The sequence below is a fragment of the Parus major genome, chromosome 1 (genome assembly GCF_001522545.3).
Source record: "Parus major isolate Abel chromosome 1, Parus_major1.1, whole genome shotgun sequence".
In the NCBI taxonomy this organism is placed as follows: Eukaryota; Metazoa; Chordata; class Aves; order Passeriformes; family Paridae; genus Parus; species Parus major.
Window position 1 is genome coordinate 109742687 of NC_031768.1, and position 144179 is coordinate 109886865.

A 144179-nucleotide genomic window follows, 5' to 3' on the forward strand; every position below is an offset into this window, starting at 1 on the left:
GCTAACTTTAGGAGACACACTGATCTGGCTAGTTTTAACTGACTTAAGGAGACATCTCCTTGCATGGCATTTGTCTAGCTGGTATGTTCATATTGCCTAGACTGAGGAGGTTTCCTGCAAGGCTTCTTGGGTCCTCTGTATGAAGGCATTTTAAAAAACACTAAACTTCTTCTTAGAAATAAGTCTTCCCCCAGGAATGACAGAAATCTGTCTGCATCCCTCTCCAGTGCCAAGGCTGTTGCATTTTTTGTCATGGAAAATTGAGCAATGTAATTATTAAGTAACACATTCATGCTGAAGTCAAAAGAACTTCAGGCATTGTGAGACAACACTTGTGAGCTTTCTGTTCCTCAGGTTATCTGAGATGGTTTAATGATATGGTAACCTGTGCTGATGAAAGGGACTGATGCTGAGTTGGCTTAGTAAAGTCTCAGGAAACAGAGGATTTCTCTTCCTTGATGGGTAGAGCAAGCAGAGATTTAAGTCAGACAAGGTTATCATATCCTGATGTTCTGGTGACCAGAAGCTTAACTCTGTTTGCTCTGCTGCTGTTCTCTTAATTCTCTGATGCTGCTCCTTGCAGGAGGACAAGAACAGCTTGGACTTTGAGGAACATGAAGGGTGTTCCCCTTTTTAGGGTCACCTGTCTACCCTTTTTAGGATCATCTGTTTTCAAAACAAGTGCTGCATGCCAGCATTGCAGCAACCCAGAGGAGGAGTAGGCACCTCACTTAAAGGCAGTAGCCAGTGATTAAACAGTTGGGGGCGGTCCTTGCTCTTGGATAGTTGACCTGGGAGGGCTTATGTGATGGAAAAGACTTGCAATAAATTATCCTTTATTCATCATGCAAACAAAACTGGGATCAATCTGAAATCTTCCTTATTTTTGATTACCATAAATGAATTTCAAGAGGATTACAAATAAGGTATCAAGCTAAGTAAATTGGTAGCTGTACTCAGTCCATCAGGTTTCCACAGCCCCTTTGACTTCAGCAGTTGTTCTGTGAGTAAGTTGCTCACCATGTTCACAAAACATTAGCATTATGAGCCATTACAGAGGGGCAGGTATGTCCCTGTAACTCATTGCCTGATGTGTCAATTATAACTGGAAACCTGTAGGGTTTTGTTTTCTCTCAAAGCTTTAGTGGTATTTCAGTTTGTGACTAAAGAGCTGTAATTGGGTTTTCAAACTTTTTAAACCTGTGAGAATTGTCTAGGTAACCATCTGTCTTGTAACTGCAGTAAAGGTGTGTATGCAACTTAAAAGCTGCATCACCTTAGAGTGGATTCACTGAGGTCAGGTATGGAGTGTTTGATTTGTGACCAGAACACCTTCACTCTGTACTGGAATCTTATTTTGGAATACTACATGATTAGTGTACCTGCCAAGGACCTCAAATACAAAATATTCTTATTGTATCATTGGTGATGGAAATATTTCCTCGATAAAAGCACCATAAGAGAAGGTGGGTGGGACTTCTGGGCTCTGGCCACACCTCTGCAGTGTAACATTTTTATATGGGAGACTACAAAATCACATTAACAAGGCTCAGCAATTATTCTCTTCTTTGGGTTTCTCTTTCCCTTCTCTTCACTGCCCTAAAGCTAATAAGCCCTTTCATTTACAGGTATTTTTGCACTCTAAAATATAAGTTCAATGCCTTTGGAGATCAGTGTGCTGTGCAATGTTTTCTGTCTCCCTGCAATGCCAACTGTTCTTATGTGGTAAATGTAATTGAAAACATAGACTGGGTACTTTTCTTTTATAAACCTCTGTCCTGGAGGTGTGTGAGATAACAAACACCTGTAAGACAGGTGTATAATCTGTGAGGGAGCTAGATTTGCATTGCATGGCCTGAGTACATGAAGAGCCAGTGTACCAACTGTTAGTGCTTTTGCTTTTACAGACTCATCTGGAAACAGTTATCTTGGATATTTTTTCTTGAATGGACTTTAATGTTTTCTATTGTAATCTTGTGAATATTTTAATACACTTTTTTTTTCCCATTACTGGTTTGCTGGATGAGTCTTACCTGGTTGGGGACTGGGAAGGGAGGGGGACTGGAATACACCACCTCTTTCCCTGGCAGTATTCTTCAGTCACTGTGCCCACTTGGTGACCAACACAGCTGGAGAACTCGCCACTTGAGACCCTGGGTTATTGCTTCAGCCACAAGGACCAAGACATACAAGTGGAAATGTGGCAGAACAGAGAACTGACTTCATGGTGGGACAGCCTTTGAGAAAGGGGAGCTGAAGATACATCAGAATCTGAGATTCATCAGAACCTACCTTGCCTCAGTTATCTTTTCCCCTGCATGTGAATTCCTGAATCTGAGTCTGGTGCTTCAACACCCCCATCTTCTTCCTGGAGTTGTGAAGGAAGCTAAAACACCAGTGGCACATTTGTTTGCTGTCCTTTTGTTCAGGACAGTGGTGGCTCAGGAACACATGAAGACACACTCAGCTGAAGCTGGAACAAATATCCTGATGCTACCAGGGAAGGAATAGCGCCAGGAAATGAAATGCAAATGCTACTGTTGGTTACTGAAATATGGCAGTTCTCCTCCCAGGGGGTTTCCTGACTGCGACAGGAAATATTACTTCAGTCTGAGGCTCTGGCTGTCACCAGTACTGTGTCACTCCCAGCACTTTTCACTGGAGTCAGATAAGGTGAGGCTCTGCAACTCTTTTTAGGCAAAATCCAGCCAGTTTCTTTAAAGAGACAGTGCAAGATGAAAAATTCCGCCTTCATTTTAAAAGGTTGACCTTTATTTAAATGTGTGGAGATACTTCATTATTTGCACTTAGAAAACATTTGCTCTCTAAACATGTAAATTTCCTCTTTTATTTTCTCAGAGGAAAAAAACATTAGAATTAGTGAAGCTGGGTCCCATGGGGATGGGTTTGTGCGTTGCTATGTTTGATCTGTTGGGTTAAGCATCTCTTTACTGCAGTTGCTCTCGTGCTTTTAGCTCCTGATTATACCTATAGGAATAAAAAAGAAAGAGCACAGGTTAAGAATAGAATAGAACACCAGTTACAGTAACAGTTTTTTCCCAGCAATCTGTTCACCAGAGAAGGTTTAAAATTACAATGGACTTGGAGGGTGGAAACTCAGGATAGGATATTTTAATTCTTATAGGAAGTTCCAAAGTAGCTAAATTTGCCATATTCCTGGCCAGTACTGAAGCCAGAAAAATCCCAAAGTTTCCTTAAAGAAATAATTTTTAAAAAAATGCTGCTCTGCTTAAAAATCTTTTAACCCAGCTGGAACTGACATGATTCAACACCGCTCGAGCTAGACTGAAAATATTTACAGCTTCACTCCAACCTAACTGTAAAACTAACAATGTAGCAAAAAGGTTCTGTAATGTTTTATGAATGGTTCAGTTCCTCTTGCCTGTTGCACTGACAGGCTGGCAGCATCTTTAAATTCCTGGTTAATGCTTAGCTGTAGTTGTACCCTTATTAACACATACCTCCATATTCGGAAAAGCTGGGAACCACCAGCACAGCCAACAAAGAAGTTCACAGCAAACAGACTCCAGTTTTTAGGGATAATCACTAGAGAGTACCGTGACCAAATAAGGCCTGTTGAATAAAATGGAAAGTTTAAAGATACTTCAAATTAAATATTCATATATTTCCCTAAGTTTGGAGGCAAATTCATGGGCCAGTTGAAATAAACAAATTTCACAGCTTCATGTTAGACAACTGCTTTGCTTAGCAAAAGTTGAGGACCTTTCTCAGTGAAAGGTGCCAGTGGGACACCTACAAATATGTACTGCATTCTTCTAAAATAGCAACAGAAAGGTCAATCATAGTCTGAAAATCAAACAGAGATCCTCTGTAGTCTACAGCAGCCTAGACCTCGATTTTCCAGCACAGTAGTGGTATTTTGCTGTATATCTAGCTTGCTGCACTACATATGCAATTATGCAGAACTTATGCATAATAAGGACTGTGTCAGATATCAAACTAAAGTCTGGAGAACCCTTTCAGACAGGAAAAACATTGGAAAAAGCTGCCCAGGGAAGTGGTGCAGTACCATCTGTGGAGGTGTTTATAAGATGTTGTAGTTGTGTCACTCAGAGACACATTTTAGTGGGGACTTGGAAGTGCTGGGTTAATGGCTGGACTCTATGATCTTGAAAGTCTTTTCCAACCTAAATGATTCTAGGAGTACAGAATATTGTTTCTGCCAGCGTGAGAATTCTTGGCAGCCACAGCAGTGCAGCAGTCCATGTGCCACTGCTTCCAATTACTTGTAACACTTGGAAATTCTTTCCAATTATGTTAGTGTAATTACCCTACTATTCTTAAACCCTGTAAAGTCTGTTCTAAAAAAGTCACTATATCCTGGACTGATTTCAAAATTACTTGATCTGAAGCAAAGGGGGAGACTTAATGCAATGAATGGTATAATGCTAACTTAAGGGATGGCACTCATGTCTTAACTCAGCAACTTGCATTGAACAGTGCCAAATTAAGACAGGTGTAGACAACTCTTACATAATTACAGAAAGCTTACTAATTTAATAACAAGTTGAGGTCTGTCCTAGAATTACCCTCCAACAGCAACATTGACAGCTAGTATGTTAAAATAAAGGCTTTCTGTTGAAGGGGATTAGTACTGATGGAAGATTGTGAGATGGTGCTGTGCAAAAACACAAAGTGTGGCTTTACCTGTGGCCATTAGTACTGCAGACTGTGCTGTGCTGAGCTTTTCTGCTGGTCTGGCCATGTCAGCCAGTCCAGCACCCACCAAACCCTGCAAAGAGAAATTCAGTGAGCACCAGTCTGGGACTCCTGTAACAGATCAAGAGCTTTACAAGGGGAAGCTGCTTCACAGCTCAGTGCTTAATGCTCCTACTGCATTATGCAGGAGATGGGATGCATTCTGTGAGCAATTAGACTCTCTGAGACACCATCCATTTCCAGTCCCTCGTGGGAGGAAAAAGAAGATGGTTATGGCAGCTACAACTGGGTGGCAATAAAATCCCAGGCATTGGCAGTTTTGTATTAATTCAAGAACAAGGTTAATTTAAACACAGCTGCTTAAGAAAGCAGCTGAAAAAGACCTGCCCTGGTTTTCATGCAACAAGTAGAGGCTTATCTAAATAAGGGCCTTCTTCCCACAGGTCAGGCTAAGATACTGCTGGTAAACATCACCCCATATAGTCTTTGCTCAGCTTCATCTGAGGGGGGTAAAAGTGCTTTTTTAAAATACATTAGTGCTTATTTTAAATATAATTTCGGTAATGGAAAACTTGTAGGCAAATTGAGGAATAGCTTGGCTGATCTACCATTGGAAGCAAACGTTGCTTGGTTTGTTTGTTGTGTTATTGCCCTCTACTGGAAATGCAATTTCATGTTCCTGTTAACACCAGTTCGCAAAAAAAAAACAAACCAAAACCAAAACAAAACCCCTAAGTAAGACAGTCCTAACACTTTTAATTCCCTGATTGCCATGCAGGACTCCTTGGGCATAGAAGAGCTGCCTCAGGCTCAGGAGGGTGTTTCCAGGGAGGTTAACCATGGTTCCTGCAGCTCCAGTCCTGACAACACACAAAAACCAAGCTGTAGCTTAGAGCACAATGTGGCCTATAAAAAGTTTGGGTTAACAATAACAAAGTTACAAAGCAGCTGGCAATGGTAAACTGGCAAGGTTACATCTTTGCTATCCAACAAGATCAAACACTCATGGGTTTAGTGATCTCTTGTTTTATCTGTATCAATACAACACCTCGGAGCAGCACAGTGAATTAGGAGGTGGCATTTGCATCACCTGGGCACAAACACAGCCCAGGGCTGTAGTCAAGTGGGAAGCAGAACCTCACAGGAGGCAGAGCACCACTGACAGCCACACTGGCAGCTGCCTTTGTCTTTTATGTCAAGACTACCTTGTACTCTGACAGGCTTCAGCCTGCCTTCAAGCTTAGGAATTGGCTTCCTTAAGATATTTCTCCATTTCCTCAATCTCAGAAGAAACGCATGCTTTAGGAGTTTTGCATCATGCCAGCTCATTCCTACCTTGAGCAACAGTTGGTGTTTCACAAGAGAAAGCCTTTGTGAAACTAAGAGAAAAGCTCAATTCTTCCACAAAGCCTTTTCTCCACGCTGTATCCCCTTCATGTTGTGCTATCTGTTATTAAGGCTAATTTTGTTCCTCCCCATATATTAAGAATTAGAGCCTCTAATCTTTCTGCAGGCTCAAGTTTCTGCTGGGAAACTCTTGCTTGCTCAGTGTGTTAATGCAGATTGCCCTGGGCTTGACACCCAGACACCAGCTGGCATCTTCTACTTACCCATTTCATAATAGGTGCCCAGAAAAACACTGTTTTGGGACCTGAGGGAGGATGGGAGAAAAGAAGTTAAATTATTTAGTAAGATGTGGCTGTTTTAATACCCACAGCATTTACCCACTGGAAGTTTAAGTGGTTTTATTTTTTTTTAATGAATTGTTTATATTAGAAGTTTCAACTACTGTACAAGCTCTAGTATCTAATACTCATAATTCATCAACTCAGTGCATCAATCTTCAGTTGTGTAATCACTCCACACATTTCTGCAACAGCTGGATAGGATTTTGTATGTCCATATTTTAGCAATTGAAGACACCAGACCGAGCAAAATGCATTTATAATTGAAAGAGTTAGGAAAAGGCTTAGGAATAGGGAAAACACCCCAAAAATCTACCAGTAGGCAAAGGAGGATTATGGGGGAAGAGGATGAACTCTAAAGAAGGGAGAAAAATCCAATGGCATGGGACCTGAGGTAAAACAAATCTTACAAATTTCTCTTACAAATACATTTGATTTTCAGTGGTGGTAAAACAGCAGCTGGCTGGTTAAAATAAAGCCCTGTAAAGCCACACCTACAACTATACCAGAAATGATTAATCTGGGACTTCTGCCCCAAGTCTGAAATGAGAGACCACAATCCAAAGTACCAACCCCCCTGTGAAACAGTCAGGAGACTGTTGTCATTTTATCAAAAAACATGAATGTTTAGGTCACTGCTCAGCACTTTGGTAACATGCAAGATGAAGCCAAATTTTCACTGTAATATATTACATAGGAGTAACCACCAGGACTTTGGTTGCCTGTTTTTTATGGTATTTCTTCACTAACAATTCAGCCTTAAAAAGACCTTGCACTAACTACTTGTACTTCCAGTTTTAACCACCCTCAAGTTTAAAACTATGGCGTGGGAAACAAAAACTGGCTTGGCAGCCTTGCATAAAGCTCTTTTTAACCCACCCTGCTGTGATCCAGTTTCAAACGGCATTTAATAACCACAAGCACATTACCTTTTGTCTAATATTGTTAAATATTAGATAACAGCAGCTTAATGTTCATCCTTTAAAGACACAAACTTCAGCTGCTGTTCTCTAAGGCACTTACTTGGTATGTCAGTATCAGGCTGCAAATACAGCTTGTTATGAATAAATCAGTCTTACAGAGTAACTACTTAGTCACTATTTAGTATTTAATTGCTAACATTCATCTTATTCTAAAACACAGATTTAGATTTGGAGTACAAGAGGATGTGGGGTGAGTATAAATTATTAAACTGACATTCTCTAAACAGCTAGTAGAGTTTTCAAGAAGACTGACATTAATTTTTATTAATAATAGAAAATGCAACTATTTCAAACTGCTGACTGCAGAACTAAGAAACAATTTGAGACAGGGAAGGTACCAAGCCAAGTTTGAAATTAGGTAAGACTGTCAAACACCTCTCCTTGGAGGCATTCCAGCCTGGATGGGTTCTTCCCAGCTCCTGACATCCAGAATTTTTCAAGGTTGAATATGACAGCAGCAAATGAGAGAGCAGGGGTACACACCAGAGGCTAACCAGTGTTAGTGACCAGTTTATAGAATTTATGACTTCTATTAAATATAAGAAGTCTTTGTGCTGGGAACTTGAACAAAAAGTGAACCAGAGAGGCCAAAGGGGAGGGAGCACAAGCTCAGCCCACGCTGTCCCATGGCAGCCTGAGGAGTTGGTATGCCAGGCCCTCCACTGTCCTCCAGCAATGCCAGCCAAAGAAACAGTTTCCAATGGGCATCAATTATTTTGCTGGAAGCTTTCTTTATGCCAGAAAGTGCTTCATGCCTCAAAAGTGATTTATAATTTCATGACAATGACGCTTATACTCCTGAATTAGACTACAGATTTGGATGGCACTGGAGATAAAAGAAAGCCTTTCATTTGTAACCCACTTTTTTTTTTTTTTTCTGCAGTCAGAGTGACATCTATTGCATAACTTTCTCACAGACACCTTCAAGGCTAAAATAGAAGTTGCAGGGATTCAGTTTCTCTACTTGCTTGTGCTGTGGCTTTTATCACTTACACCATCAGTATAGATTATGACAGATATGTGTGTGTGTATATATATATATGTATACATACACAGAATCCCTAAAAATGGATTTATTAATTACAACACTATGGTGATGATCAAAAGCAGCCCACAGGCAGTTTTGTGAAGTGAAAAGCACTGTAAAAGGACCTCCAAAACCTTCTCCAGTTACCACTACTGCTCTGTTGAAGAAGGAACGTGGATGTTCCCAGTGCTTGCTCTGCCTTGTATCCACTAAAGGCATCTGCAAGTTGCCACATTTCACACCGGTGGAATGTGTCTCTCAGTGTTGGACATACTGTCTCTTTATATATAAAAACAATATGTTAATGTTAAATATATTGGAGTGAATTGAGTACTAATCAAACATTTTGGGAACTGCACTTTTCACTCTCTGTGATTTCTCCAGAGCAACGATTTTCCTTCCATTGTAAGAGGACAGAGCAACTGACTGCAAACTAAAGTCCATTTTCACAGTGCATATTCCTGGTAGGTGAAGAGTCAAGGATGCCTGTGACACTGACACAAAACAGTGGGGACAGAGCCTATGGAATGCCAGGATTTTATCGGGCGCTCGTTTTAACAACCGACGCAATTTGTTTACAGGACAAACACCACGCAAATGGCACTGAATGAGATCATTTTACAAGAGGTTTCTCCCTAATAACACAAACCCCCACGTTTGCCCACGGAAAGGTAAACTGTAGGTCAGCTGAGGGGAGCTCATTCTTTACCCACGGGAGTCCTCCAGCGCATTCACCAAGGGCACGAGTTGCCTTGGGTAGAAGCGTGGGATTCAGCAGAAAGGAAATAAAACCAAAGGCTGCCTGACTTCAAAGGGCACATTTCAAGATCGGAAACCCTGGCGGCGCTCTCCCCCGTCCCTGGAAGTGTCCATGGCTGGATGGGGCTCTGAGTAACCTGGTCTGGTGGAAGGTGTCCCCACCCGTGGCAGCGGGTGGAACTGGATGATCTTTAATAATATCCCTTCCAACCCAAACCATTCCACGATTCTATGATTTTTTTCCAGCGCATCCTCTTGAAAGAAGCCGCTGCCGAGGCCTCCAGGCCCCTTTCGACCCAAGACATCCCCTGGGCCAGGTTCTGGCAGCCCACCTGATCCCTGGATACACCCCGCGGTACCGTGACAGCGACACCAGCGCATCCATCCCGGAACCACCCGTGCCGTGCCTGATTATCCTATTCTCCCTTCACAAACACGAAATTCTCCGTTACGCAGCAGGACTCCGCTCCAGAGCCGCTTTCCCGTGCCAGAACCTCCGATCCCGCCCCCCACCATCCTTCGCATCCCCCGCTCCGCTCTCCCCGCCGGCCCAACCGGGCACCAAGGTGACCCCCGCTCATTACCCGCTGGGTGGTTGTAGAAGGGCCGGAACCGCGGTGGCAGCATGAGCTCGATGCGGTCGAGCATGCGGTGGTAAGAGGCGCGGAGCCCCGCGACGGTGGCCGCCATGGCGAGGGACGGGGCGAGCGGGGTCGGAGCGGGGACCGAGGGGCGAGCGGGGACTGCGCGGGGGCCGCGCTCCGTCCGTCCGTCCTTCCTCCGCCCAGGCCCCGCCCACCGGACCTGCCCACCCGGCAGCCCGTGCTCTGATTGGTCATCGCCGCAGGGGGCGGAGCGGAGCGGAGAGCTGCGTGCGGCCCTATTGGCTGCGAGCGCCGGCCCCGCCCCCTGGGGAGAGCTGGCGCGCCCGCCGCCCCCGGGAAGGGCACGGGCGCCCGGCTCAGAGATGGCCGCCGCCGCTTCTTTCTCCCCCTCAGGATGGCCGCCGCGGGGGGACCCTGCGCTGCGATTAATGCGCCCAAAGCCAAGATGGCCGCTTTGCGGCTTCACACCGCTTCACTGGAGAGGGCCTGTTTGTAGCCGGCGGAGACGAGCGCGCTGACGTCACCCTCACGCCCACGACGCGCCCTTCTCTCAGTCGGGGCGGGGCGACGTCACCGGCTCGCGCGAGACTCCCGCTAGTCTCGGGCCCCCGCGCCCCCGCCCTCCCGGTGGGCGTGGCTCCCGCGGCCGGGCTGGGCGTGGTCCCGCGCGCGGTGGGCGTGGCCCGGACCCGCCGCGCCTCCGGCTCGCGGTCGGTGCCTCGGCGCGAGGCGGGCGTGGGGCGCGCGCGCGGGGCCCGCTCGGCGGTTCCCATGGTGATCGCGCGCGCCCGGCCGGTCCCGGCGCATCCCCCCCGCTCCGCGCGCGCCCTTCCCGCCCGCGCGGGGCCATGTCCCTGCTCTGGGACGTGCGGAAGCGGACCCTGGGGCTGGAGGAGCCCGGATTGCTGCGCAGGCACTACCTCGGTAAGGACGGGCGGTGTGGGGAGGGGTGGTGAGGACGGGGTCCGGCCGTCCTTGGCGCCCCACCAAGCGAGGAGGGGACCCGGAGCCCCTTCCAGGCGCCACCGCTCCCTCGCTCGGCCGCGCTGTCCCGCAGCTCCGAAGTTTCCTGTGCCCCGTGTGGGGCGGCGACACCTCCAAATCCAGCCCCCGGCCCTCCGCGCCCTCAGGGGTGGTCCGGGACACCCCAGCCCCATCCCTCCTTGGTCCCGGCGTGGCGCGGGGCCCGCCAGGACCCCCCGGTTCCCCGGTGCGCGGCTCCGCTCGCCCGCCGCCCTTGCTTCCCGAAGGAACTGTTGCACGCGGAGATCCAGCCGGGAAGTTGGGCGGCGGCTCAAAATAGCGCCGGGGCCGGGCAGGGTCCGGATTTACCGGCGCTGAGCTGCCGGAGGCTGGGAACAAAGCACGTAAGCTCCCCCGGGATCATGGCGCGGCCGCTGTCCCGGCGCCCTCGAGGCGCTCCCGGGGCTCCGGGCGAAGCCGAGCCGCTGGAACGCGCTCGGCGCGGGCCGATCCGCCCGCCCTTTGTGTCCCCAAGTGCTCCGCGGGGTCCCCGCAGGCGCCCCAGCCCCGGGCTGCCCTCGCCTCCACACCCAAGCCAGGTATTTTCACTTTCCAAGTTAAAGCCAGCGCCACTTCTAGTTTCCGAGGCCGTGGGGAGGTTTCTGTGGCGTGAAGGAACTATCGACATTCTTTGTCATGGCGCAGGTTCTGTAATAAAACGCTACCAAAAATTAATTTTTTTAAAACCGGTGTTTATTCACGTGTTTTTGGATGTGTGGCGGCCCGTTGTAGTGGCCCTGTGGATTTCGGGGGGTTGTCCAGGGTAGATGGCCAGGTGGAACGCGTTCTTTTGTGCTCGTGTGGCAAAACAATTCCTGCCTTGGAGTGGAAACCTCGAGTACTCGAGATGGAGCTTGATTTACAGCGTTGTAAAACGAGTGTCGTTCTGTGCCTCCCCGGCTTTCCCAGCTGGTAATGTCGGTGCTAATGGTCTGTCGTTTGGGTTTTTCCTGGTGGAATTTAAGGTGGGATATCGCATTACAGAGCCTAATTTAGGAGTTTTCTGTCTGTAGTCCCCGAGCACTCAGTAATCCACAAAAGGTTAATCGAGGAAATCAAGGTTATTGCTGGTAGGTTTCTACCGATCACGGAGAGGGGGGTGTGTGTGTGTGCAGCACACAAGTCCCTTGGAAAGAAATTTTGAGTCCTGAAATAAAAAGAAAAGGTTGAGAACTAACGATCTAGCTGCTTTTGATTTTGGTTATGTCTCAAGCTGTGCTTGGCCAAGCGTTAGCTGAGGATTGTTCTAACTTTTAGTTACCCTTCTGTCTGGTTTTTTTTTCTTTTCTTTTTGTCTGCTCCAGTTGAAGCAGAAAAGCTCAATGTTAAAATTAGGATTGTAGCATGCAGATTCTGAAGAAGCACACATTTTTTTTGAAGAAGACCTTTTTCGTTTTTTTCTTCTGCTACTTTTACGTGATTGTGTCTCTGGCAGTTGAAGTACTAAGATTTGAACAGTAGAAATCATCTTCCCAAACGTACCAAGATGTCTTTTCTGGATGCTGCTCCAATAAAATGCACATAACTTTAGTTAAAAACAAAACTCTGCTACTTTGGTTAAGGTCTCATATTTACTGTTTTTTCTTTCACCTAAACAAGTTCAGTTGCTTTCAGAGCCTTGAAAAAATAGGACCTGGGAGAGCCTTCCCACTGAATTGATGCTGAGATCTGCATTGGTGATGGCAAGAAATGCTCAGTCCCTACTCACTCCTACTTTTCACTGGGAGATTGGTACGGGGTGTGATTTTCTTGTGGAACCATCACACTTTTACCCCAAATGACATTTATGGCCTTAATAAACCCACTAGTTTGACTGCTAGTCAGATGTGGTGGTTCAAGTGCAGATTTCCCAGACAAGAGGCCTGTTGTGCCTTTTTTGTGTGCAGGACAGTGTAGGTGTGGGTCTTTTCTCTTTCAGACTTCAGCAGTTCTATGTAGGAGCTTTGTTCTCTGGCCCACTGGTCCAAGACTGCAGCGGTCAGGTGGGTGTCACTGCTGATCTGATCTGCATGGGAAATAAGGCTTATATATAATAAGGCTTCTTCCTATTTATAATTAATAAATAAGGCTTCTTCCTATTTATAATTTCTTTATTTTTAGTAGTATTTCAGTGGTCTGGCAGATAGAACAAATGGAGGACACAAATTTAATTTTAACTTAAGAATAGTGTTGGGAGACTCAAGGCATTATCCATGTGCTTTATTTTTGGCAAATTATTTTTTTGCAAATTTGTCTAAACACTTATGGATACCGGTACAAAATGAAGTAATTTATATATCTCTTCATTGCTTGCTGCACTTTTTCAGCCACGAAATCAAAGGAAAAGCATTGTAGCAAGTCCATGACTAAGAATGCAGTTGGGAGGAAGGTGTGTCTGTTTGGATGGTACTTGCATAATGAACTCTTCACTGGGATGGTTGTGTTGTGCTACAGTGTAAAATATCAGAAATATGGACTCTGACCATGTTTTCAAGGAAGACATCTGAGAACTAATTGTTGTTTCCTATTTACTCAGTGTTTTAGTTTCATGTGAACTGGCAATCAAGTGGCACTCTATAAATAGCCTCTCTCCGCTTCTGAAAACAGCTGCTCCAGGAAGGATCTCTGTAATGTACCTTTCCATGCAGATAGCTCACCCCTGGAATTTGTGGCCTTGCAAAAACTCTGTCTGATTTTGCAAGATCCCCAAATAATTGCTCTGAAGCCCAGTCAGGTCTGGACAGGGTTCCAGAGAAACAGCTCATGGAGATGGGGCAATCCGTGCATCCCTGGGATGTGTCTTTCAGATGTTATCCTTTGGTGAAAGCTCCTGTTGTGATGAGAGAGAGAAGATGTGGGTCCCAGCAATGTATCTGTTAGCTACGTTTCCTTCAGCATTTGTAGGCTAATTACTCTCAATTTCAGGCAGTGCTTGTGTTTGAGGTCTCCAGAGGAAGCCAGGCCTGGGGGAGGCTGTCTGCTCTCTTTCCTTTGATTCCGTTTAGGCATCCTCTTAGCCTGGTGCTGGTGGGAGGAGCCCTGCTGCCAGATCACGGATGGAAACTAAGTTTCAGACTTCTTTCAGTAGCACATCGCTGTGCTTTTACCCTGAAAAATATTGTCTCAAACTGTAGTATCCGAGTTAAATTCTGCCTCGAAGCTGGCGAGTGTAATTACTCAGGATGCTTTCACAAGACTCTCCAAATCTTACAATTTTGTGTCATTGTGGCAATGTTTCAAGGACTAGTGAACAAACCTGTTCTGGCAGCAGGTAAAGTGTTCTGGCCTCTGTGTGGATTTAATATGACATGTAACGATTTGGCCAGAGAAATGGCAGTGTGGGTTTCTTGCAAGAAAGAGGGATCCATAATTCCTCTGAAGTATTTAATGTGATGGGTTTATTTGCTTTTCTCTGAAGGGTCCTGTCTCCTAAACAGAGAATGGCTCTGTTTAGACCCAAGGAAGAAGAAAGACTTTTGCTTTTATTTTTATTTGTTTGATTTGGAGTTTTTGTTTGGTTGGTTTATTTTTGCTGTCTGACATAGCAGGTTATCCAGAGAAAGTCTCTCAGTGTAAAAGGAGAGGAACTGATGCTGTATTTTAACTCGGAGTGGTTGTTGGAAGCTGTGGTGCTTGATACAATGGAAGCAAATATCAAAATAGTCAGCTCTCCCCAGTCTCTGATATCTTCATACAGATACATACTAAACCTAAAAGAAAAAGAAGGAATGAAGATTTCAGAATAGTATCTTAGAGATAGCATTGTGGTGCTTTCATGTGAGCTTTTACTCCCACTTCTTTACAGATTGTTTCGTATCTTACTAAGTTTTTATCATCCTGCTTTTTAAGATTTGGGAAAAGTTTGAAGTCTGTAAAAAATTCACTGTAAGGAAACCAGTAGTTAGGTTCATTGTGATCAAATTTTGTAAAGCTTACAGCAGTTCTTACTAAAAAGAGATCTGTGAATAATTTTGTGTAGGGAGAACTTACTAAACTGCCTAGGTTTCAATAGTTCTCCCTCTTTACAGGGGTGAACCACAGTAATCCTAGAGCTAATTAGAGTTTTGAAGTTAGTTGTTTGCCCTGCTCATAAGTAGGGTTGAAAATCAGGCAAGAATAACTATTATAACTGATGAGTTTTGATATTGACTGCCCTCCATTCATATCAGTTCATAAAACTAGTAGTGGCTGGTTGAATGAAGATAGAATTTGGTGTTGCTGCTGAACATTTGGTATTTCCTAAAATACATTGCCCAGAGTGTGAGAGTGAAATTAAAATACTTCCTTAAAATGCTGTAAACTTTCATTCTCTTTTCCTTTTCTTGGACAAACAAACCAACTAAGCCCTGCAGAATGAAAATTTGAATGCTGGGGAGAACAACCAAAAAGAAAGGCATTATTTTCCCCAGTTTTTACTCCAGCTATATTTTAACATGTGGTATCTTGGTCTTTGAAAATAATGTGGAGTAAGAAGGGTCAGACAGCTTTAACATGATCAGCTTTGTAGCTGGTGCTTTTGCAAACTTGGAGTTGGGCAGAGTATTTAATCAGCCTTTCTTCTTAAATCCTTTGCATAATACTTTTGATGTTTAGGGTTTTTTTTAGGTACACTGTTATATTTCATGTCCTAAACCTCTGGAATTAATTTTCTTTTCCACCATGAGTTAAAAACACTCATCTGTCACAGCTAAACTCCAGATCTGGTAGAGGTGTTTTATGTTATTTTTTCTTCAAGTCTAGCAGATGAACTGTTGCTTGAAAAAGAAGCATTATAAATGTACCTGATAGTCTGTTTATGAGAGCACAGTTCTGTAGTGATATATTCGATCACACTGTCACTGTCGGACACGAAATGATTCACATGGACACAGCTCGAAGTGAGGTGAAAAAAGAAAAGAAGTTTATGTGTTCTTTCAATATTTATAGGTTTTTGACAGTGACCAGAGATGGGATAGTCAGGTTACCACCTTCCCAACCACACTGACCATGAGAGATGTCCGTCAAAAAGCATATCTTTAATGGAATGTATAACACCTCTATTTATAGTAACTTTCTTGGGAAAGCAGCTAAAAATTATGAAAACAATAAAAACAATAACAATTATGAAAAGCCTGATTCTCAGGGTGACATCACACATCAAATACTTTGTGAAACTCAACTAACTGAAGTGTTTAGAAAGATGTAAGTGAACTCCCCAGATATTTTCATTAGAAATGTTTTCTGAATAATACAGATAGGCAGAATTGAAGTTCACAGTGTAATGAATGAGTTGGAGGAAAATACATCTGTGGAACAGTTTTTATGTGTTCAGTCTAATATTGGAAGGGGGTAGGAAGCATTAGGAAGGCAGGAAATTTGATGTAGTCATTGGATCTTCACTGGTTGTGTAGAATAGCTTAAGATACATAAGAGCATTGCATAAAAGGGATGTAACATTTTAACTGAAAAAACCACGAGAGAGGAAAGTGGTTTGGTATTGCCTTAAACTGGAAATCTTTGGAGTCTTTTCCTCTTGTTAATAAAAGCAAGGCTTAGTGACTACAGTCCTTAAAAAAATTACAGATGGGCTATTGAAAGAACAATGTAGCATTGAGACCTGTTGCTTACAAATTGAATTTGGAGGAATTTAATAAAGAGACTATGTCCAAAATGAATTCTCTGATATTATCTCATTTAAATTGGTACCAAGGAGCAGAAAGGCACTATATGTATGTCTAAAACAGCTTGTAGGAAAAGATATTAGGGGTGATCCTAGCATACAGGATTAATGATTTTTTTTTTCCTACTTCGAAGTAAATAATCTCAGATAATAATGACACTCATTTTAAAGCTTTTAATGTTGGTAAAGGATAATAAAAACACAGTGTAACAGAATCATCTGGACAAAGCAACAAATAGAAAAATTCTGGCTGGTTATAATTTGGTGCATATCAGAAAACCAGAGAGAGATGTGAGCTGGGAGGCAGGATTAAGGTTAGATGAGTATTTCTGTGGCCTGAGTGCTGAATGTTTCCTTTTAATTTCAGTCTAATCAGCCTTCTGTTATCTTTGGGCTTATTTCACCCATAGGCTAACTGAGCTATGGGAGTGGAGGGCAGGAGTCACTTGGACATGCAAGTGGTACAGCCATGTAGCATTAATCTAGGTAAATTTGATAGCTTCTTTTGCTGTTATCTTGGAAATCTTTGCTTGTGGTTAATATCACTGACATTTTTTTCAGTTACATCTTCCTCTGTGTTTTGTAGTTTGTTATGGTTTGTTACTGCTCCTTTCTCCTCAGTGTTATCCCATTTTGCTTCCATTCAGTGATAATGTGTTGATGATTAATTTTAGTGTATTTTCTTTAAAAAAAAAAATCACATGCAGGGTCTGGAGTTACTTGGTGCCTTCTGTCCTGAAATAAGAGAATGATTTCCAATGTTTGTTTTTAGAATGGTGGGGATTGATAGTAGCACAGCTTCTGGTTTTTTATGTACAAGCACCAGTTTGTGTAAAACTGTAGATCCTTGTGGATCATGTTATTATGTTCTTTGGTGGGATTACCTTGCAGAAACTTGTTTTATGCATTTTTGTTTGTTTTGCTTTGTTTTTGTTTTTAATACTACTGCCTAAGTCAGAACTTATCAATTGAATTTTCTTACTGAGGTTTGATATTTTAGTTTTCTAAACCACCAATTTTTTGGCTGCTGTTTTATTTTGACATACGAATTGAAATGGAAGGTGGATTTCTGGCATTATGTTTGGCCAGCAAGAAATTAGAAAAAAATGGTGTAACTGTTTCAGACTATTGGTTTTTTGTCCTTCAGAAATTGAGGAGGCCTTTAAAGTTATCTGCAGATTTGTCATAGTTTCTTGAAATGGGTGGAACTATACAGATGTACTTTTTGATTTTAAGGGATTAACCTTGTGTATAATATCTGTGATTAACAGAACATTAATCATGTGTGTTAATGGCTGCCAGGAAGTAGGAGTGTGTGTAAGTGGGTTGTAGTCCCAAGGCTTTGCATGTATTATAATATTTGAATTATACTCAGTCTTAGGATGCAAATGTATTTGCTTTCTATCGTTTGGAGCCTCAGTGTTCTCCAGCAGACAGCTGGAGACTGCAGACATTTGTGTGCACTTCTAATATATTTTCATTTTTATTGCAATATTTCATTGCATTTACATTGTGTGCTTTTGAAGACTATCTTTGTGCAGGAAATGTGTTTGCTTTGTAAATAACTGCCTGTGCCTTGATACTGAGTGTTTCAGACAGCTTCGTAGTTAAGTTGTACCTTGATCTTCTAATAATGAGCTTTGGATACATGAAAGCTGTCTCTTGCTGCAAAAACAAGCCGTGTACAGCATGTACTGGATTTGTATTTCAGGATGAGGCAGTGATGTGAGAGATCCTTTAGATCTCTTTCCTTTATTTATTTATTTTAATTTTTCCCCCCATAGCTTTCTTCCAGTTGGATTGCTTCCATTAACTGCATTAGGGCAGACCATTAAACCTGTCTGTGTTCAGTCACTTCCAAGATGTTGCACTGCAGCTCTGTGAGTTCTTATGACTTTGCATGTGATTCCTGATCTTCTATCCTTGAGTGTCCCCAGAATAGTCCAGTGGGATATAACTGATCATGTATCAAGAACCTGTTGACACTTGAGACCAGTCCTGTCCTGGCAGTAAGGAAAAGGATCAGTTTGGACACAAACTATGGCAGCCTTCAAACAAAGCCGGATTTTTCACTGTTTGAGTGCAAGTCTCGGCTTTTTTTGTGTCTTTGGGGCTTAGGGAGCTGCTGATTCAGATGTGTCCCAAATGCTTTAGAGTGTGTTGAATAATTAAATATTGAATGTGAATATCATGAGATGGGATCTGAGTCACATCAGTGAATTTTAATATCCTCTTATTCTCCTCATCTTGTTCTTCAAGAATTTGCAAGCTTACTTCTGGGAGGATTGAAAGTGTCATTAATGCTGACTGCTCTCTAACAGATATCATGGGGAAGATGAGAATCTGTCCCTTCTCTGTGAACTTCTTGTGTTCTGAACCATCAGTATTTGTTCAACCCTTTTTGAACTCCTGAAACTTCACCAAAATAAAAAACTGTTAAAATTAAAGTGTTAGACCAAACCCACCTCTTTATTTAGGCTGCATATGTTACAGTTATTGTAGTGTGTTTCTAGGAAATGAGGAAAAAATCTGGTTCCTTTTAAATTTGGTTTTATTTTAAAAACACTGTTATGTCCTGAGAACTGTCTTCAGTAAAAAAAAATGTCTTTGGAGTTAAACAGGTTTTTTTAGTTACCTAGGATGAATACATATAGTTTAATGCAAGAGGCAATGTAATTTTTAAAAGTAAGATATTTTTTCCCCCCCATTTGTTTTAAATACTCAGTGATAATTTATCCTGTGTCAGTACACTGTTAACAGTCATCTACTATCAAGACTCAGCTTTCTACTTGAGCTCAACTTTTGACGTAATCTATCATTAATCCTGGCCAGTTTCCTGGTGTTTACATTTGTAATCTTATGGGGTTATGACCCTTATCTGTTATGGTATCTATACATCTATTTCCTGAGTTCCCCCAAACAAACCCAGCAGAGTACAATTTCTGTACTACCCAGGATTAAATGATATGTTAAATTAGGCAGGTATGCAGAATGTTAAATGCCTTAATTCAGTTCCACACTGTCCAAGTTCTTGATTTCACTTGTGGGAAGGGCAGGCGCTGGGTGTTTTTTTGCTAGAAGACATGTCTATAGATATGCTGGTAAGCTTCTGTATAATCAGTTCTTAATCTGTTTAAAAATGAGTATTGAGTTAGCTTAAACAACTTTAAATAGTAGGCTTTGATTTTGCCCGGAGCTTTTGTCTGGAATTCCTGGGATTAGTCCTGCTGGCAGAGTGGGAGAAGCAGCAGCCTCTGGCAGTCACTGGAAGGTGATGGCAGGACTGGCAGCAGTGGGAGCACACACCTCCTCAGCAGAAAAGAGGACATTCCTGCTAGGAATGCTCTCTTAAAAGCAGATTCCACTTTTTCTTTCCTTCTCCTAGTGATTCTGCATGCTCCAGGGTTCATTTTGCCTGAGTGCTTGGAGGTGAGACAGCCTGGTACTGCTACAAGCAATTTTAACTTCTGCACTGGGGTGGAGCAACAGCACATTTCAGCTTCTTAGATACCATCTTTTCTTGCTGGAAAGTGGAGCTCCTAATTAACTTTGGGTGTCACAGTGATCAGTAATAGCTGAGAACATAAAGCAGAGTGCCTGATGCCTGTTTCCCCAGGTGCTGTGAAGGATTGGCTGGGTTATTATGTTGATGTTGTTTTTATACAAAAATATTCAACAGTGCTGCCCTCATAGCATTTTCACATGAAGACTTCTCAAAGTCAAAGGGAAGCATTTCCAAAGACACATTGAATCCTACAGTAATGCTGTTTACTCAAACTTGCAACCATCTCCATAATATTTATTTTTGCCTTCAGTTAATAGAGGCCTCCTTTGACTTTTCTTTGGAGAACAAAGCAGGGCACAAATGTATTTTTTTTAATCTCATAACTATTGTTTTTATGTTGGTATATGTTTTAGAATTTCGAGTTGTTTCTTTGGGAGACCTATTTTAGTGCTGGTGGAGAAAACAGCAAAAGCTTTTGCATGTAGTTAATCCTACATCCAGTTAATCACTTAAGCTATTTCAGATAGTTTCCTGTTCAGAGGAGTAAGGTGGTATGTGTTATCTTTTACATAGATAGAGCTTCTCTTAGTTTTGTTATGTGAATTTTATCCTCTGCTCTATAGAAATTAGAAATATTTGTAGCATAATACAAAAATTTATAGTGCCTTTTGTCTCAGTGAGTAGTTTGTATTTGATCATCAGACTACTGTCTTGGTTTAGGGCAAATTTAGGGAGATTTCTGATGGGGTCTTTCTAGAAAGCAAATTTAAATGGTCCTTCTCCTACCTAGTTTGGGAGGAAAAAAAATCTCTTTTGAGAAAAGTGGGAAAAAATAGTTTATTTAATAAACAAAGTACTGACAAATACAGAAAAATTAATAATATTAATCAATGTGAATTTCATTGTTCTGAAGAGATGGTAAATTCAGAGATAGTCTTTTGCGTGGGGTGTAGCTCAGCTCTCACAGTCTCTTATCAGTTTCTCCTGTGCTGGAAAACACCGCATCCCGAGCCCCAGTGGGCCACAGGTGTAAGCTCATGCTGTTTTTCTGGGTTTTTGGTCCAAAGCAAGGCTGATCAGTTAAAAAAAAATAGAAAAGCCAGAGTCTCTGCCTCAGTTAGCAAAAAAACTCACTAAAAGCAAAGGAGAGCTCTCTCCCACTGTCTCTGCTGCAGACAGCACTGTCCGTGAGAGAGAGCTGAAGCTCTTATCTCTATGTTTTTGAATGCAGCTGTTTTTGAAGCTCTTATCTCTGTTTTTGACATTTCACTGCTTCTCCTTCTCCCCCCCTTCACTGTCAGATACAGTTTTAAAGGTGCAAATTTATTTCTGGGCTAAACAGACGAATGGGGATACAATTCAGCATCATAAAGTCACCCCAGGACAACTACTTTAAAGGATTGAATAAATATCAAAATTGTTGAAAACTGGCATTTTTTTCCTGTCACAAAACCTCACTTGCAGTCTGTGGCAAGAACAATATAGAAGACTTAAGTATGGGCAGTGTAAGGGGGAGTGTAGGGATATCTGTCAGAATGTGGTGTACTTGTGAATGAAATCCACTTAGCACCAGTCAGTACAGCAAAGATAAAGTGCCTTCTCTGAGAAAGGTACTTGTACTTTATCCCACGTTTTTGTCTGTGAGAATGCCTTAAACACTCTATTAATGCAGCTGAATTTCATGTAATCTTTCAGGTATAAATCATAGTAAATATCAAACAGAAATTAAAGACATTGGTTTAAAGCCCAAATGCTTATAACCTTACCAGTTATGGAGCCCAGTGGAGGCTTATACATGGGAGTGGATACGTTCGGTATCCAAAAGATGTTTCAAAGTTAATTACAGCCATTGCTGCTAATGCAAACACAACTTATCTCTGCTCTTACCTACAGTAGCCTATTTTTTGCAGATTCTATAGAAGCACACGTAAACAGAAGTGATTTTCCAGAATGTTATTTATTACCCTAAAATATATAACCTTGCTGAACTTTTTTTTTTGTTCAAAACTTGACCAAATCACTTTTGGTTTTTTGTTTGTTCATTTTTGTTGTTGGTTTCTTGGTTTGTTTGTTTGTTTTTTTTGAGATCAGATTTTGTATTAATATGCTCACCATGAGATATTACAGGCTTTCTGATTTATAATTGAGGGCATAGTGTTCTGTCTTCTGTAGTTTCTGTCTTGGTGTTATGATATCTGAAAGTTTTGTGTTTCTTTATATGTAAAGCTCATTACTTAAGCCTACCTTAGGGTTTGATTAGCACCAAGTTGTTTGATGCTGGCTGGTTAGTAGCAAAGCTCTGGCATATTAAAATGTCAAAGAAGTGTCTTCGTAGACAACAAAAATATTTTATGTTTTCATTGTAGTGTTCATGCTTTCAGGCTTCCTGATGTATCATTAAGAACAGAGAATAATTTATCTGCTTTGAACTTAAACCACAATGAAGTAGTTGATCATAGCCTTTTGAAAGGTAGTGTTTTAAACATTGACAGAACCAAGAGTTATAATTTTTGGCATTTTTGCATTAGTGGAGGAGAGTGAAGAAATATAACACAGGGCCCTGTTCAAAGGACTGGAGGTCACACCCATGGATTTGGTTTCTGGCAGTACTGCTGGTTCACTCTTTCCTTTGATAAATTGCTTGAGTTTCGAGTTTCACAGTTTCAATGACTATAAAATGAGGGCAGTGTTGGCTTACATAGCTAACAAATGTTTTTTAGGGTTTTAATTCATCTTCAAGAATCTTAACTTACCTTGATGAAAGTTATGTATATAGTCCTTTTTACTATATAGTATATGGAGAATTCTGGTTGCTGGAAAAAGTGTGTTGAGATGTGGGTCAGAAGTTGTATCATGATGCAGAGTTTGATGTAGTTGATATAGCAAAATAAGCTATATACAAATGGAGCTACTTCAGAAATGCCTAAACTCTACCCTGGAGAAGTTTTGAAATGCACTCAGAGTGCAGGATAACATGTGCTCTGCATTGGGAACAGATGCTGGCTCCATTTCAGCTTTAAACTAGGGCATTCCAAATGTCACAGCGAGCCAGCGCTGAGGGACTTGGCCTTGCAAAGAGCCAGCTTGATATAAATGAGTGTTCATTTGATAAATGGGGTCTATTACTGAATAAGGGTTGTCTTTTAATGTCTTATACTGTGTTAGTGCTGCATTAGATCAAAGTTTAGTTAAATTTCTGTGGAGCACAAGTGTGCTTTAAAGCTAAACCTTCATCATGAAATGATCTGTACTTCTTCAGGGGGAAGTTTTGGAGCATAATTTTAAATATATGAAGGTTTTACACGCTTGAAGCATTTAACTTGTCTACTGTCATCAGTTCTGAAGCAGCTTTGACTAAGTTGCTTACAAAAGAAAGGTATGTGTCTCTCTGCCAAAACAGGCACGTAGAAAGCACCTGATCAGCAATTCCTAAACCACAGATTGTGACTTAAATGGTGTCATAAGGACTGTGAGTGGGGAGTACAAGGGATGCTGTTTGTTATATTTTGGTTTTGCTCCCTGAAGTGAGATTAGAGCTCTGTAAATGTGTCCAGACACCCAGGTTGGGGAATTCTCCAGGTGGAGTTGCAAGGCAGCATTTGGTTTGACCTTTGTGCACAGTGGATGTTTTGAAGAAGTAAAATTACAAATAAACAGCTTCAGCTTCTCTTTCACCTGCTTTCCCATATTAAATTTGTATTATGAATGATTCAAGGTGGGGCTTGTTTCATACACAGAACGTTCCCTTAGTCTCCAGCTTAATATAAACTAAAAAAATTATTGATCACTACACTGAGAGTTTCAGTGTACCTTGAGGCTTCAGTAGTGCATAATTTTTGGTGAGAATGGGTGGATGGCTAAAACCTGAAAATATTGATCATTATACTGAGAGTGGCACTGAACCTTGAGGCTTAATTTGGTGCATAACTAGTGAAAATGTGGAGCATTAGCTTGACAGCTTTCCAAATTTCAGCTATGTAGACACTTCACAGGGAGGTCATCACAGCCATTTGAGATTTACCAGGGTTTTTTTGTTTTGTTTTGTTTTATCATGTTCTTATTGATAAATTCACCTTAGCAGTTTTGAAACAAACCCTATGTGTGTCCACTGTCCAGTGAAATAATCTTGGTGATGACAGCTTGATCACTTGATCTGCATCCTAGGCCTTACTTGAATATAGAAAACAATATATTGAAGCACCCTCACAGAAATAAATTATTGCCTTTCTGGGGGTACTACATAGTTAAAGGGAAAAAGAAATAGTTTCTGGCTTGAGAGCCTGTGCTCAGTGTCGGGGTGGGAAAAATCTAATCATGACAGAGGTCTTGATGCTGATATTATAAGAGAAATGTAATATTGGGGTTTTGTAATGTTGTAATGATATGTAAGAGAAATGTACTTTTGGGGTTTTGTTTAAAGCATGGGTTTTGTCCATCATTGTACCTGAAATGGGAGCCAGGAGGGCTGCCTTTGTAGGAAGGTGGTGGGAACAGGCAGCCTTTGGATTAGGTGAATGGGAATTAAGGATTGTGAAGATTCTTGTCACTTGGGAGATGAGAGCCCTTGACATGGAGAATCTGACTGTTAGGAAGTCCAGCAATAAGAGCTGAAGAAAACAAACCAGGAGTTATTATTATTATAGATTCTTGATTTTTTTCAATGCCACAAAAATAGATCAGTGACAAAAATATTCAAGTGACAAATTCTAATATTTACTGCTGAGAATTTTTATCAAACCAAGTGAACCTGTGGGAGTTATTGCTAAAGTACAAGGAATCTGTACAAGTATGGATTCACTGACTTTGCTCTGCTTTTAACAACAGCAAAAGCAGAGACTGTATTTTCTTCAGATCAGTTTATTCATGTAGTTCAGGTTTTTATTTTAGAGTAAAAGTACCATATAGGATCTGGTGGTTCTAGTTTTGAGTGATCAGATAAACTACAAACAATCCATTCAGTTGTCTTACTGTACTTAATCAAGTAAGAGGGAGTTTGGAGGGAAAGCATTTTAACTGCTTTCTCCCTTGCCCCCTTTTTCCTTTAGGGAGCATAGAAATGATTTAAGTTGTAATTTTGTTTGTATTTAGTTACTTTCTCAAATATTTAGGTAAAAAATGATCAAAGGATAAATAACTAAACACATATATAACAAATCATATCTGCAATCCTAACAGGTTTTTTTTTTAATGTTTTAAGTGGCCAAGTGTTGAGTATATGAGACACCTTATGTCTGCATCTCTGATTTACTGAAACTTGTATGGATACTGTGTTCTTATTAAGATCAAAAAATCCTAATTTAACAACAACAAGTTGTTCATATGTTATTTTGTCAACAGATTTCCGTAAGGAAATAAAAATTGAAACTGAAAATGGGATTGGAACAAGTTATTATTTCTTACATGCTGGTTTAAGTGATTTGGATTAAAACCAGAGCATATAGGAAGCAGGAAAATCTGTTGCTCTCTTGTTTTTTAAAAATTAGTTTGAATCATCTTTGATGTGTGTGTGTGTACAGAGGATTCTCAGCAAGCACCTGCCTGTTGTCCTGCAGACGTCACCTCCTTCCAGATGTGTTTTATGCATGTGGTGCAATGCCCAACAAACGTCTACTGCTGTCAGATTTTTCTGGTTTTCAATGAAAGTGTGATGGGTCTGGCAAACACTGTATTTTTTGTGTTGGCCTACGGAGTACACAATTCTTAATGAAGTTCTCCTATTGGAGGTGGTGTATTACTGCTCTGTATTTTGGATTGCAGGAGCACCCCAGAAGCAAATTTTAAAGTTTCTATTATGCAAAGTGATACCCAAGCATGCAGCAGGTAATATTTCCAACCACAGCATTCACATTTACTTAGAAGCAATTGAAGAAATCAAATTAATCTGAAAGTAAGAATTGTCATTGAAAACACAGAAATCATTTGATTTGAAAATAGGATTTCACTGACAGGTACAGTGAACCAGCCATTAAGAATCTATGGTCAAAGTCTGTTCCTAGAGGGGGGAAAAATGGGTAAGGAGAAGTGGTAAAGAAAGCATAGTGAACTAGGTAGATGTGTATTCCTAATCAAAGAATACATATATTCTTGCTAGTAAAGCATGGTGCATAAGATGTCATTATTTTAATTTTTCTCTAATTATGGTTATTCCTGATTAACAGAAATTGTAGCACCTGAGATGTCACAACTTCACTGTTTATAAAATTGGGCATGAGAGAAGTCCGTTTTTTATACTTTTAAAGCGGGCTCCGGCGTGCTTTAATTGCATGCACTTTATAACCATTTCACCCTAAGTACCTCCTCTTGAAACAGAAAAAATATTTTGCCAAAGTATGATCTTCATCTAATGTACTTAAGCTGTGTTATGAGCAATTTTGAGTTTTGGAGGTGGCTTTTAGTTCCAGCAAAACGGAGGTATTTAACCCAGACCTTTCGATGGAGGGCAAGCTGTGTGAACATTGGATGGGGTGCAGGTGTAGCTGCAGGAATTGGTGCTGCTGGAAGGGTGTCCTGGCCTTTGAGGAGGGAGTGGGGCAGAGATGCTCAGTGCCTGCTTCCAGACAGGTGGTTGGGAGGGACCAGCTGTGGATATCAGGTGTTCTTTTTCAGGGCTGGAGAGTATATGGGAGAAACAAAAAGCATTCAGAGGAAGCAAGTGGAGAGAGGAGAAACTTCTTTAACAAATATGTGCTGTACTACCAGAGGCAGCACTGAGCTCTGACATGGTTCTGCCTTGAGCTGAACCAAAACAAGTTCAGAAATGTAGGATTTTTCGGATGTGGATTCTGTTGCTGTTCTTTTCCTGCTTCTAGGTTTTTAAGGTTAATTTTGAGTGAATTTCAGAGTTACATTATTTGGCAACAGTCCAGCCTGACATAGGCCTACAGTTTTACCTGCAATTTTGTTCTGAGAGATCTACTAACACAGAATAAAAAAAGGGGTAATGGTCCTTGAGCTTAAGAGCTTTGAGGATTGAAGTTAAAAATATTAGGTTTATCAGTATTTTTCTTTTCTGGAAGTTACTTTCTGGGGAATATTAGGTTCAGTATAACCTGAGAGTTGGAGCCACGTGTTTAAATATCTAGTTCAGGAAAAGGCCACATTTTTGTCAATATATTTTGTTTCTCCCTCTTCATGTTTAGTACAGTAGTGTTTCTGAGTGCAGTGGTCAATCAGTTTGTATATAGGGTATAAGGACATGAATATTCCTGGGGCTTTGTCTTTATAGGCTTTTATAGATTTCCTCTTTACCCTTCATCTCTTCCTTTCACGTAATTTTTATGAAATGGAATATTATTGGTCTTAAATGTTAATTTTCCAAATGCAAGGGTTGTACTGCTTGAACTATGTTATACTTGCACCCTCTCAGATAAGTGAACCGAATAACCACAGGTCTAATTTCTATTTTCTTGCTATTAGTTTTAGAGGGACTTTGAACCTGTGAAATGTTCATTTTGCCACTTCTTCACTCTTATTAAAGGTGATGGAAGAGCCAAACGTCATGCTTAAGATTTTTAAAATGAGAACCATAGGAGTTGTTTGAAGATTTGAATTTATATTCTGGTTCTTAACTGTTTAGGTTTTTACCTGTGAATGGTCATTAGCAGGTTGTTAACTACTTCAGCTTTTAAAAATTACATAATTGGTATTTTTCTTCACAGGGAGAAGAGAATTTATCCAAAGATTAAAACTTGAAGCAACCTTGAATGTGCATGATGGATGTGTAAGTCACTTGTTGCCTTTTGAGTATTAAAAAATTGTTAAATTGTAATTTTGTTGCCATGGTGATAGTCCCCCAACTTAAAAAGGCAAATGTCATGTATTTGTGTATTAAAGCTGAGCAGGACCACTCTGCTTGTTGAGATCTGCATCTGAATTCTCTAGCTATTTGTTTCTTCTTGAATAGCTGATGCTTTTACGTTTGAAGCAAAACAAAATCCCACTCCTGTATCTTAATGCTGTGTCTACTGCTGATTGAATCAATCTCTCCTGCCATTTAAACACATTCCTGCCTTTTCAGTTACGACTCAAACCTTGAAATGAAATCTTTTTTTATTTTTTTGATATACTGTGTTGACTTAAAGCTTTATTAGTGTTTTGAGTGATTTATTTTCCAGTTTCAAAAATCAAATCATCAAGTGCTACATGCTGAGTTATAGACAATGAAAACAAAATTAAGCCTTCCTGAAAGGCAGTAACATAACTTGAAATATTGCTTATTTAAATATTACTTTTTGAAAGGAGTCCAAGTATTTTAAAACATATGCTTTTAAATAAAAGTATTTACCTAAACTAGGTTCAGGACAAAGAGGCTGCCATGTTACCTTTGACAAATAGAGCAGAAATTCATGGTTGTTGAAGTATTTGTTGTGCAAGATATCTGAAAAATGAAAGTATTCTATAAAAAAAATGAAAATGTAAGTCCAGCCTTTGTACTTCAACATGTGTGTTCCTAAAGCTGTTCAAATGTAAGGGTTATTTTATTGAACTTTTAATTAAGGAGTGATATAATTGTAACTAACACAGCAGTAGTTTTAAGGAACAGGTGTTGGTAACATCCAGCCTTCTTGAGATCAGAAGTGTGACTTTGACGTGCCTGTGTTTTTGTGAGCCTGGAAAGTCTGGAAAAAGCCAGGATTAGAATTGCTGTATGTAAAATGTCAGCTACTTTTCCTGTGCTGACTATATTATAAGTTGAATGTTCTGGTACAGATGATGTTGGTGTAATTAAACAAATATCTACATTTCTCATTTTTTTTCTCAAGAAATATTACAAGATTGATGATGTTAAGTTCTTTTCCAACCCAAACAATTCTATGAGTCTATGTGTATTTATTAATTTTTATCTTCAAGATTGTAACAGTGATACTTAATTCTGAATTCCTCTAAGCAATTTTTCATCTCCTCAAATACTTAAGATAAAATTTTTCAAGTTTCTTTTCCTGAAGTTGATTAGGATTTTTTATTTATTTTTTCTTTATTTCCTTGTAAAAAAAGTAATTTTTTCTTATTAAAACAGAATACAGGAAAAGAGTATTTGTTCATTGCTTGTTAAAAATTAAGTGATTGATCTCTATTTCAATTATCTGTCCCTGTGTCATGTAATAGAAATTGCAGTTTTGGTGTTGTCTGTTGGTGTTGCTTGAATCTACCTGATAGATTTGTATTTGAAAACTAATTCTTATTTGATTGTGTTAGCTTTGAAAGTATGCTTTAACATATGGCCTAATTGTTTTAGTGGGTGGAAAATGCTTTAATTGAAAACATACAGCATTAATTGCAGATGTTTGAAATACTAAAGTATTTAAACACAGTATTGAAATACTACAGTTTGAGAAAATGTCTTTAGAAGTTAAATTTGCTCAGAACTCTCCGCCTTTAAGGAATGGGCTTTTGGGAGTTCTTACCTCGTTCACTTTGTGGTCTTTTTAAAGGAATAATCTTTTAAGGTTAACAACCACTCAGTATAATTTTTTACTATTTGTTTTTTTTAAAAAAAAATCTATGAAATAGAAATCAATGCAATTACAATGCTTGTACTGATTAAACTCCTTATTACCATCAATGGTAATTAGGCTCTTTTTTTTTCTTCTTCTTTCCACACCTGCTGACGCAGCATGCATTTCAAATGTGGGGAATGAATGCCATATTGTCCTATTAAAAGGTGTTTCTGGGTTTGGTTTTTGGGTGGTTAGGTTTTTTTAGTGAAGGTTGGGTGCCAGGGGCTGGGGGTTTTCTTCAGTTGCTATTTGGTTGATTGGTGTTTTTAAGAACTTTTTCATTGTTCTGTTGAATAAGTTGTGACTTATATTTTCTATATAAAGCATGCTGTGTAATTGGACAAGGTGGACAACTTACTTAAGGCAAGAAATTTTTTTACTAATTGAGGATAAAAGTAAAGTCCAAGTTCCTACCTGTTACACAGAAGAGAGATCCTATGGGGGATAAAACTGTGTGTTTGATCATACCCAGCCAGGATATTTGTGAAGAAGGGACTATTCCATTAATTACTTCACATATCCATGTTCTTGTGACATTAATATTACCATAGCACCTTTTTGTTTAAAATCCGAATATTTTCACCTCAGAGTTCAGGGGCAATTCCCTTTGCAACAGTCCCATTTTCCCCTTGGTTTGAAGACACAGTTTCTAGCAGTAGCATGTGAAGTAATTGAATTGGTTCTACAGAAGTATTGATGTCTGCCAGCAGCCTTATCATCCTTCCAGGGCAGGATTTGCCTTTTTCAGCAAGGTTCACATGGTCAAATTCAGTAGGATCATTTGTATGCCAGAACTTGCCATTTTCTGTGTTAGCTGTAAAAGGAGCCTAAGAAGATGAGGAAATGTACAGAGTTAGGTGAGCTGTTCTGTATGAAGTGATTAAATCCAAAGGAGAAATGTTGAAGGAGAAGCAATCTGGACCAGTAGCGATGAAGTGTGAGGAAAGCAGAGGATAAAGAAATTCTAAAACATATTGAATTGCAGTAAAAATGCTGCTTAGTTTCTTCCCGTTTTGATCCTGTGAAAGCTGAGGTTGAAATGCAGGGTGTAGTTTAAGGATTTGACATGAGTAAATACTGCATTTTGAAACAGGGTATTACCTGAAGGAGTAACTTCTCATTTCTACACCTAGACATTCAGATCAATAACTAACCAACATCCTTCATGGCATTCATGTCTTTCAGGATGGCACTTGGGAACAAGTCCTTTTCAGATGGAGTCCTCAAAGGCAGGCTTAAACCAGTATAGGGAGTTTGTGTTTTGTTAGAAACAGTTTTCACCTTGTACTCCCCAGATGAAAAGCACTGCCTTTTTCACCCCCTTCCTTGCTTGGGGGATATCCCGATATTCTGGATATCTGTAGTCATTTTTATTTATTTTCTTCTATTTTTGTATTCTGTTAATCGCTTCTGTTCACAAGGGTTGATTCTGATGTCACTTTGCATGGAAGCGAGGAGTTTGCTTTTTTGGTTTATTAAGGATTGGCTGCACTGTCTCCTGCATTGCCTTTGAGGAAAGCACTGAGATAGTAAATTTATATCTGACTAATTGACTAATGAATCAAAAATACCTGCTGACTCCCTGCAAGGCTAGATGAGTGACAAATAAAACTAGATACAGTTAATAATGTGGAGTACTTAATAGAAAAAAACTAATTACACACCTTTTGACTTTTCTTACCTTGTTAGTCATTGGCTGTCATTTGTGTTTGATGTATCCTTTCTTCTGGCTCCAATACCCTTTCCCAAGGTTTCCAAACCCTCAGAATAGTAACTGTTACATTATGCTTTTAGTTGGATGTCCAGCAGCTGTGCAGGTAGTACAATATGTAGCTTTTTCAAAATGAAAACCAATTTTCTAACCAATTCTTGTTTTACGTTATATTTCAGTAGTGGGTCTGCTACCATGGAATGATAATTTTTTTTAATTGTTTTTTTTAACATCTATTTTTAGTGATTCATATGCAAATTTATTTGGGTTATTCAGTGTTGGCCAGTAGGTTGTACTGAGTACTGTGTGTATTGTCTGGAAAGTCTCTGAAAAAAACCCAAAACAAGCTTATTTCACTGAAAGACTTAGTTATTTGTTGTCAGCAATGCTGAGAAGGTGAGTGAGTACAGAATAAAAAAGTCTATTTGGTTACAGACCTCTAGTACACATTTGGTTATGTCATCTTACTTCGGGATTATTTTGGAACCAGCTTTTGTCTGAGTAGGGTATATTGAAATGGCTCAACTGAGGCAATCATTGCAATGAAATTGGAATTTTGGAGGAGAATGATTGATGTCTTGTGTAGACTTGTAATGCTGCAGTTTAGATAATCTTGTCTCCCTTTTGCATCTTCAGTGTTTCTCTGCTTTGCTGTCCTTCAGATTTTGGGTTTGTACACAAATATACACAACCACACTCTCAATTAGTTTAATTTTTTGTGCTAATTTTTCTTTCTTATATCATGACTTTAAATTTTTCAGTAGCTTCCTTGTTTTTTCAGTGTTTTGTTCTGTTTCTATTCCTGTATTCTTACATTAGCATTTTGGTTTCTTTAAGGCAACGATAATAATATTTTTCTGCCTGAGAGGAAATGCAGATGAAAATAAACATTGTTGGGTTGTGTGTTTGCCCTTGCTGTAGTGCTGTTCAATGTTTGACAACATTTTAGAGTACATCCATTGTCAGGACAGGTTATTTCAATGATAGATGATTCTGGGGGCTAGTTGAAATTGTGGTTCTTGGTGATTGACAGCCAGAGTTATAAAACCATAAGAGTAGCCATGCAAGGTCATACCAAAGCTCAGTGGAGCCTGACTGCTTGGCCCTTAAAATGGCCAGCACATATTTTTGAAGGAAGTTGAGACAGGGCAAGCAGACAGTATTTGATGGGTGTTCTGGAGAACACATCATGCTTTGTTTCTGATCACTTTTCATTTCATCTTCAATGAATATGTATATCCTTCCACTTCTAGTGTTTAGGGTGTTCCATAACAGTGATTTTCAGTTTCATTAAAAAGCCGTGTGTCATCTGATTGTTTCATTTAAGGCTTTCCATTTCCGGTGCTGTGAAGACCCACCGAAAATTAGGGTTTTTTTACTTTTTCCATGTCATTTATGTTCTCATAAGCTTCTATCATTTCCCTTCCCTAGAGCAGTACAAATTATTTGCTTCTTGCAATAAAAAATGTTAGATATCTGTGAGTGCCTGAGTAATTCCTTGTCATAATTTCTCTTTCCAAATGGGCAGTAATAAAAATGGAGAATATGGGAGCAGGATATGAACCCAAACTGCGTAGTGTGGAAGACATGGGATTGCCATGCATGGATGTATACCCTGCTTTTCTGTGCATTTCCTAATAAATCCTAGCAATATCTGACTGCTGCTGAGCACTGAGCTAACCCTGGCATAGGCATGTTTGTTGAGCACCAAGATCTCTCCTCAAGTTCCTCCACCTGAAAATATCAAGATGGTGTTGTTCCTGTGATCCACCTGAAACTGCTAACTCTGATTTTGCAACTCACCCAAACTAAACTTGCCATTAAAACAATAACTAGAATGGGAGTACTTATTTTAAACAAAAATTATTTTTCTTTGGGGGTGCTCAGAGTGAAACATTTGAATTAAAAAAAAACAACAAACCACCAACAAAAAAAAAAGCATAAGTAAAAAAATTTAGAACAAAGTAGGGTTTTTACCAATTCTGTAATCCAGACTGGTACATCCCACTAAGGCAGCTGTTCTGCCAACAGAATCTAGCCAGCAGAAAATGGTGATGGCTGTACTTTGACACTTTGAAGGTATTTTAGAGGCTTACTTGAAATAATAATGGTCTTGCATGCAGTCTTTGGTGCTTGTGCATGAGCTGCTGCTTGGAAGATACTTTTTGAGCTTCCTGGATTTTGAGTGCTTTCACAGCTTTGTTTCACTGACACATTATTAAGCACAGTCTTGTGAAAAGGAGAATTGATAAGGAAATGTATTGTAAAGTTCTCCCAATACAATTCTGTACCTCACTGTAGGATTCTTCTTTCCCAGCTACTCACACTTTTCAAAAGGGATCTGGGATGGATTCTGCAGTGCTTTCCCCTGAGGTGATGTGGTCACTGAAAAGTGTGCAAAGCAATGGATGGTCAGAATTTGGATATGGTAAAGATGCAATAACGAGAGCACTGCGATGCCCTCCAGTTCAAATTCAGAGAACTCTCTGTGGAGTAGATTTGGTACATTAAAGCACATGTGTGTGTAAAATTGTGGCTACTGTGGGAAGCTTAATATAGCTGATGAACTCCTGAGGAGCAGAGGGAGTAACTGAGATGCCATAGGTGAAGCAGCTGATTCCCTTATCAATTTGTTTTAAAAACACTTTTTTTTTTTTATGCTAGCTGCTTAGAAATGACATAATTTCAGTTGAATTTGTTAACTCCTATTTCTGTAGTGTTGGATGAGTATTGATGTTTTAATGTGGTAAAAATTGAATTAATTCAAGTCTAAACATTTTTTTTTTTAAATTCATACAGGTGAATACAATTTGTTGGAATGATACAGGAGAATATATCTTATCTGGTTCAGATGACACCAACCTGGTAATTAGTAATCCCTACAGCAGAAAGGTAAGTGTGTTTCTGGCTGCTTGTTAATTTTCAAACATGATGCAAGTTATTCTTCTCAACATATTCAAGATATTTTTCAAGATATCAGTTTTCAGATATAAATTATTATGTGCCAAAGATAATATCATGCTAGTGCTATAATATCATTCCTAGTGTATATAAATGGGAATAAAACTTCAGAGTGCTTTAAAGCCTGAGTGTTCTAATCCTTTGTGACATTGCTATTATCCCATTTTACGGTACATGGCTGGGCACAAAGGGAACATGGTCTCACCACAGATTAGTGTCAAAAACAGCAATAGGATTCAGTAATTCTCATGAAATCTTGTAGTCAGATAAACTGTTTTCCTCTCACTTCACTTTTGAAATATTGTATTTTTTCCTCTGTGTAATGTACTGAGTTGTCTTTCTGTGTAATGTTGTTGGGGTGCCAATCTTGATTAAAATAGTTCACCCCAGTGTAAAATTACATTGCCTTGTGTGTGCCTGCAAGTGGATGGAGAATAATTTGTACTGAAATGAGGGTTGCAATGCAGCTGAAAGACTCCCAGTAGTGCCAGCTAGCATCCCTCAGGTAGTGACATTGTCCCACACTTTTCTCTTGAAGGAACTGATAGTTCGGTAGAACAGATGCTCTGAGATGTGTCTTCTTTGAGGCTAACAACTAAACCCTAAGGACATGCTGAAAAATTAAATTTGTGGGAGAAACAAGAGGTGTGGTTGGTATAGTGGAGGAAAGTTTGAGTAGAAAACAATATTCTGTTTCCTGAAGGGTTTTGCTGGAAAAATGGTGGTGCTTTGGAGTGTGCCTATAGGTAAGGCCCTTTTGCTTACCTTCCCAATTAAGATTCCAGACTTCATCTCTTCCTTTCAATTGGTGGTGTCAGGCTGACAAAGTTCAGGTCAGTATCACTAGATAGGGTTTCTCTTGGACTGGGAGTCCTGCTGGAAGAGCAGTATCTGGGAGGGCTGTGAAGTGGATAACAGATATATTCCAAAGTGAGTGTTGGTGTAGTGACTTGCAGAGTAAGAATTTTTCATGCATATAAAGGATGTTTGGTGTTTCTCATTGTGCAGAGATTATTTTAATATCCCACTATGGGATAGTTGCTCATTATAGCATTTTTACATTGAAATATTTTAATACTTTAAAAGGTGCTGCAATTTAAGCTTTATGCTTTCATGGGACAATTTTTTCCCCCTGTTGTGTACTACTTCTCATCTTAAGCCTAATGAGGAATATGGGAGATGTTTTATTTTCTTTTTTTATTTTTCACAGTTAGCTGAGTTATTTTTTGTAACAGCAGAGGAGAAGATGATTTATTTTTTTTTCCTAATATATGCAAATGCAATTATAAAACAGCAGGTACCAACAAGAAGACTCAATAATCAGTGTTATTCTTGAAATGTACTAGAGAGGTGATTTTTAATGAGTGTTACAATTGTATTAGCTTATTTGCTCTTGCTTGAGTAAGAGAATCAGCACAGGAAAAGAGAGCAAATTGGTATCAGAACTGTGCTGTAATTCTGTCATCTTGACAAATATCCTTTTCACCATATTTTCTGTTATTATCTAGGTAAAGTAGCAAAAATAGACTTCAGCCGTCAATATTTTGTATCTTTCAGAATACAGGTTCACTGTTAAACTTCTTTAGTGGGAATTATTTAAAAGGTGTGAAATAGCACTTCTGAACTGTTAGGCATGAGCTGCTACTGACAGAGAAACTTCATTAGCAAAACACTTCCTTTGATTAAGTTAATTGAGTGGAAATTTAGAAGTAATTTTCATACTGTAAACAGCTTGGTAAGTATTTTTTTTCTAATGGGAGTGGTGAAAATCTAGTTTGGTTCAAGTGCTGCAGTTGGGGGGAAATAAGAATATAATGCTCACTTCTTCACAGGAGGAAAGCATATGGAGGTTTTTTCAGTTTTGGTAAACTAAGTGTGTGAGGAAGGATAGATGATTTTAAACAAAGTGTTTAAAATCATCTGTGATGGTGAAATAAATCATATATTTCTCTATTTTACTGTAGATGAATGAAATCCGAAGTAAAGTCCTGGTTTATTGCCCTATATAATCAAGTTCTAAAATGTTTATTTATTTTTGGCTAGCTTCAAAACATCCTTCCTTATAAACTTCAGCTCTCCTTTTCAGAGTTTAAGAGTAGCATCAGTTTTAAAAGTCTATATATTGGCTTGGATTACAGTGCTTTATTCCTCTTGACTTACAATATCCCAGATCTTCTAAGTCTCTCCTTACTGATGTGCAGGTGGCTGCAGCATCACACTGACTGATGTTTCACTTTGAGAAACCTGATGTGCTGTGTAACCAGCATTGCAAAAACAAAGGTGGCAGCTGCATTCCAGCCCTTGTATTTTGCAGAATGCTTCATGCAAGTGCCTGAGCAAATTTCTCTTATAGAACCATGTTGTCTGTAGAAGAAATTTGTAAACGCATCTTCTCTGTTCTGTTGTACTGAACTATAGGTCCCTGGCAGCCTGTGCGTAACTGGTATTTCACAGTCTGAATTTTTTCCATTTTTATTTGCTTGGAAAACACTGACCTGTTTTTTTTCCTTTGTTCTTTAGGTTCTCACAACGATTCGCTCAGGACACAGGGCCAATATTTTCAGTGCAAAGTTCTTACCGTGCACCAATGACAAACAGATTGTTTCTTGTTCTGGAGATGGAGTCATTTTCTACACAAATGTTGAACAGGATGCAGAGACCAACAGGCAATGCCAGTACACCTGCCACTATGGGACTACTTACGAGGTACCTCATGAAGTATATCATAATTTTAATATGGGTAAAATATGTATTTTATTGTATTATTGCCCAAGATTTTAACCAGACTGCTGAAAACTTTGTTTCAGTGCAGTGAGAGTTACAGAACTTTTCGAGTTGCTTTTTTTTCCCTCTAAAAAATAGGCTTGAACAGAGAAATGTGCTGTCTAAATTGACCATAGAACTTCACAAAAAGTGATACTGTTAAGAACACTTTGCAAATATGAATTACCTTCACTAAATGAAGTTCTGCAGAGCAAAGCAGATTTAAATTGAGCTTTGAATTTCTTCCTGAAGTGGGCTGGGGGTGGGGGAAGTGACTGTTTTACATTTTTATTTTTATTCTTCCCCACCCTGCCCCTCCCCTCTTCCCTGAACTTTTCCTCAGTTTCGTGCCTTTTTCACGATTTACGTCCTTCTAAGAAATGCTTAGTTCAGCATGTGTGAACAACTTAATCTGAAAAATGTGTTTACAGTTACAGATAATTTTTCTATTGTGAATTCTAATTAACTCTTTAGGTGTAAATTTAGCCACAGTGTTTTCAGTCCTCCGTTGGAAATTTTGTTCATATAAATTAGGCAAGCGTGGAAGCAAAGTAAGTTAGGAAGAAAATAAGATTTATCTTATTTCTATCTGCTTCTTTTAAGTAACAGCAAAAGCTGCTGCTTGCAAAACTGACTGTGCTTAAAATAGAGAAAATTGCATTTTTTTTTCCTCTGAACGTTCCTGTTTCTTTCACTATTTATTTGTTGGGGCTTTTTTAACACTACTGCAGTACACACACAGGGGAAAAAATTCTCAAATCCAGTTTTTTTTTTTAATCTATTCAGCTCAGATCTCATAGCAAGCTTTTAGATCACTTTTCTTTGCATGTTAAATGAACAAAATCTTTAAAAACTTCTCATAAAAAGAATTGGAGTGTATGAAAAAAGAAAGTGGCTGAAGTACTGCCAGAGTTAATTTTTGTTCCTGTAGTGAAAGTGTCCTTATGGTTGTAAGTACACCAATTACATTTCCCTGCTGTATTTCACAGTCAAAATGGTCTCATTGGGGATGATTTTTATTCAGCAGTAATGTTAACAAGAGGGCATTATTGTTGTTTTGAATGACAGGTGTGTGATACAGTTTTGGTTGCTTTTGCTGCTTTTAAACACTGTTAATGGAAGGAATATCAAAACCTCTGTATGGCATTGGCTGTTTTAACAACTCTGTCTCATTATCAAGTTATTTTTCTTACCCTGTTTTGCACTGGAGTTGGGGTTCCTGGAGTGGGAAGAAAATTTCTAAATATTGTGATGTTACTGCCCAGCTGTATGTAACGACATCATCATGTTAAATATAGAACTTTGACTCACTGGGTTCTCTAAATAACAAAAGCTAAAAGCTGCCCCTGAGGTACCAATTCTAAATTCGAATGTGGTTTGGATTTATACAGCTCTTGGAGTTTGTGGCAGTTTAAGACATTGCAAAAACATGAAACAGAGGAACGTGGAAATTGGTGTAGATAGTTGTAAACTGTACAATTGTTTACAAAACTGCAATTGTAATTGTACAATTGTTTTCAGTTCTGAGTGAGAATAGAATAAGTAGAGGGAGAGGCTCTTGAGACACATTTGTGAAGAATTTATTGCTTGTACAATGCCTTGACAAGTGTTTTTTTTTTCTCAGCCAAATCTTTTCTTTATTGCCCTTCATGTGAATTGCATTTCAGAAAGATAATGTACTTTTATGGACACCTCTTACTTTCTTGTTTTAAATGCAGTAAAATGATCATATAGTTATACACTTTTAAAGTCAAGTAGCAAACACATTTTTAGTTAGTAAAAAACCAATTATTTATGTATATATGTATAATGTGTACTTTTTGAACATAAATGTAGTAATATTGACTTAATTATTGGAGCGTGCACTTCTCCATTTCTCTGGTTTAGTGCTTATAAAGTACTTAGTATATCTGTGAACACTACACATAAAAGTTGCCATGTGCAAGTTATATTACATGTATAGGGTGAAATAGCATCAGTGTGAACAAAAATTAAGTACAGCTACTAGAAATGAGCTTGCCACGTTCAGCAACGTTATTGGAGCAAAATGTTTTCGCTGAAAGCTCTGCTAAATGCTGGAAGAATTTAGTGGATTGAAGAACAATTGCTAACTTTTATAACTACACAAAGTTAATCTGAACAATATGTGTAGTGGAAAACAGTCTTTTCAATATGTTATACTGATATATTGAGGAATAGTGGTCATAGCTCAGAAGTTTATTGTTCTGTTGGTATTCAAACCTTGGCTTTGTTCTGCAAGTTAAACTTCTTATTTGTCACAGCAAGCACTGTCTCAGTTATTCTGCTGAGCCTTACAAGAGAGGCTGAAGCCTTCAGCTGTTACCTTTGTAAGCCCACTTCAGGTAGAGAGATTTGCAGATATCCATAAGTTACTTTTATTAAAAATTTTGAGAAGTGGGGGTGATAAATCATCTCATTTAAAATGTTAAAGAATGACTCATGCTCTGTGTTCAATGAATGTATTACAGTATAAACCATTGTTGTTGCTTTATAAATGTCTACTGATAGTAGCAGGAGTGTAGGAAAAGGAAAACACTGCCATAACATTCTCTATTTTCTGTTTTAAGAGACTGACTGTAAATAAACTGACATTTCCTGTGCATTCATTGACCTGTGCTATTCAGGTCATATTTAACATTATGGTCATTTGCCTTTTTATTTTGTCTTGAGGAGGCTTTGAGTGAAGCCATTCATGTGAGCCTCCATCAGAGCTGTCCCTAGCTGGAGAAGGGCTGAGCTTAGGAAAATGGTTCAGTACAGTGCTCTCTTAAAAGAAAATTAAAAAATAAAAAAAACCAACAAATCAGCGAGGAGGTAGCTTGGTAACAGCCTTTAATGCAGACTTGCTGCAGGGAACTACCTAGGATGCAAAGGAATAGCCCAATGGGAATAAAATCCATTTAGTATTTTCAAGGCATTCAGACTTCTGAAGACTTTGTTTGTAATTGTAATTGTAATCCTATTACTTGATAGAGCATTAACTGAGCTTTTGTTGAACTTTTGTAGCAAACTGATAAGTTATCTGAAAAGTTATTGCAGTAAATGTAGGTTGTGTATTAAAAGATCATAGAAACAACTGTAAGCCTTGACCTATGGATATTTAATCTTATGTGACCTTTAAAAGTTTCCTTTGACTCCGACAGTTCAAACCTTTTCTTGAAAATGAAGAAACATCATCAGTTTTTCAGCTTTTCTCATTACTTCACTGGAAAGCTTGACTTGAGTCCTAGTTGCCTTGCTGCTGCTCCAAATATTGGTGCTTTTATTTTTAAATTAGTGCTATTTGTAGAGGTATTAATAATCTTATTCTTTCTTTCTTTTGAGCAGATTATGACAGTACCAAATGATCCCTACACTTTCCTCTCTTGTGGTGAGGATGGCACCGTGAGATGGTTTGATACTCGCATCAAAACAAGTTGCACAAAGGAAGATTGTAAAGATGTAAGAATGAAACCTTTTAATAAAGATTACTTTAGTAATAATAATCAAAATAGTAGTAATAATCTTTTAATAAAAATTACTTAAATGTGTCATCACACAAACACATGATATGAGTTCTGGTAAAGCTTTTAGAAATAATAGATTTCAGGGTCATTGGTGGAGATGACAGTATGTTTCCCAAGAAACAACAGAAGTTTGGGGAGCCTTTTTTTATTTTTCTTTTTCAGCTTTAATTATCTCCTTTGGCATTTTTTATTTATGAGCTTTGGTGTGAGGCTTCAGATATGGTAGAAAGGATTGTCTGTTGAAACTGAATCTCTTAGTCTGGTTTACACTAATAATGTAGAGTGCAAAACTGGAGGCAAAAAATGAGCTGTAAGAATCACCCGCAGCCTTGTGTCTCTCTGTAAGAAAAAATTTGGTGATGAATTATGTTAGATTACTGGTATTACTAGTGTCCACTGTGTTTGAATTTTAGGAACAATTTTATTTTTAATTGGAACAAAACTGCTGAAGTATGTATTGCTAGTCTATATTAATTTTGTTCAACTTCGTGCACATTTATCAGTTCTAGGGATTTCTTTCATTTTTTTCCCGTCTACCCAGTTATCTGACTGTAGATGGAACCTATTCTGATCCTTTAATTGATTTAAACTGTTTCTGCATATTTAGTACTCTTCCACCTCCACAGTTACTGTGTTTCAAAAGAAAATCCAAGGTGCAAGGTAGTTAATAAATCTGTAGGTTTTAGCTTATCTATTTTAAATGTTTCTGTGTTTCTGTTTTGGTTAGGTTTCTTTTTCAGTTGTTCTGGTGCCAGTTTTCTTCCTCTGGTAGTTTTCCTTCCATGCAGTGGCTTTTCTAATAACACATTTACACATCTTCACAGGCCAGACCAATTTTCTCAAAATCTCCTTGACTAAGGGAGGGGCCTGTGTAGTGAAACAAAACAACAAAACAAAATAAAAACAAACAAACAAAACAACAACATAATTATACTTCAGATGTTCAGAGCTTTATTTCAATGCTGCATTTTTGTGTGTTCCAGGATATTTTAATAAACTGTCGTCGTGCTGCCACCTCTGTTGCTATCTGTCCACCCATCCCCTACTACCTGGCTGTGGGCTGTTCTGACAGCTCAGTGAGGATCTATGACAGGAGAATGCTTGGCACAAGGGCAACAGGTAGGAACCACACTGTGCAACGAGCATTTCTACCCACTGGCAGTGCCAAATTCTGGTTATTTTCAAAGTGGGTGGTGAATGACTCAAGTGTAACCCTGCAGAAGTGTAGCTTCCTTCTCTGGGAGCTATGGTTGGTAATAATAAAGTCATTTCACTCTAATATCTGCTAATGCAGAAATCTTCAAAGAAGTAAACCTAATCTCTTCATGTATCTGAGAATGCATTGTGTACTGAATGCAGAAAATGACATTTTGTAATGTCTCTTCTTTTGTCTTGAATCGTGTGATTCCAGAATTCCAAAAAGCCAGGGATTGCAGCCTCCAGTGGTCCACCTGAATTTTAATTAAATTCTTGTCTTGAACTCTGCCATGCTGGAGCTTGATTGCTTCTTTTGGGAGGACATCTTATGAACTCCATAATGTCCTGCACTGTGCTTGCCTTTGCAGTAGTTATTGCTGTTAACACAATTTCACTGAAAAGCTGCAAATTCCTATGGTGAAAGCTGGTATGCTTCAGATGCTTACCTAAGGATTTTATTGAAAAATGTCAGGTGCACAAAAATGTGTTATGTCACTTTGACATAGCTCTTGGTTAAAATGTATGATCAGTGGACACACAGGAGTTAATACAGCTGTGACATTCATGCTGATAAGCAGTGGCACAAAATCTGTCATTTTTTGTAGCATTTTTCTGTTGATGACTGTGGCGAAGGAGAAAGGGAACAGTAAAAATTGCTAAACATAGAAATATCCCTCTCATCAGGTTGACAATCTATAGGAGCTCTCCCTTTCATCACAGTGGTCAGCAAAGTTCTGTGAGAAGTGCCTGGGAACAGGTTCTGGGGGTTGATTAAAATGTCCTCTGTGTGTGTGCTCTAGTATTGTACAGTACAGCAATAACATGAATTTGGCCTGGAAAGCCAAATAGAGAAAAATCAAGATTTTGAAGACTGGTTTCTAAAAAAAATATTGGTGTAGTGTTCCTTTGCTTGTTCGGGGTTGTGTGGAGTTCTTGTTTTTTGGTTTTTTTAAGAGGTCAATTATCCCATGTCCAGTGGGCAGACTTGATTTTCATTTAATCATTTCTGCCATGTAGCTGACAGTTACATGTCAAATTAAGAGGTTTTGGAACAGTCCATTTTTCTCAGTGTTAGAGCTTCTTATAGGTAACTTTTATCTGTTCACAAGCTTGTAATTCTAGAATTTAAGATGGTTTTAGTGCTTGGATTGGAGATGAGTGATCAGGAAAGCATGGTAAGTCCAATGTCATGTATAGTTCTGCAGTTTCAGAGTGACAGTGTTACTCTGTTTTGGAGAAGAATTAGTATTTAAAAAAAAAAAAAAATTGAGTAGAAAAGAGATGTCCAGCCTAAGTTTTTGAAGTTTAGTGTAAGGAATTCCTTTCTAATTTGTGTGTAGATATAGATTTGCATTACTGTTTTGTGGTTTTTGGTTCTTTTATTTCCATTTGTGCCACATTGGACAAATAGCTTCCCATACAACACAATATGGTGGATATGTGAGACATTAATATATCTGTGTGAGTGTTTTCATCTTTTATTTTTTTGTAATGTACATAGCAGTTGTAAACAAAAATAATAACTGTAAAATCTGATATCATTCTTCAGATCAAAATTATTGCAGAAACTAGAGGATATATATGTTTTCCCTGATTATCTTTTGTTGGATGCCAAATTAGGGGTTTATTGAAGCTGTTGAAAATTTACAATAACAAACATGTAATTATTTTCTTCTCTTTTTCCCCACTCTTTTTTAAATAAAGGGAATTATGCTGGCAGGGGCACTGTTGGAATGGTGGCACGTTTTGTCCCTCCTCATCTCAACAACAAGTCCTGCAGGGTAACATCCCTGTGTTACAGTGAAGATGGCCAAGAGATCCTTGTGAGCTACTCCTCAGATTACATTTACTTGTTTGATCCTAAGGATGACACAGCACGAGAACTTAAAGTCCCTTCTGCAGAAGAGAGAAGGGAAGAGGCAAGTGATTAAGACACGTCCCTTTCATGTTTTATGTTTTTTGACTTGCAGCACACAGGAAATACCATCAGTTGTGCTCCCTTTTAATCTGAAAATAACGCTGCTGGTCACAGCCTGATGTGTGACAAGTAGATTGTCACAAAATGGGGTTTTTTTAGTACATATTTATTTATTTACAATATTTTATCAGTGGTTTTCTTTCGCGTCTGGTTTCTCTCTTAGAGATGAGAAGGCATCTGCCTGAACCTGGGGTCATAAAAGCAGCAAGGGTGGCAGGTCACTCTGTGTTCTGTTACTTTTCATGCATTGAGAAGCAGATTCTTTGAAATCAAATGTTAATACTGCTTGGTAAAAATTATCGTTTCATGACAGATATGAAGGAGTACAAGAGGTTTAGATCAAGGAGGTGAGCCTCTGTTACTGAGCAGTATTAAAATTTTTCAAAACTCAAGCAGTTGTTAATTATCAGCTCACTTACAGTGATGCTGACCCTTCCAGTCTGAATTTTCTGATCAATATTAAAAAATGCCTTTAACTACAGTGAAGTTGTTTCTGTCTCTCCCTGCACTCTCCCAACCATCCACTGCTTTTTTCTTCTGGTGTTTTGCTCACCCTTTCACAAACACTGTATCCCAAGTTCCTCATTTTTAATCTGAGGCCACAGGGGAGTTCTCAATGAGTTGTCAGCATCCTGCTGTCCTCACCTCCAGGATCAATATGATGATAATTATGATGATTTCTCTTTCCTTTTTGCTGGGAGAAGTGTGATGTTCACATTTCCTTCCTCCTTTCAAATCTGTTTGGAACCATTTTGAAAGGTTTTCCAACACATTTTATGTGATGTGTTTTCTTAGTCAGGAATGCAGTCAGAAATTAAATTAAATTAAATTAAAGGAATTGAATGCTTATTTTTTGTCCTTGTTGTTATCCCTAAAGTGTTGCTGCTTGGGTATTTTTATTTCAGCCTGTTGTAAAGTTGTGCTCGTAAAGAGTAGAAGAAATGTAAAGACTTTTTCCTAAATCTGCTTGAGGAATCATGAAATTAAAACTTTGATATGTTTTCACCACAAGGCATTTAGCTTAAAATTGTCAGCACAGTTTCTGGGTTGGTTGATTGGGTTTTTTTTGTTTGGTCTCTTTGTTTTTGTTAAGGCCAGAGATACCAGACACAATACAATTCAAACCTGCCTTTCTAAGTGAGCAAAGCACTCCCTGATCCTCTTGAAGTTGATGAAATTAATTTCACCACCCATTTAATGATTGTTTTATACTTTAAGCTGCAAAAAAAGTGTTATGAGAACTAAAAACTTTTTTTTTACTGATTTTTTTCCCCCTTTGCTTAATTACAAGTCCACATTTTGTTAAACTGAAACTCCCATATAGTTTTTAATGTGAAGAGGTAAATATTTCTGTAGAATTCAGGCTGAATTTAAGAAGACCTTAGTAATTATTTGTCACTATAGAAAGATTCAATTAACATGATGAAGTTAGTTTAAAATAAAAGCTGCATTAGTTCTGGGAGTCATTTATTTAGGCTGTTGAAGCTAAAACTCATGCATTTTGTTGAGAAGTGTTGTGCTTATTCATGGTTAACCTGAACATAAGGCTGACATTCTGTGTTTTGGTGACAGATACGAATTTAGGTGTCTTAAGAAAATTGAGATTTATATTTAGGTTTAGAATCCTGTACTGTAGAACATAAATAGCTGTGTGATGCTTTTTTTCTCTTTTTTCCTCTCCCCCAGTTACGTCAGCCTCCCGTTAAACGTCTGCGGCTCAGAGGGGATTGGTCAGATACTGGGCCAAGAGCAAGGCCTGAGAGTGAGAGAGAGAGAGATGGTAAAAGCATTTGCTTTGAAGGGGGGTTATTGTCTTTGCTGCTGTGTTTTGTTGGGGTTTTATTTTCCAGTTTTTCTGAAGTGTTACCTAAATACATGCTTCAGATTGTCTTTCAGTGATCAGCCAAGCCTTCAGATGGTTTTCTTAGAGTTAAGTGCAGAGCTGCTACTGTACAATGATTTTTAAAATTGAAAATGTTGAAAATATTCTTACCAGGAAAATTGTATTGTTTCAATTAGGCTGATGTAAGTAAAGAAGAGTTTTTTGTCATTGTTCAGGGACTAACGCCAGCACTTATTTCTTTCTTTTGTAGTCACACTTCACATGCAATCACAATTAGAAATGAAATGCTCTTTAATGGTTACATTAGGGGACTTGAACTCAAAGCAATAGGATTCTAATATTATAGTTTTTGTTTTTATAATGACACTTAGTAATACAGGGTGGCTAATTTTTATGCTTATATTTTCATGTTTATGATATATTACTCATTTGCTTGAGATTTTAGTAAATAAAGCATTTCCAAAGCTATGCTTGGGTATCAAAAATTGGGATACCAGAGGGCAGAGCATTTTTTGTCACTCAATTTTCATCTAATAATGTGTTTCTGTTTAAATCTAACTAGCTGTGGGGTTCCAAGTATTTGACTCTAGTTCCCTTAAATCTTCCTCCTTTGTCTGTCTGCAGTCTCCCTTTTCAGATTTCCTGTGCTGTTGTTCTCATTTTTCTGTTTCCCCAAACTACAGCAGAAGTGTCTAGGATTCTGTACCTGACACAGGCAGTAGGAGACGCTGTTTAGGGAGAGAACATGAACCTGTCCTCTTACCTTAGCCTGTCTTTTTGCTCCTCCAGTGTTTGGAATTACTGGATTAGAAACATTGGGGGGTGTGATCCCACCTGCTCTTTTACAATCTGCATGTGGTTTTGTTACCTGTGGGCTTCTGAAATCCCTTTTTTGAACCTGTTGGTAATACTTCCTATGGCATCATTAACTGCCTGTTAATGTTTTCTTTGGCTGTTGCAATTCCATTCTTTGTGTTTGAAGGGCAGAGCTCCTCTGCTTGAGGTATGGGAGGGGAATGGGGGATCCCAGCAGAGGGTCAGAGACCTGTACTGTGGAAATGAGGATAGGTAGGGGCATTGGGAACAGGCTGAAGAGAACTATTTCTTGTGGCAGAAGGGGGTGAGGGGTGGTCTCCATTCCTGGTAGAAATGATGGGGGGAAAGGTACTTTTTTGGTAAACCTGTAGATAAAACTTCAGCATCATTTGTTCTACAGGGGAGCAGAGTCCCAATGTCTCTCTGATGCAGAGGATGTCAGACATGCTGTCAAGGTGGTTTGAAGAAGCCAGTGAAGTTGCACAGAGCAACCGAGGACGAGGAAGATCACGGTCCAGAGGTGATTTCCTTCTTTTCAACAATGATTACAACAGAAATTGTGCTTATAGTGAATGTTCAGGCTTGCAATATCAGCCTTCCCCAGGTGTAAACAAAATCTTAGTGCACTGAAGCTGAACTGAAATGAGCACTTTTTTTTGTAAAAATGGTAGTGCAAAGGGATCTTTAGAGGCAGAGTAAGTTTACTTTTGAGCTCTTTTTCTTGCTTTTTTGTTCTATTTTTAATCAAAGGTGGGACTAATCGGACAGATGCTCCTGCTACTAATAACATGGCACCTAGTAGAGAATCAGAAACTGCAATGGAAGTAGATGGTTCTGAACAGCTTCCATCATCTTCCTCTTCTACCATGTCAGCTCAAGCTCCTTCAACATCAACTTCGACAGAAAGTCCCCCTTCAACTTCATTACTGTCCTCTCCTGATAATGAACAAAGGCCTTCTTTAGGGGCCTCAACTCAGCCTGTGCTGCATCAGTCTGGTGAGAAGAAATCCATCTTGTCATTGTTTATGAAAAATAAGAAACAATTCTCTTTTAATATATTTTGAGTAATTGATCTCCGTTTTCTTCCTTGCACATCCTTAATGAGACTTAGGTGTTTTATGGTTACCAAGTGGTTGCCGCTGTGGTTTAAAGAAAAAGTAAAACCATCAAATCTATACCTTTGCCTGAAAAAGAAATTTCCAAGGGGATCACCAGTATTGTCTTTTGAAGTAGAAACCTTTTTCTTTTTTCTTTTTTTTTTTCTTTTTTTTTCTTTCTAAATTTACTGTAGTCTTAATGGAGTGTAGTAACATCCTGCCCTCTTCCACTGGGATTTGGCTGTAGCAGCATCAGTGCAATGAAGAGTCAACAGTGTTGGGTTTCAGCTTCTCAAAAGTATTTGTATAAACAAGGCTCACCTGGCATGATATTCCATTGTTAGTTAATAAATTATACCACATATTGATAGTTAAGTTTGTATATCTTGAATAAACTCATCTGTGTTTAATATAGACTAATATTCTTCTTGGGGGAAAAAGAAGGAAGTATATTCTGCTGTCAGAATGTCAGAAATTAATTTGGGTAGTAAAAGAGCACCTTATTATTTGACTTGACCTTTTCCATCTCAATGCCACAGCCTTAAGAGTGGCATATTTTACAAGAGTTTATTTTCACTTTTTAAAGTGACTTTCTAGGCCTCACAGTTATAGTAGAAAGGCTGATGAGACATGAGAGACCAACAGGTTGAGACCTTTTGTCTTCTATAGATTCTATTGTAAAAAAATCAAGGCCTCTGTCTTTTTCAGGCCTTAAATTTGATATTCTGGAGAACAGGAGGGATGGGGATTTCCCAGGGGAGAGTGTGCCATTCAATGTACTGTGGCTGCTGCAACCAAAATCTTTGGGATGGGTGAGAAATGATGAGGTACCTGGTATCTGAAAGACAGGGAAGATAGACATAAGTTGAAATTCATGAAAGGTGTCATTATTGCTTTTTAAACCTTGCAATTAGTCTGATACTTAAACAGTGAACAGTGGCAATACACACAGGAATTCTAGAAAAGGCAAAAAAGTTTGCTTAGTATCAGAGGCTTTTAGTCATCTATGCTTTTTATTAGTATTGGTGTCAGATTGCCACAATCTCAAGTTTTTTTCACAGTACACAAAAAGATGATTAAGGTGTCTACTCTATTTCAATGCAACCCAATTTAGCTGCGACTCTTGATCAAAGCTGCCCCTTTGATCCAAAGGGATAGCCATCAAAGAACATGTGTCTCATTACCAAAGGTTCATTTTGATCTATTTATTTATTTTTAGAAGTATATGGTTTATTCTGGAACTTAGAGTGACCAGGATAATATCTACCATATTAAAAATAATTGCTTCAAGCTATGTCATTGCAACTTTGTGGGTTTCAAAAAGATAATGCACCAGAGAGGATTGCTGGAGTTGTGATGCTTTTTCTAGCCTGCATTTTAAGGAATCTGTGCTGACCAGAAAAATATTTTTCTCTGAATCTGCTTGAATTTCTAAGCAAAAGTTCATTCTGCTAGCATGAAGCTAAATTGTTATTTCTTAATCCAGCTCTTTTCTAGGATCATTTCTTCTTTCCCAATGTTACTTTGGACTTCAGTATGTATTTAGTTTTGAAAGGGGTAGTGAATAGTGATGGTTGGTTGACAGACAATGGATACTTTCTAATCTGCTGTGTAACATTTGATAGATGCTTTGACTAAACCTAAACAGGATGTCAGATTGGCAGTTTAAAATTGTCTACAGGACTCCCGCAGGCATAAATTCAATAGTACAAGGTGTTTACACACCTAATAATCCTGTTTCAGAGTGCAAATGAGACACTGGAGTTACAGCAAAACAAGTTTTTGGGTGACATGGGTGAGTTCAGGGAGCAGGGGAGCTCCTGGGCAGAGGGAGCAGGTTGTGGCAGAGGGGTTGCACTGGGTTTGTGAATGAGCAGGCTGCATTGGGAATGCCCATTTTGCAGTGTTTATGTACCCTGGTAACCCGTGGCTGTGCTCAGTTGTGAGATTTTATTTATTCCCAGTCTGTAGTCTATAAATCTATCTACAAATGCTGCCCTCTGCATCAAGGACAGGATTCTCTGAGCTTGTTCACCTGCATTTAAAGGTGAATATAACCTGCTGCTTTTTTGGGGTTGACAGGAGGGGGAAAGTGCTAACAGGAATAGTTTAAATACAGTGGGGCTGAGTAGGAAGCCCAGAGAGAGATGTGTTGTAAGAGGTGGATGACTGGGGAGGCATTTTGCAAGATGGAATAAGGAAAAAAGACGTTTTCAGCCACCATTTTGTGTAGAGTCATGGCAGACACAAGTTTGAATATTGTAGGAAAGAATCAGAAATTGAAAAATGTGTTTTCAGGACAATGACTTCTTTGGAATCAGAGCATGAGTTCCTCACCCAGGCTTGTAAACAGCTTTCCATAAATAATTTTTACAGATTTTTGCGCTGAACATGAGCATTCATGATAATCCTGTGTTTGAATAAAGGATTATCACAATACCTTGCATAAGTATACTGTTCAAATTTATTGTTGGTTTGGTGTTCCAGAAAATGTATCACATGGTGAGCATTTGAGCTTCTACATCTGAATTACTTTTTAAAATTTTAAGAGGTGAGGTACCTGTTCAAAATAGAGTCAGTACAGAAATGGTTTAGTACTGGAGCTTGTTGGGATAGGTCTCTTTAGCAGAATGTATATTCTAGAAGCTTGAACATTTAAGTTCAAGAACATTTAAGTTCAAGAACAACAAAATCAGTACAAAATCTCAGTAGGTTATTACTGCCAGAACATTTGAATTATTTTTTTATATATGTATATAATGACAACAATTGCTGGAGATTGTCATGCTTGTCACTAAGGAAAAATGCAACAAATTTATTTTCTTGCCCTGCTTGTACCATTCAGTGGAAACCTTTAATTTTTGCATACTAGCTTTAAGATGCTGATGTTTTAAACCACTATAAACACCAGATACAACAAGCAGTAAAATATAATACAGTTTTTCTCATAAGTAAAATTCCAGATCTGCACAGGTACCATTGGGAGGGGCTTCAGGGGGGCAGTTGGCTAATTAATACAAAGCTTAACCCTAATATGTGTTCTGATATAAGGTAATTGCTTTTAAATTTTGAATGGGAATGTGACAATAACTGTGGTTTTTTATTTATTTCTATTTCCTCACTCCATTTGCTGGCAAAATAAACATTTGCTTAGATATTCTGGAATTTGTTAAAAAGTGTTGTCACTGAACATATCCAGGATAGCAGCTCTTACATATGGTATTGTAGTTCTTGTGACATCTTAAATTGTGGCTGTCTCTTAACTCAGTGGAACTGAATCAGCACCAAGCACTGAAAACTGCAATTTTAGGCATCATTGAAATTCCCTTACAGGTATTCTCTTACTAAAACTGTTTGGAGCTTTTATTTCCATAAATTGTTTTGGGACATGAAAACTATTCATAGCAAAACATGATGCAATATTCCTTTTACTTTTAAATATATTATTTTTTTATAGTTTTATTTTTGTTATACCATATCAACCATAAACTGAGAGGATGTTTTTCCCAGAAATTATATTGGACTAAGTACATTAAGCCTCATGACCATTCAGTTGTAACTTGTTGCTAACTTTCCAATTACTGGATTCTGGTTTTGGGTTTGTTTCTCTTTATACAAGAAAATTTAAGATTTTGTTTCACTGTGTGGATAATGGTTACAGAATATTAAACTTTTGCCTGGCTGAAAGGCCCCTGCCAATTTAATGCTCTGTACTATTTCAATGTTTCAGTGTGATTCAGACACTGAACTAAGATAAAGACACAATCTGTGTTATTTAAAGAGAAGCACTTGCCACACAGCACTTGTGTAAGTGGAGGAAATCTGCAAAGGGCATGGAAAGAATAAAAAATTGCTTGGACACCTCATTTTGTAGCAGTTTACAGAAGTACTGGAAATCATGGTATGAACTTAACATGCCAAAATAGTTTAACTGGCAAGTGAATAAAGACAAAATGATGAAAACAGGGAACCCTCTAAAGATGGAACTAAAAGACTCATCTATTAAGAGGATGCTAGTAAGAATTGCTTATGATCCTATAAATTACTTTGTCTGTAGGACCAGTTAACAGTGATTTCAGACTCTGAATCCTCAACCACAGGGAATGTCTGAAATTAAAAATGGGTTCAAAAGAGAAGTGTATTTTTTGGTTTAGCTGTTGTTCTGCCACCTTTTTCCATAGTTACAGTTTACTTTTTTCTGTTTTTTTTTTTTGTTCAAAATTTACCTTTTATTTTTTCCTTTAAACATCAGGAAGCTATTACATTCATTTTGAAAACTTTCCTGAACTCCACAGTTGCGTAGTTTTACACCAAATATTCTCATTTATTCTGTGTGTTAGGAACATCAAAATGAATATATCTGTTGTGTGCTTTGTTTTGATTTAACCAGGCTGTATCTCTTTTCCTTAAATAATTCTTTGTTTAATGGTTTCATTGCTGGAGATGGGGGAGGGGGTTGTATTGTAAGGCACGAATTTAAGTCCTGGATTCATGTCTTTAGGAAGAGAAAATTGATTTCAGTATTTCTATTTTATTTCTGGATGTTAGTAAATACTTTTTTTCACTATAATGACATTAGTACCTGTTGCTTATCCCTTTGGTCAGTCCCCCCACCCTCCTCTCTGTTCTATCTATAGACTGCTCAATGCTTCTCTCCTTACCCCCTTTCTGTGTCTCCCCTGTGTTTGTCAGAGTTAATGTGCCCCGAGTTAGCAATAATCCGTAGGGGCCTGCAGCGACTGAGGCTAAAGAAGGCCGAGCAGCAGAGACAGCGAGAGCTGGCTGAGGGTTCTGCACCACAGCCCTCCTCTTCTGAGCAGCCATCCCCTAAGGGCTCCTCACAGCACCCTCAGGCAGCAGGTTGTCACTTGCCAAGGTTTCTCCAGCAGATGATGTAGCTGTAGTTTGTGCTGCTGCTGTTTGTGAGATGCTTCTCCTCCAGAACAAGGCATTTCCTGCATTTGCTGCTTGTCTTGCCTTGCATGTGGTGGTGTTCATCATCACATGGTCAGGGAAACAGTTGTATGGACAGGTTTATTGGTCTAACATGTTTGGGTTGAGTGATACTACGTGGAAATGGTTTTCTAGGTGCATGGTATCAGGTTTGTGCAATGGTCCTTAGAGCAGCTGAGCAAGAAATTGCTGTGTTCTGAGTAGAATGAGAATTACCCACTGAAATTGCATCTTGGTGCTACTTGTATCCAACAGTAACATTTACAACTTGGCTTTGGGTTAGCATGTGTTCTAAATCGGAGTAACAATTCAGTAAAAAAAAGACTTTTAGCACTCTTCAGTGCAATGCTTTTACAATAAGTGTGGTGAAAATACTTGTACCTATCCAAAGTCCCCAGATATGCTCTCATTTTTTTGAACAGAGCAAGTTTTAATTTCACCATCTTCTTTCTCTCTTATCTTACTGAAATTAAATTGATTACAAGAAAGCCTCAAATATGTTTGCAATAACATATTTGAGAAAGGGCAGAAGCATGTATATGAATAAAGAGGCAAAACCTAAAGCATAATAATCTTGAAGCACACTTTGTTGTGGCACCATGTAAAAATGAGTGAGCTGCATGCTGTGTGAGAATTCAGTGTATTTTGTGTTGCAAAGTCATGTCTAGCAGTGTCTCTTCTGTGGATAAATCCTGTGACAGTTGAGATGTGGCTAAATTGCTTTTAAGGATTGTGTCACACATTTACAGCTGTCTTTCCATGGTTCAGTCTATTCCTTAATCTGAAGCTCTACAGAGCAATTTGATGTAACAGTGGCTGATGCTCTAGTCACAACATGCAGTTACTGAATTTTGAATATGTTTCTACACTAGAAAATACTGCAGTGAGGTTTTAGAGTGTTTTGGAAGCCACAGCATCCTGGGAGGGATGTGTGCCTGTCTTAGGGATGGCAGCCATGAGTGCCTGTTACCTATAGGAGGAGAACAGGGACAGCAGTGGTAGTGGTAGCCTGGTAGGGGGCTGCAGTTTCCTGCCAGGAAAAAAAAAAAACAACCCAAAAATCTAACAATTCAGCAAACTGAACATCAGAGTTTATTAACTCAAATATAAGTATTGATAGAGGAAAAATCATAACTAACACAGTCAATAGATCTTGATCTTCCATTTCCTTTTCAGAATGGCTTAATTTATAATTTTTTTTACTAAATTGCTTCCCACTGAATTGAAGTAGGGAATAAAGTTTGTTTACAGCCACATCTGGAGGTTTATCTGTGGGGATTATATTGCCTCTGAAGGGTGTGTTGGACTGGATTTCACTTGATGCATCTCTTCCCATCTCTTCCTTAGTGCACCTTCAAGGATGCAATGTAATTTTTTTACTCCCCACTGCTTGTGGGGTTCCTACAGCAGACTGTAGGATCCATACTGCCACAAATGGGAAGGTTTAAGCTGAGTAATTGGTTTGACTGGGAGGCAGAGGAGTCTTGTACATAGTTTGGACCCCCCCAACACTGCCTCTTGGAGTTTTGAGTTCCCACATGCTCTGAACTTAAAGGGAACTATTGGAAACATCCAGTCCTTTTGTTTGGGATCACCAGGAGCCACAAACACTGTTTTGGAGGAAACTAATATTCAAATATTTATCTCTTTCTGCATGTAATGACAATGACTTGGCAAATTTAACATTTTACTTACTAAATAATTGCTTTGAAAGACAGATTTACTCAGTGCTGAGGAAACATTTGTTTCTGGGCAGACAAAGGGGGGAACCATTTTTCTCCCTGACCTCCAGCTGTTTCTTGAGGTTTGGTCTGATGGGTAGAATTCTTGCCTTCAGCAGTATAGGCAGTGAAAGTTACAAAAGGAGAAATTTAAATTGGAAAATATTTAGTATGTTTGGTCAATTAGTTCCAGAGAAATTTGATAAAAGATTGCATTGTCTTTTCTTTTTTATTTATATGTGTAAATCCAAGATATTCCTGTTGGGCTTCATCAGCTTTTCATTGCATTCCTCCATCCCCTGCTCTGGGAGGGAACAAGTGAAGCTCATTTCTTTTGACTGGGGATCATCTTTTCATTCTTTATTTACTTCATGAGGTTTTTGCATTCTAGACACAGAGATATTCTCTGTACTTTCTCATTTCTTTTTTTTTTTTTTTGAAAGTTACTTTGTTTTGTTTTCCTTTTCTGACCTCCCAAAATTTATTTTTGCAAGTTGTTTATTCATAATCCATTCCTTTGGAAAACCAGAGCTGCACAATTCTGGTCTCTTGCTTCTCCATAGACACAGTTGTTTTCTAACCCTGTGCGTAGCTGAGTTTTCAGAAATATGGTAGGATAAAAATAAGTGAGTAGTTTTGGATTGTTTGAGGCCTTTTAAAAGTAATAAATTTCTATACAGAGACAATCTCTATTTTTTTGTTTTCCTGAAAGGCTGTCTTTACTGCCCTGTCATGAGGCAGATGCTCAGTTTTCAGGCACATGCTAGTTGTAAATTTTCAGAAAAAAAAGAAATACACAGTAAAATGTGTCTGCAAGTTCTCAATTTCTTCTCTGGTAAAACTTATATAAAATTGCACTTGCAATTTTGGAGGGAATTCAGTGTGAGACTAAGGCCACTTCTGGCTTGTACTTCATCATTAATCCTTATATTTGCAACCACAGAAGCTTGAGTAGGAGGAGAAAAATATCCCAGCCATGTAAGAAATTTGAAGCAGAAAATGTCAAGAGCTGGAAGCTGTTACAGGTTTAACAGAAAATTAGACTGTGTGGTAGTTATTCTGTCTCCCAGTTACATGAGGCTTTGTAAGATCAATCTGCAGTAGTTAACCTTCACTATTTAGAAGAATATGGTTAAAAGTTGGTATTTTTGAACATGAAAGGGAGATGAGTAATGATTCACTATTTGACTCTGAGACAAAAGGTCTCAGATGACAGAGATTTTGTTTTAGTGGATATCCCTCTTAAGTATTGTCTAAACTTGGCATTTGGCTGAATTTTAGAAGCAGTGTGTGCTGCATGGATCAGGTCTCTTTTGTTTTCAAGCCTTTGCTTAGGTATTGAATAGATTCAATTTTTATTTTTTTTTTGGTAGCCACTTTATTTAATTAGGGAACTATGGTAAATATTTTAGTTTAATTTGGTTTTCTATTTATTGTATGCTTTCTCCCTCAAAGCCTAGCTTTTACTTGCATTTTTGTGGCATTTCATATCATTTAAATCCTGTGCAGTATTTAAAGAGCTGCATTTATGAGCTGTATGTGAACAACAAAGAAAGTAAACCTTTTAAAACTGTTTTTATTGTTGCTATGCCACGTATGCATCACCATTACTACATCACTTCTCATTCTGAGAATTTTAAGGGGATGGAATTTGAATTTGAAAAGTAACAGAAATGTGAACTAGCTGATCATGAAGTGAAAAAAACCCCAATATATTATAGAGCAAGGGTTCCTGTAGTGGTCATTGTACCTAATCTTGCCCACAAAAACATGAATCAATATTAGCTTTTTTTTTTTTTTCCTGAGGAAAAGAAATTGATTTAGACTGCATTTGCTGTGGAATGCAGATATATACATGTGCATGCTGACATATTGCAGAACCTGTGCTGCAAATAATCTTTATTTTAATTTTTGGTTTATCTATACAGTCAGTCTTTAAAGCAGAGCAAAGTGGACCTTCATTTCTGTGTTAGAGCTTTTGAAGAGGAACTAGGGAATGATAGCAGTTTTTATCACTAAATTCTTTGCTAACCTCAGATGTAGAAATGTCTATTTGAAGTGCACAATATGTAACTGAGAGCTTATTCACTTTGCAAAGCAATTATTCTTAGTTATTAAATCAAGTATTTAATTTCTTAGATTCCTCTACATGTACCATGTTTACCATTTTTAAAACAGTTTTCACTGCTTTAGACCTCACCCTGAAGCTGGTGATGTAAGGAGGAATTTTTATCAACCAAAACTGAGGTGGCATGCTAATATTTTGGTGAAGTCAGGTGCTGATTGCCCAAACTATAGGAAGATCCTTCAGCATATAACTGACATTAAAATTATCTTCTATTTTCTGTTTGAGGTTCCCCAAATTTATGAATCTCCAGTTCCCTCTTTAAGTGGTGCTCCAGTTTAGAATGTACTGGTGACATTACAACCAGTGGTGAACTGCAGTGGGATGTAGACCCAGCCTGTGAAGGCTCAGGTAAGAGTTTGGATTTTTGTTTGTTTTTTTAACTATATGGCACAGTTTTGGTAATACTTCTTTTTCAAAAGCTTTATAAGAAATTATAAAACTATTTTTTTCAGATTTTTTATACAAAACAAAGCCATATATTAAAAAAAGAGGCATTTACCTGAACTTCTCTAGGCTGGTTTCATGGTTGTGCTGATTTCCCTGCCTAAGGTGGGGGCTCCAGACTGCAGTGCCACTTCAGGGGGTGCTGGTGATCTGTGGCTTCAGGGTATTTGGAAAGGGAAACAAGGGGGTTTCAAATTTCTACAAACAACTCTATTCTTAACCATGCTAATTCAGGTATTTAGGATGTTTCCTTTATGTTGATTAAATATTCATTTATTAATGTGAAATACATTCTCAGATTTGTGTGGAGACTTGTATGTAGCAATGAGATGTGGGAGGTTTAAGCCTCCCTTGGCATGGACTTCTACCTAGAAACCTTTTCATTTTCACTTACTGTGATTAAATGATGCACATGGCAAAACGTACCTACTTTCTTACTTAGTGCTGTATCGTGTGAGGTCTTAATAAAATTAGAAGTGCTGGTAAGGGTAGTAGATGTAATTTCTTAAGTTTCTAATTAAAACATGTTAATTCAGTCTTCTGATCATACAGGTCTGAATTACAGAGTTGACGAGGTGAGCTTTTCCAGCCAAGGGAAATATTTGGCAGCACAAAGCACCTTTTAAACAAGGGCATATGAACTTTTGGAAAGGATTGGAGTGCAGGAACAGAGCATGGCTGGGATCACTGTCATGCATTAGGTTTCTCAGCTTGCAGTCCAGGACCTCCCCTCCCTTTAGCACTTCTGATACAAGTTAATCCCAGCCATGGACTTCGTGAGTCAGAGATCAAAGCCAGCCATTGAAAGAGGCACAGATTCCTGTGCTGAGTCTGCTGGAACACAAGGAGATCATCTCATGACATGGAGCATCTGTACACCAGCTTTTTGTTCTGATTTATCTTCTAAAAAGTGGCTTCTTAGTCCATTGCAAAAACACCCCTGTAAATCCTTCTCTTCTAATTTAGGTATTATATATAAAGCACACTTCATTTTTGGGAAGTAAAATATGTTAATGCTACAAATCTTGTACTTAATAGCTACATGTCATAAATCTAGATGATCTGTGGTCTGACTCAGGTGTGCCTGGTGCAAGGTATGGGCACGGTTGAGCAAGGAAGACAAACCAGAACTAGTTTAATGTTCCTCAGTTACAGAAAAAAGCAGTGCAAGCCCAGTTCCCAAAACAAGGCAGCCTCCAAAACACAGACTTTCCTGGTGTCTCTCCTTTGCTCCTCCTTCCCTTCCCTGCACCTAGATATCAGTGTAGCAAAGGAGCACACTGCCACGCTTCCACCAATGGCTGGGAGTGAACAACTGCTTGAGAATATATGTATTTAGAGCAGCGTGGTCAATTTAGCAGATTTTATGGCTGTGCTACAAAATAGGTCTTGCTGGTGATTCTGTCTCAAAGCTGGAAGGGAGCTTCCTGTAGGAGAGAGTATTATTTCATTGCTTTCCTTGAATAGGATCTACATTTATGTTAGAATTCATTTAGCATGCTGTGATGTTGGCAGACTGTGACTCAGTTTGTAATACAGGATATTAAATCCTTTTAGTTTAGGATGAATTTGTTTATAAGAGAAGATTAACAAGTGGAACCAAGATATGATACTCCAGCCAATATCTTTGGGATACTGCATTAATTTATGTACATCAGCTCATCTTCAGATAATACAGAAGTAAGATCTGGTCTTCAGAGGTGACAAGGGAAATAGACTCACAGACAATACCGAATATTGCATCTGTTGTATCTGTGCAGTGAATGAGTTCTGGTGATAGTTATTAATTAGTAGTGCCCAGAGGAAAAAAAGGCACTTACCTGCCAAGTGGGGGTGATAATTCTATTTATTTGTTTGTTTATGTGATCGATGGGGCTGCTTGTAAGACTGATGGGTGTGGTACTGTGATAAACTCATCAAGACTTGTTCTCAGTCATCAGAGGTGCAGCAGCTAAGAATGCAGAACTACCAAACTGTCATAAAACTGAGATGTATTTTGGTGCTTTGATGTTCTAAAACATTATTATTAAAACAGTATTTAAATATTGGAGGTACTGGTATGCCATGGAGTATTTTATGCTGGAGTATAAATATTCTGAAATTTACATTTTGCACATGGTGTGAAATACTGGTGTCATGTGGTAGCTGAAGCAAAGGCTTTAGGAGTCATGACTCTTCAGTGTTTTTCCTGACATGTCAGAAGTGTGAAGAACACAGTAAAATATTTGGTAATGGGCAGGCATCATTTTCATTATCAACATGTCAGCAAGCTTCAGGCTGTTCAATGAATAAATAATGGTTTGAAACAAGTGGCTTTGCTTCTGTCATGCCTGGAAAATGCAATATGGCTGGCTGCTCATTAAACAAACCCAAAGCTTCCTTATGTTGCTGCTTTTTTTATTTTAAACTAACATATGATCGTGACATTGCTGTGCAGTTCTCTGCTGCTTATGTTTTAAGTTGAAATCTCGTTTTTGTTTCAGATTCTCCTTCTTCAGTGGTTAACAAACAGCTTGGATCCATGTCACTTGATGAGCCACAGGGTGCGTGTGACAGGAAATGCGCTATACCCAGCCATAGCTGATTGCAATGCTTCCTTTTAAAATTGCTTTTCATGATGAGAAACAGTCTAAAAATGCTGTTCATCCACATAAAGTAGAATTCTGTAAGCAGATCTGCTGGAAACTCATTATTTAATGATCAATATGATTAACAGAGTGAGGTTAACTGTTGTTTTTGAAAGCCATCCTAAGCTCAATTCTTCATGCAATTACTACAGTTCAGTGTAGGTACAGTAAATGTCTCATGTATTCTAGAGATGGTTGGAATATTTTGTAAAATGCAAAGTAAAATTGATTATTTAAACAGGTTGGGTTTTTTCTGAATGGTTCTTCTAGGATCAAAGGGCAAATATCAAGATTTCAATAACCTTTAATATCATAATGCCACAATAATTTCTCTTATCCATGAGTGACATGCAGCTTTGTTATTCCTGCACGGTTTGAGTAACTCCAGAGTACCCATTGCACTGAGATGCATTTTCCCTCTGTATCCCCTTGTCCTTCACCCCTCCTGCTGAACAAGTACTGGTGTTTCTTGTAGGATCCCTAAGGACTGGGAGTGCACAGAATGCTTAGGAGCTTTCTCTGTGCCCATTATGCATCAGTCTCCAAACCATGAGCTCTGCAGTGGGCCAGAGGTGACCCTATTCCAGTTGCATCAATGTCATCTGTAGGGGATATTTATGGCTGAATAATTAAGGAGTGATAGATGCTAATTTAAAAATAGATTGCCATGCACTCTTCGTTATGCTTCCATATCAAAGCGTCTGTAGAGATTTAATAGCTTAAATCCCACAAAACAGCTTTGTCTTCTTTCTCATTCTAAACTAGAAAGCCATTTTGAAATCTCACTTCTGAAAAATAGTCTGTTTGGCAACTGTTGAGATTATGGCTTTTTATAGGATGCCAGAATGTTGAGAAAAAAAAAAATTAAGCTGCACCATGACAAAATAAATGCTTTTTGTGGAAATACATTTTGTGATGAAGTAGCCTTAAACCTCAATGTGTAAATTTGCTAATTATTCATGGTTTAGTAGACTACATCATTCCAACAATCAGGTTTAGCTGGAAAACCTGCTTATAACAAGTGGCCAACCTAGAAATGACATAGAAAGTCTGTAAGTTTCCTGAGATTCTTAAAACTGTAAAAATATGGAAAAACTGGGTTTTTTTCTGTATTAAATAACTTGAACTAAGAAATTCCCTCTTACAAAAGTACTTCAGATTTTTTAATATGCAAAACAAAAACCCAAACTCAAAATACATTTGCTTTTCAGTACACCAGTTCTCCAGTTGTTTTAAGCAGTATTTTTCTGCTTTGTTAGCAGACAATGTTACTTGTAATTTGTAAAACTAGGAATATGAAAAGGGAGAAAAAATTGTTAGGAAATCCTTTGCTCAAATGATAACCAGAAAGAATAATTTGCTGAGATCCAGTTGAATTTCTGAAGTTTAACTGCATTAGTTTCACTTCTATTTGAAGTCTCAAAATAGTCTAAGTAGTTAATGAAGGAAGTCATAACAATCCTTTTCATACATAATTACCCTTCCTCCTTCTTCCTACCTCCTCTTAATTTAGTACTGAATCAGCTGTCTTCTGTTGGACCAGTCTCTCTTGTTGGCATTCATGTTTTAAGACTGGTTTTGGGTTTAAAGATATTTTGATTCTTACTGCAATCACATACATTTATAATCCCAGCATTCTGACAGTCCAGCAGAACCCAAAAGTCATTCCTGTGTGTACAAAATGGTTTCAGATGAATCACAGTCATCTACACTTGACTTTTTAAAAATGTTTTGAATGTGATAGTAATAGTGGAGGGTTGGCCTTTAGATCTATTCCAGTGTTAGGATTTTAAGGTGCTGCCCGAGTTGGAATGAGTAAAGAGGGAACCTGAGGTGTGATTAAATTTCATGTGTTAAGCCTTCTCACAGAATTCCTGTTTTTCTGAAATACACAACTGATTTTCTCCTCTTTGGATCAATTTTCCTCCCTTCCAGAAGTATCTCTTAGGTCTTCACACAGAATATAGCACTGGATAGGAATTATTTTGTGGTTTTTTAAATGAGAAGTTATCTATCCTCTTCTTATGAGGTTGTCAATAGATGAGTGAAGAGGGCAGCATTTGAGATGCGGCAAGTTGGCTTGAAGTTCCTTATAGTGTTAGTTTAATTAGGAAATGCAATCTGTAAACTTTTCCTTATGCACTTATCCCTTTATAGTTGAAAGCCCCAGTGTCTGTGAAGTTACACTTCCACAGGTTCATTTTCTAAGGGAAAGAGTGTGTCTGGAGGTTGTTGCTGTCAGTTGTCCCATTTGGTTTGTGGATTTTTCATGTAAGGTTATGAATAAAATTTTGTCTTCAGTTTTAAGAGCGGTAGTTTAAAACTGCATTCTTCATTTAGGCACCTGGTGATTGGACCATTTCATGGGAATGTGCTTTAGACAGGGTTTTTTATGAAATAACTGTAAGCTGTTGATAGTATCTTCAAAATATCTTGTGTTTGGCTGAAAAATTAAATAAAATTTCAAGTTATTTTTGAGGAATTTAGAATACAGTTTAGTAAGGTGTTAACAATCTAGAGCTTTCTTTTGTAGCAGTGATTACCCTGCTAGAGTTGGCAACCAGATAAATAAACTGAATCTCCTAAATCACAGAATCTGGACCACTTTCCTCTCCTTCCCTTCAATATTAATGTGAAGTAGATCTGCCCTGATGGGATGAACTTAGTGTAGAGGAAGAGAACAGAGCTTCATTCTAATCTGGGCAGTCTTTAGCCATCACATTTCTCCCTGAAAACAGAGTTCAAGATTTGTAGGGCTTATGTGGCTTCTCTGAAAGAATGTTCAGCCATGTAGGAGGCAAAGCTTATTTTCTTCACAGACACTCCTTTCATCAGCAGTGTAAATTCAATATCAAATATTGAACCACACAAGTAATTCTCTGCATTTTATTATCAGGTTCTTCTCTCATCTGTCTTTTAAAAACTTTCTTGTTCTTACTAATGTCTGTTATGCTCTAAAGCTACTTGAAAGAAGAAACTGACCCCATCGAAATTGTAGTTCATGTTATTGTTGATTTAGGAAAATGCCATTATCCAGTATGGCTTAACATCTGTTTCCAGAAACTTGTAAAAATAATTTCTGTCAGTACCCTCTTTGGTGAAGTCTACAGCAATTCTTCCAAATTTTGGGTGTGGACAAATATTTGTGTTGATTCCAGAATAAGTGTAGCCAGTCCTTATGCATCTTGGTGAGATTTTCAGATACTAAGATTCTAAGACAAGAAATATCAGCCTAGTATTTAATAGGCTCATTGCAGATAGCAATGCTTAGTTCCTTTGATTGGCAGTACTTGGTGGTTTTGTGCTGAAGCCAACCTTCCACAGCAGTAGGAAATCCATGACTACAGTAATTGTTTGGGGGTTGTCTTGGATTATTCACAGCAGGAAATTGTCTGTCTTTAGCTGGGTTCCCAACTCAAAGATTTGTCTTGCTGTTACAAGGAAGCTGAAGAATTCTCCAACTTTCACTTTTGACTTTTAGTGTCAGTTCCTGGTGATTTTGTGCAGTATGTGGGATCAATCAGTATTTCTACTTGCTGAGGAAGGGTTGCTTAAAGTCTGAACAGATTTTCATAAAAAGAGATTTTATAAATCCTAGATTGTCAAAAAATAGAGGAAGCACCTGTTTAGTTAAGAAAGAATGTCACTTTTGTTCAAACTGTCTATCTAGCACTATAAGGTATTTGCTTACCTATCATTCTTAAGTTACCAGTTCCTTAAATAAACTTTCATTTTATCCTTGCTCCACTCTAACAAGAGTGTAACTGGAACTTTAAATTTAAAGGGGCTATAAGCTTTTCTTTCCATAGAGTGGGGCCCATACCTTGTATATTATTAGGGTCATGGTTGTAATTAATTAATTCTCTTTCACATAAAAATATTCTGATTTGTTCTTTCAGGGGTTTTGTGGTATGTTTTAAAATTTCTCTTCAGAACATGTAGAAGTGCATATTTAATTTCTTTGGCACAGCTGATCACTGCTCTGATCCTGTGAGTGGGCTTCTGCCTGTCAGCAGTTTAAAAATATGAGCATTGATTGTTAGGTTAAATTCTGATGTGCTATCTCATAGTTACTATAATTTAATTGTATCTTTAAAATTAAGTATCCTGTGCCAGTATTGTAGCCATTACTGTTACGATGACAGCCTTTTTAGTGGGGAAATTTGCAGGCTTGTGTTTGAATGGAATGTTAGGTTTTAACTGACTTCCACAAGGATGATCTGCAGCTTTTCCTTTATTACACTTGTCAGCGTGCTGCCAATGCTGCAAGGATATTTATAGTCCAATTTCTGTGTTCTATAAACTAAAGAAAGGACATAAGCTTTTGTCCAAATAATCCTGAGATAAAAGGCTCAGTAGTCATGAGAAGCAAGACTGCAGAGGCTTTTAGTGGCCATTTGAATACATTTGAATACACTAAATAAACCTTCCCTCTGAATTCTGAGAGAATGGCACCTCTGTAGCGAGGCTCAATCTGATGCTGCTTTCCATGAGCTTTTTACTATTGCCCAGCTTCAGGACTGATGGCAAACTTGCCATTTGTGGCTAGATGGTGACCATGAACTTTACTCCAAGGGGAGGGATGGATGGATGGATGGATGGATGGATGGATGGATGGATGGATGGATGGATGGATGGATGTCATTGAGCAGTTCTGTTCTGAAGGAGCCCATTAACATCCTTAGAGCCATCTCTGCAGCAGAGAAGTGATCAGTATGCCGTGGTTTTCAGTTCCATTCACTTCTGTTGCTTTTGGACATTGTGAATGACCTCATTTTATAAGTACTCCCTTCTGCTTGCAGTTACTGTAGTATAAAATAGGGTTTTAAGCATAAAACTCTTGAAAGATGAATTTACAGTATTTTCATGACAACTGACAATTTACAACAAGCCTAAGGGTACTGGTAGTTGTCTGGGTTCTAAGTAGGCAATAAAGTAGAGGATGGTGATTTTTCTAGGCTGATTATGTCTGGATCTCATAATCTTTTTTCATGTGTATTTACTAAAGCAAAAAGACTGAATACCACTTTAAAAAAATAATCCTATTAATATATTTGCTATAAAATGGATCTGCTTATTAATGATTATATTGTGTGTACACATATCTATCTAAAATTTTATTTACTTGCATGTTGAAGGACAGCATCTCCTTTGTTTGCTCTTATAATTAGATATAATTTTAGACCATTTTTCAAGCATTGCAAATCTGGTGTGTTTATTCTGTAACTTTTTAACTTTTTGCTTGGGCTGTAAGAGATCTTAAGCAGATATTATATATGTTACTACCACATTTGATAATTAAATTTTATCTTCAGAATTATAGCAACTTTATGTACACTTCTAATGCCTGTTCAAACTTTATCAACCCCGTATTTACAGAGAGTGATAAGCCACGAACAGGAACAGGTGAACCAGTTTTAAGTTTGCACTACAGTACAGAAGGAACGACCACAAGCACAATAAAACTGGACTTCACTGATGAGTGGTAAGAACAAGTTAATATAGGTTTTGACTAGTTCATGATCAGCATATATCAGTAACACTTGTCTAGCACAGCTATAAATTATTTTCCCTGTGGTTTATGTCTGTTTTTAGGTGTAGCTACACAATTTGAAAGGGCTGTAGTTCTTAATGCATTCAGAACATAAGATAGACATAATTTAATGTGAAATTTATACAAGAGACTTCCTTTTTGTGTATTTACTGTGAATTTCTATAATGCAAAAATAATTTGAAACATGCTATTTTCATCAAACCCAGACATAATATCAAGGTGTTATAAAGCAGGGTAGTACAGGGATGGAATAGTAGTCCAGGGGTTACCAAACTTCTGATACGGTATTCTGCAAATGAGTCTTTCTGTGACTCAGTTCCTGAGTTGTAAGCACTGAAATTAGTATTTCTGTGTCTAATTAATGCATAAAGCTGAGACAGCAATTTTGTGGACTGCTTAGGTGTTGCAGTGGTGACATCCTTTTCAAATAAGGACCACACACACACTGCCTAATGGCTCATGTACTTGGCTTTGTGTCCAAGCCTATCAGTAGAGCATTTTGGGATCTCCCAGAACAACCATCATCTTTATCTCATCTTATTTCTATTCCTCTACTTATGTTCTCAAAATTATTGTAGGAGGCAGTAAGGAGAAACGCTTGCTCATTGTTACCGAAAGGAAACAAAACCACAAAACCCAGACACATTTAGCCACTCTTTAAGTGCCCTGGCTTTAGACACAAAACATACACCTTGCTCACAGTTTGGAAACTTAAATCACTGATTTTGCCTCCAAGATCCAGCAAACTTTGAAAAAACTAGTTTTGCTATGATGCTTTTGCCTAATTCTGCAATTAGTCAGCAAGTTCCATGGAGTTTGGTGGTGGGTAGTGTGGTGTGGGTAGTGAGAGGAAGAAGCAGTTTCTGGTAGGACAAAGTTGCAAGTCATTGTCAGCTCTGAGGCTGACTAAAAACATTCTGCTGAAGAATGGAGCAACAGGAGCAGGATGCAGTTCCCTCTGACAAAATGATGCAGAACAAATAACTGCCCCCTAATCTGAGAATTGGAAGTTGTGAAAATGAAATAGAGGAGGACATGTAAATTGAGCATTGAGCTACAAAGGAGATTCCTTAGAGTCAAAAAAAAACCACCTTGCTGTTTAGGCTGTGTGTAAGTTTATAAAATGAGACCTGAAATAGCAAAAATCCTCCACTTGTTTATCTTACAGATAAGCAGTACCCTTCTTATCTGGCCATTCAGAAACAATGCTGAAAATTCTGGATTTAGAAGAAATACTAAAGGGGCTAGCAAAAATTTCCCTACAGCCTTCAAATCCAGTACAGCAATGAATACACAGAATATTGCTCATATTCTTGAGAATATATTCTTGTTATAATATTGAGAATATTGCTCAATAGGAGTAAAAGCTCTGATTTTAAGATAAGGCATAAAATTTCTGAAGTCTAGACTGGGTTCTCAAGAATCTTGACTGAGCATGATCTGTGCTGCTCCTAGCAATTAAATTTTATTATTTTATTAGCAAAATAAATATTTGCTAATAACATACACAGGTCAGAAAATATTTGTAAAGAGACAGTCTAAATTCTCAAGAATCATGCTTAAAATTGCCTTTTTTTCTGCTTTTGTCCAATGATTTGCCTGAGTTTTAGGCTACATCACGTAAGAGAGCTCAGCAACAAGACTGCATTTCCTGAAAGTCTTTGCTAGAGAGTCTAGAAACATTAATTTCAATGACATTCAGAACAGCATTTTACACATTTCCTGAGGATTCATTTTCAATATTGTAAAGAGAAATTGGTGTCCCACAATAATTATCTAAACATGAATGGGAAGTAAATGTTAAATACCATCTTATAGTGGATCTTGAGAAATAAAAAAAAACTTTGGGAACTGAAAGTCCATACCACAGAAGGTACAAGGAATGAAGATTAGTGGTGAAAGACCTGGAGATTTTTATCTAAATCAAAATTTTAAATTGAATGGGATAATGTTATTTATTAGTGCTCAGTTGATAGCTTGCCATACCTCTAATAAAAAGATCTCTGATTATTTATACATCCAAAAAGTGTGCAAATAGTGAAATAAAACAAATCCTTTGGAATTCTTACATTATTTGGAAAAGCAGTGACAACATTCTTTAAAGGTAAAAAAAAAATATAGGAAGAAGACAACAGGGTTCTGTGATGCAGAGGAATTGTGTGGGCAGAGTGGCAATGGGCACAATAAAAGATAATTTTGAAATTGCTGTGAATTGGTTGTAGCTGCTGTCAGGAGCTCTCACTTGACGGCAGTGAGACAGATGATGTTGCTCAGGCTGTGCTGTTGCAATGGTCTTATGTATTTGCATGATCCTAAATTACTTTCTTTTTCCATGTTATGTTGCCAGGAGCAGCACAAATTCAAGCTCTAGAGGGAGTGGAAGCCATTGCAAAACTGAAGGCCAAGAGGACTCTGTAAAAACAAAAGCTTTGGAGGAGTCAGGGCCTGACGGGGAAGAAACAAGTAAGATACATTGGAATTTCCAGTGCTAGGGCAAAAATTCTGCTCTCCTATGTCCCTGACTCCCATTGCACACACTGGGAGTCTCATACATGTACATGAAGGCAGAACACAGCCATAATAGAGCATGAAATTTTTAGGAAAGAAAACATCAACCTGAGATAGCTGCAAATAAATATAAACATTAACTTATCTTGACTTCAGTTCTAAAAATGTTATTCTTCTTAGGGGCACATTGTGCCCCAATTTGTATAGAAAAATAGAACAACTGCATTTTGCAGTCATAAATGAATGCTTGGAATTTTGTTACATTTCTTTCAAGCTTTCACTGTGTTTTATTAAATGTGTTTGTCTTGCTCAGTTCATTGCCAGAAGGACAGTCAAGTCAAGTGACTGGTTCCAGAGAAATACTAAAAAAGAAAAATAAAAAAAAAATCCCTTTTAATAGACTGGTAACTTAATTTGTATTCAGAAATAATAGTGTCTGTATTAAGAGTACAAATGCTACTTTTGCTGCTAAAGTTCTCATAGCATAGGCTGTACATACATTAAGGAACAAGAAATTACTACATTTTTCTTTGCCAGTGTGTTGAGCTGGTCAGGTAGATAGGTTTCTATATACTCATTTTTATGTGACTGATAGCTGAGATTTCAATAGAGACGTTGACTTTAGAGTGGATTGCTTGGATTGCTTTCTTCTAGGAGTGCTGGTGTCATTTAGACTTGCTTACATTATAGATGTGCATTTAAATGAAATTATGTGATTTACTATTAAATTGCTTAATTTAGGGGCTCCTGATGAATCTCTCAAGGAAGATGTAAGTGCTGAAGAGGTGAAAACTATGGAAGAAGCTGTAGAGACAACAGAAGCAAGTATGTATCTGTACTCTTTCAAATTGTTACAGGAAGAAGTAAAGAATGAAATATGAACTCAGGCTGCATTATTTAACTTTGCTGACCACTTCTAAAATAGACTATAATCATTAATGGTGGGACTTATTTTCTCCAATATTTGTTTTTTAGCACTAGCAGATAAACCTGCTCCTGAGCACTCAGAAAAAAATGTCCCCAATGCTGATGCTGTCTCTGGGAATGCAGAGGAAGAAGCCTCCTGTGAAAAGGGGGCAAACCAAGCCATTGGCAGTCAGAGCACTGACCCCAGTGCCACCCTGCTGGTGGTGAGCGAGGAGCTTCAGTCCCAGCCCGAATCCTCAGGGCTCGCAGCTGCAGACGAGGCCTCCACCAGGACCTCGGCTCTGCAGGAAACCGACGACAGCGACGACGACCCTGTCCTGATCCCGGGCGCCAGGTATCGAGGAGGCCCTGGACACAGGTGAGGGCAGTACCTGTCTCTGCCTGGCAAAATGCTTTTTGCTTTGGTTTTTCCTGTCTTCTTTATTTCTTGGAATGAAAGATCGAGAAACTCAGGCCTCGTATCCTTAGATGAAGCTGTTTTTTGACAACTGGCCAAGAGCTTGATGGCTGAGTCTAATTTGCCTACATGTAAGATATGTACAGCTGCATTTTCCCTGCAAGCCAGGAAGGCTCTTGCAGATCTAATACCTGTTTATGCTGATCACTTGCCTGCTGAATACCTAAATATTTGCAGTTTATTTTTTATTATTCTCCCTCTAGTCATGAGAAACTTCATAAATTTGGGTACAGGGACCTACATTTTCTTTCAGCTGTATCTTAGGTGTTCTTATTTTGGCAAAGCATGAGCTTTTAACTGCTGTTGTGCAGAAATGGTGTGTTTGTAGTACATATGTTAAAGCTGATGTGTTCAATTTTTCATTCTTGTTTTTCTCTGAAAGAGAAACTGTAATCCTTTTATTTTTTTGTTGGTTATTAAATATTACTATGTATGTCAATGAAAAAAATGTAGACTGCTAGCTGTTACCATTAATAAAAGAGGCATTTAGTAAACTTGGTGCTTTTTTATATGAAGAGCTGTACATATTTGTTTGATCATTCAGTAAACTGAACCCTCAGTTTGCTATTGTTGGTTTAATACCTTTGTTCACTAATTGCAAAATTATAAAATTATTTAAGCAACATTTCTGTTGTTCGACTTCAGACAAGACCTTTTTTACTAGCTTTAGATGTAATTTAACCTCATGTCAGATACCTTTGCTTTACTCCTGTTCAGAGACAGTGCTATTAATTTTTTATGCTAGAAATGCAAATTCTTCACAGGAATTTGCAATATATATTCATTAGGAAATCAGGAAGAATTTAACAGTTGTTTCTAGAGAAGATTTTGAATAATTTGCAGTTGAAATAGAGACAACATTGTCAGTAGTGACAAAAAGAGCAGTCAGTGGTTGTTTATTACAAAGCACAAGTAATTCTGCTCCCCAAATGACAGTGTTTATGAAGAAGCCAATATACACAGATTCTATCTTAATCCATTAACTTTCCATGCAGTACTAAGTATTTGTAGGCAGATATGGAATGGCAGAAATATTTTCCCCTGCAGAGTCAATGTTCATTATGATCCAGTGATTGAAGAGCAAGCTGTGAAAAGGCCTGCAATTTTAATTCCATCTCCATTTTCAAGCAGGATTCATAGCTTCTCTTCATGCACCATGTTGTCTCTACGATGTAATAGTTTCTGTAGCAATGTGATAAGAATGACACTTCCAGGTATCACACAGCTGTTACCATTTCCCACTAGTGGGGACATCCTAATTGAAGTTACAATTTATCTGACATGCCTTCTTTCCTCTCTGTGTGGTGAGATTTCTTCCTGTAACAGTTTAAATTTGTCACCTAAGAAAGATCATTCAACTAAAAGAATGATGTAATTAAAATCCTTTATGCAGTCCTCTATTCTTCCCTCAAATAAAATCTGAAAAAAATTGCTTTGTAGCCAGTGTTGGTGTAGAATTTCCTGCAGGAAATTTTCATTGCTCAGGTTTAATGCCTGACCAGACCATTTTGTTCTGCTTTTGTGTGTGTGAAAGCAGTGAAGTTTTCCAGTTTAACTTCTGAGCATTACATTCCCTGCTATTCTTCAGGTTTCAGGAGTTTCCAAATGCACTCTGAGATACTAAGGAAAAGTAAGACATCCTGTGTGTGCTCAAAGGAATTTGGATTTCCAGAAAGAGAGCAGACACTGATGGGCTTAAAGGCTATAGCTCTAAGTCCTATTAGTATTTATATCTCATATTAGAGTGAAAGGAACTGGAAGTCCTCTCTACTAGTACTATGACAGTTATTATAGCCTAAAATCCCTTTGACAAACTGATCAAATTTGATTACAATCCTTCATGTCCCTTAACAAGTAGGAAGCTAACTCAAAACATTGCTGCTACCTTGGATATACATGAACTAAAATTGGTCATTTTGTTCCGTGCTAACATTCTGCTTTGATTGAAATAATTTTTCACGTCCAGTGCTCATCATTGAATGATGTTCATCCTGTCCATTTTCAGGTTTTGTCTCCTTAGACTGAGTGCCAGGTTTTTCTCACTCTTAGCAGTAAAAATTCCTGGGTTTCCTGCCATCATGCTGGTTTCTGTCTCCTCTTCATGTTTCACTTCTTGCCTGAATGTGGCAGCCCAGCCCCCCTGCACTCTTTGTGTTTTGCTGGAGTGATTCTGTGGCTGTCACTCCTGGTCTAGAGAGGATTCTCTGAGCTGGAGCTGTGTCCTCCTCCTCTCTTGCTGTTCCAGTGGGGGCTCATGCTCAGATACAAGCCCAGCAACCTGCACCCTTTCCTACTTTGTCATTCCTAATTAATGAGTGTTCCCCTTCACCAGAAGGAATCTCAGAGATATACAACTCAATTTTATACTGCTGATTTTCTTTTTCTCAAGGCCCTCAGTGCCCTCCCCATTAATAAGCTCCCCACCCTCAATGTGCTGCATGATTCCATTCCTATACCCTGCTCAAGGACCATTAGCAATACCTGGCACAAAACTGCCTGCAAGTCTGGGGCTCCACTCCACCAGGATGCTTTCTGTAGGCTTCTTATCTCTTTCCTCACTCAGTAAATTGTGTTACCTAACCATTCCTTTACTAAATCTCATTTTTTAAAGTTTATCTAATACTTTCCACTGTGTCATAAGATAATTAATGGCATTAATATCTGAGTAATAAAGTAGATTTTTTTTTTCCTCTGGAAAATACTTAGGGGGAGCTGCTTTGGTCTTTTTTTTGTGGGTTTGGTTTTGTTGTGGATTTTTTTTCTGAAGAAGAAAGACTAGCCTGCAATAATCTACCTTTTGTGAAGATATTTTATGTAATGAGGAAAAAAGTTTCATTTTTCTATGGGACAAAAAAATTTAAAAAGGCTGTTGCAACCTTCTGAAACAGAATGCTAAAAACTGTTTGACTAACAAGCCTTTTCCAAGATGTAGCATTACTGGCTTTGTCAACAATCAATTTTTTTTTCTTTAGGCTGTGTTTTCTTATAAATCAAGTAGCTCTTGTTTACATTGAGCAGAAACTCTACAGGTGGAAAAACTCAAGATAAAGAAAAATATCTCAGAGGCATTTTCCCACTGTGAAGTACAGCTTTCTCAACTGAAAAAGAAGGGTAGATGTCTGATTCTGAAAACATGATCTGTAGCTTCCTCTTAAGGAAAAAAAAGTGGCAGCAATACCCTTCTGATACCTCTGTTAAACAGAGCTCTAAATGAATTGAGAACTTCCTGCTGCATCTCACCTAATTTTTAGTCAAATTGATAGAGATTTCAGATTTATTAAATCTGAAAACAGATTTATTAAATCTGTTTATTTTGAAAATCTAGTTGTACCAGGCTTCCATTATTTGAATATTATTTGAGTACAAATCCAAGTTGTAATGTTTTTAAGCTGAGGGTTTGAATTTTTTCTCAAATAATCTAAAAATAGATACAAGAGACATAATCTCATATTGTGGATGCTTATAAATCTCAAAACATAATGAGGATAGGTAATTTCTCACCAGCTAACCTGAAACTGAGCTATCAGGAAGGAATGGGCAAAGTCTGCACCTGCTTTAATATTTTGAAAAGGACTTTAAATAGTAGCAGCAAAATGTGGAGAAATACCATGATCCTTTGGTTGATTGGCTAAGTCAGCTGCATGTTGACTAAGAGTCAGCTAGGAAGAGTTTTGACACAGAAGGACATTTCTTTAAAAGAAATAATTGAAAACATAACATCTGACTATTTTCAGCAGCATTTCTGTAGCCACTGAGCATTACGATAGGAATGGTCTCCACAAGTGGCTAAAAGAAGCTAAGCAGTTATTTCATTTTTTCATGTTGTTGGGCCAGTCAATGCAGTGTCTTTTTAACAAAATGGATAAGTAAGTGCACAGAATATGTTAAAATTAAAAACAAAATAAATTAAAACCTCTTCTGTACAGCAGAGCAGTTTAGCTAGATACTTACCAGACTAAATAACCTCATGTGCATTTTAGGGAATCCCCAGGAAAAGGTGCCTTCTCTGACAAATAAGACAATATGTGCAGGTCTTTCAGTCTGAACATATGCAAGGGCATTTCTTCTTTAAAACTTTCTGGGTCCAGCAAGTTTAGTTCAAACAGAGGGTGGTACCTTGTAATCTGTGGGAGGGAAAAAAAATTATGCAAAATGTTCTTCATACACAGAGAGTGCAGTTTTTAATGGATTGATCTTAAATTTCACAAATTAATCAAAACAGCTCTCTGAGGGCTGATTTCCTCCTTAAATGACTGAATTAATTTTGTTTGGACTTTGAAGTTGATCTGGGGGCAGGGGCTAAGCCTGGTAAAAGCTACAACTAGTAGGTTTTCAAATCTAAAGAAATATGAATGTAAAATGGAAATGACGATACAGCTGCTGTGATCTATGAAGAGTTACTGCATTTTATAACTTAACTTTGTGTGCTGTTACATAATCTGAATACTATTTTTGCTGAAATCCAAGTAGTCTCATATACTGACTCATACACTGGGAAGGAGCCTTCTCAGTTGGAATTCATAGAGCACATTTTGTAAGAGATGCTAACCTTTGAAAAACATGGTACCCAGCATTTGTGAATGACTTCAGTTGTTATTCCCTTTACTAGATATAATATCAGAGGAACAGCGATAGGTGATAGAATAATGAGGTAATTAATTATTTTATTCCTCCCCTCCTCCTTTTTATTGCCATATATTGGATTTATCAGGTTCTTGTTTTTCATATCTAACTGGCATTTTAAGAACTGCTGTACTTCAAATGCTATGAATTACAGAGCATATTGCTTGAGTTATATTTAGCTGCATGCATTGCATGGAAATTGAAAAGAAATGGCAGTGTATCCATTTTACAACCTATTAACATTTTTATCGTGTGCCATAGAAATTAATGGAATTTGAAAAGTGTGTAGTTTGTGAAAAGAAATACCTTTTATTTTTTTTTAATTGAGCTGCTGAGGAACAAGTTATATTTGCATGGGCTACTGCTGACTTGCTTTGTCTGGTAGTAGAGAACATCCAGTTCTGGACAAAAATATAAGACTACGTGGATCAAAAACCATTTATATTTTTCACTTGAAGAAAGTTATGGAACTAAGCATAAGTATTAGAGTTATAGATAATATACATTTAGCAAGATTGATGCTAAATTTTATACAATACTGCTTTTAAGGAAGTTAAATGAAAAAAATCACTTGATCTCATATTCTTCATTTAAATACTTGAAGGAAGCAGTTGTAAGAACATGTAAGGCAATTTGGGTAATTGTGTTTGGCCACATGCCCTAAGAGGGAGGAACTCTCTGCTGTGATTTCAGCCAGAGGCCATCCAGAGGGGAAATGGCCCAAAGTTGTTATAATGATGAAAATTAACATCTTGGCTTCCTGTGGCTGCAAAGGCAAAGGTGCAGGATGAGGTTCCATAAAAGATTTAGCCTGAGTCCTGTATTTTAAATGCCTCCAGGAAAGTAGTGCAGATCTGTATTTCTTTGTCTTATATTTTCATCTTAGCTGCAACTGGAATACCTGGATTTAACCTGACAGTTTTCTTAGACATTCAGGAATCTCTGCTGTTTGTACTTCGAATTTTACAATAGGCATTCTTTCTATGTTCAGCATACTTACCAAGGAGTTCTTTAGCTCTTCAGCACAGCCCAGGGGAATATTAGTTTCATATTGCAATAAATTTAATATAAAATAAATGATGCATTCAGCACAGAATTTTTTATCAGTGTTTTTTTCTCTGCTTTTCATCATCATTCAGCAGCATACCAGGTGAAAATTTAAAATTTTTTTGTAACTGAGAATAGTTTAAACCTTGATTGTGTTTGAAAGCTGGGAAATTCCCTAGGAGGGCATTATAGCAAACATCTGTTTTTGTATGATCAGCAGTGAAGTACCTTGGGCTTTAGGGGTAGTGTCAGTGTGCTGCTGTTAACAGGATGGTTTTGCCTTTGGTGTTGAGCTTTCTTAATGCTTGAAATTTGACAGCAGCAGTAAATCTCTTCCACAGGTTCAGAGGCTCCTAAAGGAAGTAATTAGTATCAGAAATATTATCAAATGTTGGCATTAGTCAAGGAATCTATTTCAGCAGGGTGGTTAAGACAAGCCTTTGGAATTCTTGGGCAGGACAGTGGTAGCTGGCAGGTGGATTCCTTTACAATGAAGAAATGACAGACCTGGATCAAAGTTTGCTGTGATGGTTTAGATACACAAATCATATCAGAATCATGGAATGCCCTGAGCTGGAAGGGACCCTCAATTGAGTCCAACTCAGTTGGACTCCCCCAGGAATCCCACCATGTTCCTGAGAGCATTGTCCAAATGACCGTAAGGCACTGGAGAAATAAGATCTAAGTTAATGGTTATAAGCCTTATGTTCTCTGCAATTGTTCTGGATAGGAAAAATAGTTCAAAGGAGAAGATGGCAACGAGTGGATAAAAAATAAGATGTTAACATCAAAGAGCTTAAGAGAAGGAATCAGGGTTTGTGGTCCTCTGGTCCAGTGAAAGAGGTCTCTGCCCCTGGCAGGGGCTTGGGGGATGATTTTTAAGTTCCCTTGCAGCCCAAAGCTGTCTACTGTGAAAACAAGACCATGTTTGTCTGTGTGTGAGTACATCTGTAGACCTGAGAAGTGACAAAAATCCTCAGTACTGAAGGAATCAATACTGAGCTCAATACTCAGTGCAGAGCTGAGACAAGAGGGATGGATCAAGGAAGCAGGGAGACGTGAGCTCTGCACCCAGCTGGGCTCAGGAGGCTGACCATTATCAGTCTGGGATAATGGTGTTTGGAAGAAGCAGGGTTATCTCAGGGACCAGATGAGTTTTATGGCAGCCACTACATTATTGTACTTTCACAAACAAACCAGTTATTTAATTGTGCAAATTGTACAGATTCTTGTTTTTAAAAAAATGCCCTATGTGACAACTTATATATTTTTAGACTTACGTGTATACATATTTTCCATTTCTCTCCATTTATAATATATAGCTGTGGATCAGTTTGCATTGTGGGATTTCTGTGGGTTTGCTTCTCTTGAACCTATGCTTAACTAAAAAAATATGGCTTCACTTCTGAATCCCTATTCTATTCATCTTGGGCTTAATTTGACTTTTGATAATTAATTACAACAATTAACTTCAAAAGGACTTCAAACCTGGCTGATCATAAGAGGAAAAGCAGTGCTCTGTGAATATTTCCTAGAACTGTACCCATTGATGGGGCTGCCTGAGGAGTGCCGACACAATAAATGCATAAATTCCATTGTCTGACATTCTGTGCTTGGAAGAGCAGTTTGGAAGGGAAGCAGCAGCTCTCAGCCAGGCTCAGCTCAAGCTGAACCTCAGAACAGTTCAAGCTGCACAGCACAGTTCTCTACCTGCTGATGCTCCAAGGGATGAGGCTGCTATCTGTGTTTTTGTTGGCAAAGACAGGAATTGCTCATCACAAATACAAATGAAAACAGCTATGCCAGATTTTAAAATTCTTGTGCATATATGACTTAAAACAATGTACAGAACATCTATAGTTATCAGAGTAGTTATCAACAAGTAATACCTCTCAGAGAAAAGGCTTTTTCCTGTATTGTTCTGAAATGTCACTAAGCTGGGCTTATATTTATGTTTTCTGGAGCAGACTTGCCTCTCCATGTTCTTGCTTTCTGCAGGGCTCTATCACAGTGTGACAGTTAGAGCTGTGTGTGCCTGGCTGTCTTCTCCCTGCTGAAGGTAACCACTGACTTCACAAGATAACTAAATAGAAATCCACTCCTGCCTTTTAAAATAAGGCCCCAAATGAGGAGGTTAAATTCAGAGCTCCATTTAGTTGAAAGACAGTTTTAACCAAAAGTTGCTTCTGTGCTTCTGCTCTTATTTAAAAATGCATGATTCTGATTGCTGAGTAGTATTGAGGTTTTTTGTGATATCTGCATATTTCAACCTAGGGGAATGGAGAAGAGGAGATTCATTCTCCTAGAACTGTTTGGATGAAAAATTGTGTGAGAAAATACTTTGCTGTACCAATTAGCTACTTTAATACCATTTTCTAATCCCAAGACTTGTTACTGCTGTCCAGCACGTAACCCTTCCGAAACAGCTGGACCAGTCAACTGCTCTGTCAGTCCTAATGATGTTTAAAACCCTTCTGAAACAGCTGGACCAGTCAACTACTCTGTCAGTCCTAATGATGTTTAACTTCCCAGCTTCTTCACTGCACATCTTTAGTTAATTAGTGTGAGTAAATGCACAAAAATTACAAAAATCAATCATGGTAGATGATAGATGCTTTTACTTTCTCACACAAACCATTTTTTTAAAAAAAGCAAGTAAAACCCAAAGCTGCACAAAAAATGGTTTAAAGTTTCTGTAAGTGTTTGATGCAGCCTATCATGTGCATGCCACCATTTTTCCTTTATGTAGAAGCAAACTGGTGAGGAAAATAACTGAGTGATATTTAAAGCACAGCAGATAAAGAATGTAGGCTTCTTTTTTTTTCCCCTCTGTGTTACGGAGATGTTGCAAAGAACTCTCTTAAATCTGTTGAAGATTAAAGTTGAAACTCAGCAAATTATAAGGACTAACTAAAAAATACAGTGTATTTTTTTACTGTAGTATAAAAAGAATGAACCAGGAAATTGCCTAGGGATTGAAAGGATAGAAAACTCTCACCAAGAAAGTAGTAGTAGTCTACTTTTTCTGGGGCTGTTTGCTAGGCAAACATCTAAGAAATGCACAATTAATAACACACTGTTAAGTGGATCTATTGGCTGGTGCTTTCAAAACTCTTCTGCTTTCTATAGAAAAGTACTAAAATTTATTTTTGAAAGCTTAGCTGTATTAGGTGATCTGTCTTAGTAAAACAGCGTGTGATTTTTTAGTTTATTTGTTTTTATAGTAAATAAATTTCCATTAATGACTTGCATTCCTTTTCCTTCTTTGCTTAGCTGTAGCATAAAGTTTATTTCACCTTAACTTTTTGTTGCAACTTTCTCCTATGGCAAAATATGGACAAAAATCTAAGCAGATCATTTGGCTGAGAGAACTAGTTATGAGATAGATCTGGTGGGGGATTTTCTGGAGTAGAGGACTTGTTTCTGGAGTCTCCAGGATCAGTGACAGAAACGCTGGAAAACATTACTTAAAAACAAATTCAGGTTACTTTCTGGCAGCAGTGTAGTGAGGTTCCTGGATCAGTTTAAATTTTAGGATCATATAAATTGCTGTAATAGTTTTACTCCTTGCATTCTGCTAAAATCCATACCTGCTTCTTCTTGAGAGTGACATTCCCCTAGGACTGTGTTCAGGACCTCAAAGCTAATAATGACAAGGAATGACAGAAGAAAAATAACTGAGATGTGACTGTCTGGTCATAGCTGGAATTATGGGGCTCTGCAAACTGAAGAGCTAAGCAGGAAAAATTTGACACCAAGGTTCACAGATTAATTAAAAAATTAATTCCTGGAATTAAACATTCCCAAAACAAATTATATATAATTTGGCTTTTTTTTTTTCCTCTGTTATTTTAGGAATCTGCAGCTGTAATCCTTACTGCTACTATATGGGATAGGTGCTCCAATAATTGATCTCAAATCATCTTTAGCCTTAGTACTAAAGTGCTTAGAACTTTTTAAAAGCTATCTAAATCTTAAGTCTTGTCATAGAGAAATAATGATAAGAAATACATTGGACAAAATCTTATGAATAACCAAATCACACTGTGAGACAAATTAGATCCTTAATGGCTTTTTAAAGTTTAGAAACTTCTTCTCTGGCATAGATTTTTTTTTTTTTTTTTATCACTTCAGAATTTTGCTACCTCAATATGGGTGGAGGATGAAAATAAAATAGCATGTGAATTTTGCCAGCAGCTGAAGTTTGTTCTACAGAGGGGGAATAAAACCTGGCATCACTTGACATTCCACTGTCTTGCATGCTATTCTTGTTGTAAGCCAGGATGGAAAAAACTCAAGTCTGTAATTTTACAGTTGGGATAATGTTGGTGTCTGTGTCAAACTCATGGAGAATGTGTTGGAGTGCCTAATGATGACTTTTGAGAGCCCCTTGCAGTGTGTGGGATGGGGCTCTCAGTGCTGTTGTCTCTGGAATTCCCAGGCGATCGGCTGTCGCCCGCATCCAGGAGCTCTTCAGGAGGAGGAAGGAGAGGAAGGAGATGGAGGAGCTGGAAACGCTGAATATCAGGCGGCCCTTGATAAAGATGGTTTATAAAGGCCACCGCAACTCCCGGACCATGGTACAAACTCCGTGCTTTATGGGCTTAAGTGACCTAACGTGTACCTGCCTTCCGTGTTATCATTCAGTCCTCACTTTCCCTTCCAAGCTGTTTCAAATTATTATTTAATCTTGAACTTTTAAAGAGCGTGGAAGGGAAAGTGAGCATTAAATCACAGTTTTGAAGAACCTTGACATCTCTGAATTAAAAAAAAAAAAAGGAACTAGTGCTCGTTATTAAATTATAATTTAGCTACTAGAGGCCTTGTCTTTTTCACACAAAATGCTGTATTTTAAGGAAAAATGCAGTTATTGTGTTTGTAAAGCAATGGTGCATGAAAAACAGATGCTTCTTTCCTTGCTGCTGCTTCTTTTGGTTTTTGCAATATTTTGAAATGTGAAGTTCTGAGTTCTGGGTGTATTTTGCAAAAGTAGCTGGTGTGTTAATTTGCAGCTGATGTGAGGAGTAGTCCCTTTACCCCCAAAAGCCATTTTCTAGGGTTTGTATGAATAGCTTTGATTACACTTGGAAAAATGCTTCATTAAATACATATTTCAGTCTACACAAACAACAGAGTTTAAAATAAACTTTGAATAATGACAGAATTTCCCACTGTATTTCAGAAATTGATTTTAATTACTTAAACCCCCATTAGTTTAAAAGTTCTGACATCAGGCACTTTGTGGTTAAAAGATACTAAAAGTGAGTTCATCTAAGTCTTAGTTCAGTCTCTGTCTGCATAGCTGCTATTATATAGATTATTTAACAGATTTTTTTGTTTGGGTTTTTGGGGATGTGGGTTGGTCTTTTTCCTTTTATTTCACACAAGCACCTATAGCAAGGAATGCATAGAATGAATGAAGATGTAATTTTATTTTCCCTGTTGGTCTGTGTGGTTGCAAATATCGTTTTAATCTGCTGGTTTGAGTAATACCTTCATTCCTGCAAGGAAAGGGCTAATGATATTTCCCTTTCAAATTTATGAAGGAGACAGCTTAAAAAGCTTTGTTGCCTACACAGCTGAGCAACCCAGGGATAAAGTTGTCTTATCAATTACATGAGCCATTTGTACATATATATGTATATATTTTTTATGTATATATTCACATATACATGGGTGTGTGTATATGTATGTATAGTGAATTAAGGTTATGCAGGAAAATGGAATAATTCTGATTCTTCTTTACTTTTGAAAACTTTATTTGGCAGTCTTACTTTTTTGATAGTCCTGCTTTTAAAACAGTGACTTTTAGAAACTTTTGAAAACTGAAATTTTTAAATATGAATTTTAGTTCTGTTCATTTTTGTGGTGCTAAAATTTGATTGTATGAGTATTGAGAAGTATGAGTAAGAGAATACAAAGGAAATAGGAAGAGGTCATAATTGAAAATTAAAATATAAAATTAAATATTTTTTTATTATTTGGGATAATCTAGATGTAACAGGATAATGAAAATAGATATAAAAGGAGCTAAAGATGAAAGCTTCTTAAAGATTAATACATTTGAATTCATCACAGGAATGCAGCTTCTCTGTTTTATTTTTAGACATCAGGATGACTTTATTGCATTGACTGCTGTCATTGGGACATATTTTATAGACAAAGATCTACCAAGCCTGAAAATTAAAGCTGGGCATACTTATGCTGGATATAAAGCACATACTTCTAAGAGCATAAGGGTTTAACTTACCAGTGAACCTGTATCAAGGTAGCTGAGGCAAATCACAGAGAGCAAGGCAATGTCTCTGCCCTTTTTTTCAGGGCATTTTCTGTAGGAAGTGTGCCAAAAGAAAGATAAGGATCCAAGCATGGCCCTCTTTAGAGTCTTACCTGGAAAATAATTCATAGCAGTATTCTGTGTAAATAGTCTCAAACTCAAAGTTGAACTCCCTTATGCTGGAGTTGATCTTAAAAGCCAAACTGAACTTCCCACGTTGGAAATGGTCTGTGTGAACTCTGCAAGGTGCTGCACAGGAAACTCCTGCTTGCACAGGTACCCCTCCTGCCCCTTGTATGTCAATTAAAAGAGTTTGTAGGAGGTACTGCTGGTTCTCAAAATAGCAATTCTGCACACAGGGCTACACTTCAGCCTTCCAGGCTTTTTCCTGCAGCACAAACAGCAGACTCTTGTGGAGTCTCATAACTGAGTTTTCTGGCTGTTGTTGAAGCAATGTCCCTTCCCCCTCTGCCACCTCATCGAACCTCTCACCTGTAGAGGACATAGGACAGCAAATTTATATCATTTAACAATGGTTATTTTGAGGTCCTACACTGAGTAAAATCAGAAGTGATTTCTGAAGAAGGTTTCATAAGCTTCTGTCTTGTCTCCTGGTTCTCTGTAATGGAAAATCCCCCCCAGGGATTAGTGTGTCACAAACATTAACTTAACCAAACTCTTCCTAAAAACTCCATTGCATACCCCTGTCTCCAGTATCATTTCTGTGACTTCAGAAAGTGACAGATCTGCTGGCATTTACTTTCAAACTGTTCAGTCTGCCCCATCTCCTTTCTCTTTTCTTTCCTATTAGCGGCTACTTTGCTCTGGAAATCTAAAACCTTCTGAACTTTCATTTTTTTAATCACTCTGCTTTACATGTTTCCTTTAAAATTTCTTAAATGTCATTTCTGCATGGGCTGAGCTTTTCTTCAGCAGCACTGTTAGTGCAGACACAAGAGTGTGCTCTTGGATGGGTCATACAAAGTTTTGTTTTTCTTGCAGATAAAGGAAGCCAACTTTTGGGGATCCAACTTTGTCATGAGTGGCTCAGACTGCGGCCACATTTTCATCTGGGACCGCCACACTGCTGAGCACCTCATGCTGCTGGAGGCTGACAACCATGTGGTGAACTGTCTGCAGCCTCACCCCTTCGACCCCAGTAAGAGCAGCATTCTCACACTCTGCATGTCCAGCTCCTCTGCACTAAAACATTTTAAAGCTCAGTCTTAAACTCTGTCTCAACAGAGCCATGCAATGATTAATGAACTGTTGTTCTTGGTTCCCCACATAATTCAGATAATACTGCTTTTAATTTTGCCTCTTACTAAGGACCTTTGGCCCTTAAATCCCTCCTTTCTCAAAAGTTTATTGAAATCAAACTGCTCCTGACACAAAATTTAGAGAAATATTGTGAGATGTAGTAAGAAGAATCTGAGTTTTTTTCTGCCCTCAACACATAAAATGTTTTCTATGACACTAATGATGGAAATATGAGGTTGCTGAAATGCCAGCAATACTTGGAAATTATATTGGAATCTGGTCTCTACTTGGCTCTATTCAAAAAATGCAGTGGAAGTGTGTGTCTCCCTCTCGCTGGCATTGTGAGATTAGAAGAATTAATAAAATTCATAGAAATTCCAATAATTTGTGTTTGTAGGGAGCCCTTCATAGAAAATATGGACCAAAGCAGTAGTAGGAATCACATGTCTGAACAATTCTCCAGCCTCTGACACAGTCATGGAAAGTATTTGTGTTATTTCTTTTTTCACAGCTTACCTGGCTGTATAGTGAGAGTCAGCTGTTAGTAAATTAGCAAGTAAAGTTGTTATAATAATACTAGAAGAGGCTGGGGGTTTTTCAAACAGTGTGGGGGAACATGGAATACATAGGCAAAGCCTTGAACTTTTAACTTTTTAATTGAAATTGAGTTCTTGTAAATGTCCTGAGTTGGATACTCCCTTTGGAAGCACCTTTCACAGTGCCCTGTAGCTTTGCTGACATTTGTTGGAGTGTGGCTGTCTCTCTGCCACACTCTGAAGGTGTCATTAAGAGAGCTCATCCTCCTCCTAGGACAGTTAATCTTGTTCAGCTTCCCAGCTACTGAGACTTTTCTGTGGAATTTTCCTACAGTGGTTTTTGTACAATGATCTAGAGAATGTTCTGCAACTTTTCATATTTTTCATACTTTGTTTATAACAGCATCCATTGCATCTTTATATTTAAATAGCAAATAAATTTACATGGAATTCAGTGAAATTATCAAAGGTTATTTGAAATTATCTTGGCTCTGCCTTTGTACCTAGGTCTACAAATCCTAAAGCTTTGTTACTATTTGTTAATGCATATACTTATCAGCAGAAATGGATGGATTTGCCCTTAGTTTTTGCTTCTGTTCTTTGTATATTCTGGTGATTTTTTTAAAATTTAAAATAGGGGGGTCTTGATGTTTGCATTTGTTTTCTTCATATATATATTTATATTTTCAAAACCATATAATCTATGGAGCAGATCTCATGTGGAGACTTGGTAATTACAAGCTCTGTTCAGCATAAGATCTGACATTTGCAAATAAATGCTTCAAGTAAAGTATTTTTCTTCCATCTAAGGGCAGAAAATACCAATAAACACATAACACATTTAATTTAGAATTACTGTTGCTTACTTCTAGTTCTGGCCTCTTCGGGTATTGATTATGATATAAAAATTTGGTCGCCACTGGAAGAATCCAAGATTTTTAACAGAAAACTTGCAGATGAGGTAAGCACCTTTCCTCCTTTTCCATGGTAATGTTGCATCTCTAATTCTATAAAAGCCTTTGGTACAAATTACTGATATTGAATTAGCAGAGTTATTTAATGTTCAACAAATGAGCTACAAATAAAAAGCTGCCCTTCAGAACAGCTGACTTTCATATCCTGGGCACTTTGCATTTCGTCATCTCTCCCAGAAATTATATAACATCATCTGCTATTATGTACATGAAAGGAGTTGGAAGAAGTGTAAACACTTAGATACAGATGGAAAACTGGCAGGAGCTAATAAATGAACATAGTGCCTGTCTCTAAACAAATAAATGAAAGAAGATGAAGGAAATTGAAGGAAATACAAGGATATACAGAACAGGGAGTGCAAAAATCAATCCTATTAAATATTCAATGGCATAAAAGGGACTTAAAGGTTAAGATTGCACATGGGAACTTCATGGACTAAAGCAAACATTTCAAGCCAAATCAGTTATAAAAGTCCAATGTGAAGTTATGTAACTCAATATTTTCATGTTGCCCTCAGAGCAATAACTGGATATAGCAACTGGCCTGGGGTGGCCATAGCTGACTGCTGAATAATCATATTTGAGTGATTTACATAAGAAAATGTATCAAAATGTTATATGGTTTTCTGTAAATAATGTTAGAGGACAGATTTGGTTATGGGGTGGTCAGGTTGGGGTTTTTTTTTGTGAAATCTCTTGGGCAGCATGGATAGAGTAAACTGGGGGTTTTTTATCATTATTTCTCTATAGTAGTGCTAAATATATTTTAAACAAACAGAAACACACAACCCTTAGCCACGACCCCACATCCCTTGAAAAAACCCCAAACCCTCCACTTGTGAGTTTTGAACCTTTCCCATTATTTTAGCACTGAGAGAAGTGACACTTCCTTGCATATTGTGTGACAGCTTTAGTCATGACATCCCTTTGGGGTTTAGAAGTATTGCTAAACATAAATGTGTGCTAAAAGTAATTACTGTACTTTAGTTCCCTCACTTTGTTTCTAATAATTATAAATTATTTAGATAGTTATTATGTTTTCTTTAGTAAATGTAGAACTGTCAGAAAAATTGACTGCAGTGCTGTTTGTAATTTTACATGTCTTTTGTTTTTTAATTTACTCCCTGTATTGAAATACCTATGAAGGAGCCAGGAGATGTTCATAGCAATAAAATAGTTCTCACCATGTTATGTTTGGCTGGAATAAGTGTCCAACATACCTGAACTGAATTTTCCATAGAGGGAGGAAGGTCTGGAGAGAAAACACTGTGTTTGAGGAAAGTTCCATATAGATACAGAAATGTATGTAAAATTGAGAGAGGCCATGACCTTAGTGAATAGGAAAAGACAGTGGTGATGAGAACAAACCTCTGAATGGAGAAAAAGCCTCAGCAACAGGTTGTCAGGGGGGTTATTGATGATGCACTGGAGAAATCTTCTCAGTTTGCTTCTGTTAGGGAGTGATCAGCTGTGCCAAGTGCCTGGCAAACAGGTGAGAATGACAGAAAAAAGGTCATTTGACTGGGAAGGAAGAAGGGCACTGTAAACATTTGCAAGAAAGTGTTCCTCACAAGAGGAACAGGCTTGAAGAGTCTCAGAGAGAACAAGAATTGCATTATTTTCCTGTCTTACAGCAGCTGATCTGGGAGCAAAGACTGAAGAATGGTCAGAACTTGTCTCCACCTAAAGAAATTCTTTTGCTTAATGATAATAAAAAACATAGTCTAAAAGATGAGAAAAACTACAGTGTGGGATTAGAATTTATGGAGGAAGAAAGAAGGATGGCAAGGAAGTACCATGAGGAAGGAATAAGGGAAGAGAGCTAAAAGTATTCATTAGGGGATATTTTTTTCCATGAAAATGAGACAGTAGGAACTAGCTCTTTCAAGTCATTTAGAGGCAAGCTGTAGCTCTGTTTACAAAGAATTATGAGCTAAAGAATGTTCATGAAGTGGGATAGAAAATGGCTTGTGTTCCTTGGATTTTCTCCAAAAGTTTCAAGCAGCATGAAGGTAGGAGTTGAGGGTAACCTCATCTCTTTTCCTTCCCACATTCTTGGCCAGCACTGGTGCTAGAACTTTGTTCTCTACAACAGTTGCCATCTGGAAACTGCACTTTCTCTTATCAGTCTGCTTTACTTCATGAAAGATTTCCAAAGTTTTTCTTAGTCACTCATCTTAGTATCTGCCATGCATGTGGACAATGGAACCATGATCTTACTAGAATATTCTTTAAACAGATAATTGAATACCTGCAGGCAGGGTCCACTGTCTGACTTTTCTTACCCCAGACAACAGTATTCAATAGCAATTATTAAAATATTGCTCCCTTAGGGTAATTTTGGACTCTGTAAAATGGCTTTTGCACAGAAATTTTGTATCTACAAGGCCATATCGATGCAGTATAATTCTGTGTTTATTTCTCATGCTGTTTTTTCCCCTTCCCTGCCTCCAGGTTATAACTCGTAATGAATTAATGCTGGAAGAGACCAGAAACACCATCACTGTTCCAGCTTCCTTCATGCTCCGAATGTTGGCTTCGTTGAATCATATAAGAGCAGGTGAGAGACTTCTGAAGAGCTTATCCACAACACTGTGAAATAGCTGGTTGATTGGGAAGTCATCCAGACCTTCAGCTGTCTGTGGCTGTACTTGGGGCTGGTGAGAAGACTCAAGGATTGTTCAAGGGTCTCTTAATAGAAGTACTTAGGAATTCTTTGGTGTGAGACTTGCAACATCTTTGCAGCTGTTATTTTTTATATCAAAACAAAGAGCAAAATGTATTTTTAGATGTTGAAAAAGACAGTCTTCGGGAATGATCTTTTCAGTGGGTGCTGTGTGATGGGAAAACTGTTGGGGAGGACTGGAATGAATTTTAAGATAAATTGGCTGTGACTGTGGGCTTGGAGTTGTCTAGGGGTGAAGGAGGGTGTGAAGATTCAGGACTGTGGGGGGCATTGCTGAGGCTGCTGGGCAGCAGGATGTCCTTCCAGTTCCCATGGGGGTGCAGCTGGTGATGAGAGAGGGTTGCTTGGGAGGAATCATCAGTGGGAACTGGACGTTGGTGCTGGAGATGGAGGACAGTGGAGAGACATCACACACTGTATAGGAAGCAAGGAGATGTCCTGGGTGGCTGGCATGGCATATGGGCCAAAAACCCAACAGACCTGCAGATGAAGGTGAAAGTGATGGGAGATGCTGAATATGGGACTCTGGCTGAACAGAGCGGTGCCTTACAGTGGTGAGGTGTGAAGGAAACTGCCTGGTGGCAGCTGCTGCTCCTTTCTCACCTCTGGGAGCCGTGTGTCCAGCCCAGTGCTACACCTCCATGCTCCTGTGTTTCCTTCAGTTGTTCTTATCTCTCTTGAGTGAAATGCTAAAAGAACAGCCCAACACTTCAGTTACAATAATTTCAGCAAAAATCTGTTATGGCTGGGTGGAGTGTTTCTAAACCTGACTTCATGTGGCTTGAGTGATTGGTCTTGAGCCAGTCATGTTCCCCCACACATTTCTGTATTTGCCCTTCTCTAAATATTTACATCAAAAGGCACTTTTTCTGATATATTGAAGTGACAGGCAGTGATCCCCCAGTTTCTGGACTATTCACATTTCTAACAGTAGCTATTGTAGTTTCACCTCCCCAGCACTTCTGTCCCTTGTAGTCACCATCTCATTTTAATGTTATGCTTGCATTCATCTTTTCTGTGCTGACAGCCAGTCAGCAGCTATGGTTTTCCTTTTGTACACAGATTTTGCTTTCATGCCTGGAAATCCTTTAGGGTATTTCTCCTTTTCTCCTTTCTTGTGGTAACATTTCTACCCACTCTCTGCTGTAGACTTTCTTCTACCATAAAACACAGTCATATCCCATTCTGTAATAGTCCAGGGAGACAGCATGTAATAAATATTTACCAGAAAAAGAATTTTTTTTGCAAGTTCTTTTTACTAAATCTGTGTTTTGCAGACCGATTGGAAGGTGACAGATCAGAAGGATCTGGCCAGGAAAATGAAAATGAAGATGAGGAGTAACCAACAGTTGTGTGTGAGCACCTGGAAGTCAATGAAATTTGTATAAGACATTAATTATATTTTTCCTTACAGAGCTTTAGTGCAATTCTGAGGTATTGCTTTTGGATAACCTAACCTTTTCTTTTTCTTTTTCTTTTTTTTTTTTCTTTTTTTTTGAATGACTGTGTGCATGACTTGGGAGAGTGTGCAAGTTAAAAAAAGCAAAAATGTTTTTAAAATGTTTTGCCATGTATGAGGGGTGCTAGAAAATGCCAAGTGCAATATTTTCCTTAAACAGCAAATGTGGGAGCTTGGATCAATGTTTTAAAGTAACTTTCATGATAGTAAAAACGTTGGTTCAAATAAATTTCTATACCTGCTGTTTGCATGTTTGTTGCTTTCTAATTAAAAGATTTGGTTGTTTTAAGTAGTTCTGTGGTTTTTCTTTGTGCAGCAATTGGTTTATCACCTTGTAAGTACAACCCCATTGCTGCCTTTGCAGTATTTATGTTTTTTCTTACAGTGTTTGTGAAGTGGCAAACACAATTATTTCTTGCAGTGAGCACTGGGGCCTTTAAGACCCTGTGTCTCTTGGTTCTTGCATTTCCCACACATATGTAGGCAAAAATTATCTCTCAATTGTAAAATGTCACTTCCCATTCCCTGTGCTTGGGTCTGTAATGCTGCTGCAATAGTTGTATTTCACTGATAGACCTGTGAGTTTGCCTTCTTTGCAACAGCAGCAGGTACTTCTTAATTTCCACTGGATTTAGGGAACATGAATTTAAAAACTCCTGTGCGTTGTTTCCTAGGAGTAATTATTTGGGAAGGCTGTTCAGGCTGTTTTATGGGCTTTACCCTTCCTCCACAGATTTTTGGATGGCAAAGGGGAAGAGAAAGTGAAGGAAGGAAGGTGGGGCAGTGGAAAAAGCTGTTTGCTCAATGGCAGTTCTTGCCAAGGATGGCAGATGCTGAGAGGCTCTATTGGGAATACAGAATGCTGGGAAGAATTCTAAATTGGGGGGGTGAGGCTTCATTACCCTGTTGACATTAAAATATACATTCATCACACAAGCTGCACAAACTTTGCTAACATCAACAAAAGGCATTCCCCACACTAAATAAAAAAGAACTTGAGCACAACATTCTGATGTCCTGATTCACAGTGCAGGCATGCTGAAGGGACATGAAGGGATATAAAGCACAGAAACACTGGGAGAAGGGAAAACTGAAACAACTGGAAGAGATAAAGAGAAATTTGTGAGGGAGGAGAAGTGGGAATTATATGGAACTCAGCTGGCAGTAACAGTGGAGATAGTCCCTTGGGCAAGGGAAGAATAACATGAGGGGAGAGGAAAAGAGTGAGGTGATGGATGAGGGAAGCTGGGTGGTTTCCTTGCTTGTTATAAAGGAGAATTTAAGAAATAATTGAAAGTAATGCAGTGAAGAGAATCTGGCAAAGGAGAAAATAACTCTTGGGGAAAGGAGTTTTTGGAGGCAGAGGGTGCTGAGAAGCTCAAACCTCAAACACTGGAGTGCTGTGAAACCCAGGAAACTTCACATCTTCTGTCCTGTGCAACAGAGGATGGAGATCTGCTAAGTGTGCGAGAATGTATCTAACATCAACAAGAGAGAGGAGAAAATGTCAAGGTAAGATGTTTGGTTGTTAAGGGAATGGAGTGAGGGTAACAGCTAATATAGATATCTGTCTTTTCTTGTGGAGTAAGTGGCCCTTCTGTGGGACAAGGGAGCATAACTGTACGTTTTTCTCATGAGATAATGTTTTGGTGAAGCATGTTTAGATCAGTAAGAAATGAAAGAATATTTTATGACTTTGTGCTAGATCTGATTGGGAAGGGGGGGAACACAGTGGTTTAGCACTGTTCAAACCTTGCTGCTCATAGCACTGCACTCAGCAATGTTTTTCTATCACATGTCAATTAACTTTGAATTTTTATAACAGGGGTCCTGCTCTCCTTAGATTTAAAAGAACTAAACAGGAAATATATATGTGGTATTTAGTGTGCAGATAAGTAGGGTTGTCTGCTCCACTGCTGGGGCTCCTGAGCAATTTTTTGAATGAAATAGAGTAACGTAATGTTTGATGCAGTTGGGTTCTCTGTAAATTATTTTTGAGATATTTTCTTTGAAAAAATAGCCCTGGTGTTTCTACAGAAGCCTGACTCTTCTTATTTAGAAATTATTAATTTTTTTTGCCTTGAGAATAAATTCTTCCTCAAATAAATATATGGAGAAGGATAGCTTTTGTCTTCCCCAGAGAGGTTTAAAAAAATCACTGTGGATGTCTTTCTAAAAATAAAAAAGCTGCTTCTGCCACTTTTGCTTTGGTTATAGCAATTGCCAGCAAAGAACATACCAACAGCAATAATCTTGTCTTTTTTTTTCCCCAGAGTTCCCCAATAAGCATATTATTCCCAAAATGTCTCTTATTTATTCAAAGGCTAAATATTAGCTTTAATTCCTGATGAATACCTGTGGGTTTACTGATTAAAAGAAGATGATTTAATCTCAATAAGAAAAAAAGTTTAATATTGGAGGATTTTTCAAACTTCACTGAAGCTTTTTAGGCAGTTTGTGTAAAACCAAGATATCTATAGTGTTTGGATTGGCTTTTAATTTTTTTTTAAATTTACATTTATATAATGGGCTAAATCTGAGTTCCTAGAACCATACAGTAATAGCTGTCGGCAGAAATGGGGAATGCTGGCAATTCCAGAGTTTGCAGTTGCAAAAGAATATTGGGAAATATTATTCAAATGTGCAGAGGATTTTTAAACCACCCCAAAGCCTCACAACTTGAGAAGGAAATCTCGGGCTCAGGTCTGGTGTCAGGCTGGGGCTCGGAGGTGGGTGGTGCTGCCGGAGCTCCCTCTAGTGCTCTGTTCCTGCTGCACTTGCAGACATCCAAAACGTTTTTACTGTCTAGTAACAGCCCAAATTTGATGGACAGGATGGTGATAAGGATACAGGGAACACCTTCTCCTGCTGTGTGGAGTGAGGATTGCACATGCACTTCAGCACTGTCAGTGCCTGTGTGCTGGGAAGAGCGAGGGTTGTCACTGCTCACTTCGAGGAAGGATATTCCTTAAGACCATTGCAAAGATCAAAAGCAACTTCTCTGATATGTTGCTACAATTCCTGGTAAATAATTTGGTGTCGAATCCTGGGCAGATGGTCTCTGGAGGACACAATCTCTTCTTTAAATGACAAAGATGCTCAGCTTGTTCAAACTACTCTTAAGTTCTGCTCTTTGTGCCCTCCCCAATGGAGGCAAGACAATGTTCGATAAAGGCACCCTGCATCACTTGGATTGTGAGTTTTCCTTACCTAAGCATTAGATAAATGTTACAGTAGGCTACTGTGTACACCTTTAGCTCTTGGAGAATACCCCAGATGATGTTTTTGAGGAAGAAATTCCAGAAGTAAATATTCAATAGGGGTTTCACAGACCCTGCACCAACAAAATAACCAGTGAGTGTATGTGGTTGTCTGCAGGAGATGGATATGCTCAGAGGGGCTGCCTGGGAGAGCTGAGCCATTCTTTTCCCATTCTTTTCAGCCATTCTGAGCCAGTCTTTTTATGGGAAGATCTGACTGAGCCAGGATCAGACCATCACTCACAATCCTTGGGAATAGTCCTGTTTCGTGGGCAGAGCTGGCAGCATAGTTGAGAAATGAGCTGCAATTAGCAGCAGTTGGGTCCCAGCCCATATTCCTCCTGATCCAGTCACACACACAGCAAGAGACCGACCCCAGAAGCCTCAGCTGAAGCTCAGGGAATGACACAGGAGGCATCTGTGAGGTCAATGTCCTGCCTAAACACGAGATTGAACTAGTCTTTGAAATGTGGGGTGAAATCAATTTTAAGTTCTTTCCATGAATTATAATGTGCACAAATACCTTTATCTGTGTAAGAATCCAATTTGTCTTCTCAGTGACATTCTCTACTGCTGAGCCTGAGTTATTTAAGGTAATAGAGATTTATTTTCCTCAGGTTTAAATGTTCCTTTTAGTATTTGCATTTGCTTTGTTCTCTTTGATGAAATGACACCATCCACCTTCTCACTGCCTTTTAAGAACTTTCTGTCAATGCTCTCCTCTAGATTAATTTCCCTTTACTGGCAGAGCAAACTGAAGTTCACAAAACAGCTACTACTAAAACACATAGCAAGGTGTTTTGATAGGAAAAGTAGGGATATGCTACTCTTTAAAGCAAGCTTTTTTTCTGATTATGAGTCTACCATATTATCATGCTGCCCTTTTTTTTTGCAGGAGGGTGGCTGTACACTAGTATAATCCATGGAATTTGACAGATTCACTATCCAAATAAGAACTGATGGCTGCTAATTTAGGAAAATCTCACTTAAATGGAAAACCCTCTAAATAGAATTTGTTAATGGGCTTTGTAACTAATTGGAAACCAAATCCCCGGGGATCTGCAGCTGTTCTCAAACAGCACTGCAGTTCTCCTTCCTCTCTGCATGGATGATGACTCCATGCTCAGACCCTGTTTCCAGTGTTTTCCCCCACCTCACCTCACTTCTAAAGAAATTTGGTTAAAAACTGCATGGTTTAAAAACTTTAAAACAAACCTGTAACAGTTAAGTCATCTAAAGGAATGATAATTAACACAAGGTACTTTTAGTGGTGGGTTGAATGTGACACTTGCCGAATTGCAAGATGGGGTTTCTGTTCCTGAGGGAGTGATGACCATTCAGTAGTTGTGCAAGGTGATTTGGGGCTCCCATTTTAATTCTTCCTGACTTAATGTTACAGTGGTCAGCTGACAGCTCTGAGAAATGCTCATTTATCACTTTGTTCATGGGGAAAAGTGTTTGGTTCTGTTACCTGTGTAAATCCATGAGCATTCAAAGGGGAAGTACCATGCTTTAAAATAATTTCTGGTTATTTTACCCAGGATTAAAAAGAGCAAGGAAGAGTTCTGTAAGTCTTTAAATGAATGTGGCTTTAAAAATAGTGTTGGGCACCGTGACAGAACCATTTGGCTTGGATGTTGGTTGTGCTACAGAAGCTTTCCAGGCACAAGGATGCAACATGTAAGACCCACTTAAAAATTATTTCCAATCTTTCTCAAGAAAATTTTTTTCTTTTTAGGTATAATTATATTGTGCACCTGCTACCATTGCATGTCAAGGTTGTGCAATGAGGAGACTGAAGAAGGGTATTCTCTCTGTGGCAGGAGCTCTTGCTCACCCCAAGAGCAGGGAGACTGGCCCACCCCCAGAGTTACAGTCAGCACCTCCATCAGCTCCCCCTTCCTGTGGCAGGAGCAACTCCCAGCCCCTCTCCTTCACAGCCACGGTGTGTGCCTGCTCTGGGGCCATGGGTGCCACGAAGGGTGACAGTCACACACTTCCCCCACCACGCTGAAAATCCATGTGATGGCTCAGAAACTCGGCTTCATTCACACCACTTGAATTTCACACTGCTGCACTGAATGGATTTGATTGCAGTCTGGAGGCTCTAAATTTGGACTGTTACATACTCTTATAGAGGAGAGCTGGGCAAGAGATACAGAAACGAGAATCTGAATGAGCTTAATCGTTTAATTTCTCTCATCCTGCTTCTTATGCTGTTTTTCCCCTCTGCTGGCATTCTATGAAGCAGTTTGGAGTAGTTACTCAAAGGTGTAAGAGAGTGAACCCAAGATGCAGTTTTGGCCTGTTACTGGACAGGCAGGGAGCAGAAAGGAGAGGCAGAAGAAAGGTCTCCACTTCCCACTGCATATTCATTCCCTGGGAAGCAGAAAAGCAGCCGAAAGCAAACAATGTGAGGATAAATGAAAAGACAAGTTAGACAAAAGGAAGGGGAAAAATTTTCACTGCAGCAATGATATTTTGCTTCACTGACAGTCTAGAAGCAGAGGCATGCTACAGAGAAGACTGAAGTGCAGCTGGGCTGCAGAGAAATGTTCTAATGCCATTTGCCTGCAATATGGCAGGGGTTATCCTGCATTAAAAGCTGTCAGAGGGATGTGACCTCCTGTATTGCTGGGTAATGGCCACATGACACGGCTCTAACAAAATATTTCAAGTTGCAGAGCTGTGCAGGATAACAAACTTTGCTGTGCTGCCCGTCTAGAAGAGAAACGGGCTTCTCCTTTCCATGAGAGGTAGCTGATGTCTCAGTGAAATTGCAGGTTGAAAAATAAGGGACATCCACCAGGATATATTCCTGAAGAAAGAGTAGATGGGAAATTGAGGCTGGGAATCTCTTTTGCCTGGCAACAGAGCCCCAGATCTGTGCCCAACAGGGTTTTGAGCAGTATCACCAAGTCTTTGGGTACCAGAGAGCAAATGGGATGCTCAGGCATCAACACATGAGGCTCTGAGGCAAGTGTTGCCATCCTCCTCTGACAGTGCTCGGCGATTGCCTCAGTGCTGATGTAAGTGGTGATCATATTTAGCTTTTACACAGCTTAGCTCTGAAATGGTGTTAGAGCCAGTTTACAGAGACAGACACCAACATCAAAATTCCTCTTCAGAAGATTGAGAAATTGGGCATGAAAAAACAATTTGCCTATCATCCCTTATCAGCCTAATAATAAAAGCAGGGTTTGGAGGCTTAACATTTCTGAGGTGAGTCCTTTTCCATCAGCCTTTTAAAAATAGAAGGGTCTCAGTGTCTTTAAGTTCCTCCACACTGGCAGCTTCACATTAACCTCTTGAGGAGAGGAAGCATGTGTGTTTCTTGGTAAACCATTAGTGGCACTGCTGCTGCACTGCTTGGTGAGCTGTGTGATGGCAAATCTGAGGGCTTCAAGGGCTTTCTCAAAACAGTAAACAGCTACAAAAAGTGGAATTAGTTGTCACTGATATGGGAATAACAGCTCTGAATGGGGTGGGTTTGTGCAGGTGTGACCTGTGCTCTTTAATCACCTTAGGTCTTAACAATAAAGACCAGAAAATTGACCTTTAGTGATGTAGCTGTCTCCTGACAGAAGCGGAGTTGTAGCAGGATCGGCACCTGCCACTCGGTCCCTCAGTTGCCATGGTAACCCCCTAGGATGGGGTGCACTTCAGAAAAACGCAACTTCTGGGCTAAACTGTGGGCTGGAGGGTGGCAGATGGATGGGATTCAGCTGCCTCAGAGGGTGGTACTCCACTGCCAGACATTTAGATTTAGGAATCTACCCAGGTGGTCCATTTGGCACATCAGAAGCAAAATTTAATTTAAACCATCAATTTGTTCCCAGATTTTCTCAGGGAGCTGTGAAACATGCAGAGCTAGATGAATTCCCCTGTAATCCAAGCCTGCCTGAAAGCCTTGTGGATTGCCCTGAGCAAGGGACTCGATGAAGCCACAGCCCTTTCTCATGAGCAGCCAGCAGAGGCAGGGAGGGCTTCCCATTTTGCTGGGAAGTTGAGCTGTTTGGCTGCCTGACACATGCCCAGAGCCAAGGACTTGGGATCCAAACGCAGCTGCGAGCTGGAATTGATGTTACTGGAGTCACTGCACCCCTCTCAAAACACAGGCAGCGTATTTCCTTACAGAAATGTTTTGAAAACTGAATGTCCTTAGAATTTTCAGTTCGCAAAACAATTTGAAATGAAGCAAGGAGAGAAGAAACATCCTGTTCCAACATGGCACAGGACCATGTTTTAACAAGAACATTTCTTGTAAGGTTTTGTCAGCCAGCTGGAGTGCACAGGACCTGAGGATCTGGGAACCTCCTGGATCTGAGAGCAGAAATCTAAGAGCATAAAAACAAACAAACCAGCCAGCCAACCAAAATAACCAGCGCCACAGGTGTAGGAAAAGCCAGCTTAGTTCTTAACAGTTACTGCTATGGGTTGGAGAGTTTTGTGAACCACATTTATTGTGGTTCCTTTATCCTGTGTGCCTTGATAAGTTCTCTATAATAGATGTATTCTTAAATTAAATTAATTTTCCAAGATTGTTTTCAGAAACATGATATGCCTTGGTATCCAAAATCTATAAACAACTTGTGTGTGCCACTTTTCCCCACACTTCTCAGCCACCCTGTTGCTTTCCACATGCAGGATTTCTAAACTTTTCCTGATTGGCTGGTTTCTCAGGTTAAGTTCACTGGATAACAGATTCATCATCATTCAAAGGTAAAGAATTGATATCTGAAAATACTTTTGATGAACTAACTAGATTATGAACAATGCACTTCACACTTCCAAAAATGTAAATTAGTTTTAGGCTGAGAAACAAACATTTATTGCAGACAGATATTTCAATTCTTACTCAGATTTTCATTTTCTAAAGAAGAAATGAAACTTTTCCCATTCTTTTTTATTTTTTTCCTCCCAAAAGAAATTTGACATTTCTAATTATGACAGAGCAAAGCGAAATGAAAATCTATTTCAGGAGCTGATTCTTTCTGTAACAGTGCCTGGGCACTTCTGCCTCATCTCATTGCATTTGGGCTGTCAGATGAGCACAATAAATAACGTGTCCTCTAACCTCCGTTTTGTTGTTCTTTTTTTCTGCTGAAATAATTGTCAGTTCTAGTCTTTGCCTGCATGTCACTGAAAGAGTTGCTAAATGACAAGTATACAAGAGCCTTGGTTTAGCTGGAGATAATTTTATCTTCTCTCTTCTGACAAAAACCACATGAGCTAAATTTGGACACTATTTTCTTGCAGAAATATTATTTTGTTTATCTTTTTTTTATTTTTAATTTGTTCAACAGCCCCAGTTATTTACTTAAAAGTACTTATTCAAGAGAGACAATCAGTGTGGGGTTTCTTTTTAACCAAAGTATCTGACTGTTCTACCAAGGAACATGATAAATGTTAGCAATTTCTAAAACAGTTTCCTGGCTTTACAAGAACATTAAAAACCCATCAGATTCAATTCACTTGCTGAAAAATTTAGACTATGGAGAAATTAATTCATTCTCCAGGGGAAAAAAAAAAAAATCTTTTTTGTTTACTTGGAGAAAAACATAATGAAACCTTTCAGATGACTCCTCTTCCATATGCTGTACTGGAATCGTATCAGCAGCTTCCACAGCATCCTCTGGATTTGCCAAGTGTTACCTGAAATTTCTCATCTCCAAACTGTGGTTTTAAGAATGCCAGCTCCAAAATGGTACAACCAGGAAAGGTCCCTTTGCTAATGAGAGAACACAGGAGAGGGCTGAGAAGGGAAGAATTAAAAGCAGCTGCTCCTCCAGGTGAGTGAACAAAAATGACCCCATAATGTGCAGCAGCACAGGGAGGCTTCTTAGTTCTCTACATAATTCACTGTGCATCACTTTGGGCTCTGCCATTGTGAACAACACATGGTCTTGTTATGGCCAAAAAAATGCAGTTACCAGCTGACAGATGCACTCCCATTGAAGCTTGTGGGTTTGAGCTGTAAGGGATGGTGGGTTTAAGATGTTTCCATTTATTCTGGGCTCCATTTCATCTGTTTGTGCATTATAACCTGAAAAGTCCAGGATAAATGTGCCAGGTCTTGTCATTTATCAACATCCTTGCTTGAGGGATGAGCACAGGGATCTTGTGTAGCTGCATCTGCAGATTCATTAATCTGCATTGAGTGTGTAGTAATCAAATTCTAGGCCTTTTTTTATAGATTAATGTTCAATCCTATAACCAATATATACATTGAAGGGAGCTCTTAAAAGCCAGCAGTTGAAATGAGAAATCAGTATTTCCATAGAAAGTGAAGAACACACCTGGCTTCTTATTATATAACACAGAGGAGAAAAAAAAAAAACCAAAACCAAAAATATACAACTCACTGTTTGCATGAGATAAGGTTTTTTGCTTAGTTCCACTTGAGAGATCATCAGCAGTATTTTTCTAGCCAGTGGGAAATTATGCAGCTTGATGTTTTTGCTAAACTGCCAGCTTTTAAAGGCACAGGATCAAAATCCCACACCTAATCAAAACAAATTTGGATCCCCATTTTTTAGTAATTTTTGTAAGTATGACTTGTTCATCTCTTGGGGCTAGTAGGAGACATTCTACTCTCTTGCATAAAAGGATCACTTGCCCTTATGCTCAGGGTACAGCATTTCACTAAATCACTGAGAAACTGCATGTTTATTTTTATTTTTAATAATCTCTAACTTCTACTTGCTATACAATGATTTGCTTATACATAATGATCTATGATCAAGGAAGATAAATTCCTAGACACCATTTTCTCACATACTTCTACATTTATTGAAACTCTTCTACCTCAGCACTGAGCAGACTGGAATTTTAATCCAAAGGGGGGGATTATATTTATCAGTCCATATTTTGATTGGTAAAGATGAATAATTATGGCCCTTTTCTACTAGGATGTTTACAATAGCTGAATTCAGGGTTGTTTTTCTTCTTCATGAGATGAGCTTGGTTGGTTCCTTCTGCTGTACAATGCATGTTTTTGGTACTGCATGCCTGTGTATTGTTTCTGGCCTGTTAAACATTGTCTACACAGAAAAGTCAGGGTTAAATATCGGTACTGCTGATCTGCACCGAGACATTCATGTGATACAAGACATTCAGAAGAGATATGCTGATATCAGCTGAATTCCTAATGCATTTTGGCTGTTGTACCATCAGTTTGGGGCCATGGTAGTAGCAGAAGCAGCAGTAAGCGGCAAATTGGTGTCCAAATTTAGTTTCCTAATGATTTCTTCTTGAAGAAAAAAACAATGAAACCCCAAACAAAACCTGTGCAAACAACAGTGGATAATTTGAGATAGTGTTTCATGTTCCTTTCTTAGGACTTCCTTCATCACTCCCAAGCAGTCGATGCATTTTCTTTCACAGGGTTACACTTCAGTCAGAAAGCATTTCAGCCCGTATCTTTGGAATCCTCATTCCCCTTGGTGAACAGCAATGTTTCTTCTCACTTTCTTTTGCTGTCTTTGCAGTAGCCACAAAGCCAAGACTTGCTGAGTGAAGACAGTTTCCAGGTCTGGTCTTTGACCAGACCCTCTGGAGCAGCCCCACTGCTGCCATCTGAGGTAACTCCTGTGCCATGAAATGTGGCCAGTGGAGCACCAAAAAATTACTTGTGATTTGTTTCCTTTTCTCATTCTTGTTTCCTGTGGCTTGGAAGGAAAACTTGAAGAGATGTTAGTGTTTTCCTATCTTGGGTATCAGTTTAAAGGATTTTAAAGCTTGAAGGTGCCAGGATAATCCTCTTGCTCCAGGCCACAGAATTTCTATTCAGTTTTTAGCCACTGGATCTTGCATGCATTTCTTTCTCAAATATAGACCCATGATGAATGAAAATCACATCTGTGCTGGAATGGTCTCACTGCAATATTTGAATGTTTTTTTTTTAATTTCAACCTTATGAAAGGGAGAAGTTGGTACTCTGAAGCTGGATGTGATCCCCTGTGATGATGACCATGAATTGGCACACCAATACAATTACCTTCCTATTTCCAAGGAGTAAAGGATCAGCTCTAGATTTTTATAGACAATTAGCTTTTAGAATTGCTCTTTCATTACTTGGATTGGATAATGCATGTTTTCTTGGGACAGCTGTAATAAGGTTTCAGAAGAAAATGGAATGAGATAATGCAATTATCACCCATGATTACTCCTTTTGTTCTTGTCTTAGTCAGCTCTTGGAGGGGGGAGGGCTTCTTGTTTAGTGTTTCATAAATTACCTCCTGTTGTAATGGTTTTAATTAATTTTATTAATCAAAGTGGTAGAGATGTCAGCAAGAAATAATTGTATTCCTACAGCAATGTATCAAGCACAGAGGATAGCTAATATGAACTGTGAGAGCCAAAGCTGGTACACCCTGATAGGTAAGGAAATGCACACTTAAAAATAATAATTAGGTACTGAAGGATGCAGATGAACACCAAGTTCACAGCAGGAGAAAAGCAAGACGAAGAACACATTTGGTTTATAGATATGTGCACATAATGACTTTGCATTTTATACATGGTGCTCTTGGGACACTCTTCAGTACCTGCAGCATTTGATTGAAGCTTTCAGCAACTGTACTCTCAGATGTCAGGAGTTTTACAAGTGCTGCCAAAAAGCTGGGTAATGGAAACGCTGTGGTCATGGCTGGCCAGTGAGAAAAGGCACCAGGTCACACCAAGACTTTTCAAGCTATTGCCAAAATCAGCTACATCAAGAGCAGGGTTTTCTGAGCCTGTTCAATGACTCTGAGCCAGCTGGTCACCTCCTCATCTTTGCTTTCAGTAAAATGGGTCCCCAGAGGCAACACACAGCTCTTTCAGTGTTACTAATGTTTTCTCCAGGAAAAATATTTTCATTCTTAGGAAGTCCCAATGGACTTTGCTTAAAATTTACAGAAATATTTTAATATAAAATTTTTATAATTCTTGGTTTCAAAATTATATCCTTTGTGTGTCTTGCTGTAGCTCCTAATAAATAGTATTTTCTGGAGGTTTGCATGTCTCATTTCTCTCCAGATGACTGAAGCTAGCAAGAGTTCATAAACCACAGGAAAGCAGACCTGAAGAACATTTAATAATACAAATTATCTTCTTCAAGAATAATTAGTGAAGAAAACATATTCTTGTTAGAAGCTGCAAAGATACTGAACAGCTTTGAATGAATTGGCAGCCAACTATGAGGTTAGCTGTGCAATACAAGAAAATAAACAGAATAGAAAGAAATTACTTTCTAATCCAGTTAAAATTACTTGGATCTGTTAATTACTGACAGGGTAAGAGCATTTAAAAAAAAAACAAAAACAGCAATACAATACATTAAGGCATCTTTTTCAAATTATGTTAGTCCTTCCAACCCAAACACTGGGAAAAGCGAGGTGGTTGTTTTGTTTGTTTTGATTTTTAATTTAAAGGAAAGAACTGATCCCCAGCATCACTGCCTTGAAGACATGAAACATGAAGGAATGCCAAGAAAGTCATGATTATCTAGCCTTTTACCCTTGTTTGTTTGTTTCTTAAGAAGTTAGCAAATTCTGTTATACTGAGCTTCTGAGACAGTGAAACTGAAAATATTCTGTCCAAATTAAATCTGGGTAAAAGTAACACTTTGTGATTAACTTAGTAATAAACAAGGTTTACTTAATTGTATTTAGTGTGATTCAATACAATGTACTTCAATATTTCCTGTAATTAACTACTTTTGAGAAAGAAACCTGTCTTGGTTAATTGCAAAAATATTTGCAAACCTTAGCGCAAATGGAATAAAACTTTCTGTGACTTTATTTTAATATAACATCCTACCCACCAAGGTACTTCATATAATACAACCCTCAGATTTGGAAATCTTCTTTGTCTTTGCCTAAACAAGGAGAAATCAAGTTCTGGATGATTTTGGGGACTTAATCTGGGAGAAAGGTGGGGCGAGAGAGTTGGGCAAGAGGCATACAGGCTTGTGTAAAGAAAGTCTGGGCAAGGGAGAAAGGAGTGCACAAGGGTTGTGCCTGTGGGAGAGGGAAGCTGTGTGCTTAAGGCAGAAGGAATTCAAATGTATTTTTAGTTGAAATTAGAGCCACCTTTCTAAGTCTATGGCCAAATTATCCAGGCTCCTCTTACGTGAGGCACCAACTATCCTGGGGACTTAACCCCATGGTGAGAAATGAGCCCAGCTAAAAAGCTCAGTCATGTATTGTTGAATTTCAGTGCTGCACGTGCAGGAGTTTTCTCTCGGTTTTACTATCTCCAGAAGATTCACCTAAACTTACAAAGATAATAGTAAAGCAGTGTTTTATTTCTAGATTTGCCAAAGTGAGGAGCTGCACGGGAATAGTGAGATTTCTGTGGGCTGGGAATGTCAGCTGGGAGCAAGGAGCCATTCTGATGTGACGCAGGGGAGCTATTTTGAGCATGAAAAAGCTGATAGCTGCGCAGTGAGTGGCAAGGATTTCACAGGGTGGCTGTGGGTGAGAATTCCCATGTGTGTGGAGCAGGCAGAATATTGTTAAGCTGACTGCAAACAGAATTTTGAAAAAGTTGCAGTCCTTTCAGAAGAAAGGACACACTAAAATAACTGGTAAAGTTGGGGGGCTGGGGTTTTGTTACCTCTGTGGGATTAGAGGATTTATTGCTCCGTAGGGGGTGAGGAGACAGAACCTTGCTGGGCACGGCTCCTTTTCTAACTCTAAATCAAAAGACTTTTTCAACCTGAATTTTCAGGGCTTGAGCCTATTACCTCTGAGAAAATCTGATTGTTCTCTGGTTTGCATGCAGACAGTACAAACTTTGCTCTCCTTGTACTGCACCCCAGTATCTCTCATTTTAGTCCAAGCTACCGGCTTTACATTATTACCAGATTCCTGCTATCAGCAGAAATAACAGCTACATCCCTGTGGTTCAAAAAGTGACAAGGCAGTTAATGGAAGAGTTGATTAAGTTTTACAGGCCTCCCAAAGCCAAATTATATCAGACTATATTCCACTCATACTGCAGACAGCTTGGGCTAATTAGCAGGAATTTTGGTATTCTGCTCACCTTTGCATTTTCTATATCCTACCAGATAAAAGTATCCAGGCTATGATAATAACACTTTTTAAAAACCCTTTTAAAATACATGTTTGGCTGAAGAGCTGAACTTTAGGAATGGCTGCTCTTCTACCCTTACTGCAGGTTTGCAGCCAGACACTCACCTCTGTCATGGAGCAGTTAATGGCTATAAATGATCTTGAGAAATATGAGAAGCAAGTAGGACTGACTGAAAAAAAAATCAAGAAGTTGCAAAAGTTTAAATTCATCAAGTTGTGAAGTGAATAGGATAAAAAGCCATCACTGATAGCCAGGCAAGCAAATGCTCAAGAAAGTGGCAGAACAATCAGGTGAAACAGCAACTGAAAACAGAATTGTCTCCTTTCATTTAGCAGTCACTGTTGGAGGGTGCTGCAGGAAAACCAGGACATGAGCTGTCAGAGAAGACGAGGTCCCACAAACTTGCCTGAGACATATGGAGACAGCTTCAGGAGACATGATCAATTTTGTTGTCATGGAGTCACCAGCTAATTTATTGCAAGTCGGAAAGGTAGAGTGTGAGGAAGGGCAATTTTTCCAAGATTAGAGAAGAAGAGCACTTGTAAGCAAAGAAAAAGAAGTGATTTAAAATCATGGAGAGAACATTAGGACATAGAAAGATAGAGGGATAGTTTAAGTGCGAAATGGATTACCTTCCCCTAAAGCTGTTGAAAAGACCAAGCTCTAAGCACAACTGACATATTTGTGGAAAACTGAATCTCCTGAAAGCTGGGAACAACATCTACCAGATCACAAATTACTACAAAAAGACTGCTTTATGGGGTTTCAAGAATAGCAATTTTAGTGCAAATAAACACCTGACAGAAGCATATGGCCAGCAATGAGCAATGGCCTCTCCCCGTGCTCACTCACACAGGAGCTGGGCTCCAGGGCTGCTGGATGCAATAATGCACAGAAGAAAGGAAGGAAGAAAGGGGAAATAAATTTCTTTCATCAAACTAGGAAATTCAAATGTTCTCAAAAGTGATCTGTGCAAAATAGCTGTCAATTCCAACTGTTTGGGTACAATGTTTCTTTCCCTCTCAATTTCTTCCTCTCCTAGCTCCACTCAGCCTAATTACTGCAGGTATGAGCAGACATGGACTCAACTTCTCTATCCTCTTGTACCTTGCATTTGAGCTGGTGATCCCTGTTCCACTATTCTGTGGTGTTGGCTCATCACTTCTGACTGCCTGGTGTCCAGATGCAGAGTATTCCTGTCATCCCCCTCCTGGGAGTTTTGTCCAGGCTCTTCTCAGCCTTGCTGGGTCGATTATAGCATTTATTTTTATGAATAGCAGTGGTCTTCTGTGGGACTAGGAGAGGGAACTAAGATTCAAGCATTCAAGCAAGGGCTGAATGGCAGCTGTGTATCAGGAAGTCTGGTCATTGTCCCAGAGACTCCTGCAAGGCTCTGAGGAGGAGGAGATGCTGCTGCAGGTACCCTCAGCCCTCAGGGAAAGACATGTGGATCCAGGCAATATCCAGCATAAAAATTCCATTCCAATCCAAAACCAGAATGGGCCTTTTAACTGATTTTTAATCAGTGTGATTAAAACAAAAACCTACCAGGGTTTTCACACACACTTCCACCTCCTGAAATCCACCGGAACCAAAACCTTGCAGTGGAAGTTTAAGAGTTGTTTTGCAAGACCGTGGAGTCTGAAGGATTCCAGGGAACCACGCCCCAGACTTTTCAATGTTCCTTAGGTGTGCTGTGCTATTAACTGGAGGGCAATCTCATGAAGGTGGTAGAGAAATTGTTGCAGGGCAGGCTACATTTAGGAAAAATTTTGAATGAAACAGACTCCTCCATTTATCAGGACAACCATCAGAAGTTTAGCTTTTGAGATACATTTCTCCTGATCAGCCTTCAGCGGAACAGATATCTGTGGTAGAACACCACTTTATTTTCTTTTTCTTTTTTTTTTTTTTTTTAATCCCTACAGCCAAATAACTTTAGAAAAGGTGTTATTTTGATGGGTGTTTATTTAACAACTCATTTCATGGTGGAAACCCTTTAATATCAGATACTTCTGAGAGAACAGCCTCTTCCATCAGCCCAGTTCAGTCTGCAGAAAGACTCTTCCTTTTGATGAAAATTGTATTTCCTGGTTTTGATCTTGATCTGCTGCTAGTCCTTGATTAAAGTCCTTGGAAACTTACCTGGGTTCAAAAGACTAATTTTTATCAAGACTTTTAAGACAAAGGGGCTTTGAGGACATGAAGAAAATCATTTGCCTTCTTCTACTCCAATAAAAATCATGAGCCATTGTGTTTTATCTCTAAAACTCAGTATTAAAGAAAATAGGAAGTGGGTTTGGCCTGAAATACTTGCTTCTACTGGGCATGTATGTACCTATTTAGTCAAAGTGTGTTTGCATTTGTTCTCTTCCCTTTCTCCTTACAGTCTGTTACTCAATCCACTGGGCTAAAGTAAAATTTTTCATCTGTTGTGAAATAAAAGTCAGCGGCCAAAACGCTCTTTTGGCTCTTCTAGCATGTTTTGAAGCCTCCCATCATCATCAGAAAGGGTAAAATGAGTTTTTGATGATCCCTTGTTTCTTCTCTTGAACTTTTGCATGAATAACAACTACTCTGTCTTAAAAAAAGAAAAATAAATAAAATTTTGTTATGACACCGTGTAAGATACACTGGAGATGACTCATGAGCTTCTACTTCAGCATGACTATTGTTACATCTTGACCTCTAGTGCCTATTTTAATTTGAATTCCCTTACCTGCATGGTAAAAATCCTCTGTCTTGTCTAAAATCTTAAAAAAGTAGGATATTTCAGTGTGGTGAAAATGCATTATTTTCAGTGATGACAAGGCAAATAATACCACCCCTACCTAATCCTTTTCTATACTTGGTAGGGTTTGTTGGGAGTTACAGCCTGGAGTAGCTGTGCTCTGGGCAGGAGAAGATGAAAGTGAGAAATTGTCTTGTAAAAACACATGTCCCCGAGAGAAAATTTAAGGCAAAGAGGATTTTCAAAGTGTAAACAAATGTGTGAATCATTGCCAGTGGATGTTAAGCTTCATGACTGCTTTTTATTTCAATTTGCATAGTTGCACTTTCAGGCTGACATTAGGTGATGTACAATCTTTCTAAACTCTACATTTTCCTCCTATGGATAAGGCTTCATATCAGAGCATAGCTGATATATTTGTTTTAATAAATGTCTTTTTTACACTGGTTTTATACTGGCTGGAGTCAAGATCCTGGAGGATCAGAGAACTGACAGCAGAAGGACTGGAAGCTCTATGGACACCAAGCAGCGAATGCTTGCCCAATGCTCTCAACTACAAATAGCCTAAAAACCACAAATTATGCATTTTCACTTAATGCTGCAGGAGAGAAAGTAGCTTTTCAAACAGCTTTCCTTACCCAGTGCTGAAAGCCCTGCAGGCTGCCCAGGGTTTAATAATTGACTCTGTCTCTGTTGTGTTGATCGTGATGCTGGAATCTCTACACTGCCCTTTTCTCTATTGCTGAACACCTTGTTCTGCAGCCTGGAAAACAAAGAGGTAGAAGCAGCATTGTGAAAGGCAGAAAAGAGAGAAATAATTTATCTTTTCTTTTTTTTTTCAGTGAGACAATCAGAATCAGTTTCTATTTTCCCTGACACTTCACAAATTGCAAAATGGAGCCCTGAGCTTCTTTCCCCTTGCTCAGAGCTCTCGGGGTGCAGCGGAACGAGACTCACATGGTGCAGATGGGGATGCTCTCACCACATGCATGTTCAGTGTGTTGTTTTTCTTTTACAGACACCTATGAATAAAACCCTTTGTTGTCTCCACTGGTGGGAGGCACCCACGCCCCCAGCAATCCATCAGTGCAAGTCCAAGAGGTGTGTTTATAAGATGCTGGTGGCTGGAAGTCTCAGGGTGTGGATCGAGGCTGCTGATTTTAACTCTGGATGTGTTGGAGACTCTGCCTGCCCTGGGGCTGGGAGATATCTCCTGCTGCCTGGGGCTGATCAAGTGAGTTTCACAGCGGTGTGCATTGATAACAGCTGCACGTTGTCCTCCCTGTGCTGAGAGAAGATCCTTTGTTGCAGGAAGAAAAAATGCACTTCAGAAATACTGGAGAGGTTTCTTAGGTGCCAAATCCCTGAGCCTGTGAAACCCAGGGCTTTGCTACAGGTTTTAATCAACTCAGGGTTTATTCAACAAGAGGCATAAAGTATTTAAAAATTAGCCTTACTTTTCACTAGGACTCGAGGTCAAGTCTCTGTTAGCTCATACTTCTGGAAATGTCTCAGCCAGAGTTTGCATGTGCATTCCTCCATCAGAACAATATTAATCACACTCCTGCCATCTCAGGGTGCTGGAGTACCTCTGCGTTTCCCAAGAATTTATTTTTCTTTCTCTTCATGTTCTCCAAGTCCACACAGTATGGTGACCACCACAGGAATACCTAGCAAATTTACCACCTTCCTTTCTGAACACTGTGGGGCTGTAAAACACAGGCTGTGATTCAATACATGGCAGACCCACACTCCCTGTAAAACAAAACTTTGTTTACTCTTGATTTTTAGTTTTACTTTTCAACTCTGGTGGAAAAATCTTAAAGGTGACCAGTCAGAACTAAAGAAGTAGGAGGCAAGCAAATAGCATTTCTCACCTGAAGAATTTTCGCACTTGACAAGTTTTGAAATTTGGAGGCAAAATGTCTACTATGTTTGCCCTCAAATTGCTTACACATCAGCAAATGTGTAGTGTTTATTTCCACCATGTATATTATATATATATATATATACATATATATATATGTATCTATATATCTGTATCTCTTTCTCTCTATATATATCACTCCTGCTAGCACTGGTGACAGATGAAGGCCATTGCTGAGTTGCTAAGAATGCCTTGTGCTAAGGTGATCAGATTAAAAGTGAAAAAAAAAAATGTGGGCTGTAAGAAGCCTCCTCCCCTTCTTAACATGTGCTGCAGAGTGATGCCACCTGCATCAGGTCACAGATGTCAGTGCAGATGGTGTGTCACCTTATGTAACCTGGCAGGGGCCATACAATACTAGGACACGGTGTCTGGGTCAGGTTATACAACTGTGGAGGATGTGTTTGAGCCTGATGGCACAAGCCAGCATCTGGGCTGGGGCCTCTGTCACCCTACGTGCAACGTGAATTACAGGGACTCGGAGAAACCAGGACCTCTTCCAGTGAAGAGATTAAAATAGGTAAGGTCTCCAATACAAAAAACGTCAAGTAAATAAGGATGAAAACAAAGCACAAAGAATGGCAGTCAGAGGTGGTGGCAGCAGCACGTTCAGGACGAGTACAAGGCAGCAGGTGTTCATCCCTGCACTGGCTGTGGAGCTCCTATGGATGCTGCTGCTGCTGCTCCAGGCTGTGGCCAGGAACACCATTCCAGACTCCTCCTACTGTGTACTCTATTCTAAAACATCCTTAATGTACATTAAGTAAATAGGCTATTCCCAATACTAAATTATTTGGGGAGAGCGTGTGTGTGCTCATTTCTTACTAATGAACACCTTTTTTCTAGTGGTCTCATTTCCATGAAGTCCGACTAAACTCCATTGGTTTCCCTACCTTTTTGTCACACTTTACAAAGCTGCTATCTTTATTTCAATTTTAAATTACTTCCAGTGGTCTCTCTGTAAAATACAGAGAGAACTACTGAAGGAGAGAAGATTACAGCCACCAGAGTCTGTTTTATTCTTGTACTAAGGGGCTGGAAGTCAGACTCTGTAAGGAACATCAGGGAAGCCACTGTGAAGAACAGCAGGCTGCTGGAGTTAGACTCGTGAAGCGGGAACCTTTTGGATCATCCCGGATATTTAGCCAGCCTCACAATCGCTATTTTTCTCCCCCGCTGTTGCTGCCCCCTTCGCTTTTTATCACCTTACACTTGCCGCTCACTGCCTTTCCGCCGCGCACCGTCCTGTTCCCGCGGCCGCGCTCCCTCAGGTGCGCTGCGGGGCCGCGCTCCGCTCCAGCGGGCTCACCCCGCGCTGCCACCAGCGGCGGCCATTTTCTCTCCTTCTCCCCTTCTCCAGCCCTTCTCGCCCCTCACCACCCTCCCCACCGGAGCCGCGGGCGGGACGGATCCTCCCCTCCGTCCTCATCCTCCGCTCCCGGAGGGAGCCCCGAGGCGCGGCGGCCGGCGGGGCTCCGGGTGCGGCGGCGGGCGCTGCCATCTCGCGGCCGCTCGGAGTGAACGGCCGCCATGTCGGCGCGGGAGGGACGCGCTCTCTGAGGGCGCTGCTGGGGGCGGTCGTGTGGAGACGGGTTTAGCCGTGTTTTACTGGAAGAGTGTTGGAAAATGCGGGATATGTGAAAATTTTCTTAGGAAGGGCTGCTCCTTGGTGTTTGACCTTTGTGTACTTTCAAGGCTGCTCGACGAGAAATGAGAGTTAATCCATGAAACAGAGCGGCCAACAAGCGTCAAGGGATGCGCAGGTGTTCGAAAGACAAATGAATTGTCGGTAGAATTGCCTTGCTTAGGTTTAGGGCTCGGCGTGTTTTAATGCTCTGAGATGTAGGGGGAGGTTAACAAAGCTCGGGAATAAGGATGTGCCCCTGAGAGCGGACACAGAATGCTGAATTTACTGGGCAGAACCCACAGGACAGGGAAAAAACCAATAAAGCCAACTCAGCAACTGGGATGAAATCAGCTCAAACTGGGTAAAAGATAATCCCGGTGGGGGCAGATAGTGACCACTGACTCACGTACCACTGACCCAAAAGTAGGGAAAGACTGAGCAGATGGACTAATTAGCATATGGACTAATTAGCATTGGAAGCGAGAGAATCATTAACCAAAAGAAAACAACGCTACTTAATAAGAGAACTATATAACTTGTAGCCAGTGAACACTAATTCCTTTGTTTGCTAGTATGCATAAATACTGAAAAGTTTTGATAGTGTGGGTGCTCAATTTGTGGAATACCTGAGAGTGGCCTGGTATTATTGTATAGCCCTGAAGTAAACACCAGTGTCTCTCTCAGTGTGTAATCATTGGTGTGTTGCACATCAGGTAGTGCATTTGATTTTTGTGGATAGAAAAGGGGTTTGTGAAATAGTGAGCAGTCCTGGGTTTTTTTCCCCTCAAAAATAAAAAGGGGGACAAAAGGAGAGTTTGTCTTGAGTCCTTTGTCGGTACCCAAGGGTGAGGAGGCAGAGCTGGGAGACCAGTCACTTTGGATTTCTCTGGGTGACTATTTTTGTCTTGCAGAAATCCATGTTGACACATTCCAGAATCCCCCTCAGCTTTTCCTGCACCTGAAGGCAATTACCAGATCAGGATTTCTGCAATGAAGGCATCACAGCAGGGTGATCTTTCAGTGCAGGTGCTCCATTTTGTTGGGGATCTCAGCTGTACTTCACATATCTTTTAAGGATGGAACATGCTGTAGCCAGCATACCTGTATTGGGTCTCCCAGCCCAGACATTTGTAGGGCATTATCTTTATATTAACAGGGAAACAAACAAGAGCACAACAGCTTCAGGAAGAGGTTCTTCTCCGTGAGCGTGGGTACCACACTGGAACAGCTTGCCCAGAGAAGCTGGGCTGATACCCTATCCCTGGAAGTGCTCAAGGCCAGGTTGGATGGGGTTTTGAAAACCTGTTCTAGTAGGAGGAGTCCCTGCCCATGGCAGGGGGGTTGGAACGAGATTATCTTTAAGGTCTCTATCAAAGCAAAGCATTCAGTGATTCTATGAGCAAATTTCCAACCAACCTTCTCTGCTGCTGTTCCATCACTTAGATTCTCTCTCCTTCAAGATTTTAGCATGAATTGTTCAGGTGTGTATTGATTTAGACCTACATTATTTTGTCTGCCACTAGGAAAACAGAGGATGTAAAGCCTTAGAAAACCCAAATACACTTACCTCCTCTTAAATCTCAAATGTATGTAAACTTAAATATATATTTACTTTAGACTACAATTCATTCAGTAAAAATTGGCTTCCCAGTTTGGAATGAGCACCTGCTCTGTGATGTTAACATATGTTTCTCTGGAAGATATCAATGGGAAAGAAAAGCCTGGAAAACAGCCACTGAGAGTTGTTCCTAATGGCTTTTGAAGCTGTTTTGCGACCTGTAGAGATCAGACTTTAATCAATAAATCTGTCTCTGTTTTCACTGTAAGATGAGAAAAGTTTGCAGTGCCAAAGATGAAAGGTACATTTTTTTCCTCTACTATTCAACAATTTTTTTTTTTCTCCTCATGTTCATTGGTGACAGAAAAGGAGCTTTGTAGAGATGCAATACATTTCATAAATTAATTCCCATTGGAGATATGTTGTTGACTCCTGGACAGCAAACAGGGAATGCTGGAGAAAACACTTAATAGACATCAGCTTGGCAGCAAGAAAAGAGTAAACACACTTGCTGAATTGTTTTGTTTTGGTCTGTGGGGGGAAATGAGCCAAAAGAACTTCAGGTAGCAGTTAGGATCTGACTGGTAAGCACTGGTGAGAGATTGTGCTGTTGGCTAGACTGCCAGGGAAATCAGGGGGAAAAAATAATCTCATGCAGTGTATATTTCTTTTGGGATTGAAACACGGTGTTGAGGCTATACATATGGCAAAGTAGCCTTCTTCTGGGGGATACACTGTGCTGCTGCAAACATGTGCTTTCTGAGAATTGCTCAGGCTTAAGGGTCAGCCCCTTGATCCTCCCTGTCTTGGGAGAGGCTAAAAAGTTGTTTTTTTTTAAAAAAAAATGCTACAGAAATAAAGAAACCAACTCTAGAAGCTGCTCCTGGGAAAAAATAGACATACATGCAGGAGTAGGGTAGTTGTATCCCATGCCTGTGGTCAGCATGAGGTGGCAGAAAAGCAAAATTTTCTGCCACTGAGGCTGTGAGAAGTGTAAATCTGGGAAAAATGTGGCTGCTTTTTTTGAAAAAGATCACCCTCAATATGCAGATATTCCTTAACCAGAGGCAGCAAAACTGATTGTTCTACTCTCGAGGTTGTTGTAGAAGCAAAGCAAAGAGATTTAGGGATGAAATTAATTCAATGATTGGTCTGTCCAGGGCAGAATGATGAAAGGGAAAGAATCCCTGATTTAGAGGCTCTGGAAATGGAGAATGAAAAGTGTTAGGGGTTTTTCTTTGTTTTTCTTGCCACTCTTTCAACCCAAATGTCTGATTCTACAAAAGAAGTGTGTAGCCAACACTGCTCCAGAGGAAAGAGAAGCCTGAGTTTTGTAAATTGAATGAAAAGCAGAAAAGACCCTTGTGCCATACAGAGTCACCTGTTCAAGCCTGGTATTTAGAGGCTGTTTTATATGGGAAAATATATACCTGTCTTTGGTGGATTATGGTCTTGTGAGGATCCCACACTATGGTTTTAAAACACTCCCTTGGATGGATAGGCAGTGGACAGAGACAATAAGGAACTGGACAAATCTCAGGAGTGGAATTTGGTCTCCAGTCTTTGGCCATTTTAGTGGAAACTGTCCAGCTCTGTTCTCAAAAGCTGCAAACTTTGTACAGGTCCCATGCCCTGTTTGTGACCAGATTCTTAGACACCCAAGGAGACCTCATATCACACAACATCTGTATTCAGGAAATTGTTTAGATGACCTTTACTTTTCAATGAACTACCCTTTACCTTAGTGAAGAATAACAGCTGGTTGTTCTGTAATGAGAAGAAAAGGCACTTGCTCTGTTCTGAGATCTGCAAACTGGAATCATAATTCCCAGTCTCTGCTTTCCTCCCACTTCATCCTGTTGGGAAATGTGAATGGATATCTTAATTCTGGAAACTTGGTTTGTCATTTGTGTTAATAAAAGCAGGACAAACTGTCCTTAATTCTAACACTGATTTTGTAAGTCACCATGATATAAATGGTAAGTGCTGTGCACTGAGTCTGTTACCATAGAAAAGCAGAATGCTGCCTATTCCTGTGCTGCTGTATTGCATTCACACTCTCAGAGCCATGGATGTGGTGAATATGCTTTCTGTGATTTGCTGGTTTGTTTTAAGAAGTGAGTGCCTCTTAGGAGACTTATTAATGTTTTCTTCGTTGTTTTTCATTCTCTGATTAGGAGAGTAAAAAAATACTTGCCATGTAAACCTACACTCCCCATTCCACATGGCATCTGTTCTCACTGCAGCTAATTTACAGATTGAAAAGTGCTAGTGTGCTGTGGTCTTTCCTCTCCATATGTTTAAAATGGCCTTTAGGTGGGATCAGATTTTATGCATTTTATGCAAAATTCCAGCCTCTGAAGCATTTCTTCATCCCTGGTATTCTTCTGTTCTTGTTTCTATAGTAGCTGTTGTCAATCTGCTTTGCTCTGTGATCTGTGGTGGAGAGGGGGTCTGTAGCTCCAGATTGCAGTTACCAGAAGGGATGTTTCAGTTTGCTGACTAAAAGAAGGCATCTCATTTTCTGAAACCAGGTGGTGTAATCACCTTTGCTTCTTTTCTGTGCTTGCTTGTTTGCAAACTGTTCCAATGAGCTGATGCACTGTTACCATGTGCTGAGTTTTGTCCCAGGAAGATAAGCATGGCAAACTTTTGATAGGCTACAGATAATGTTAAAGAAATAATTTTACTGATAGCAAAGAGACAGTGCTCTGTGTTTAAACACAAGAACTGATCAGCAGCTTGCCCAATACAAGCGAAGTGTATTGTCTTGTTTTTATTCTTCTCCAAAGAGGGATCTTTCTGGAATTTATTACTGACAAATGCTAGGGAGATTAACCTGTTTTCTTAATGGTAATTTATAATGATATTATAATCTGCTCTGTGTAATGCTCCCTTCCCCAGAGGAAATGAAAACAGATCTAACATGAAGAAGCCTTGTTGCTGTGGGTTTGCCCTCACTGATATTCACACCCATCAGTGGAAGTGTTTTTGATTCCCCTCTGCAGGAGAGGGCACCACTCCATGTGTGTGGGCTAGACGGTTTCTGGAAATACACTGTAGGATAGAGGAGTGGTGCTTAGTTTTTCAGTGTGCTTAGGCAAGGCCTCCCAAAGTATATTTATGACATTAGATGGGTGAAGGTGGTGGAATATGCAGCCCTTTCTCTATTTATTTAGTTAGTTAGTTATTAAATTTTTTTGTTTGACTAAAGCTGATTTTAGCAGGGATAGTCAAAGGAACATTCAGCATGTTTTGGAAATTCTCCATGGAGCCACCTTTTCGGCAGCACAGCTTAGTGGTAAAGTTGCTGCTACAGCCAGGAGTAATAAAGCAGTGGGGTGCTGATAGCTCAGTGAAACATCCTCTAATTTCCTGTGCCTCTGTTAGGGACTCCCCTCTCCTGGACAGAGGGACATCCATGTGCAGCTTGGCCAGGCACATGCCACTCATTCTGCACAGCCAGATCTCTGGAGCAGCACTTCTAAGCGCTCCCTTTTCTGCAAAGTAGGTTTTACTTATTTATTTTTAATGGGTTCCTGGGAGTTCCTTGAGGTCAGCACACAAAATCATCACGTTTCTACATTAGCATGACATGAGGTAACCACAAGTCCCCTACAGAGCTCTTGGTGGATAACCCTCAGCACCCAGAATATCCTCTCTCTCCCTATTCCATGTCTCCTGCTCAGTGGGGATAACAGCCAGTGGTTTCAGCTAAGGATTACATTAGCATCCAAAACATGGATTTCTCCACAGTCTCTGGAAACAATGGGAACTAGAATTAGCAGGGAAGACAGGATATAAATGTTATTCTTTTATAGCTGAGGAAAATGGTTGACTCTGATGGATGTGCAGGTAGCCAGACCTGCAGAAATGTGGTAATATCTTTATCAGACAGCCTGCAGTGTACTTTGCTTTTTATTTCATTTGCTGCTACTTTTGGGCCTGTGCTTGGGTGGGGAAAGAGGAGAATCCAAAGGCTCAGATTTTTTCTTCGATGTAATTTAATCAATGGGCTAATACTTTGATATGGGTAGGTGGGGTAACACTAGGGAACTTAACCAGACTGGCTCAGGAACTCATTTTTATCTCTACCTAGAATTAATTCTCATTAGAGTTACTGTTTTATTTTCCCTTTCCCACACAAATGATAGTTCAAATTAATGGAACTTGTTACAGGTTTTATTAAGTGCAGCTCATGTTTATCATGTCTGGAAACCCCACCCTCAGAATACACCAGAACCACTCTCTGACTGTCCCTGAGCCAGGCTGCAAATGATATTCCCTAAATTTTCTGAACAGGAAAGGATTCAGCTATTAAACAGCTGAATGGGAAGTGTTGAGAGCCTTTGATTTCAGGCCACCCAATTCAATCTAACAGTGGGAGTTAGCTGTCCATTGGTAACCTCCACCTGGAAATCACTTGCACCTGAGAATTATTTCTTGGCCCAGGTGAAGTTAGTTGGAAATCTCAGGGAGCTTCTGAGGATGTCCACACAACAGGATTATTGTCCCAGGGTGTGTGGGTGCTCATTGTCTCAGCAGACAATGGCCTTGATTTTATCCCTGGGTTTGTCTTACTTGGGAAGAAGCCTCCTCCTAGGAGACAAAAATTACACCTCCAGCTGTTAGACAGGGGTGAGGTATTTCCATTTCCTAAACATTCAGTCTCAAATCTCTGATTTTTAGATAAAGAAAAATAAATGTATGCTGTCACTTTTAATAACGACTGAACGTGTTGATGGCTTGAAAAAGATAAATTTGGCCATGTCAGCTAAGAAGATGTGTCCCCAGTATTGTCCAGTTTTAAGCCCCTAAGAAATCTTACCATAATTTTTGGCTGTCATGTGCAAGTTATTGCTTAAGCAGCATTTTGTTAATAAAATGTTTCATAATTCAACCTTCTGTTGAGCAAGTAAGGCAGGCTAAATGAAATAAAGATAGAATTAGGTTTGGTGGAAGGATACTGGATCTTAGATGTGCAGATGCCTTGTAAATTCAGGGTGAATTAAATAGCTGCAGAACTTAGTAAAAAGAAGAAGAAAAAGGAGAGGGGGAAATGTATATTTTTTGGTATTGGGGAATATAAAAAAAGGAGTTCCTTTTTAGTTTGGGCTTGTACTGTGATATTGTTCAGTTCAGAAGGAAGTGTGTGTGTGTACTGACAAAATGCTGGCAGCTGACGGAGCCAGATTTGATGTTAATGGTTGGGAACACAGGGCAATGTAGCCAGTTAACAAAAGAGCTTGATCTGTGCAGAAGATGATTTTGAGCAGATACACACATATATAGAAAGCAAGATTAATTTAGAGACCTTTGTCATTAAAGCAGATTTTTGTATGGTTTTGTGTGGGATTTAAGGGGGATTAAATGTTTGACATCACTTTGCCTGCACAGGCTATGTTGAAGAGGTTACCGAGCGGGTGGTGGAGAATTTAAAACCGCGCCTTTGCTGAAAGAGAGGCAGCAATGGATCAGAGGAAAGCAGCCTGGCCAAGCAAACTGCCCTACCTACCACAGTGCTGAAAGCAAGGTGCTTCTGGTTGGACAGCAGTTGCTGCAGGGATGTAGAGATGAGGGAATATTTATGATTTGCCAAAGTACGAGGGGAACTCGGCAAGGACATCAGAAGTGGGATGCCCCTGTCTTCTCTCTTCAGGGATGCCTCGCTTTGTGTGCATCTTTTGTCTGCTATGCTGTTTCTAAACGGTAAAAATTCTAAAAATAAGAAGTCAGCAAGGTGGATTGGGTGATCAGGTGCATTTCTCTTTTGGAAGAGATGGTCCTGGTCATGAAGCTTCTGTTCCTCACCTGCCTATGGCCAACAGCAGTGCTTCACAGTTCTCACAGTCAGCATCACCGTCTTCATCGTCGGCATCAAATGTCATTCTCAAGAAAACATAACAGGTAAGAAAGACTTTATCTGTCTCTGTTCATCTGGTAAACCTCATGCTGTCGGCCACCTTTCAACACACCCTTTTAGTTCACTGTCCTGTTTTTCCAGATTCTGGATTTATAGCATTGATAGGATGTTCCCACAACAGAAAGGGTGTATTAATTGATTAATTAATTTTTCCTAACCAGACCTTTCACACTGTCATTTTATGAAAGTCTCATAAATATCCAGTCATGTACCCACCCACACCCAGCTCTTTTACCTGCTGTGATACAAGGCTATCAGATTATTGCTGTGATGTTCCAAGTATTCTTGCCCTCTGACTCCCATCACAAGAAACAGAAATGCCTTCCAGAGTCCTATGCCAATGTTAAAAAGTGACTTCCATTACCCAAACAGCAGAGTAGCTACACTAGAAAGCTACAGGAGACTTTTTTGTGGCACTAAATGAGGTAAATGACACCTTATTTTTAATGATGACACAGCATGTTCCCTTTCTGGAATATATTTAATGCTTTTAGACATTGAAGATTGTCTCTGTTCTTGGCCTTTCAATCGAGTAGCTGGTTGAAAATGAATAATGATAGACAGGTTTTTACCTATAAATTTCTGGGCAAAGTGTGAGTGCTTTCCCCCAGGAAGGCAGCTCACATCTGCCACGTGAGGCCTCTCAACCTGTGTCCAGTTTAATCTCATACTATGTGAACAGACCAATGGCTGCCACTGATAATCCAAGAAAAATTCTTCTTTCTTGGGAATAACTAGCTCCATTTAAGGAAGGAGAAGGGATAAAACTGTTAGATTTTAAAATGTGCTTGACCCCCTACTAAAATGAGCAGGGGAGCTTGTAGTTTATTTCTACAATATTACATTTTGAAGAAAAGTATCATAACTGGCCTCCTCTGATGTGTTTAAGCTGTCTTTTTTTTCCCCCTGAAGTTGCATGCTTTGTGGCAGGTGTATAGCTGTTAACCTCCTGTATCACTTCTCATCATCCAGCAGTGAAATATCTCTGGAACCCTCCATGTCTTGATAAAATCCTGTTTAGCAATCCAAGGTAACAGATGACACAACACAGGTGCTCAGAGGTGCTGTATCACTTAAGAGTTCTGGGTTTCTGTCCTGAAAAGTTATGGGTCCAAGTTTGATGCAGGCCAAAAGCTCATGAAAAGAATGGCTGGCTATTCAGCAGGCTGTTTCAAACAGTCTGAGTTCTGCTGCACAATTATTTGTAATAACAAAGGGAAATAAACAAAACTAGCCCCAGTATCAGCGTAAGATTTCATCTGGTGTTTTAACAGTCTCAGGAATTAAATGGAATTTAATTAAGAATTAAATTAGTTAAGAATCAAATGGAAACAGAATAAAATACCTTATTAGTGGTAGTGGCAAGGAAGGTCTATTTTAAACTCAGCTGGTACTTTTATCTGTGGTAAGAGGGGAGCATATGCTGCTGTTGTTTGCATCTATCCTGTTCTGCCATGGCTGAGAGCAGTTGTTCCATCACTGACATAAAAAAATCACAAAGCCAGAGGGAGACCTGGTGGTAGGAGACAGGAAATTTTGTGGCATCCTGATGAACATCCTCTTGCAACACCAGTGTTAGCAAAGTGTCCTCTCCGTCGTCACAGATCTTTACTGGTACATGCAAATGGATCCACGTGACAATCCTGTGAGACAGGCACAAGTGTGTTACCAGAAAGGGAGAATAGGAACAAGGAGGAATTCATCTGCTGCTGCCTGGTGTGGCAGTTTTCTTTACATAAGGCAAGCTTTGGCTTCCCACATCCTCATTTCCAAGGTCCTGGTGATTTTGAACTGGGAAGAAGACTGCAAAATCTGAGCCACAGAGGATCCCAAAGCTTAACGGTAGCAAATCAGCTTTTCTCTGCAAAGGATCTGAATGTGTTTAATTTCTCTTTGTTTCATTCTCTGCTTTTGTTCTAAAGGCTGCATTATCCTCCAGTACATTGCATCAGGATCTGACTTTCCATCAGCATCTTTTTCTTTCTGGGCAACAATCTTTCAGCAGCACTAGGGTTATTAGGGACACAGCTGACAGATGGCCTTGGTTAAATGGGTGGCCTTTTAAAAAGAATCCCATGTGAAAATGTTACTTAACCTACAAGTTCCACTGTTTTAATAGAGTAACCCAGTTCTCCCTCCAAAGCTGTTTGTCTGCATTCTCCTGTAAAGAAGATTTTAAAGCATTAACCAAAAGTACATGAGAAAGCGATTATTCTCATGGTCCATTTCCTACAGCAAAGAACAAAACATTTGATTGTCAAAATATTAGGTTTTTTTGACAGTACATATTGCTGATGTTACTGAACAATTAGAAATGCATTTTCATGTGTACGAGAGAGAACTGTGCAATTTTGATTGTTTCATTTATCTGGGCTCCAAGGCTTGATTAATGTAGTAAAGCATTTCAGAGGTCACATTGCTGGATTACTCCACAGACTCTGACTGGAATAAGATTTCTGTAACTTCTACCTTTTGGATACCTTTAATTTAGTAGTACTGGAGTTTCTTGGGGACACAACACTGGAATGAAACTTACAGCCATGACAGCCAGGGTATTCTTTTCATAAAAGGCACCTTAGTAGTATTCTTCTAAACTTACCTAGTTTCATTCTGAATATGAAAGGATGGTAGGGGGAAAGGGACCTTTCTCTAGTTTCCTACAAGAACTTTTACCATATCATTAGCAGAGCTCTAAAACAGAGGAACAGCCAAGCAGAAACTTTCCAGGGATCTCTGTACTATACCTAGTTTATAACAAGGGCTTGCAAGCACAACCTTGGATGGATAAGGACAGGGCAAATAAGATATTTTCCCCTAATATTCACAGCTGTACCAAGTCACCAAATTTCCTCCAGCAACATCATTTGTTGGGTGTAATTTCTGCAGACCCAGTGATCTTCAGTGGATTTCTTTTCCATCAACTTGTCCGATTCCTCCTTGAACCAGCATAAACTTTTGATAGCCTGGAAAGTTAAAGACATCCAGATGGGACATGAACCACATCTATCCCACTCAGGCCATTGGTTTATGGAGCTATATTGATGGCATTAAGTGATTAAATGCTTTAGCCAAAAATGACCCAAGTACCCTTGAGCAGACCTTTAACTTTTCATTTGCTAATGGTTTTCAAGGCCAGGTGGGAGCAGCTAAATTTGTCTTTAAAAGCCTGATACATCTTTGTCCATTGTTAATTAATTCTGAATTAGCTGCTTTGGTTTTGTAGGCAATAACTAAATGCTCTTTGAGATCTCTGGCAAATACCAAGGTCCATGCAATAGTGTTGGGTAGGGAAGTGTCAAAACAGTATTTCTCATTCTTTTTCAGCCAAAAAGTTAGTGCTCCCTTTAATTAAATACAGAAGTACCAACAAGAGAGAATTTCCTATGTGATCTGAAACACTTCAAGTGCTTTTATGACCTCTTTTGGAACATAACTATAGATTGCCATTTAATTTACATAACCCTTGCCTGAAATACAGCTATGGAAAGCACAGCTATGAGTAGAAGCAGCAGTTTCTTGAGCATGTGCCTCACTGAGACCAATAAATTTTTATCATTGCCCAGATCTGCACCAATACCAGAGTTCTCTTCATTACTGCTGATGCAGATAGGTAAAAAGAGATTTCCTGTCCTTAGGTGCATCTGTCTTCTAAAGGTTTCACAAAAATTTCTTCACCAAAAGGGCTGTCAAGTCCTGGAACAGGCTGTCCATGGAGGGGATTGATTCACCAACCATTCCTAGAAGTGTTTAAAGGATGTGTAGGTGTGGCACTTAGGAACATGGTTTAGCATGTGGATTTGGCAGGGCTGGGTTAATGGTTGGACTCACTGATCTTAAAGGTCTTTTCCAACTTAAATCGTTCTGGAATTCTGTGTGGGCTTTTCCTCTCAATCACAACCTGACCTCTGCCATGAATGTGTAGAATCCATGGCTGTATTCAGATCCCTAGACCATGGTGTGCTGCTGAAAGCTGCACAATCAAGAGGCCATGGAAATATAATCTGGTTTTTTTTTTTGCTGTGCTTCTGTTGATGCCCTTTTCTGGTGTTAGAAAATTGAGAGCCAGACATGGTTGAGGGATAAGGGTTTTTTACCTTGATATTTTAGTAAGGATCCTTATTGGTGCACCAATTCCGAGGTGGAATGAGCCTCAATGCACACACAATAGATTGCTTATACAGTTTACAGACTTTACAAATTAGCATAAATAACAGGGATGTCCCAATGGGAGGCCTGGATGAATGGCATGATATTCCTCCATCTGGAGGCCAAATGTCTCATTTACAGGATATGTTCAAGAGAGGACCTTGGTTTCCCAAGAGAGTGTAGGGCTTTCCAGCCTCCTACTGTGGGGCATTTAGGATATTTGGTCTCCTGGCCTAACAGAATACCAGGACTAGGCTAAATTATCAGACTTAAGGAATTACAAGTATGCATGCTAATAGTACTGAAGCTACATAAGAGATATATAAAAGGTATATAAAAGAAAAGGCAGAAAAGTCATCTTGGCATCATTTTTTTTACTTTTAGAGACTAACAGGACTCTACTTTGTCTAGTCTTTACTCTGTATTACCCACAGTACTGGTTTACACAACTGGCCAACCCACAGGCTATTACACAGATTATAACTATAATTACAGCTATTATAAATGTGTGTATTACCCAGGCCCAGTTTGGTAACCATGAGGTGAGGGTGTGGAAGATATGGTCAGATTTCAAGGTGTTATTTCTGGAAACTACTTCATGTAAAATTTGAGTTCCAAATTTTATCCACATCCTTCTTAACTTTCCCACTTTCGTCTACATAAGAACAGCAAGTGGTAATGACAATAGCACATACACCTCTCTGTGCAGGAAGTATGAAATTGAGAGCTATCCTGTTCTGCATAACTGCACAGGACATACTGTCAAATTCCTCTTGTGAGGCTGAAATTGCGTTTGCAGTATGTTGCTCAATATGTTCAACAATGGCTGAGATGTTTAGTCACTCTCTCCAGCTCAACCACTCCGTAAGAGGAGGGAGAGTTCTGACTATATTATGGAAAAGTGTGGGATGCTCAATGAGGGGATTAAGAGATCTTTTCTTCCTCCCATTTGGTTTTTCAAGATGATCAAATATTGTTATATTCAGGACCACAGCCCCAAGGGCACAAGCCTGATCTTTATTCATGGGCAGGACTTTTCAGATCTTACCATCACATAGCCAGTACAACCCTGTCTCAAATGGTGGAGCCAGTCTCCACCCTGTCAATTTCACTTTTGCTACAACTTTTGGGCTGATTATTTCTCTGAAATTGGTTTTATGACCATATGAAGGAAGAATGGCCTTTCCTGTGGCCTTTACAACCACACACACATGCTATTAGGCTGCTTAGGGGTATAGGGGACAGAAGGGTGCTGTTAATTGGTTCCCACCTTTTGGTACATTACTCTTCCATTAAAATGCCAATCATTGGCCAGTGACCATCCCCATATAGAGGTGGTAACTGGGTACAGATCCAGCAATTGTTCTTATGAAGAACTTTGGACACATTTTGGACTACAGTCCTATGCAAATCATGGGGCCTGAGTCATGGTTACCAGCTGGGCAGATAACAGACATATAAAAAACAGTTTAAACCACATTCTCCTGATTTGTATCAGTCTCTGTCTTAATGGTTTTGGGAGAAGAAACTTCACTCTGGAGTAGTGGATCCACAGTCCTTTGCCAACAACCTTGACTGCAGTGCAGGTGGTCAGCAGAATTTGGAACAGTCCCTTTCACTTGGCTTGCAAGGTGTCACTGTCCCATCACTTGATACAGACCCCATCTCCAGGCTGGAATGGATGAGCAGGTGTGTGCAATGCTGTTGGCTTGGATAACAAGACGAATCTGGAGCTTCTGCAAAGTGGAACTCAGAGCCATTAAGTGCTTTTGCAGATCAGTTTTACCTTTCATGTGAATTTGTGAATTTCCCTGGGACATGTGGAACCTGATATGCCCTGCCATATAATATCTCATAGGGACTTATGTTGTCCCCCTGCTTTGGCTGTTTACAGACTCTTAGCAAGGCTTGAACTCATGTTATGGATGTCTCCTGACAAATCTTACAAATCTGGGTTTGGAGGGTTCCATTCATACCTTCAACTTGCCTGGGGCCTATATGGTATGTGCAGGTCCCATGTGAGTCCCAGAATCCTGCTAACTTCCCCAACTACTGTTGCAACAAAATGTGGTCTTTTATCTGATGACATTCCCAGAGCAATCCCAGACTTTGGAATTCTATGATTGAGCAAAGCTTTCATTACTTCTCTTGTGTTGGTGTGACAGGGGTAATCTTCAGGCCATCCACTGATGGAATCAACTAGGACCAGTATATATTTGCATCCCTCCTTGCGTGGCATCTCAGGAAAATTTATTTGCCAATAATTTCCCAAGAGATCTCCTGTCTCTGTTGCCCCTAACACACAACTCTTTTGCTCGTGGTGGGGTTGTTTTTACAACAGGTTTCTCACTTGCTTGTTATAGGTTGTACAATATCAATCATTCTTCTCCCTATTACTACTTTCTTCAGATGTTTTAAAAGATTTTCTGTTCCCCAGTGGGTACTCTCATGCTCTTGCTGGGCTGTTTCTTGAAGGAGCAAGGGTGGTACTACAACCTGTCCTGCTGGTGTAACAGCCCACCCACTTTCTTTGATCTCAGCCTAAAGAAATGGAATAAATTTGTGATCTCTCTGATTGTATTTTGGGATAAACTTGGATGAATCTATTCCTTTCTGTGAATGAAATAGAAGAACGTCCGTCTCCGTAACCCCTCTTGCTGCTTCATCAGCAAAGCCATTTCCCAGTTTGGGGGCTGTTTTCCCTTTGTGATGACCTCTGCAATGCATGTTGGCTACTTCCATGGGCTTCCAAATACTTTGCAGGGGTGCAAGAGTCTGTTCAGTGTGCTTAAGCTCATTACCTTGAGCAGTTAGCAAGCCACATTTCTTCCAAATGGCTTTATGGTTTAAAATCCCATAAGATCTCTTCCCAGTGGCTTATTAAGTAGAAAATTTCTGCCCTGGTAGCTTGTCTTTGCCTCTGTTGTCCAGGATAAGGTTTCCTCAGTCACAGACTTGCTTCTAGTGAGAAGTTGTAATAGATGAGTCAGTTCCAGCCTGCTTCTTCCACCGAGATCCTCGGAGCATCAAACAAGCGTTTTCCTTGGCACATCAGATGACAAGTAACCTCATGCTTCCCAACTGAATTAGCTGTGCCATGGCATTCTGAACATAATTCATCATTTTCCCCTCTCCTGGATCCCAAGCAGCAGAATTTCCTCATGTAGAACACTGCAGCTGTTCAGTTCTGCTGCCCATTCAACCCTGATGCAAGTTTGCTCTGTGGTGATTTTAATTCTCTGAAGCGTGGGCTTTCATTTTACCATCCACATGATTTTCATACTTAGAAAAACTGAAGCCTGTATTTGAAATGCCTTATGGACCTCTCATTGCCCTGGTAATTTGATTCAGACAGCACTGCCAGAGACATTCAAGAATACTCAGGTAAGTGAATTTGTTCAAGCCCAACAATTCTAAGTAGCCCAGCAGCCACCTCATCATTCCTGTAATGTAAAAGTAATTTCTTGGGCTTCTTTATTAAGAAAAAAAGCGGGGGAAGGAGAAAAATAAGTAAATAGAGGCATACACCTTATCCTAAGGTATTTCATACCTTGCCTTAAGCAGTGTTTGACTACAAGGCCAATCTTCAGAACACATTTCTATCATTCAGTCAAAAGTAATAATTAGAGTTGCTTGCAGCAAAGTCCCAGAGAATCACAGAAGGCATGAAAGAAATTCTATCTAGGGAGAGTCCCTTGCCTGTGGTAAAGCAGCTGTATCAAGTTATTCCTGCAAATAAATGTCTGACCTATTCTAAAAGAGCCTGAATGAAAGGAGTCTCAAAACCTGCCCAAGGGATACATTCCCATGTTTCACTGTTCTCACCATGAGAACACTTCTGTGAGAAATGTGTTCCTAATGTGTACAACAGAATATAAAATCATGGCATCATTTCATTCCAACCCCCTTGCCATGGGCAGGGACACTTTCCACTAGACCAGGTTTCTCTAAACCTCATCCAACCTGGCCTTGAACACTTCCAGGGATGGGCATCCACAGCTTCTCTGGGCAACCTGTGCCAGGGCCTCACCACCCTCACGGGAAATAATTTCTTCCTGATATCCAATCTAAACCTACTCTCTTTCCATTTAAAGCCAGTCTCCCTGCAAGTCCCTAGATCCAGGATTATCCTTTCTCAGTCCTAAAGAAATTACTGACTCATTTGAGCTCCTAGGAAAAAAAACTACATTTATAATAAAAGGAATAATTGTCTCTCTAGTATGGATAATGTATGAAGTGTTAAACCACGGGTATGTGGTGTTATTTCCAAGTTTGATTTGCAAGTGTTTATGTGAATAATAACTTCAAACAGCTCTATTCTCTTGTATAATGATAGCTACAATCTCTGAGGAGAACAGAAGAGGATCTAGTATTTCTTCCTCAGACTTCTTATAAATTTGGTGTTCTTCATGGACCTGGGCACTGCCCTCATACCTCATTTCCCAACCTGTCCCAATATATCTTTCTCCAGCTTTATTAGCACAGTTGTTACCCTTAGCATTTCAGATTCAGTTGTCCAGTATTCCCAGGTCCCTATTTCATTTGACTAGCACTGTGACTGTCAGGGTAGAAGAAATAAATTAAGTTTATAACTTTTTTTTTTTTTTTTTAAACATAGTAAACGAGAAATTAAAATGAGGAAACTTGACAGCACGAAGGTCCGACCACTTAAATCCGAGCAGCTTCTTCACATAGAGGACCATGACTTTGCACTGAGACCTGGATTTGGAGGTAAGCAGCACATGCCTGCACTGTGCTGGTTAAGAGTTTTTCCTCTCTCTGGAAGTTTACTTGAACTTTTTTTGAAGTTTGTCACTTCAAATGGAATGACAGATTTAATGGCAGCACACCTCAGTTGTTGCACTTCAGGAAACAGAGAAAGAAGAAATACAGAAATAGTCAAAGACAAGGAGTTTCTCTGTGTTTAGTATCTATAGGAGAACAGTTCAAATTATCTGCTTTACAGAACTAAGTAAAAAAGAGTATTGCATTAAGGTTCTTTGAGAACAGTGATTAAGGTTTCCCTGTAAACTCCACAGTCTAATAGCAATTAGCAAATTACTTAGTCATCAGATTTGTTTTGAGAGATTGAAATGATCCATCAGTTCCTAAATCTGTTTGCTGTGTACAAAATTAAAAAAAAACAAACAGCTACACACAGGCCTTCAGGTTATTATCATGTTGTTTCTGTCTTGTTGGGCACTATGATGATTATTTGTTCATTTAAGTAAATTGCATCTGGATCAAGGGAGTATTCAATGGGATGTTCACAGTTTGGATTCAATTTTGACTCTCCTTCATGGAAGGGAAAATGAGAAAGCTGCCCCACTAATAAGCTTTGTCTGAGCCTTTGCGTCACCAGTTCCCTTTTCATGATTCATGAAAACAGACTGAACTGCTCTGGATTATGATGAGGTCAAAATAAAATATATGAGGAACAATAATCAGTTGTGTAGACAAACAGACAGATTTGGGAGGCAAGCTGAAGTCTGGGGAGCTGCTCCTGTTGACACCAGCTGCTGGGATCTGGGGTCTGCTGATCACGCCAAGGGGGAAAATGGGTAAGGAAAACATCTTTGCAGGCACTGAGAGAATGGGAAAGGGTTTCTTGTTACCATAGAAATTATGTCAGACAGCAAAAATCGCCTGATTTTGAACAATAGTTGAGATACAGTCTGTTTCTTGGCAACAGAAATTCAGATTATCTCTTGCCTAATAGTGTCTTGTCTAATATCTGTTAATCTGGACATCTTCTTGTTACCTCACAAGGAATTTAAATTTTTGAGTGTGTCACCTCAGAAAGGAGAGGTAGCATTTCCATGAAAGCAGACAGCGGTTTGGGATGTCCTTTATCACTGGATCATCCCAGAACACAGTACTGTTGATGGACATAAAAGCAGCTTTGAGAACATACCCTGTGATCTGGCGATTGTAGTTTTCCACGGGCAGGGAGGATTTCTTACACCCAGGCTTTTTCTCCTTGTCTTTTTTTTTTTTTGTAGATGACTCGTCACAGAGCCCATTCAGTTCCTCTTGAAGCCAGCTGTAGTTTTTCCACTGACTTCACTGCACAGGCCTCTCACTCATCACATTGCCCTGGGTGTGATTTCAGCTGCACTCCTGTCTTTCAGAAATAGCTTTCAGCTGGAGTGTGCTTCTCCTCTGCTTCTCCTGTCACCCACATGCCACAGTAGCATGGGAAGCACCTTTTTCTTCAAACACTTCCAAATTTTCAGAACCCTCTTAATATGTGGAATGTGAATCTCTCTTAGACTGAAACAGATCCACTGGCATTTTTACAGCACAGAGTGAAAAAAGTCACAGTGAAATGAGAGTCAATCCCAAATTTATAGTCCAGAGTCCCTGTTTTACCGTTGATTTCAGTGGTATTGCAGTAGTAAGGAATGGTTTGGCATTCATAAGGCAGCAGCAGAAATTTAACACACAATTGTGACCTCATCAGTGGACAAATTTATCTACTGAAACATGAATCTGAATAACATCCTTGGGATTATTGTATAACAGCAGACATGGGGTGTGGGTTTCTCTGAAGAACACTGATGATTAAGTGCAGCAGAAGGAAGCTTACCTAGAGGAGAGGGAGAAATTGGAGATACCATTGCTACAGTCATTGCCACAGCAGTTACAACATAACCCTGAGCTACATCCAAACTTACTGCACCATGGCTTTGTGCAGTTAACACAGGTGAAATTTTGGGTTTGTTTTCATCAAATTTAATGAAGCAGCTCTGTACTGTGACTCATAAAGGGCTTGTATCTGTCATGTGCCACATCACATGATTTACTCAGCTCAGCACAATGCATCAGTTTGCAAAACCAAAAAAAACAGATCAGGAAAGCTGGATGAAAAACAAGTATTTATTCTTTACTTGTAGAAGAGGCACAGGTTTTTTTCCCTCTTTCCTAAACCCCACTGTGATTTTCTGGGTATATCATGGAGTTGGAATGACAGATTTTGTTAATCTGGCTTCACTGTGCCCTTTGCCTGAGAAGGTCAATCACCCTTTGCACCAGTTTAAGAGAAAAGGCAGCTGTAAAATTCGTGTGGTTTTGAACCTGCTGGAGATTGCTCAGTTTAGGGAGCTCTGATACCTAAGTCTGCCTTGTTTGATTTCATCTAGCCCCATACATGCAATGTAAATGAGCAGACCACAGGACCCAGAGCTTACCAGTACTCTTAAGTTACAAGGGAGAAACAGGCTGAATTTGATTTGTAAACTGAGAAAACATGCACAGGTAAAAACCTGGGGGAAATGAATGTAGAACTGTTGGATACTGATGCTACTGGCTGCAGTGATACTGGAATAATGGTGGAGGTGAGAGATTAATTTTTTGACCAAACAAACACAACTCTGCTGCCATTTATTGAGTGTATTTTGGCATTCTTCTGTTGACTGTAGTGCCATTTCAGCTGCACAATCAGAATTTGACTTTCTAACTGTAGATTTTAAAATTCAGTCCTGACATTGTCTGTTTATTAGCAGATCAGAGATCAAAGCCAGAGAAACATGGAGCATTGAGATGAAGCAAACCCAGCAGGCTGCTGGCAAACTGATCCTACTCTTTAAAAATGTTACTTTGCAGCTCATGATATAGTGAGGTTAAGTGAGGCAAACCAACAATTCAGTATACCCAAACCTTAAAAATCTAAACTTGACATTGTTGCATTGTATTTACTCCCTAAACCAGGCTTCTTGAGTTGTTAATGGAAGTTGGTGGTGGTTTTTTCCTTTCCTAAAATTTTTGTTGTGGTTGCTCTTTGATTGTTGCCTTCTGTTTAATGTCATGGTGCTGTTTGGTTTGGAAGTGAGAAGGGAGCTTCTGGGAGTGGAGAAAAAGTAAGAAATGAAATTATGCTGCCAGCACTTCTTGGAAAGATTATCCCCAAGTTTTAAACACAGCAAGAAAGGGTGAGCACAGACAATGAATGAGACTTCTCAGCATATCTTGACTTGTAGCAGTTCAGATCTGAGGGCCACAATGCAGGCTGCCATAGCAGCCAAAACTCCATGTTGAGAGAGGTCTTAGAGCAGATCCTTAGAAATGCTTTAAATCTACTTCTTTTTCTGTTATACTTCTATTTATCTATATCATTTTATTTCCTGAACTATCTTATTTCAAAATACTGGCTGAAGTAACACATGATCTTGCATACATGTATAGTATATGTATTGTTTTCTCTTTTACATTGTGTCTTAAGGACCTGTAGTGTTCTACACTATAAGTGTGTTAGTTAAAGTTTTAAAATTGAGGATCTCTTCTTTTTCAAACAATATAGAAGATAAGAACATAAGCAAGCATTAGAAATGATGAAAATAATTTAGCAGCATTTACCTGGTCAAGAGGTAGCAGTCGTTCCTGAAAATTTGCATCTCAATCTGCAATTACCATGATCTTAATTCTGAATTTTCAGAGGATCAAAAATCCCATTATATCACTCCCCCTTTGTGCTTCCTCCCTCTTCAAAATAAATTAGTAACATTTACATTCATATAAGGTAAAAGTGGGGTGGGGGGAGGAAGAAAAGAAAATATCCAGTGAAATATGGCCCACTATATATTCAAAAAGGGCTGCAATTCTAACAGCTCTTTGCCACCAAGTTATTTACTTTTTTGCACCACAGCTCTCCCTGAAAGATGAGAAATGTCTTCTGATTGTGGTGAAGACTGACATGGATGAAAGTGGAATGGCCTTTTGTCATCTGTTACTGGAAGGAATGGCTGGGGGTCCAAGAGAGGAGGGGAGGGGAAATACTTGGATAATTTGCAAGACCTCTAATAGTCTTCCTCTGGATTTTTTTCTTTCACATTGCTTAATCTTCCATTCCAAGAGCTGGTTACTGCTCATACCAAACCATCTTCATTTCTTACATCTATAAGAAAGAAACTCAGTAGTAACAAGAAGAAAATACTGTTGCCAGTAATTCTTCTGTTCCTGTCATTGCCAGAGGAAAGTAAATAAATCCACAAAGCTTCAGCTCCCTTGAGCTTGTTTACATTTCTACCCAATTTTCTTCCTCTACAGGTTCACAGGCCTTTTTTAGAACAAAGCCCACCTACAGATCTTAATTCTCCCCTGGTCTCTGTCTCCTACTGGGAGTTTTCTCTAGACCTTCCTATTTTTTTCCAGCATACACTCTTACAAAGCCAATTGGGTACAGTTGTTTCTAAATTCAACATTTATCCCATCAATCTTCAGGTGCAATCTGTTGCATGCACAAAGGTCTGGCTATCATAAAAATATTATAGAATTCACTAAGCCAGTCATTATTACTGTAGATATTGATCCTAAAAATGCTAAAAGGATTGCCTTTTTACATAATATCCCTTCTAAAAAGGGTATTACAGAATTTGCCTGATGTACTATCTATTAATAAAATTCCATGCTCATCAAGGAATTCTTTTGCTATGCTTAAACCTTTAAAATAAAAGACTGGAAATGGCTTAAAACTGTCTGAAAACAATGCTGGTTTTTTCTGCTGAGGAGTAATTATCCTGAAAATCTGTGGAGCCTCCATTGTGAAAATCACTAATCCCTCTAAAATAATGATTTGTAGTGACCCTCCAGAAGCAACTGAAGCTGCTCAATTTAATAACAAAATCCTCTCTTCCATCCCCAGTTTTGTCAAACTGGGAAATAAAAACCACAGCTTTGCTCTGGTTGTTTTTTTTTGTTTTTTTTTAAAGTGAATTTGATGCTGTTGTCTGATGGTCAGACAGAGATTGAAATTCTCAGTCTAGCAGGGAGAAAGCTGTGGTGCAAACACAGAGGTGGATGAATTGCTTTCCTATTTGGCTGGTTTAGGAACCTTTTCAAATCTTACTGCAATTATGTTTTGTTTTTTTTTTCTAAAAGCATCCTCTTGTGACAAAACAAATCCAAGGGATGAAGAAATTACAGTTCCCAGCAGCCTGTTCCCAATAGCTAATTATCCCTGTTTCTAGTGGAATTGATTTTTAATCACACACAGAAATGTTCCCAAAAAACATGAAGGATTAGACCAGACTGAGGCCAATAGGTATCTTGTTGGGTGTGTCAGTCACAATGATACAGAAGTGCTCCAGATTAGAAAATTGAACAGCACAGTGATCAGGGCTACATATATGTGCAGTGTTTACTGTCTTTATTACCTGCTTACATTTGTTGCCAGAGTCAGAATAGGAAGGAAATATTTGCAGCTGCTCTGATCTGTTAGTAATGGGTAAGGGCTGGGGTAGGGGATGTGCTTTAATGATTCTCTGTGGTGAATGCTAGACTGGACATTGTTTTCTCACTAAGCATCATGAGTAAGTTTTTTTCCTTTCTTCAGACAGAGAAGAGAATCTCTTCTCAAGCACTCTGTTTCACATTTCTTGCATTTCTACCTAATCAGGAACAAATTTAATTGTAACAGTTCCCTTTTCATTCAATTCACTTTAGAATTGTTCACTATTTTTCTCCTGGCCATAGGTTTTGATTTCTTTTATGCTATTCATTGTCACCACCAACATATTTTTATAGTAGTTCCCAGTGCAGTACAAGCTGTCCTCTCAAATAATCAAATGTCTCTGTGTGTATTTATGGATAAGTGGCACTTTGGTTTGTGTTCATGCAACCAACATAACCATAAGCTGCCACTGATTTCTAGTTCTGTGATCAGTTCCTTTGTATCTGCCCAGAAGAGCTGAATTGTTGATGGAAATTATGTCCACACTGGAATAATGTTTGTTTGGGTAAGAAATTGTCTGTCATTTTTGAAATTCCAAAAAATAGTAGAACTGCTGTCATTAGACTTGGAGCAGCTGTCACTAAGAAAAGCCTTTTCCTCACTATGTGTGACACATGGCTTAGAAAGTCAGGTGTCTGATTCTTCGATATGATTTGTGCATAGCTCCTCATTTGCTTGAAGAATGTTGATGGGAGACATTTAACTTTATTTGCTTTAGGTTTGTCCTTGCCTCAGGAACTGATAAAACCTTTCTTGACATTGAGAGATGCTCCCCCTCTCCTCCTGTTCCACTCACATAATTCAACATAAAGTGTTGTTTGCATTTAAATGATGTGTGAAGCCTTTTGTGAACGATGCTCAACTCAGGTGTAAATTCCACAGTGACTTCTACTTTGGCTAAACCTGTGTTTAGTTTCCAAGATTTCAGTGGAATACAGAAAAGATGACTCGGCTCACTTTACAGCCAGGCACTTGTACCAGTGTTTGGTACAAGTTGCTATTTAGTGTTAGTAAACTATTTGTGTGTTGCAATCAAGACAAAGCAAGAAGTGGGCAAAACTAGTTTAGGAGAGGTATAAAATCTGTTTTTTTGTATGAAGGAGTCTGGCTAAATATATTCATTGATACTCGTGTGCATCAGCCTCTGGGGCAGCTGTCTTTTGCTGTCTCTATTCTTCATAAGAAGCAGCATTTTCCAACGTGCTGCTTGGTGTTTTACTAACAAACTTTGCTGTCTAGAGTCCTGAATCTTATTTTGGGCTTTGGCCAAGAGGCTGAGGGAGGCATTCCTCTCAGAGAGAGACGTGATTTCTGAGCCAAAGAGCCCAGCTCTTGTCAGTGCCTAAATATTTTCTGTTGTGCCCTACTAACTGAGCACATCTCACCTTGCTTTCCCATGCACAATGAATCTTTGTCTGTTCTGTGCAAGGACAGACTCCCCATTAAAAAAAGACAGGTCAAATCAAGAGATTACAGCCCCAGATTTAAAAATACCTCTAAAATACTTCAAGTTCTTTACTGGTAAGAACTGGAGGCAGCTGTGTAATCCTCGAAGGCTGCTATTTTAAGGATAATTCCAAAAAGGGACACAATACTGTAGCTGGTTATCACAAGAGTGATGTTCCTGGACTATTTTGGCTTGACAGAGCTAAAAGGAAAAGACAAGAAAAAGACAAATTAGAAAAGCTGTTGCTGTTCAGACTTCCTTGTATTCATGTTTTTAACTGGTTATTTGAAATGTGTACTTTAAAAATATTTTACCTGGCTGTTTTTGACAAAACTGATTGGAATCCCATGTACAGTAATTGCTACTGATTTTCATGCAAAATGCAGAATATTCTTGGGGTGGTGGTGTGTATGTTCATAAAGGCATGCTCCTCTCTTCCTCCCCTGTAAGGAAGTGATTAATCAATTAGTGGAATGACATAACCTATGTAGAACTAGATCCTCCACTCTAGATATTTCACACTGAAGAGAGTGGAAATAATTTCATATTTGGCTGTAATTTTTAATTGATTTGGAGTAACTTCATCCTAAAAATGCACTCAGTAAATATACAGCACAGTGACAGAACATGATTAATGTGTGTGCAGCTTTTCCCTTGTGAGGCAGTGAGCAAGCAGTGCTTTTTCAGAAACAGCTATACCAAACCTAAAACAGTTCAGTAATTAAAGATAATAAAGAATCATAAGTATGTTGTTTGTGAATAAGCATTGGAAGTGGCAAGAAAGCTTTGCAATCTTTGATGTATTTTGTGTATTTACTCAGCTTTTTCCTGTGGTGGTTCTGAATTGCACTCGGAGGGGTTCATTAGCTGTGGCATCACAAGGACACTGTTGGACAAACTGCCATGCCAATAACAACTGCTCTGGCTGCAGAAAGATCACTGAATGTCTTGTGCTTTTGCTTAGCATCAGGTGTGACTTTGCTGCCTTTTATCATTCAGTGTTCTAAAGTGGAGAGAACTCAGTAAATGCTGGGATGGAGTACTCTCTGCATGCTGCTGATGTTGCACACTCTTCCCTTTTAAAATGGGGATTTTTGCTCCTCATCCCTCTTTCTGTTCCCATGCAGGGTCGCCAATACCTGTGGGCATTGATGTGCAGGTGGAGAGCATTGACAGCATATCTGAAGTTGACATGGTGAGTAGAACTGGGTAATAAAGGATTTCAGTAAAAATGCAAGAGGTTCAGAAACATCCAGATGGATGATAGAGAATACTGCAGTTAAAGAAAGCAAACCCTAAAGAGCACATCCTTGCCTTGAAGCATGCACTTAAAGTAGTAAATGTTGAATTTCTCCCTGGGCCAGAGGGACAGCTCAGAGTGGGCAGTGCTCTCATTTGAAAACTTCAGCTGTTCAATAAACACCCTGGGCTTCCACAGGAGTTCTCAGTACTCTGCACTTTGCATGATGAGGCTTCATGTCCTTTGCTTCTTTTGCCTATGCAAATCTGAATATTCCATAATTGTGGCATGGGTGGAGCTGTAACCATAACAAATGGAAAGAGAAACATCAGTTCCAGAAATGGTCCTGGGAAGGAGACATTGCAATTAGGGCCTGTGGTACTGGAATGCAGGCTGTTCATTCTTCAGTCCAAATTGTCACTAATATTGTCAATATGAACTCCTGCATTCCTTTACAAACCTACCCATACCATAAAATCATATTACTGGGCCATAAAATCCTATTACAGGGGAAGATCTAATACTCCCTTCACAGTATTCTTATCAGAAGCAATTCTTCTACTGAGATAGATGATGTCTGCTTAATAGTACACAATTTATGTAGGTGAACACAGAGCAGTAAGGTTGTGCAGAAGCTCACACTGGCCTTGCAGCATCCTCTCCATCTCTTCCCACATGTATATTTGAAATTGTGATGTTTCTCTAAATAGGATCATAAAATATTAGTAATATTTTATATTTACAGATATTGTAGTTACTGTAATTATTGTAAAATCTAATTGCTTGCTCTTACAATATTACATTGTTTCTTTATGATGTATTTAATGAATAAATATACTAATGAATAAATGAATAATGAATAAATATACTAATTTACCTCTTGTACAATCTTTGTACAAAATGTACAGATTTTTAAAATATTGACCAAGTGCTCATGAGGAACACAAATAAATCCCTTTGTAAAAGAACCTTAAAGGAACCACAGTCCATTCTTGGAAAAGGTTGTGAAGATTTCCAGAAGAAATGGTTTTTTCCATTTACCTGTAGTTGGTTTTAAAGCTTTTTTATCACTTCACAGCTGGCTCAGTCCAGACCACTGGAATATATAGAAGTTTTATCTAAGGATAAATGAAGTCTAAGCCTGAGACACCAGGGACAAGACAAACAACCAAAACCTCAGCAATATTCACATTCAAACTCAATGAGCGGTACTTGATTCCTCTTATTAATGATCTTTCAGATAATGTCCAAAGAAGAAATTGATTCTTTGCATAAATAATTTGTAGTGTTTTCTGTTGCACTTGACTAAAACAAGCATTGTCTCCTTCTATTTTTGATGAAACAAAGGACTTCACAATGACTTTGTATCTCAGACACTACTGGAAGGATGAGAGACTCTCATTCCGTAGCAACAAAAACAAAAGTATGACTTTCGACGGACGGCTGATAAAGAAGATCTGGGTACCTGATGTGTTTTTTGTGCACTCCAAAAGATCTTTCATCCATGATACAACTGTGGAAAACATCATGCTCCGGGTGTATCCTGATGGCAATGTCCTCTTCAGTCTGAGGTGAGGAAATACTCTTCCCTAAGAAAATCCATGACTGCAATTGTCATGTATTGGCTGTAATTGGAATTACTTGCAGGTAAGATTCTCATACTGACATTAATCTCCTGGCAGCAAATAATGGGGAACTGGTGACCAGTGTGCCAGTGGGAAAATAAATTTAGGATTGAAAACATATTTTTTTTCTATCATTCAGATACTGTTTCCTGTCAAAGGAGTTTATCAAGTGTTAATTCCTTGCCAGTGGCTCCAGTAGTATTGCTACTGAGTACAGTAAAGCCCACAATTATTAACAAAGAAAAAAACATGGTTATGGTTGTTTGTTTCTTTTCTCCTGAGTCTTTTAAAACTGTCTCAGCTATTTTCACCCTGCTTGCCAGTTAACATACCAGTGATACAAGCCAGGGCTCTAGAAAGGCATAGAGAACAGATTTTTGGTGCTGATACCAGCACTGTTGAGGGACTGGAAAGTGAAACAGCAATTCCAGAACTGGAATAGCAAGGTCATTAAGTGTGTCTCCCTTCCCTCTGCATGATACTGCTTTGCTTTATGAAGGAGATTTGGATGATGTGGCAGAAATAGTTTTAATGGAGGAATTTTCCCCCTAGGGTAAGGAACCTGAGGCCTCTGCATTGCAGAAATAGTTTGTTACTCATTAGCTCTGTTCACAGACGTGATGTTTCATTCAATCTGGACAGTTTGAAGATTTATGGAAGCATTTGAGATTTTGGCTGTGTAATAATTGTTTCAACAATTAACGAATTGATCTCCTCTGTCATGAGGACATGCAGAAATCCTCACAACAAAAACTGTACACCACTTTAAGGTAGTGTATGTTCAAGAGTCAGACTGACAATAAGGTACAAAGTGGTGAAGTGTGCTTTTTTTTTTTTTGCTGTATTAATTTCCAGCATTCTTGAGAAGGAGGGATCAGAGGAGCTGATCCCACCACTTAGGCTTATGTCAGTGATTCTCAGTGAGAAGTAGGATATATTCCTTAGGTGTGCCTTAAAACACCCTTTCTTGTATTACCAGTTTTACATGTAGTTAGTAAATTATATTCCTAATACTTACATGCAATAAATCTGCATATTTCACAGTTTTTCTTCAGTGCCTGGCATACAGGATTTTAATGAAACAAAGTGAAACAAAAGTCCAGATCTGTTGCTAAAATAATCTTCCCTTTCTTCTTTTTCCCCTGGTCTTTTAGTCAATAGCTGAAGGATGGAAACAACATCCGTATTTGGAAGTCCTACACATGTCCCGCTCTTATGATCTCATTTCAAGCCAGTAAAGTCTTATATTTGTGAAAATTCAGTTACAGGGTGGTTACTGATCACAAATTTTCAAAGGGCACTTGTATAACCAGTGTAACCCTCGCTGAAATTCCTGTAGGCTTCCATTTGGGCAAAGCCATCAAATGACATGCAAGCTGTGACAGGAAAGGAAAATTTGGAAGTATTTACCATATTCAAGTTGCTGCCCCTAGCAAGTTCAATTTTATTTGTTCTTTATTAAATACAAAGGGATATTTGTCCTCTAAACTTTTGTGTAAAAGCAGGTGGAATGCAAAATTGTCTTTGCCTAGATTTCCTTAAGCTTTCTGCAATATAAAGCAGTTCATTTAAGAGGAGAGTAAGCTTCTAGAAATTGCAGCCAATCTCTTTTTGCAATTAAATATTACAACCATTCTAGTTGGGAATAGAGCTCTTGGAATAATATTTGCTATAATCTGTAATATTATCTACTTCAGTCTATGAGAAATCAAGTCAAGAAATGTGAACACCCTTTGTTAATCTTCATAAGTGTAAACCTTCAAAGCAAAATGTGTGAAGGGCTAATGAAGGATCAGGCCAAATATAGAGTTTAAAAATCAAAGATAATGTATTTAATAATAAGGACTATTTATGTTTAAAAAAAAAAAAAAAGATCTCTCAATGATTTAGCTTTATTTCACCATCTTGTAGCTAATTGAGAAGCATCTAAAAGGGCAGAAAACCTCAATCAATAGGATTCTAAACAGCAGATTGGTTGGGGATCTCTCTAAGATGTGTGCACAGCAAAGAAAGTGTGAAATTTTAATTTTATTTCTGTTTTTGTCTTCCTTTCTGCAGAATAACAGTTTCTGCTATGTGCTTCATGGATTTTAGTAGGTTTCCTCTGGACACACAGAACTGTTCTTTAGAACTGGAAAGTTGTAAGTTTAATTCCTAATTGTTCTTCACATGTGCATTCTTACCAGCACTCCATCTTGTGCATAATACCTCTTTCACTTACTTTGATGTGTGACCTGAACCCTTCAGCATGTACATATTGGACTGTAAGCAATTTGGGATCTTTCCAGACCTCGGTGACCTTTGGGAATGTGGAAAAACCATGATGGACCCTACTTTGTTCCCACTGGGTGTTTATTCCAAGGCCTAAATCTAAACATCTGTCAAAAAGCACGAGGGTTTTTTCTGTGAGAAGAAAATGTGCAGGTTAAAAGTGAAATAAAATGTGAATCTTGTTGGAAAAATGAAAATGGGTGCTTGTGGTACTGTGAAGCATCTGCTTTTTCACCCCTGCCTCAGCTGTAAGCTTCTGGCAGGGCACAGGACTGGGCTGCACTTGGAGCAAGAGGGAGCATGGTCTTTTTCCATGCCAACTGACAAACTGGTGTGAAAAAACGTCCCTTTGGGGTTTTCCCAGATTGGTTGAGTGTTCTCCTCTCCCTAAGAAAGGAAAGAGGAAGTGATTTACTTTAGTAACTTTATAACTTCATTTTCTGCTTTCTCACAGATGCATACAATGAAGATGATCTGATGTTGTACTGGAAACATGGCAACAAGTCCCTGAGCACAGATGAGCACATTTCCCTCTCCCAGTTCTTCATTGAGGAATTCAGTGCTTCCAGTGGACTTGCTTTTTACAGCAGTACTGGTATAGTAAGCCCCTCTCCTTAGAGGAGAGAAGCACAGGATAAAACCATGGAGAATGTCTTTCACATTCAAATTCTTTGCTAATAAATGACAGTGGCTGCTGAGAGATCAGTTAAAATGAGGTCTTGTCAGTCTGGAGCCTTGGTTCTCTTTGCACTACCAATATAAAACCTTATTTTAGGAAAAAAGGGCCATAATAATACTTGTAACTTCATATTTGACATTAATAACCTGAAAAAATAATGCACAGCTAGCAAAAATGTGCTGTTATGAGCACTTGCAAAATCATGGTGCTTCTCTGAAAGCCATTGGAGTATTGAATTTACAGGAATCTTTATGTTCTGGCTATATAGAAAAGCATCAAAATGGAAATCCTAAAGGGTCAGATACTAGAAAGCAGACAGAAGGAATTCCAGTGTGTTTTATTGGTTAAAATATCCTCACTTTTGGGGCTGTGTAATGTCACTAAAAATCTGCTGACTGGAGGATTTTCATATGAGACTGTTTTATATTAGATCTGTTCAGGTCTAATTAATCATTTGCCTAATTTTCCTTGTTTATAAATAAAGTTGCAGGGAAAAAAACACTCTTAGTGTCAGTGCAACATAGTTTAAATTCAGGTTAATCTGCCCCAGACAGGTTTTTGTTTCTCCGTGTAGATCTTGCTCTGTACTTTCTGGCAAACTGCAGAGGCTTTAAGAGTTTATTGTAGTCTTGATTTCATGCAAGGTGGGGTTTGTTTTCTTTGTATTTTACATGAAATTATAAATTTTGAAACACTTCTCTATGTAAGTAGTCTAACTATAGTTTTTTTAACCAAAGAAAACAGCACTCTTGCTATTGTACTTTGCAGTGTGAGTCAATTCATTTCAGTTTGGTTATTGCCTTTTATATCAAAACAGATTAATAAAAGAGAAACTATTCCATTTAATATGATAAAGTGCACAACTCTTTGGAAAAAAGCCTTTAAGGAAAGCAGCAGACAGATTTATTTGATATACTTTATTTACAGGTTATTTTTGCATTCAAAAGAGGGCCATTCACGTTTTCGGTGGCTGCTACTGAATGCAGAAATCCCAGTTTAAATTATGATGCAGCCTAAGTGGTGAGGAATTCACAGCTTGATAAGGTTCTTCACCCTTATCTCCTGCTCCTGTATGAGCTAAGAACAGAGCTCCATCTTTCAAGAGCCACTGTCATGTGAGAGGAGGGTGAGTGATACCCTGCTAGGATAACTGTGACTTTCTGAGAGCTACATCAAATTTGTCCTTTTTCTAAGAAGGAGACTGGGATATTTTCCACCTAGGACTGGGTTCCAGGAACTCAGCTGGCTTCTTTCTGCCTTGCTATTCTCACCAAAAACACTCATGGCAAGCAAATGGAACTTTGTGCACCCTCACAATGCCTCTGCACCCAGGGCTTTGCAGCACCCTCACAGCATCTTTGACTTTGCAGAGTGTAACTGCTTTACACTTGACATGCAGAGCTTCTGATGGTGACCTTATTCAGCAGCATATAGGTGAAAGAGAAGACTTTTTTAAAGTCCCAGGGACCACTGGGAAGTACCTGAATAATGCTTCTAGCATATCTGGTAATCAGAATGCTGTCCTTTGTAGGCTTATACACTTGTCTTTGGCTTTGAGGTTTTGTTTTGCTCAGGAGGTTCCACTTTCTCTTGTGTTTTTGTTTCTTGTTGGAAGAAAATTTACCTTCTAAGTAAATAATAGTGGAGAACAAACAGCACCACTCTGATGGGAGTCATCATTCCCCAAAGCAGCTTTCTGCATTTCAGGTTCTGCATATCCCTTCCTGTGAATCTCAGTGAACAACACCTGTAGGTGTTTAGGCTTTTGGAGTTCCCACACCTCCAGAGGAGCAACAATTTAAATCCATTTTAGAGACAATAATCTTTGAAACAAAAAGCCTTCTCCACAACTGCAAACACAAGAGACCGTTTAATATTATTTGGGGTTCATTTTGCTATGTTCTTCTCTATAGAATCACTCGTTGTGATGGCAGGACTGCTCCAACACAGATTCACGGATGCCTCTGTCTGTCCTGGACCGGCAGATGCTCGGCAGCCACCCACTTTTGCCTTTTTACCTCCCTGTAAGGTGGTTTCCCTGCCGTGGCAGGAGGTACAGCACGGATGCAGTGCTGCACAGGCAGAACACGCCCCAAAATTCACTAGATGGCACCCTGTCCTCTGAAGTGAGTGCTGGGCCAGCAAGCAGGTGGCTCCCACCGAAAAATAAAAGGAAAGAAGGGCTGCTTCTTGTCATTTCAGAGAAGGCAGGGTGTTGGCATCACTGAACAATGTATCCTGTCTGTATTCTCCTGGCAGTTTCACTTCAAGTCTAATTAATTATTTCAGTTTCCCAACCCCAGTATTTTAGACATGCAACCGTGACCCTTCACTCCCATAAATGAGGGAGGATGGACAGTTTGTAAAGCACTGTGTAAAACTAAGGTGGTGGCAAGATTTCTGAGGCATTTACTGCTCCTGCTGTATGGATACACCACTCCTGCCAGAAGGAGGGGCCAGCAAACAGAGCTCACAAATAACACAGCTCTCTTCTCTTCTCCCCCACCTTTTTTTTTTCCCCAATAGGTTGGTACAATCGACTTTTTATCAACTTTGCACTCCGCAGACATATTTTCTTTTTTGTGCTACAATCCTATTTCCCAGCCATGCTGATGGTGATGCTGTCTTGGGTTTCCTTCTGGATTGATAGAAGAGCTGTTCCTGCCAGGGTGTCATTAGGTAAATTCTGTATATTCTTTGGGAAGTATAGAATTGAGAGGGGAGGGTTTGGAGTTACCTTAGCTTATTTACACAGGACATGAGCAAAAAGATCAGATAATTGCCTGAACAACACTGTTATTACCTCTGTTGTCATTACCTGTAGTCAGTCTCTGCATTTGGAAAGGGGATGTTTGTTCAGACTGGCTTTGCTATTTTTGGAAACAGCTCATGCACCACAAAAGCAAAAAGGGATGATTCTGCAGATTTCCTGATAGAATTTGACTTAATTGCAAAACCTGGGTTTTCCTTCCCTCTTCCCAGCAAAGCAACAGGTAGGAACAGGCAGTCAGATCCCTCCCCAAATCCATGGATCATTAGGTGAAGCCAAATCTATGCAAAAGCTCTGCAGCTCTTCTTTTTCTCAAGAAACATTCATAATCTTCCTACCAGCTTGGAAACAGTTTACCTGTGTGGCAATACCTTTCACTGTGGGACACCTTAGAAATGTTTGCTTTGTATGTTGTCAAATTTCTTAGACAAGAGAAAAAGACCTCATTTTTCTCTATATCAATCTAGAAAAAAATAGAACTGTAGCCACTGAGGTCCCTTTCTATTGGTACAGTCTAAAGCTATTAATACATGAGACATAAATCTACTTGTTAATCTGTAAACAAATCATGGTACCTCCTACCTACTTTTATTAATGCATCTATGAATTCCTTTTATTTAGAAGAAATTTAATTTCATCTTTAAAAAGAACTTTTTAATTCTCAGTAGGCAATTTTTAATGTTGTCAAGATGGTTTTGCTGATCATGTTCTTTATGTATGGATTTCTGCAGAAGGTTATGCATCAGGAGTTCCATGAATAAAGCACATTTCATTAGCATAATCATACATAATTTATAGGAAACCTTAACTACAAAGTTTAATAAGCCTAGCTCCTTAGCCTAGAGTATATATATATTAAATGAATTGATTTCCTCTTATATGGTGTATTTCAAACTCCATCCTTCAACCTAAAGAAGCTGCAGAGAGGTGGGGGGAAAATTATTGTATATTCCAGGACTTGAACGGGTGTAGAACTGGAGAAGGGCTGCAGAGACTCAGCTGACAGTGCTGTCTCACAGATATCAAGATGTTTTCACTTCTAGAGTTACACTGATTTCTTTAAAAGCAGAGCCTGAGTTGGGTGTTGTTTTTTTTTTTTTTCTCTGAGCTGGAGCAAACCAAAATGAGATTAATATCTGATGTAAGAGCAGAGATTGCAAAGATGAGGGTGAAATTCTGGTCATACTGAGGCAAACAATATTTTTTTCTTAGTTTCAGTCCTGTAGCATTTTTATGCTAGATTGTTTTTAGAGAGCCCTGGAGTTATGACAGGGACATACAGGCTGATATATGTTCTCAGTAAATACAATTTGAAAAGAGTTGTGAGGGAAAATTATTATTATTTAGCGATTTTCCTGGACAAGAAAATATGCGGTGGCAACCTTGGCTCTGGGAAGTGAAGGACAACCACAGACCTTTCACCTGTATGTGGCAGTGCCCAAAGCTGTCACAGAAATGTGTTCCTTATGCTGCTCAATGACCATTCTGAGCTGAGAGATGATTTAGTGCTCTCAGCATCGTGTGTGATGGGTCCTTCACGGTTCACTTCTCAGAGCCTGTGTGAGGAAGTTAAAGGGGGTGTCAATCACATGGCCTCACAAAGCTGTGCTGCCCAAGCAGTGGTGATGAGCTGAACAGAACCAGCTGGCCAGAACTGTGATAACCTCTCTTTTCTCTCTGGCAGGTATAACTACAGTGCTGACAATGTCGACCATCATGACAGGAGTAAGTGCCTCAATGCCTCAAGTGTCTTACATAAAGGCTGTGGATGTGTATTTATGGATCAGCTTCCTTTTTGTCTTCCTGTCAGTCATCGAGTATGCAGCAGTAAACTATCTCACCACAATTGAAGAGAGAAAACAACTCAAAAAAAGGGGCAAGGTACAACCCTCTGTGTTTTTTTACCTTCTGAAAGCATCATGGAAGCCATGGAGTAGTCCTTATACACCACTGTGATAACAGAACAGTAACAATCTCTGTCTCCACTCTGTATCTCACTTTTTTTTTCACTTGGGTGAAGGGAGACCAAGTGTCCTCCTCTCTGAGATCCTGAGAGGTTTGTGTTTCTCTCCCTTTTCTTGTGGCAGAGGTTAGGGATATTTTTTTGCCCCCTTTTTTCCCCCTCAGAGGAATATAACCTTCCTTCTATTTTCAAATACTTATCAGTCAATCTTCTGTCTCTGAAATAGACCTCAGCGTACCCTCATATGATATTCCTCCCTGTTTCCTGTTTCTTTTTTGTCCCAAGACCAGATGAATGACAAGGTCATTTTTATAAAAGCGTGCCTGAAGCAGAAATAGTCATAAGTTAAACATCTGCTTTCTGTGAAGCTCTCACTTAAAACCTTTGCTTGAAAAATATCCCCTCTGTAAACTCACTTGCTGGAATATCATGAGGGGAAGAACACAGAAAGGATGCATATGTTGCTCACATGATAGGATAACCCCATCAAAAACCTACTGCCAGAAATGTTTGCAGTCATTTCCCACAACTCCAGCAACACAGACCTACAGGAGAGAGTTTGATTCTTCTATTTCAGAAGCTGAGGCACAAATTGCCAGCCAGCAGCTGGCAGTAATCAGGCAGACAAGTGTGTTTTATGACATTTGATGACATTTCCTTGCTCATGTCCCGCTTGGGGGGCAGGCCCCACAGAGAGCCATACTGTGGGAAAGCCCTGTTCTCCACATGCTCTCCACAGAGAGAACAACACTGAGGGGAAAGCTTTCTTTATCTTCTGTTTTACTCATTTATGATTTGCCAAAATGGCTCCTGCTAGACACGGAGTAACTCTCCTTTGTTGCCAGGCTTCGGGAATGTACAGCATGGATGCAGTGCAAGCAATGGCTTTCGATGGCTGCTTCCATGACACGGATGTGGACATGGATCTGACTCCTTTCCCAGACCCCTGTGAGGAGAATGAGACCAGGGCAAGTCAAACCAACATCTCCAATGCAGACACACCTCGCTTGAAGAGGAAGAGATCTCTGAAGGGAAACGTGGGCAGGATTATTTTACAGAACAATCATGTTATTGACACATATTCCAGGATTATATTTCCCAGTGTATATATTGTGTTCAACTTTTTTTACTGGGGTTTGTACATATGAACTAAAATGCTTATAAACTAGAACTTATTGTGTGTATGAGGGTTGCATCATACTTCAAAAATAATGCAACAGCAGTAGAGGAAAAGGTTATGATTTTCCAAGAGACTTCTACATCAAACCTGGGCTGGTTTGGTCAGCAGCAAAACTCCTCATAAAAAACTCTCACGTGTCTGGGTTCTTTTCCAGCTGGACTATGCAGAGCTTCACTGGGGTGATCCATCCCATGCACAGGGGATGTGCTGCAGTAGCACAGGAGCTCACTAAGGGAGCCCTTTGTCAGGCCCCTGAACAGACAGCAGCTCCCACCTGAGGTATTGCCCTGTCTCTGTCTGCACTCCAACCCTTCCTCTTGAATCAGCCTCTCTGTTCTTCACCTGTGCTCCATTTTGGTCAGCAATTGGCACCAACCACTTTGGGATAGCTCCTGTCCTTGTTTCACTTCCTGCATTTCAGTTTGCCAGGGCAACCTATGTGCACCTCAGCAGCCTCTGCCCTGGGATGGGAACCAGGGGGAAAATGATGGCTCACCAGTGCAGTAGGGACCAGCAGGAAGCAGAAGGCCAGGCTGATGGGGCTTTGTAGATCATGCCTCAACAGCACTTCAGGAAAACCCTTCACCCTTCTCAGCTGTCCATGAATCTCCATGGGACCTCTGTTTTGAAGAATCTGGCTCACCAGTCCCTGAGGCAGCACAGGAGCAGCATCCCCAGCACAAGCTGTGTCCTTCACATGTCACCTCTGCCCCACCTTAACCTGCTGTAATCCCTTGCTTCCTGCAGAACCCTTTGGTTTAGAAACCCTTTGGTTTTAGACAACTTTGTCAAGAGAACAAACCAACCACGCCTTCAGTTCTTCTGTTTATGTTGCACGTGAACTTGGGGTTTTGCCTCCTTCCCTCTCCCTTTGGCTTTGGAGATTGAATGTTCCAGTGAGGAGAAGCTGCCTCTGCCCCTTACAGCAGTGATCCCCAGCACAGTTCCAGGAAAAAAAGGAAACAGCTGTGCCAAAAGAGACACATACAGGAAACCTGTCAGTCTCAGATGAATCCTTCATGGAA

At 39.3% G+C, this 144179-nt stretch overlaps 3 protein-coding genes and 1 long non-coding RNA gene across 9 annotated transcripts in view; 2 read left to right on the forward strand and 2 right to left on the reverse strand.

Annotated features, from left to right (window-relative positions):
• Positions 1 to 2750: 2750 nt before the first annotated feature.
• On the reverse strand, positions 2751 to 9936 carry MPC2 (mitochondrial pyruvate carrier 2). The gene is made up of 5 exons (XM_015631122.3): positions 9740 to 9936; positions 6312 to 6352; positions 4690 to 4774; positions 3483 to 3594; positions 2751 to 2988 (listed from the first exon to the last, which is right to left on the reverse strand). Exons 1-5 carry the CDS (start codon positions 9843 to 9845, stop codon positions 2949 to 2951), a joined length of 384 nt encoding a protein of 127 aa, XP_015486608.1. The 5' UTR covers positions 9846 to 9936; the 3' UTR covers positions 2751 to 2948.
• Positions 9937 to 10534: 598 nt separating this feature from the next.
• Positions 10535 to 87789, forward strand: DCAF6 (DDB1 and CUL4 associated factor 6). Of its 6 annotated transcripts, XM_015620389.3 has the most exons (22): positions 10535 to 10684; positions 27585 to 27646; positions 33934 to 34026; positions 36616 to 36801; positions 40207 to 40320; positions 41369 to 41504; positions 43287 to 43501; positions 45247 to 45340; positions 46620 to 46739; positions 46970 to 47215; positions 52009 to 52176; positions 59046 to 59105; positions 64569 to 64674; positions 67091 to 67206; positions 67993 to 68076; positions 68227 to 68536; positions 73245 to 73286; positions 78747 to 78885; positions 81585 to 81741; positions 83251 to 83339; positions 85807 to 85912; positions 87316 to 87789. In XM_015620389.3, exons 1-22 carry the CDS (start codon positions 10609 to 10611, stop codon positions 87378 to 87380), a joined length of 2784 nt encoding a protein of 927 aa, XP_015475875.1. In that variant the 5' UTR covers positions 10535 to 10608; the 3' UTR covers positions 87381 to 87789. The 6 variants fall into 6 exon arrangements, with proteins under 6 accessions (XP_015475875.1, XP_018861517.1, XP_015475897.1 ...); XM_019005972.2 differs by lacking the exon at positions 73245 to 73286 and having other exon boundaries at positions 10537 to 10684; XM_015620411.3 differs by lacking the exon at positions 52009 to 52176 and having other exon boundaries at positions 10538 to 10684.
• Positions 87790 to 103851: 16062 nt separating this feature from the next.
• Positions 103852 to 105834, reverse strand: LOC107201303. The gene is made up of 3 exons (XR_001520106.3): positions 105528 to 105834; positions 105209 to 105333; positions 103852 to 104420 (listed from the first exon to the last, which is right to left on the reverse strand). It is a non-coding gene; the product is annotated as an uncharacterized LOC107201303 (long non-coding RNA).
• Positions 105835 to 114164: 8330 nt separating this feature from the next.
• The window catches only part of GABRR3 (gamma-aminobutyric acid type A receptor subunit rho3), a 30312-nt gene continuing 297 nt past the window's right edge, over positions 114165 to 144179 (forward strand). The window contains exons 1-10 of the mRNA XM_033518813.1: positions 114165 to 114320; positions 115080 to 115589; positions 124370 to 124482; positions 132554 to 132621; positions 134014 to 134237; positions 136350 to 136432; positions 137017 to 137157; positions 139768 to 139920; positions 141696 to 141892; positions 142820 to 144179. The exon at positions 142820 to 144179 is cut by the window's right edge and continues 297 nt beyond it. Of these exons, the coding sequence (XP_033374704.1) occupies positions 115462 to 115589; positions 124370 to 124482; positions 132554 to 132621; positions 134014 to 134237; positions 136350 to 136432; positions 137017 to 137157; positions 139768 to 139920; positions 141696 to 141892; positions 142820 to 143122 (1410 nt within the window). The 5' untranslated portion in view covers positions 114165 to 114320; positions 115080 to 115461 and the 3' untranslated portion in view covers positions 143123 to 144179. The remainder of the gene's footprint in view (positions 114321 to 115079; positions 115590 to 124369; positions 124483 to 132553; positions 132622 to 134013; positions 134238 to 136349; positions 136433 to 137016; positions 137158 to 139767; positions 139921 to 141695; positions 141893 to 142819) is intronic.

What these genes read in the sequence shown, in the direction of transcription:
- DCAF6 (XM_015620389.3), top strand. Translation starts at nt 10,609, where the DNA reads ATGTCCCTGCTCTGGGACGTGCGGAAGCGGACCCTGGGGCTGGAGGAG. An exon ending in GCTGCGCAGGCACTACCTCG is followed by an intron (nt 10,685 to 27,584) that starts GTAAGGACGGGC and finishes TTTTCTTCACAG; the next exon opens with GGAGAAGAGAATTTATCCAA. An exon ending in CTGGACTTCACTGATGAGTG is followed by an intron (nt 64,675 to 67,090) that starts GTAAGAACAAGT and finishes TTATGTTGCCAG; the next exon opens with GAGCAGCACAAATTCAAGCT.
- MPC2 (XM_015631122.3), bottom strand. Translation starts at nt 9,845, where the DNA reads ATGGCGGCCACCGTCGCGGGGCTCCGCGCCTCTTACCACCGCATGCTC. An exon ending in TGCAGTACTAATGGCCACAG is followed by an intron (nt 3,595 to 4,689) that starts GTAAAGCCACAC and finishes TTTATTCAACAG; the next exon opens with GCCTTATTTGGTCACGGTAC. An exon ending in CAGCTTTTCCGAATATGGAG is followed by an intron (nt 2,989 to 3,482) that starts GTATGTGTTAAT and finishes TTATTCCTATAG; the next exon opens with GTATAATCAGGAGCTAAAAG.